This window comes from Neolamprologus multifasciatus, chromosome 5 (genome assembly GCF_963576455.1).
Source record: "Neolamprologus multifasciatus chromosome 5, fNeoMul1.2, whole genome shotgun sequence".
Lineage (NCBI taxonomy): Eukaryota > Metazoa > Chordata > Actinopteri > Cichliformes > Cichlidae > Neolamprologus > Neolamprologus multifasciatus.
Genome location: NC_140443.1, coordinates 17,986,649 through 18,130,827, shown reverse-complemented (window position 1 = coordinate 18,130,827; position 144,179 = coordinate 17,986,649). Strand labels below are relative to the sequence as shown.

The following is a 144,179-nucleotide window of genomic DNA, read 5'->3' as shown; positions in this document are numbered from 1 at the left end:
ATGTCATGCTTGGAGAAAACCCTTCTGAGTTTCTCTGATACACCGGCTACATAGGGGATGACGATGTTGTTGCGTCTGTCCTTCTTATCCTCCCTCGCTGGTGTCTGATCTTCTTTTCTGTGCCTCTTTGCTGACTTTAAGAATGCCCATTTAGGATAGCCGCACGTTTTGAGTGCTTCCTTTACATGTGTGTGTTCCTTCTTTTTCCCTTCAGGCTTAGAGGGAACATGTTCTGCCCGGTGGTGTAGGGTCCTAATTACTCCAAGTTTGTGTTCCAGAGGGTGATGGGAGTCAAACAGGAGGTACTGGTCCGTGTGTGTGGGCTTCCGGTAAACTTCGATGTTGAGGTTGCCATTCTCTTCAATGTGCACAGCGCAGTCCAGGAAAGGCAAACAGTCGTCCTTTGTGTCTTCCCTGGTGAACTTGATGTTTTTATCCACAGCGTTGATGTGCGCAGTGAAGGATTCCACTTCTTGTGTCTTGATTTTGACCCAGGTGTCGTCTACATATCTGTACCAGTGGCTGGGTACTCTTCCTTTGAAAGAGCCAAGAGCCTTCCTTTCCACTTCCTCCATGTAAAGGTTGGCTACAATAGGTGACACGGGGGAGCCCATGGCACAGCCATGTTTTTGTCTGTAATAGCCTTCGTTGTATTTGAAATATGTAGTGGTGAGGCAGAGGTCTAACAGTGTGCAAATCTGATCGGGTGTGAAGTTGGTCCTGTCCTCCAAGGAGTTGTCTTCTTGTAGTCGTTTTCTGACAGTCTCCATTGCCTCCGTGGTGGGTATGCACGTGAAGAGAGAGACTACATCAAAGGACACCATGGTTTCATCTGGATCCAGGGTAAGTTTCTGGACCTTGTCAGTGAAGTCGGTGGAGTTCTTGATGTGGTGTGGGTGTTCCCCACGAGAGGAGCAAGGATGGTAGCAAGGTGTTTTGCAATGTTATAAGTGGCTGAGTTTATGCTACTGACTATGGGTCTGAGTGGGACAGCTTCCTTGTGGATTTTTGGAAGTCCGTAAATGCAGGGTATGGCATCCCCTGGGTAAAGGCGGTGATAAGTAAGGCGGTCAATGATTTTGTCCTTTTCCAAGTCTTGAAGGCAAGCTATAAGGTGCATTTAGCTTGAATGTTATTTTAGTATCAGTTATGGACTCATGACTGACCAGCAGCTCATTTTAAAAAAATCTCTTCAAACTTAAAAAATGGCACTTTTTTAAGTCAAAGGCAGTGTATTATTGACCTCTGTAAAACAGCTCACATAGTCTTTACCATAGACTATATATAAAACTCTATTGTGCACCACTATTACATTGACCCACTGGTAATAGAATTCCCATTGTGATGCCTTAAGCCAAGCTTTTTTCCTCCACTGTGTTTAAATCCAGATATCAGCAGTCAGTCACAAGGGATTGGCAAAAGAGCATAGGACCATAATTTACAAAATAAACTTCTCGTTATATTCAGTGTTATTTGAAACAGTTGATTGAGACCATAAAGTCATTTACATGTACAACTGAAGTCACAGAGCAAAAGAGTCAAGGGCATTTTCCCTTGAATCACATACAGTGATGTGAAAAAGAAAATTTTCACAGGACTATATTTGCAGTCCTGTGAAATCGCTTTGTGAAATATCTTTAGCTGAAATGACTTTATGTAATTGTTTCCATGTGATTTTCATCCACTTTTCTTTAAAATGTTGATTCACTTCATTCAGGTTTGTTGGCATTTGCAGTAAGCAGTGATTTCAGGGTGTAGTGTCACAGGAGGAGATCTCCATCATCTAATCATGCCTTCCCTATTTGAGTTGGACTCTGGAACCTGATGGGAGATCTGTGTGTTGTGCTGAGTGAAAGAAGGCAACTTGAAAGCTGTGCAAGCTAAAGAGTAGAAAAGAATGCAAATAAACATTCACTTACCTTGCAGTACTGTGCACACTGGGTCCTTTGTAACAGTGGTGCTATGTATTATGGCCAAACATCTTTTCTTTGCTGTCATGTGTCCAAAGGATATTGTGTCAGAAACACTGTGTTTTGTTCAGATCGAGGGAAATCCATGCCCGGGAAGATTGTGGCATTGCATTAACACTAGGGATGGGTACCGGTATCCGGTGCCATGATGGCACCGGTTCTGACATAAACGGTAGTAACCAGACCGAAAAGCAGCGCACATTTCGGTGCTTTATTTCGGTGCTTTTTTTCCTGAGCTGTGATACACTTTCTTCTTCCTTACATTTGTATTGGCGGTTGGCAAACAACTGAAAGGTGCATTACCGCCACCAACTGGTATGGAATGATACACTTTAGATTCTAGCCAATCATTTTAAGTTTCCGAGAATAGTAGGCGGGTCCAGGTACGTACGTTCTTTTAGAGCAGAGCTACAGATTAAAAATGTCCAAGGCGAAGCGGTCAAAAGTCTGGCTGTACTTCACAGCAAAAGATGCAAACTCAGCAGTTGCAACAAGTGCTTTAAGCTGATACTGTGATACTGTCAAAGAAGGTAACACCTCAAATCTGATGAAACACCTGGCGACGCATAGTGTTTTTTTTTTAAAGCCGAGAAATGCGCCGTATTTGATAGCTTGCTGCGAGACCTCACACCGAGCACATCTACTGCTTGTGGGTTGCCTGTTATCGGACCCGGAATTAGCAACATCCCCCAAAAACCCGAAGAGGAGAGTCCTGGCCCCTAGCCCTGCCAGTGTAGCAGAAATGATGACGGATGATGATGGCAGCAGCAGCCGTTCTTCTCTGCGTGAGTAGCTTAATGTTGTTCGTGTGTAATTTACGTTGAGTAGGCTAACCACGTTATTACATTAATGCATGTAAGGTGAACAGCAAACACCATCATAGCTACATGCAGCTGTCTTCTTGTTTGATGGCAGATACTCCCTTCACCCTGGCCAAAAAGGCTAAAATGACCAAAGAAAAAGTGGAAAACAGTTAAACATGAGAGGTTTTTGGACAAAGTTTGTGTTTTTTTCCATTGTTTAAGCACTGCTTCCAGCCAAGAATGATACCATATATGCCCCATAGCTGCAGAAAAGGCTAACATTGTTATCTTTTTACAAAAAAACAGCTGAACATGAGAGGTTTTTGGACCACTTTTGTGTTTTCCATTCTTTAAGCACCGGTTTGAGCACCGTTTAAGCACCGGCACCGTTTCAAAAGTACCGGTTTGGCACCGGTATCGGATAAAACCTAAACGATACCCATCCCTAATTAACACGCACCTGAATATTCCTGACAAGCAAACTGCCAAAACCTTTGGTTTTATAGATGCAGTCAACTTGCTGATGATCAATTAATTAAGTGCATTTGATCAGCGGCTTCTGACCAATACTTCGATTCACAGACCAAAAGACAAATATAGACCAACAGTATAGGGCTTCTAGGTGTCATTAGTATTTTTTAAAACCATTAATTGTAGAACTGGACAACTGATGTAACCAACATCAAAGGTGCAGTATCTAAAGATCCCAATATACTGTGTCTGTCAGTGGACTTTTTTTTCTTTTACATGGAGTCAGCTGGAACAGATTCAGCCTCCAATGGACCAGAGCATCCAGAGTAGCCTGACTGGCTCTGACTCATGAAGAAAGGGAGAGTGAGAGACAGAGAAAGAGTGGAGTATGACCTCGAGGCTCCCCTCCATCCACCCACCACCATTCACCCATCCATTCTTAATGGGATACTCTAACCTGGCTGTTTAACACAAATTAACATCAAAGCTCCCTTCAGACGGAAGTCTGGCTTTGGAAGCTTTGGGCTATAATGGCCTGTTTGGAGGGCATTAAATATATACGGTATGTGTATGAGACACAAAATGTCTAATAAATGTTCTGATATGAATTCAGGAATATTTATAGAAATGTATGGTGTTTTTCCGAATAATATGTTGTAATGTCATACAGCAGGACTCATTCATGTTGGTGACCACACAGACAGCCAACACAGTTTTCTCAGAAGAGACCTTGTAACTGGTTAACTATAGTTTTGACTAACATACGCGCTAACTGACAAACCAGGTGACCATATGTCAATTAACAGCTTTTGTCAATGCTGAGATAAATTGGTACTCATTGTTATTTTGCTTGTCATTGCAACAAGTGTCTTTGATCAGTTTGTTCTTGTATGTTTTCAGTCAACACATTCCTGTCATCTCCACCTGAGAATGCAGTGTTGAGGTCATGGTTATTTCACATGCTTAACAACAGATTTTACAAATTTATATAAATATCACTTCACTGGCATCAACCAGCCTGCAACGCTTTCATTTATTAATATCTATTACACAAAACAATTCTAAAGTCTAAAGTTTAATTTTGGGGGGTAAAAACTGCCGTGGCAGCATTACACTGAAGAGCTCCTAAGCAATTGACACCGTTACGTATTACACAACGGGCCCATGCAAGCAATGAAGTAGACAAGTTCCCTTGTTTGTTTATCCATTAATGATAAATATCCATTCACTGAGGGCAAAATTAAATGAAGTGCTGCTCGACATTGAGTTCATTAATCTGTAGCGAGGAACAGTGGGAGAGTGGTTATGGCTTCCTGCTGTTAAGTGATTCTAGTTGGCTGGCATAATGATGTTAGTTTTACATTAACTTGATAATATTCTCTCCCAGAGGTGCTGCAAAATATGCTTCCATCAGGGAAGACTGGGATGAAACTAATTTCTAATGATGTTGTCAGTGTGCTTGATAATAGAATTTTTTCTTTCTACATTTTAGGCATTTGACTTTCTGGATATATATTTTTTTTTAAATTACAAAAACAGACTAAAGGGAAATGGCTAATAAGGACTTCTGCCTCTACTGCTAGCCCATTTGTTAACATTATGAAGCATTGTTTTATGAATTAAAAATACTATATCATTCTTCTTACCATTGTTACTATAAACAGCATACATATCCCATAGCAAAATGACTTAGTAACAGCAGTTGCATCTCTACTGGTTAAAAATAAGAAAAAGTCCTATTTGTTTGTGCTTTTTTTAAGGATGTTTAACATATATGCAAGTTCAAATTCATGAGTAGCTGTACTGCATTGAGCTAAACGACAACATCAGCATGCTGCTAACTTATGCAAGTTAATGTTTTCATGCGGCTGTAGTACCACGTAGACATACAATACTGCAGAAAAAAAGTATTTGCCCTCTTCCTCAGGTCATCAAACAAATTTTAATATTATAAATAAACCACCCAGGCCAACCTGTTGAATCAAGCACTGTCTGGCAGTGGCAAATTTGGTAGGCTAAAGAATCTCAAAAACCAACACATCATACTAATCTAAAGAAACTCCAGAACAGCTGAAAAACAAAGTCACTGACACCTATCTGTCTGAAAAAGGATACAAAGCCATTTCCAAGGCTTTGGCGTTCCAGTCAAACACAGTGAGAGCCATTATCAAACAAATGGAGAAAACTTGGTGGTGAATCTTTCCAGGAGTGGCCAACCTACCAAAATTACTCCAAGAGCACATCAATGACTCATCCAGAAGGCCACAAAAGAACCAAAAATAGCATCTAAAGAACTGCAACTCTCACGTATCCCACTTATGGTCAGAGGTCATGATTCATAATAAGTAAGAGACTGGGCAAAAATAGGATTCATGGGCGAGCTCCAAGGAAAACCACTGTTGACCAAAAAGGCACAGTTTAAAAATTGCATTTTATGTTTAATTGGGTTGTCTTTGTCTAATATTAAAAATTTGTTTGACAATCTGAAAAACTTAGGTTCAACACATATCCAAAACAAATATCCATTACTACACAACATTTACTGATATGTTCATATTGGACTCGCTGAAACAGCACACTGGTTTGCTGTTTGATTCAAACAAGCTGCACTAGTTAGAGTCTGTCAGTCACAATACAAACACTTCACAGCATCCATTCACTTTTGTCAGAATGAGCAATGCTCATGTCATATTCTTCAGTCGTAAGTATCATTCGCTCAGTTCACCATTCACTGAAAACACAATCATGTGCTTTTGAGCACATTCATGCGCAACTCAGCACCACTCTGGTGAATTCAGGGTAGAACAGAAACTATTAATTAATCTGTCACATTCAAAACCAAATCCTTTGTGTTGCTGGAGCCAGCAGGTGACCAAAAACCACACACATACAAATTTCCTGTGCTACTTCACTGCAGTTCCCTTTAACAGGCTTCCCATTTAGCAAGGTTTGTTACTGCCCCAGAGAGTGAGACAGAGGCCCCCCAGTACACTGGCTGAATGGCTTCTCTGGTTCATAGCAGGTTGTTCCTCTCCCTCATACAATTAATGCTTTACTGCCAGGTATGCAGGTCACCAGTGACAGCACTATTATAATGTTATGTGAATTGATGGCTATTATTTATTCTAGGAAAGTGACTTGTATATCTCTGAAGAGCAACCGCATATTTTATGAAGCAAAAAAAAGCAAAGTGAGGGGTTTCTGTAAGACATTATGTATAAAGGCCCATTGAGCTCTGCTTTCAAAAACCTGCATAGACGTAACACTGTCTTTGAAGCCCGATTTAAGAAATAAGTGCTTTAAGTTAAAGTTGTAAAAATATATTTAGCGCCATCTTGTGCCAATACGCAACGTGATATCATCAGGTTGATTGGTTACATTAGTTTATGTTAGCAAACTAATACCCAATGATGTCAACTTCTGTACTGGCACAAAGTGGCACTAAATATGTTTTTAAAACTTTAAGCACTTATTTCTTGAATCCGGCTTCAAAGACACCATTGCATCTATGCCAGTTTTTGAGAGCAGAGCTCAATGGTGTAAATATAACTTTATTTAAACTGTATTATGTATTTATAACTGTATTTAAATATAAATACAGCAGTGGTGCAGAATGAGAAGCCTGAAGGACTAACACCAGGACAATGTCCGTTTTTAGGTCAAATCAGAATCGGAATGCCTTATGGGGGTAAATTGTTTTATTACAGATGCTCAATTTAAATATTAATCTGTAAAAAAGAAAATGTAAACGCTCTCTCTCCCTCTCCCTCTCTCTCTCCCTGCAGGGTGATCTTTATCCTTCAAGCTCGGTCCTCTACCAGAGGCCTGGGAACTTGAGGGTCCTGCATAGTATCTTTGCTGTTCCTAGGACTGCGCTCTTCTGGACAGAGATCTCAGATGTTGTTCCTGGGATCTGCTGGAGCCACTCGCTAAGCTTGGTGGTCATTGCACCAAGTGGTCTGATTACCACTGGGACCATTACTGCTATCACCCTCCACATCTTCTTGAGCTCTTCTCTCAGTCCTTTCTTGGCTTCTCATGTTCCGTTTTCCTTATGTTGTTGTCCACCAACCATGTCTGGTTGGTTAGCCAGCACCAGCTTGTGTATCTGGACCTGAAAGTCCCACAGGATCTTGGCTCAGCCTTCATTGACATCATTCTCAACCACCCTAGGGTGCATGTCCCATTTTGACCTCGGGACTTCCAGGCCATACTCAGCAGATATGTTTCTGTATACTATGCCGGGCACTTGTTTATGGTGTTCCATGTATGCCCTGCCTGCTAGTATCCTACACTCTGCTGGATTGTCTCAGTCTGTGGATTGTCTATGCACAGCCTGCACCTGGGGTCTTGCCTGGTGTGGTAGACCCCAGCCGCTCCTGCCATGATTAGTGCCTCTGTGCTGTCTTTCCATCCAGCTTTGTCCAGCCACTGGTAGGATTTCTAGATTTCAGCCACTTCTTCTACCTGCCGATCGTTCATACCATGGAGAGGCTTTTTCTTCCATGATGGTTCCTTACCTTGCTCCTCTTCTTCATCGGGTTTCTGCTGCCTGAGGTATTCACTAAGCACACGGTCAGTAGTGGCCATCTTCCTGATGTACTCATGGATCTTTATTGCTGAATAGACACCTTATTTTAACGTGTGTGTGTGTGTTAAAATAAGGTGCAATATAAAATTTAATAATCTAAACTTAAATAATAATTTGTACAATATAAACAAGATATTACAATTGAAACTAGTCCAGGTGTCAAATATCTTGAGTCCTATGTTGGGTTAGCTAACCAGTGCATGAAGCTCTTTACAAAAATGTCAGCCTCATGATTAAAGATGAACAAAAGCAGGCACAGTGAACGTAATTCCAGAGGTTTTCAATCATGTGCTATTGAGGCTCAAGAGTCTGCCGGTTTCCGTTCCAGCCAACAGTGAACAGTGCAGCAGCTGATTTCACTGATTACAGTTTCAAACTGAGTCACAGAGCATGTGATTTTTCAGTGTGTACCGTCTTTAGCACTTTTTCATGCACATGAGAAAAGAAATAGAGAAATGGCAAAATATTCAGCTTGTATATCAATGGAACAAGATATGTCAATAGACTCTTTTGTATGTCACTGTCAGCATTTGTCATAATGCCATTCATTTCTTCTGGATGTCTGTGTTGCCATAATTGAACTCGTCTGACACTTCAGACCTGCCTTTCACACCTGTTCTGTTTTCTTACCTGTAGTATCACCGGTTTGCTCACCTGCCTCCACTTCCCCAATCAGACTTAATAGTTATGGTCCCCAATCAGGCTTATTCTCTCAAAATAGTAAAATGAAAAAATAAAAATACTAAAATGATTCAATCTAGCCTTGACTTTATTTACCCTTTTTGATTTGTTTCATGCTATTGGGTTGCTCATTCTGAGCTGTGACAGATTATATGTAGCAGGTTATTAAAAATAATAGTTTTTAGTCAAAGTAGTATAAATGAGCCAATACTTACAACACTGTGCAAACGTAATTACTAGAAAACCTGGCTTCCAAGGAGCCAGATATTTTACTCATTTTTACTGTGGTCTTGAGCAATGGTTCTCTGGGTTTTTTTGGGGGGGGGGGGGGTTTGCACCAACAAGGTGTTTCCCAAACAGCTAATTAGCCAAAAACTTGGCATATCTCAGCATGGTCTCTAGTGTGTCATTGTAAAATTGGAGACTGAACTAGTGGGGTCCCAGAAAGTTCATTCTATTCTTCTGGATGTTGTGTTGCATAAGTTGAGGATAAAAAAAAAAAAGAAGTGGCAGGTCTGAAACTCGCAGAACTCAACATTATTGAAGCAGTGTGGGATCCTCTTGACAGAGAACAGAACAGAAGGCAGCCAACATCCAAAGAAGAGCTTGTGAGAAAAAAATGTCCTTCAAGAAGCCTGGAGAACTATTCCTGAAGACTACTTAAAGAAATGACAAGAAAGCTTGAATAAGACAGTTCAGGCTGTGTTGAAGAATAAAGGTGGTAACACCAAATAATGACTTTCATGCTTGTTTGAATCCTACAAACTCTGTTTTTAACCTATACATTTTTTCACTTTTCTCTTTTGTTTCTTGCAAAATATGAAGAAACAAAAGGTGACTCGAGGCTTTGTACTGTAGCTATCTAACATAAAACACTTTCTTCATTTCATACTTACTGAACCCTCCATCATTTAACAGGCCTGAGTGTTTCCCACTATGTGGGTATAGCAAAACTTATTCAGTAAAAGCTGTGACATTTTCAGTAACTTCAACAACACACAGTCGTAAAGTAGTAACAATAATGAAAAGAAGAGTGGAGTTGTACATCAAAACACTGCAGTTCAATCACTCATTGATAAGGTAAAATTAAAGTTAGGTATTATATATGGTCACTATGCATAAATTAGCTAAATGTTATTAAATGCTATAAACTATAGTCTTAGATGCTTTGTCGAACGACTCATTTCCATTTCCTGTAAATATATAACGCATTATGTTTCGCTTAGAAAGTAAACATAAAAGAAACTTCAAGAATAACCCATGATTTTTACCTCCTCTGCCCTCTGTCAGTCAAGACTCACATGTTTGTTGACCTAAAGCTACAAATACCAACAAATTATTTTGAAAGTATAAAGGTCAAGGCACAATTTTACCCCTATCCTCCCTGACTTACAGGACAGCTGTCACTTCTAGACATGTTTATTTAGAATGAAATCTGCCTGCAGAGAGCATATCATTGGCCTCGCTTTGAAAATAATATAATCCAAACAGTTTCCTTACCGATTGCATCATTTAGGGCAAGTTATGCATGTACGAAATTGGACTGATTCATCACCTGGACATAAAGCCAAAAATTCATCTTGAAGCAAAATTGTTACGTGTGGTCAAAGAGACTGTCCTCCTAAGAAAACAGCGAGCATCAGTGCTTTCAGTCAGCTGTCAAGTAAGGGTTGACTGTGACATTGTCAGCTGCAAAGTCAAGAAGAGAGGATGTTGGGTCAACAGATAGGGTCTGACACCGTACTTCTCTTTACTGAGAACTTAAAGGACATCCCACATAATGATACGTTTGCTCCTACGGTCATTATTTCACAGCTGCTGTTCCAGGAGAAGACTGACAGCCTATCCAGTGATTATTTATGACTGGAATATAATATGATTCAGATGGAGTGATGCTTTTTTACCAAGAGACAGCTGGTTTAAATCATTTTCTTAAGAGGGTAAAGGTTTTATTTAAGATAATTAAGATAATCATATACTGGCTAGAGCAATAGTTAGGTCATATGGGTTAAAGTGGGTAGTAGGGCAGTATGGAGAAATGACTCACTTTGAAATGAGTTGCATAATAATTTCTGGAGTGTGCTGCATTGGATTTTCTTTGTGGGCAGACTGTGGTCAGCTAACTTGTGTTTAGGCTGCTGCTGGTTCTATGTGAATTTAGTCAACAACAATCAGCAATATATGAGTAGTATAATAGCTGAGTCAGCTATCCAGCCACTAAAAGATAGACATCATTGTATATATACTGCCATATGTACCATCATTTAATTCTGTGTCATAATAGGCCACATCCTCTTCCAAACCATTTAACTATAAGGTTTCTGCTCACACATTTTATTACTATCATGACTGTGCATGTCATTCTTCTGACATTTGGAATATTTGCGGCAAAATTGTGAACCATCACCCTCCTCATGTTATGATTAACGTTTGAGCTAAAATATGCTGAGTGCAGACTTGAAAAGCATGACATGGAATAAAAGCAACAAAAGGTAATATGCCGGCTTGTACACATACACGAGAGACACGAGAGGTAAGAAGGAAATGTTTCCTGCCTTTTCCATAGCCTACATAAGGACTCAAAGTGCACAACAAAACACTATAAATCATATTGTCGGACTGTACATCAAGATGAATAACTATTTTAAATTGTTTACTTAAAACAACAAGTGTTACTAAAAAACCCAGTGTTTCTTCCCATTTATTTTGTTGAATCTATTAAAATTTCCAACAATAAAACTGTTTGAAAGGTACAAAATAGTGTTTTTACACCAAGAAGGTGATCCTCAAAGAGGTATTAGCTGAAAATGTGGCATAGCTCACCATGATGTGTCCTTAAAAATGGGATGAAGTGGGGTGCCAGCTATCTTAGTGGGTGAGATGACCATATGCGGTGGCCCGGGTTTGTGGATGACCCACGGACGGCCCTTTAAAGAAAGAGAAGGGGAAGAATTGCATGACATTTTCCTTCTCTCTCATCCCATTTTCCTGTCTATCTTCACTGCTCTACTATTGAATAAAGGCAAAAAACAACAGGATGAAACTGCACAAGTACTGAGCAGATGAAGAAGTGGTAGGCCTAAAAAAACAAAAACATTTCTCTGTACTGGAGGAACAGTATCTGAAAATCATATCTTTAAGGAATAGGGGGGGAATTCAGCAAAGATCTGACACAGGACCTGAGAGATGCATCTGGCCCTTGACTTGAGTCCGTGTGCTATCAGAACTGGCCTCAGTGGAAGGGTGGCTGTCAAGACGCCAAGAGTAACAGGGAGGAAGGCTTGGCGTGTGGCCAAATTACACAAGAACTGGACTTTAAATCTTATGAAGTGATCTAAATCTAAATTTGAGATTTTTTGTTCAAATCATGAACCATATGTACAGAGGAGGTTTGGAGAGTTACAACAGTGAGTGTCTACAGCCATCTGTAAAACATAGTTTGTGACTGCATTTCAATCAGTGTTATTGAGAATTTTAAATAATAAAAGAATTATGAGTGCAGGTATTTGTTCATAAGCATAAGTGTGACAGATACAGAAAGATGACTTTTACGTACACAAATTGTAAGACTAGAGTGGTTAAAAATGTATTCATGTAACTTTTAAAACAACTAAATTCATTTATTTCTGAATAAACTGTGTATGTGTTGGGATGATGAACCGGGAAAATATGAAAATATGTAAAAAGTTTAAAAAAAAAAAATTGCAATGCGGCTAATTTGATGCTGTCATATTCCTAAAGTAAATTAAAATAGAATAGCTGTTTAATCCTTGTGCACACAGTTTGTCTTATTGTTTTAGGTGGTTGTTCACTTTGATTGCAGCAGCTTCATATAACCACGTCAGAACATGTTAAAACTGTCTGTCCTGTGAATTCTTACTCAATTACTCAGATGCAAAGCAAGTTCACAGGGTCATGAGGAAATAAAAAAAATAGAACAGGTATAACAGGACTATTTTCTTTAAATGAAAGCAAAAACAATATAAAAACATTTCTACATATACCAAGGTAATAAAAACAAGCCATTTCTCACTATCTTCTTTATTAGCAAGTCTTTAAGCATCAGTGCCATTTATTCTGATTTTAAATTGCAGCATTTGTCACAGTGCGGTGCCGACACACATTTTCTATTTTATTTTTTTTGCAAAAATCCAGACACAGCAAATCTATTTTCCCCTCCCCCTCCTTTTCAAACACTACTGTAATGAATTGGCATGAATGACAAGAAGGTAGTGTAGTGAAAAGCCTTTTCTTGTCTCCATTAGGCAGGTCTGTGTTTCCACAGAGGCATCAAAGAGAGAGGAGCAGGAGAACGCAGGAGGGACAGGGGGGGAGGCAGGCTGCAAGCCTTCAAAGCCTGCACACAGAGATAAAGACCAGACATATCTGGTGGTGGGTGGTGTGTGTGTGTGTGTGTGTGTGTGTGTGTGTGTGTGTGTGTGTGTGTGTGTGTGTGTGTGTGTGTGTGTGTGTGTGTGTGTGTGTAAGGGATTAGGCTGACTTTGACTGGCTCTGCTCCATTGTGACAGCGGCTTCTACGAAACTGCACACTGCCACATGATGGACATGGCTTGGAATTGCACAGATAATGTCTTCCTTTCTCTCTCCATCACGCTCTTTCTCCCTCTCTCCCTCCCTCTGGCTTGCGCTCCCCCCCCCCCCCCCCCCCTCTTTCCCCTCTCTCAAATACACACACTATACACTGTATAGTGTGCGATGATGTCTTAGCCTCAGGACACTTGAGTTTTGTAAATTTGCGAGCCTGGAAAAACATGCCCTTCTCAAAACTGTGCAATCATATGCATTTGGTGATTTCTATCTGTTTTTGTTTTGTTTTGTGCTCTAGATTTGTAAGTGCTGATGCGATAATAACCAGGGCAGAATGCACGCGAAACATTAGAGAAAATGTCATAAGGTGTATTTTGAACAGCTGAATGTCTTACTGAGTGGAGATGTTTTCACTACATTGCATCTGTACTCTATCTGTGCTGGTGTTGTCCCTACAAGATCATACCACTCGGGCAAAAAGACCATAACCAATTATAAAGCATCAGTATAACTAAAACCTTACCAGGGCAGGTCAAGGACCACTAGAGTGGTAGAGTTTCATATTTTAACAAAAAATGCAAACACTTTTAATTACCTGTTGTGTCCTTTGTACGTATAATATATTGGTTTCCCTCTTAATGCTATTTATGTTTTATGTAAAGCACCTCAAATTACCTTGCTGTTAAAGGCTGCTGGAAAATAAACCTGCCTTGTCATCTAAATTGGGGTAGTCACAGAAAGTAAATAAAAGATAAATATAGCTATCATGTCTAAAAAACCAAAGATAAATCAGGGAACTCTACAGCATGGGCCTATCTTATCGCTATCTTATGAGTATGCATTGTCGCTTGTGATGTCTAGTTTTAAAACAGCTGCTCCCTTGTCACACAAGGTCACCACAGCATATGGCTGTACATGTTTTATTTGGCAGTTTTGTGATGCCCTTCCTGGTGCCACTCCAAAAGGGATTTGTGTCTCCAGCTGGAATCAAACCTTTCACTTGGCAAGCAAATGTGTAAACCACTACACTATGGAGCCACACTTTAGGAAAGCTACAGTAGCAGTGGCCAAAATGCTTAGCTAAAAGATTTGGAAATGGCAGATGTTACACTGATCTTTTACGTACAGTCAGTGTTGGGAAGGTTACTTTTAAAATGTATTCCATTACAGAATACAGAATACATGCCCCAAAATGTATTCTGTAATGTATTCCATTACGTTACTCAATGAGAGTAACGTATTCTGAATACTTTGGATTACTTAATATATTATCATGCTGTTTACAACTACATGAATGTACTATTGCTGTGATTTATTACTGTTACTGAAGGTCCGCGGCCCCGAACAGTAGTAAAGGGACCTCTGGCTAATACGGCGGGTTCTGTGTCGGGCTCGTAGCGGAAAACTAGCTTTACTTTGTTGTCTGGGTCAACTTTGCTAGCGAGAGACAGAGAGAGGCGTTGAAAGGCTGCTCCAACGGAACTTATTGTTTTTGGAGGAAAACACGAACACGGTGCACAGTCGAGTCTTAATAGCTTACTTACAACTGGGCTCGTCAGGCACTCTTCTTGGCTGCAGTGGTTATTATTATATTTACATGCTTCCAGCTCCCGTTTTTGCTCGATGACAGCTCGTACTTTTCCTGTTTCTCCCTCCCTCGCTCACAGACACATAACGTGTATGGCAGTCCATTCTCCCTGCAGCACGGACTACACTGCCTATGATGCTACATTCTTTAGAGCTATACTGGTAGCATTCTGCCTATTAGCTTAGCACAACAACAACAACAAAAAGGGCTCTCTCACCCAGGAAACACGCAGAGAGAGAGCGTCACCCTGTAACCATGGCAACCGTAACGCTGCCACCTGGAACAACAGAACGTAGCTGTCAAACAAATCCCAAACAGTCCTGACCCGCCACAATATGAAACAGGAAAGTCGTGTAATCCATTTATTTCAACAAAGTAACTGTATTCTAAATACCACCTTTTAAACGGTAACTGTAACGGAATACAGTTACTCATATTTTGTATTTTAAATACGTAACGGCGGTACATGTATTCCGTTACTCTCCAACACTGCGTACAGTCTAGGATTATAGTCTATGGTGCAGTAAAATGTGCATAGAGATGAGGTCTCAGCAGATACATGGGTCAAACACTGGGAGACTGCGGTTCGTCTTGTTTGAAACCAAAAGTTAATAAGGCAAGCATGTCTTTTCCCTGACATGACAGCAACTTAACTAAAACTAAAACTAGCAAAATTATTTATGGCAATATCAGGTTGTGCAAAACTATATGCAGAGGAGAGTGAAGGAGCAAGAGGGGACAAAAAAGGGGGCCAGAGAGTGTGAGAAAACACAAAAAAGCAAAAGGAATAATTGTGACCATGTAAAGACATCAATAAGTAAGGAAAAAAGTAAATCCCTTTTGCCTTTTTTTTTTTAGTACAACAGCATTAGGCATTACTCTACATCCTGCTTTAGGACTTTTCTTTTTTTCATTGGTGTAAATGACATAAGCTCATTTCTCTGGTCAGAGTTTTAATATTTGACTAAAACTCCTGCTAAGTCCTGCCATGCCTGACCATCCTAATTAGCTTCATCACTAAATGAAATCAGCAGTGACACACACTGTAATAATTCGGCAGCATATACCATGGAGCTGCAGGGAAGAGCTGCATGGTTGCACAAGTAAAGTATATTTGCCTTTTCCATTTAGTTTCCCCTCATAAATGAGGTGATTTTCCAAACAAAGTAGGTTAAATGTAGCTTCAGGAGATTACCAATGAATGATCGTGTTGTTTGAGTCATGTGTTATGAAGGACAAGCTAAATGCCAACATTTACCATAAGGTAAAACATTTGCTGCTTTAATATAGAATTACAAGACTTGAATTCAACAGATTTTTCCAAATCGCTGTGTCCTTAGTTCAGCTTCTGCTTGTTTAGTGGTGTAAAACTGGTCGTGTATTTGGTGACTAAATATTAAGATTTCATAGTTTTAAAAATTAGTCATTGAAATTACTTTTAATATACTTTCGTGTTGTTTACTTCTTTTTCGGGGGGATAAAGCAAATCTTAAGGTAATTGCAAATTGTCACGTATTATCTTCTAGTGTTTCTAGTGTACTATATGTATTACATATATTACGTACATGTTTACATCTACCAAACTGAGTTCTTGTAGCATTTTGTAGCATGCCACTAAATGCCATGTCATTTAGTTGAGTGTTTAAGATAGGAGTCTTAAATCGATTTGTTGTTGGAGTCGGGCTCAAATGGACATTAGAGGAACCACTTGGAGGTTTCAGTACTCTGTTACTGGCTTCATTTTTAAGCTCCAGAATTGGCCACTTAGCCCTAACTATCTGTTCGTATGTAGTGATAAACTTCACCGTGAATAAAAGGGACGTAAGGATGGTGTAATCATTTTTTATTCTAAATTAAATGTGGTTTTTGTCAGTTCATTGTAGGGACAACAATAAGACAGAAACACTAAGCTTTGCATTTATTACATTTTACATATATTTACTCTAACATAATTCAACACTATGTTTTTGATTTTTCAGTTAAATCATTCAGGCTCCAATTGCTTAGTGTATCTTAGTATGATCATCAAACAAAATATATGTTGCTGACCCCTCTTGTTAAATATGCTTCAGCTGCTAAAGCCTAGATACTGTTAATGCAGTTATGGACATTAGTTGTTGGTGTATGTGTATAAAGCATGACTCTGTGCCCTGATATGTTTGTCATGTATAAGTGTGTTTGATGTGTGAAGGCAGGGCTTTTTTTCTGTGTCCAACGCAGTGCATTATTCTTCATTAGAAACAGATCAGTGACTCTGTCTATTCCAGGACTGCCCCTGGGTTCAAATCAATCCACCACCCGGACACCCACACAGAGACGCTCACTCATGCGCTCTTATACAAATTCACCATGTTTGTCTGAGACCATTAGAAATGAGTCTTGTCCATCAGCCAACATGGCTCCGTTTGTGTTCTGTGTATGAATAAATATATAACGTATTACGGCAAACAAATGCTCTAGTTATTTATCATAGTCTACCCTAATGCTTAACAGAGGAAAGTAAACAGACAACTTTGCCAAAATGGAAATTCCCAGTGCTGCAATGGTAAAAAAATGCAAAAAGTTTTTGTTTTTTTAAATAACTTTTAATTAGGAAGTCCTGTAAGTAATTAAAGTTTGAACGTTATTTAGATTTTTGCTGAAAGGTTTTCAAAGGTGTAACTTTAATATCCTTTCCACATTTCGTCTTTTAATTAGCCTTTGTAGCGAATAACCTCAAAGGCAATTAGCCTCCCTGAAAATATAAAGCACAACGGCAATTGATACACTTTTACAAATATATATTAACTTATCTGTGATTAAAACTCTCACATTTAGAATATCTTAATTAAAAACGTTCTGAAGCTCATGTACCCTAAAGATGTCACATCAGCCACTTCTCATGCAGGCCAGGTTTTCAGAGGTATCACTAGAGGAAATAAATTGAATTTCAGGATGGATTGAATTGCATGATTTGACTTAATATTGCCTACAGCCACACCGCCGGCTATTTGTTGGATGGAATTATCCAGGATGCTAACGTCTCACTTTTTTGTGCTTATTCAGGATGGATAAAGCCTCTGTTTGGCTTTTTTCATTATGTCAAAACTCATTAGTGTTGTGCATAACTTCATATAACAGTGGCTTTAGCTGACTGTTGTAGAAAAATATACGTAAAGTATTATTTAAAATAACTAGTTTCATTTAAAAGGAGCACACAGTGTTACTTTAAACTGGGAACCAAATTTGAAGGGTATTACGTACCAGATTACTTTGACTGGCAGGTGAACAATGGATCCAGTTTACAGTGGCTGTCTGCATTTGCTAAGTCTGCACATGCATTTACAATTCCTTCACACAAAGACAAGAGGTGTATTTGACTTCTGTAGCCTCCACATTGTTGGCAAATTGGCACCACTATAGAGAGAGCGACAGACAAAGAAAGACAGAAACAAGAGAATGTATGGAGAGAACAGATTACATAAGTCCTTCACCTCACATGCCTGACTATGTGACTGCAAAATGCCCAAGAGACTGAGGGATGGAGGAAGGCAGTGAGAGGAGAGGAGGTGGGGGAAGCGGAGTAAATTGGAGAAAATTAAGTGGAAGAGAGGAGGGATTTGAGAGAGAGAGAGGGATGGGGTGATGGCGAGGGAGGATGAGTGAGCCAGAGAGAGGGAAGCTGATGAGAGGTTTATAAAAAGGAAAGTGAAGATGATGTAGAGAGCACATGAAGTATGCTTCTGTCATTCTAGTAAATGCCAGTCGCCTCGCCTCAACAACAGCAAAAAGACTGCCGCTGAAGAGGGCTCTGATATGCAGCCTGACAAAGGCACTTATCAGATGCAGCACAGCTTGAAAAATGCTGACACGCTGACAAAATGTTGAAATCAAGTGAACTGGGAGGCAGATTGATGACCCTATTTAAATTGCCTGGCTGACAAAACATGACAGAAAATGTGTTTTGTAATCTTTTTTTTTTTTCCTAATTGCTGCGGTTACCATGAACATTTTAATTAGAAAAAACTATTTGGATGATGGGATGAAATAGAGTTTGGCATTAAAAAAAAATGTTTTTCTCCTTTTATGTTCTGAAGCGTATTTTTGATCTATGTGTATCAGAAAAACATGTTAAACATGTGGTTAAGTCCAGACATAATAAGTTAACATACAGTAGTTTTCTTTAAAGAGATTAGGTTCATACAGCACTGCAGCTGTTACAAATCCAAATCGCTAAAGCCGTTAAGGATTAAGTGTCTTGCTCAAGGACACTTCAGAAGGACATGTGCTTTTTTTTCTTTCTTTATATATATATATATATATATATATATATATATATATATACACCCACTCTAATGGTGGAATGCAGCTATCTCAGGTACATACAAGCTTAAAACATGTTTATTTGACTTAATTTGCAATCCATGCCACCTTACAGCTGCACAGTACAGTTCAGGGTTAATGCAGTACTTCTGTCTATGTCTTACAACAGAATTCATTTATGAATCATGATAGATCCATGAAAGAATTTTCTCAGGGTCAAATGATGTTTTGTTTTGTATTTTTATTAGTTTATTCCTATTAAAGGTTAAGTGAATCATTTATAATTTAGGACCTGTCCAACAAATCCAATAATTTGAAGATGTACGTTTGGCTTTGGGATCATTTTTGAATACACTGCATACGTCACACCCCCATTAAAATACTGCAAAATTATTTACAACACCATGTGCAGGGTGTAAGTTACAGTCAGGTGGTTCTGTTTTTTGAGAAAGTGCCTTAAATTACAGCGCATTGCATTTACTCAAAGGTAACATTTGCTGCAATATGATAATAGAAAGCTAAAACTCCCTGTCATAAGTAGTCATAAGTTAAGTACATGAATGAAAGCCCATTTTCATTATACAGTATGTGTAATATGGGCTTCATCTTTCTTACAAAGATAACAAATAGCTGTGATGCTGCTAGGCTGCCTTCATGTGAACCCTATGTTTAAGTTTTCAATCAATCCGTCTATTCCAGAAAATGTTGAAATACTGCACAAAAAATAATTTGCAAACAAATTGACAGAAGTGTAGGAATAGTTTCAGTCGGGCTGGAAAGAGGGATTCAAGAGAAGGAACGAAGGAAGAAGAGTGGGGAGTAAATAAAGGTCAACAACAGTTCCTGCATTACACTGTTTCAGTGTAATGATTCATCACTGACATTTCGATCTCTATAAAACTGAACTGAATTTTTTAAAAAACGAAGGAAAAAAAAGCTTCTAAATTCTCTGCTGCTCAGATGCCATTTCGATCTCTACTGTGTTTTTAGGTTCAGTTATTTGTTTACCGTAGAGTGTTGACATTTGCACCTGATGGTTTTGTGTACCTTATGCCAAACAAAGGTTACAAAGTCAACTTGGAGTTGCAAAGTCAACTCTGAGTAGAAGAGAGTACAACTCATGTGTGAGAAGCTGAGATTTACTCATCGGTTGGTTTGTTTACAGTGAGTGACTGAGTGATGCTATCTAACTATTCTGAGATTTACCACATTTACAAAAGCTTTACTAAAGCTTGTATTGATTCCGGCCACTAAAAAGACATTTCTGGGGGTGTTTTTTGTTTTTGTTTTCTTGCACTATGAGCATTTCAGAGCTACAGTGGGGCAAAAAAGTATTTAGTCAGCCACCGATTGTGCAAGTTCCCCCACTTAAAATGATGACAGAGGTCAGTAATTTGCACCAGAGGTACACTTCAACTGTGAGAGACAGAATGTGAAAAACAAATCCATGAATTCACATGGTAGGATTTGTAAAGAATTTATTCGTAAATCAGGGTGGAAAATAAGTATTTGGTCACCTCAAACAAGGAAAATCCCTGGCTCTCACAGACCTGTAACGTCTTCTGTAAGAAGCTTTTCTGTCCCCCACTCGTTACCTGTATGAATGGCACCTGTTTGACCTCATCATCTGTATAAAAGACACCTGTCCACAGCCTCAACCAGTCAGACTCCAAACTCCGCCATGGCCAAGACCAAAGAGCTTTCGAAGGACACCAGGAAAAGAATTGTAGACCTGCACCAGACTGGGAAGAGTGAATCTACAATAGGCAAGCAGCTTGGTGTGAAAAAATCAACTGTGGGAGCAATCATCAGAAAATGGAAGACATACAAGACCACTGATAATCTCCCTCGATCTGGGGCTCCACGCAAGATCTCATCCCGTGGGGTCAAAATGATCATGAGAACGGTGAGCAAAGATCCCAGAACCACACAGGGGGACCTGGTGAATGACCTGCAGAGAGCTGGGACCAAAGTAACAAAGGTCACCATCAGTAACACACTACAACGGCAGGGAATCAAATCCCGCAGTGCCAGACGTGTTCCGCTGCTGAAGCCAGTGCATGTCCAGGCCCGTCTGAAGTTTGCCAGAGAGCACATGGATGATACAGCAGAGGATTGGGAGAATGTCATGTGGTCAGATGAAACCAAAGTAGAACTTTTTGGTATAAACTCAACTCGTCGTGTTTGGAGGAAGAAGAATACTGAGTTGCATCCCAAGAACACCATACCTACTGTGAAGCATGGGGGTGGAAACATCATGCTATGGGGCTGTTTTTCTGCCAAGGGGACAGGACGACTGATCCGTGTTAAGGACAGAATGAATGGGGCCAAGTATCGTGAGATTTTGAGCCAAAACCTCCTTCCATCAGTGAGAACTTTGAAGATGAAACGAGGCTGGGTCTTCCAACATGACAATGATCCAAAACACACCGCCCGGGCAACAAAGGAGTGGCTCCGTAAGAAGCATTTGAAAGTCCTGGAGTGGCCTAGCCAGTCTCCAGACCTCAACTCCATAGAAAATCTGTGGCGGGAGTTGAAAGTCCGTGTTGCTCGGCGACAGCCCCAAAACATCACTGCTCTTGAGAAGATCTGCATGGAGGAATGGGCCAAAATACCAGCTACTGTGTGTGCAAACCTGGTAAAGACCTATAGTAAACGTTTGACCTCTGTTATTGCCAACAAAGGTTATGTTACAAAGTATTGAGTTGTATTTTTGTTATTGACCAAATACTTATTTTCCACCCTGATTTACGAATAAATTCTTTACAAATCCTACCATGTGAATTCATGGATTTTTTTTTTCACATTCTGTCTCTCACAGTTGAAGTGTACCTCTGGTGCAAATTACTGACCTCTGTCATCATTTTAAGTGGGGGAACTTGCACAATCGGTGGCTGACTAAATACTTTTTTGCCCCACTGTATATAATGGATGACATACCCTACATGAGAGTTGCTTCTATTTCAGCAGGTACAGAGCTAACCAGAAGATGTCACTGTTGACCTAAAAAAAAACACAGCATAGTGCTCTTAGACACTTGCAATATTCCTTTTACCTTAAAGAAAATAGCTAAACGTAAAGGGTGTTGATAATCTCAGTATCAGTGATCAGATCCTATCACGGGGACAAAGACCTACATTTAAGGAAATGATTTATAGGACTGTGGCTTTAATAACAAATCTAATGTCTGTGGCCTCTGATTGATTTTCATCAGAACCATCTGGCTTCGTTTTACAAATATTATGACCCCACACAACAATGCACTGTAACTGGCACTGTAATTATGGATCATTATGGGTTGCCATAGTACGGAGTGACGTTAATGAAATTAGCAAGACCTGTGACGTACTCATTATAAGCCACTTGCTGTTGTACAGCAAGTATAGAGTGAAGGTTCAACACCACAGGCCGAAGTGGCTGGACAGTGTGTGTGTGTGTGTGTGTGTGTGTGTTTGAGAGAGAGAGAGAGAGAAAGAGTTTTGTAGAATCACAGTGGTTTAGAAGGGTATATATAAGTGCAGCCTCTACTCATTCATACATACCTATTCACTATGCATGTACTGACACTAGACGCACACACGTACACACACACACAGGAAAGAAATGTAATTGCTCATACACAGCTGTGCACTATAAATAGAACATCTTAATTGATGTACATTCTACATCATTATCTGCATAATTTTAAAAATAATTATATGAAATACTTGTCAGCTCATTGGCCCCATAGCTATCAAAGCACTGTCCTTTATCTATGTTCATTTTTACTTTGTATCCTGAATAGTTTTTTCAGTCTGTAAACAATGGCAGGCTTCCTTTTCCATGAATAAATTCAATCCCTCCGCTTTCTGAACGCAGAGCAGAGTTACTTGACTGTTTATTTGGCATTCATTGAATGATGGTATTTTCCCAAAGGAGTCCAAAAGTTCAATATCTGGAAGTCATAGGGTGGCAGAGACAGCTCTGTCATAACTGTTGCTTCTTTCTTAGCATTTATTTTAGGCTGCCATTACCTTGATGTCTTATCCTCTCCAGAAACCACACACACACACACACACACACACATACACACACACACACACACACACACACACACACACACACACACCTGATGATTTTGTTTACTGCCTACTTCTTTTTCCTCTCACTCTTGTTTTTCACCCTTTCACTCCACTCTCCCACCGTTGCTTCCTTCCTCTCTTTCTTTTTCTCACCTTCTAACCCGACCATGTCGGGTGACAGCAGGGTCACTTTTACTTTCCTGAAAAAATAAATAAATAAAATGACTTTGTTGGTGCATCCAGTGGTGTAAAGAGGCCAGCTTGGAGTTACTTACTAGTTCATTTCTATACATCTGCTGCTTGCACAGGTTAGGTTTCATTCTGTTTTCATTAGACGTAACGTTGGTTTCTATCATACAACAGCTACAAATCCATTTTTACATAACAAATGCAGATGGCTTCATAAACGCACATAACAATGATCCTGAGCCTCTTTTAATGGTTTAAACCTGTATCATCCTGATGGTACAATCACAGCTGCAACTATTGTGTGTGGAAAATGTGTATTTCTCATTAATTTTGACCCCTTCTGAACTTAAGCAGAGTCGTGACAGGGGTTTGCTAGTGTCACCGAAATCCAGACAACAAAAAGGACAAATTGTGTCTCACCCTGACAAGTGAGTGACCCAGCAGTGAGCGAGGATGGAGTGATTGAGACTCGTCACTATGTGCCCACACAGTCCCCAAGGAGAGGTCTGACTGATCAAAAATAAATGTAAACTTCTGCGTACATATAGAACTGATGTAATCTGACTTTTTAAGACTGTCATGGATAAACTACATCAGGGTGACATGTTATTAAGATTAAACAATTAATTCTAATCTCATTTATATGTACTATACACGTCTTATTCACTTAAATTCTATTAATAGTTTTCATCCCTTTGTTTCCTGTTAAAATATTTCGAACTGTCAGGCTTCATTTGTACAGTATTAAGTGAAATGGATGTGTCTCCTGAAGTCTAAATTTAAAATTGAATTAAAATCAAGTCTGACCTCAAATTAATGGTTTAAGACAAAATCATGATGATTTACAGTTGTTCTGACCTTCTTACTACATGGCAAATCTGCTTTGCAAATACTGTGCATGTTTATTGTGCATCTGGGGTTTCAAAAAGGATTGATGTGGGTAAATTATTCTTAAAATGTCCATATTATCCTGGCATGTATAGTTGTTATAGTAATAAACAGCGTGATTACAGGAAACAGATAAATATTTCAAAATGCATTAAATTTCTAAACTAATGATGATCAATGATACACTAAAGTTTTGGAGTCATTAAATGTTTCAATGAGATTTTTTTTACCATTTTGTTTATTAAAGGAAGGACAACTAATTGACCTGAACCTTAGACTCGGTCTGGTAATTAAGGCCCATTTACAACCATCATATTGTTCACAAACTATGACTACTGACGCAAAACTCTCAAGAGAGAAAAATGTATTGACTTTGATATCACTATTTGGTATAGCGCTATGACAACAATTTTTTTATAGATTTATAAACACAGTCAGCGTACAGATCGTGATTTGAACATGAAAAATAGACCACTGCTTCTACAAATGTGCCTAATAGTGAGGTCAGGCAGGAAATATCTATCTGAAAAGGAGAATTATCTACAAGATTGGCTGAAAGAAGCTCATTCTGATGAAATGTCTATAGAATCCATTAAAATGAAATTATTCTCTCAAATGAACCCACTCCAACCTCTAAATGTAGTGTTAAGAAGTCTTCATCCTGTCATATAGGTACTACTTCTCAGAATGGACAACCACCTCAGCTCCTCGTGCTTTTGCTGGGAAGAATCAGAATTTCTTTTATTTCTTGCATTTTAATTGAAATAATCTGGAGCTCTTTGGAGGTGTGATGTACCAAGGGAAATACCAGAATGTTTAAGCTTCACAGTGAGAGCATCTATTGGGTTTGTGATGCTTTTTGGATTTTTACCAGCATGATTTGGATCCACTTGCTGCCTTTGATGAAGGAGGCATCTTTTATGTCAACATCCTGATCAATATAACATGAGAGGGTGATTGAATGGTAGAAAAATGATATGAATCATATGGCCTTCAAAGTCAACAGATCTCAGTCCAATTGAACACATGAGGAGATTTGGACAGATGTTAGATGGCTCTCTCTATCATCGTGATAACCCTTCTGTTAGAGTTCCAGACAGACTCATAGCTGTTCTGTTCAAAACGTAGACATTATCAGGGGCTGGGTCCATGACCCAGTGTTTAGTTTACATTCTTGATCTTCTTATGTTAGATTACAATAATGTTAAGTTCTTGTGTTAGTGTTCAGTTAGGGTTTAGTTGAGTGTTATTCTAGTTTATCCTTGTCCCCGTATTTATGAGTCTTTTCCTGTCTTTTGTCTAGTCTGTTTTGTCCTCTACGTTGAACGTTTAACTTATGCCTGTGCCTTCATCTTCCTTATCTGTTCCCATTTGCCTTTCTTTGTGCTCCATGTCTCCCCAGCCTGTCCCCAGGTATTTCCACTTCCCACATTTCCCTTCTGTGTATTTAAGTCCTCTGTCTCCCTCTCTTCAGTGTCGGGTCATCTGTTTTTCTCCCTCCACGTCACATCAGGTTATCCCATGTCCATGTTTCATTTTCATGCTTTCTCGTCACAGTTTCTCGCATGGACCTGCTCAGATTCAAGTTCATGAGTGTCAGAGTCATTCCTAGTTATTCCCAGTATAGGTTTTAGTTTTAGTTTTCGGCCCTGTTCCCTGTGCCCTGTTTTGTGTTCATGTTTTTTTAGCTTAATAAATGGTTTCCTTTTTTTTAAAGATTCAGTTCCATCTCTCCCTTGTCTGCTTTTGAGTTCATATTGCAAACTCATCTCCCATCCCGGCCGTGATAGACATTAGTAATGTAGACATCAGCAACAGGAACAACCGTCAGGCAACCCAAATAACTTAAGCAGAAATGTTTTATATAGGAACTTGAACTCAAGAAGAACTAGAGCAAAAAAAGGTATTGACAGTACCTGGATGTATCTTCTACTTCCTGATATGAAGCTTTTGGGGGAATTGCGCATTTCTGGAATGGATACTTCCTAAGGACCAGGATCTGAGTCATACCTCAGCGTGAAGAATATATGACTCCACTCTGGTCAGTTAAACAATTTATCCATTAGTCTTGGGTAAAAATCCCACTCTTGCAGTGGTGAGTCATCCATTGCTGTGGGTGGACGTGAGACAGCTGGTGAGTGTATACCAGGTCAGCGGTAGATACAAGCAGCCTACCTATATGTAACTCTTGTCAATCTGGAAAAAAAAAAAGTATATTTGTAAATTAAGAAAAAAATGAAATCTTAAAACAACATAGTCAATACCAGTACTTTTCCTGACCTCTGACTGGGTGGGCAGCCTGTAAGCCCTCTGCTGCTTTCTCCTGCCCTGACAAACACACACCCTCACACCCCTACTTGGCTGTGACTTCTGCCCCGGTTAGCTGGAGAAAAACACTAAACCCCAATCGTAACAACTATGGACCAATAGCCCTCACATTACATGTGATGAAGGTAGACTGAAAAAATTATATACCTATTAAATTAACATAATGTAAATTGACTTTGTACAATAAAATTATGTTTAATCAGCATCAGTTTCCTGTGTTATAATTGCAGAATTTTTATTTTTACATTAACATGACTGTAAAATATTGTTTTTGTGAATTTGATTCATGTCTTTATGGTGATGTCATGTTAATATCAGATGAAATGATTATGCTTATATTTAAACTTTTTATATGAAGTGTATGTACTTACCTTATGTTAAGCTAACCTAATTATTTCATTTTAATAATTATATTATGTATTCTGTTATTATATCTACTAAATCACTGTTTGACATGTTTTCAGAATTTGCTTAAGTATTATTAGAAACTACAGTCTTGTTTAACTAATGCTTCTACGTTACTAAATCTAAACACCTTTTGGGCAATGAACAAAAGGATACTGATCAAGTCAAGTATATGTTTTCTCAGGAGTGCACAGTTGAGTCATTTAATCACAAATCAGCACAGGCCTTAAGCTCAACCGTCAGAATCTGTCATTTGGGACAGCTATGATGTAAAAAAAAGAAAAGAAGAAGAAGTCCAAGCTAATAGAGTTAATAGAAAAAAGTATAGCACTGCTGCTAGTGCTGTGCGATATGACAAAAATCTCATATCCAGATATAAGACATGTATCGTCCTGGCAACGATATAAATCACAAAAATGTAATATTTTCTGTAAATTCTGTGAATCTCGGGCAGCTCGACTTGCATTTAGTTTTTCCAGCTGGGCCTTTACCTGGATTCCAGTGTTTTAACCGATGCATGAAATTATACATTTTTAGACATAAGTTGTAACGGCCACCATTTTCTTTCAAAGTTTGAGTCTAAGGTTTATTTTTTAGCACATGACGGCTCTTTTTTGCTTCTCATCCGTAAACTCTCTGCATACTCTTTCACGTGATTCAGTTTATTTTGAAAAGTCTCAACAGGATCTTGAGCTTTATTGTGAAAGGTTTACCTGGAAAACAAACAAGCGGACAGCGGAGGCACGCGATAGTTTTACCGTCATTGTTGCTAACGACAACATGTAAAAACAGGCACTGGTCCATCCATAGTGTGGTTATATTAAATATAAGAGAAAGAGAGAATTTAAGAGATTAATATAGCCACTACAGTGATTTTTTGCTGTAAACAGTTTATTTTACGACACCACAAAACAAACGATAGCGTAACAGGAAACGATAGATGTTTTTATATTGTCATCTGATATATATCGTTATATGAACAGCCCTAACTGCTGCAAAGTTCCATATGTGAGCACACACTAATAAAAGAACTTCATATGTCAAAAGACAAATAATAACAATTTCTGAATGGTACATAGTTGAGCATGTAGAATGCTTTCTAATATTAAATTCTTAGTCACCAAAATGAAGAAAATGTAATATTCATTCAACTTTCATGTTTTATCCACCAAATATAATGGGTTGTACCACAAAAATATCAGTAGATTGTCATGTACAAATAGAACAACATTCTGGTATTTCTGGATGTTGCTCTAATTATAACTCTGACATATTTTTCATTTTTAAGACCTGGATCACTCCCATTTCAAATAATGTAATTTTCAGAGCATTTTCTGCTCCACTATCTTCAAATTGGCTGATTTGAGATGAAATGAACCAGTCAAAAAAACTGTAATTGCAATTTAAAAAAAAGAAACATATAACGCACAACTTAAATTTTCCAGTCAATATTATGTGTCCCTAAAGTGGATTTATGTAAAAAAATAAAAATAAATTAAAAAATTAAAAAACAGACTGTGAGATAAGGTCCTATGGCAACAGAAAATAAAATCAGTAAAATTCCTAACTGCAACATACTGAAGCAGGTTCCAGCCCAAGCAGCTAGGTGTAGTCACTCAAAGGTATCCTTAAACTCAGGAGAGCACCCACAAGTACAAAGTAAGTGTACAGTAGTCCAAATATCATAGCAGTAGCTACTACAGAACTGTATGACTCTTGGTTGGTCTCTGGTTTGTCACAGGCATTTGTTTTTTGACCACCTTACCATTCTCACTGTGGTCTGCGTAATGGGTCTTTAAAGGTGAAATAAAGTACAGTGTCACAGCTGCGTTTCAAAAGCTTCAGTCCTGCATCAAATCGAAATGGAGGAACATATATATGTTCCTCCATTTCGACATATAAGATGGATTAAAATGTAATTTAGCTGAATGAGCTGAATTTCTCTGTCTATCAGTATCAACACACCCGACTAGAATAATACTGCAAGTGAAGGCAAACAGCAGGAGTTGAAATGGAAGCGATTTTAGAACACTTAGGGGTCAAGTAGGTGCCCCTTTTGTCCTGCACTTCACCCACTCAGGAACAGTGCAGTAGTTTCAAATGGTCCAGCTATAAACAGAAGATAGTGGTAAGGCCATACTGTTTTTGTACATGACTAATACGTTTCTGAGACAAGTCCAGGAGGTCTGTGTAGAGTCAACCTTTGACAGTGGATTTCTTACAACAGTTTTGCAGACACATAATGCACATTTTGATCTGTTTAAAAGATTGAAAAAAAATCGCTTAAAGACTTTTGTATACGCTTCATTTTCACATTTAACTGTATTTCATCTCCATTTACAGATGAGTGGGAGAGAGAAAATAAATGCATCATGGAGCATTTTTGAAAATAACAGATATGGGATATGCGCAGCTAAAATAAATGCAGTTTGAATACTCATCAGCACTAGAGAGCATTTGCAGAGACGCTCAGAGTCAAGGGAAAACTGATTCCTGTATTTCACAGGAGAAATATCAGATACCTGTAAAAATATCAATTATGCATTATGCATTTCACCTCAGAGAGGATCAACATTCAGCACATTTCTTTCTTAACTGTGAAAAAAACAGACATCCAACCTGTTGGTGAAGCATGCAAGAAATAAGGTGGTTTGTTGTTGTTTTTGTATGAGACAGCAAATCCATGTAGCATTTCAGATAATCAATGTACATATGAATTTAAATTAATAACATAAACATGCCTATGCAAGACATTAATTATACAGTAGATACCTTGGAATATATTTATAATTACACAGATTTCTGTCAAAATTATACTTAAATTTCCAGAAATGTTCATGAAACACATAAATTATCCAGTTAAAAGATCTTAAAAATACTCACCAAAGCACAGGACCTGAATCAAAGTAGAAGTCACTCTGCAGAAACAAGATGCATCATCCAGATCAACACCAGGTAGCTATACAGCAACAAAATGAAATGTTACATCTTTGTATGTCCAAAAGCAGAAAGCACAGTCACCAGTCACTTGTTATTGTAATGAACTTATTTTTCTGTTTATTTGTTTTTACTGGTTGATATGTCTCTCTGGATGTAACCTATGAAAGATTTAGAGCCAGTGAGATATGAGCAATTTCCTCTTGTGAGGAATAGCATGTGAGAAAAATAACACACAGCCTCAGGCTCTGTAAAGTGCATGCCAACAGGGACCTGAACAGGTGCAAGATTTTGTATAATGGGTTTCCATATTCTGTGCATGTGGTACAGCATGCTGTTTGCTGTTCCACAAACAAAAGCTGGGTCATCACTACAGTGTTTCTGTAGCTTCAAGCTTATTTCAGGGATTTTGGTATCACTGAAAAAGAGCTACTGTTTTGGGGTTTGTTTGTTTTTTCTTGGCCTAAGACTGCAGAGAAAACACCTTTTGACCCTCTGCTGTTTCTTTACAGTCCAAATCTAGGAGCAGTCATCAGCTGCTTATCTGCTGCAGAGAGCATTCCCTATCTAGATAGCAACAGCTACAGGGTCACCTTCTTTGATTTCTCAAGTGCATTTAATACGATTGAGCCACTGCTGCTGAGAGAGAAACTGCAGGAAATGTCATTATACATGTCCACCATCTCATGGATTACTGACAGACAGTTGGCAGTATGTGAGACTGGGCAGTGCTCTATCTGATTTGGTGATGTGCAGTACAGGAGCTCCACAGGGGGGACTGTCTTGTCTCTGTCCTGTTCACCTTGTACCATGGCCCAATTCTGGGTCATGGCACCTACAAAAATGTTGCAGTGGTTGGACCTGTTATTGATGGGCAAGGAGGGAGAGGACAGAGCACCAGGGTCGAAATATTTTGTAGTAACAGCTAGCCCACATTGCCCCCTGTAACACCAAGTGGATATACGGGACGCCGTATGTTCTGCTGACAATCGGGCTAAATTGCCACAGAATTTCCTAAAGCAAATCAGGTGGAATTGACCACTCCAGACCACTTTGTGGAGTGGTCTGGAGTGGTCTCCTCCTGAATGTAAAAATCATTGAGGTGGAAAGTGACTTTTGAAAGAAGAGGACAGCTGTTTTGTCTGTCCAGGGGCAGGGTGTTGATATGAAGGAGGCTGAACAAGTTGAACTGGAAGACCAACATAGAGGCTGCTGCAGAAAGTGGAAAAAGTAGGATCTACTGCTTATAAAAAAAGCTGAGATCCTTCAGCGTGTGCAGCAAAATGATGATTTTGATCAGTCAGTTGTCGTGTGCAGGGTGCTTTGCTGTGGTCTGATGGGGGAGCAGCATTAGAGCAGCCTGATTAGGAAGACTGGCTCCATGAATCTGGCTTCAAACTTCAAACTGAAGTTGTGGAGAGGATAAATTGTTATTCATCAAAATCCTGACCACCCTCTGCATCATTTACCGGACAGTCAGCAGAAAACCTTCTCTAGCAGGCTGATTCAGCTCCAGTTCCACAAGGACAGATACAGGAAATGTTTCATACCACATCAGCCTCCATTATATGTCTGTCTCGCAGACAGATATCTATCTGCAGGATAATATTATGATTATCGTCATTTTGTGCAGTAGATATTATTTGTCATCATTTCAACTGCTGTAATAAAGATTGACCTAAATATGGTGTAAGTAAAGTATTTCTCCTCGTATTATCTTCTCATCTACTGCACAAAATTAGCTCTGATGACTCAAGTTGCCTACAAGTAGTCTCACTGCTTGTGCAACCCCCACCACACACACGTACTTAATAATACTAATACAATCCACACCAAATCACCAATACAATTTTACAGTTACATTTAAACTTTTAAGTGTCTTCACTGGATCGTCTGACACCCAACCCGAGTTCAAGAGTTCAGGACACCCGCTTTTTCTCACAAATTTCCATTCTTGGCACACAGATCACGCAGTTTCGTCATTTCCTTTTCTGTTTTGTGATTGGAGGAATTTCTGACGTTATCATTGCCTCTTACGGGTGGTCTCTCATCCCTGCTGCTGATCCTTACTGATGTCCCATCATCTTTCCATTATGCTGAATGTTAATCATATGCACAATTGTAGCTTAAATGAGTGTTAGAAATGTAAAGACAAACAGGTGTTTCCGCACTCTGTCTGAAAACCGTAGTGTTTAGCATCCAGTGTCTTTTTAAAATCTCTTATCTCCAGATTTCGTGGTAGAGCTCAATGGAAGTTGCTCACTGCGTCTTGTACAGTGAATCATGCACTGAATCATGCCGCTGCAAATTAAAGTGCGCCAGCTCATCCCGTTCAAGCAACAGGATATTTTTTTATTGCAGGAGTAGGCTCTCCGCTGGAATATTATAGAAACTCCAAAGTTCATCAGAGGGAGAGAGAAAGAGAGCGCTGAGGAGAAAGTGGAGGGAAGGAAGCAGACGTTTTTCTTCGCAATCCCAACCTCTGCCCCTACAATCCTTTTCTAATTTTCACCGGGAATACACACTGGAATACGAGGATTTTCTTCCAGATGCACCTCTACATCAATGGCAAGTATGAAATCGTCTACTTTCTCTCGCACTTAAGCCTAACTTATTTTTTTAAACCGTTTAACTTTTTACTTTTTTTAAGACGACCGAGAAAAGCATTTTGTAGCACGACTATTCTTAGAAACTATACATGTTTGAGGCGGTGCTGTAAACCTAAACGTTTCCTGCTGCGGCTCAACAGGTGGTTCTTTGACGCCGACTAGTATATACGAGAGCCATTTTTCAGTTTAATAGACGTTAGGTCTCACGGTTCATCAGTGTTATTATGAGATTAGACAGATAACCATATTGTGCAATTAGTACCGGATAAATCACCCTTTCCTTTTTTCTGTGACAAGAAGTGCGTTGCTCAAATGCAGAAAACGCGCAACAGGTTTATTTATGCCTTCTGTGAATTTCGTCAGCAATGAAGGTCCTAAATATTTGTGTTGTGGGGGCAGTTGTTGTATAAACAGGGGCTGTATACAGAGAGACGTGATTTGCAGTTATAGATAATGAGTCAGACTCAGGCAGAGATAATAAAAAAAAGCTTGCGAAATCATTCAAGTCACTCGAATGTATTCAATTAAATCACGTAACAAGAAGCTCACAATATGCCAGATAAGCTGTAAATGCAGTTATATGCATGCTCGCTTTTCCCCATTTTTCTGTATAGCTAGCAATTGGCCAGTGCGTTTTCTTGGTAATTTCTGTCTTAAAACTGCTTTTTCTCCTCTTGAGATATTACCCTGTCTGTGTTTGCGCTTGAGGAAATCATGTATAGACATACCCTGAAGGCATAACACTTTAATTAAATCCACTTTATCCACCCAGCATCCACACCAAAGCTCCACAGTTCATTTATTTGGAATCTAGATTTCTATTTTTTCTTGTAATAATTGTTCCAGTGTCGACTCATTTTAATATCAAATCATCAGTATGAGTCAATTTTCAGTGGACAACATCACTAAAACTTTCCAGCCCCCACTACTGTTATTTAACCAATAAGATAAGTAGCCCACTAAAGGTTTTTTTTATGTGTGTCATCTTTGAGACACGTACACAGATAGATTCCAGCACCGAAAGAGGAAGACCACATAGAAAGAGTGAAAGAAGATATAATTAGGGTTGGTGTGACAGAGGAGGGATGTTAAGGATAGGATGTGGTGGAGGCTGATGACCCCTAAAGGACCAGCCGAAAGAAAGAAAAAATTAATATGTAGCTTTTGTTTTGTTTTCCCTGTACAGTACAATTCGATTTAAGTGAAATTACATGATGATATTGCCAAAATCACACAGATTAAATCATGTATTAGCATGGGAGTGCAGGGACCGCTGAAAAAAGCAAAATCTTTTATTTCACACCTTAATCACAGAAAGACAAAGAGAAATGTCACCTGCATCCATAGCAACAGGTTTATTTGTCTACTTTCTTAAAAATCAATATCCCAAACAGTTCAGATAAGTGCTTTTCCAGTACCATATTGATATGCTTTAATAAGTCATGCTGTGCTTTTCACATTCAAACGTAGTATCAAGCGTAGTGTTGAATAGGCTTTTATCAATCCAAAGGTTCCATCATACAGCGCTGGCAGCATATTCACGGCTCCTTTCCGCCTATGACACAGTTTGTCTACTGTGTTGTTGAAGGGATTCGCCGCCCTCCCCTTGCGTAAGTGTGAAAGAAAGCCAGCTGGACAGTGAAAGAGATGGAATAAGGGAGGTTTTAGACTAATAATAATTCAAACCCAAACTGCAAAGGTGGAAAGATTACAGGAAATGTTTATCTGTGTGTTGAAATATTGCATCATGACTGTATCTTCTTCACCTTATCTTTCTTCGGGTGGTTTTCTTAAGCTTTCCTGTGGTTATGTTTCAGTCATCTTCTTTGAATAATGATTTGTGTTTTTATTTTCAAGAGTAAAAGTGTTTAAAAACTCACAGTTAACTTTCAAATGTCTTGTACCTCTCTTCACGACTACACAGACACAGACCGGTTCTTGGAAAGAGGCGTTTATTACTTGGGCTTTCTCTCCTCTTTAGTTACACCGTCGTCAATATGCCGTGAGAACTGGTTATATGAGTGAACAGTGCAAGCACATTAGCAACTTTACAGTACACATATTTAGTTCAAAAGTTAAACATAAACACTTCAAAAAAATGACAAAAACCTTGTTCACCGCTTGTCCTGAAAAGAGGTCTTTAAGTCTTTGTGTTGTTTTGGTTTCAATAAACCTTTAGCTTAGCAGCGCTTCATGAGAGACATCTGCTCACCTGCAGTCCATGAAAAGTCTTGTATACTCTCGCTAAGGTTCTTCTCGTGCAACATTAGCTCTTACACTTTTCAAGTGAAGACATTTTTTAACCCTAAATTATATTCATGAAATTATGTAATCCATTATAAATCAATCATCCACATCATGAACTCTATACAGAACATTGTTTAACAGCATTTACATGTCTAATCTTGCCTACTTTTTGTGTTTTCCAGATGCTGTTACTTGGGGTTTACAACAAAATGGACCGTAGACTGTGGATAAACTGACCAGGGCTAGTGAAGGAATACACATTTTCCAGAGTGAAAATCAGCTTGTCATTATCCATTGAGTGTAAACACACTGATTAAAACCTGCCGTTCCACACATGTCATGGTGTTTAGTTAAACAAGCACTGGATGAAAGCTTTCCAAAATGTGACAGGATCTAGAGGTGTCCATCTCACCTAACATGATGGAATCTAGTCTGTCACCTTCAGCAGACCCTCTACGCCACAATGCCAGCAGCTATGTAAACTTCAGCAACAACAGCTGGAGTGGACTCCGTGATGGTGACTCATTGAGGAACAATCAAACCCTGACCTTCCATGATCGCATCAACAACGCCCTGCTGGGAGTTTTTCTGGGATTTCTTTCCCTTCTCACGATCATAATGAACCTGCTCGTACTGTATGCTGTGAAGAAAGAGAAGAGCCTCCACACTGTAGGGAACCTCTATATTGTTAGCCTCTCTGTGGCGGATCTCATTGTAGGGACCACGGTCATGCCTTTGAACTTGGTATATTTGCTGGAGGATGAATGGAAGCTGGGGCGGGCTGTCTGCCAGTTTTGGCTGATTATGGACTACGTGGCAAGCACAGCCTCAATTTTCAGCTTATTTATCCTCTGTTTGGATCGGTACCGCTCAGTGAGACAGCCGCTTAAGTACCTAAAATATCGAACACGGGGAAAAGCCAGTGTGATGATTTCTGGAGCCTGGCTGCTGTCCATGATGTGGGTTATTCCTATTTTAGGATGGAGGTCTTTCACACACGTGGACCTCAAACCTGAAGAGGAAAATAAGTGTGACACAGATTTTCGTTTTGTCACGTGGTTTAAGGTCATTACCGCAGTCTTCAACTTCTACGTACCCTCTGTTTTGATGTTGTGGTTTTACACATATATCTATTTGGCAGTAAGACAACATCTACGGGACAGAGAGAGAATCATTCATCCAACTGATTCATTTGGAGAAAACGACAATGGACAAAATCTTCAAACCCCTGTGAAAAATGACTCCAAGTCACCTAAGAGGGAAAGTGAGGTTTTAATGAAAGGATCCAAAACAGAAAAACTGCTAGACCAGAATACTCTCGAACAGACAGATCCCCTTGAAGACGCTGATAAAAACAGTAAAACTGCTCTATCAAGAGCGCACAGAAAAATTGGTGTAAAGTGCCAGCAGACGTCATTGCTTGCCATGACAACAAAAGGTCTCAGAAGGGCACGAAAGACTAAAGGTGCTCTTTGTCTCCTGAGGAGAAGCAGCCAGACTGCGAGGTTCCCCAGAGCCAGCCATCGGCACCACAGGACGTGATTTGCTCAGGTGGAAATAATGAGAACAAACTTCAAGCGTCTTTAAACGAATTCCATGTGACAGTGCCAAACCCAGTGAGCGGAGTCTGCGATACCAACAAGGTATCAGACGTGCAGAGATACACATCTGTGCTCAGCAACAACTACGACCCCAGCCAAGCTCTACCTTGGGCCGAGGAAGCAATAGAAGATGCCAAATTAGACGCGGATAATGAAATTACTCTGAGACAGGCGTGGCAAAAGTTCATTGACCAATCACGCCATCGCATCCACAGTCTGAGGATCCACAAAGAGCACAAAGCAGCCAAGCAGCTGGGCTTCATAATTGCCGCTTTCTTATTGTGTTGGATACCATACTTCATAGCTTTCATGGTCATGGCCTTCTGTAGAGAGTGCGTCCACCATGACCTGCACATGTTCACCATATGGCTGGGTTACATCAACTCTACTCTAAACCCTTTTATATACCCGCTCTGCAATGGAAACTTTAAACGGGTCTTTAAAAATATTCTTAACATTCCTTTGTGACTGTAAATGAGCAGAACACAATCGCAGGCGTCTAAATGTTGAGACAACAGCAGAATTAGCAAAAAGAAAAAGTGTCTCATCAAGCATTGACCAAAAAAGTGTGCTATTCCTTTTATGTTCCGCATTTTATTTTTATAAACACCAATTCTTTGGACTCAAGACTCAAGCTGAGGATAATATGTCAGTTTAATGTTATTTATTTTGTTTATGTTACACTAATTATAATAGTAATTATAATAATAATAACAGACTGTCACAGAAGAATTTGAGCTTTGATTTTTGTTATAGCTGGCATCAAGAATTTGAAGGAAAAACTATGTAAAAATTGTATTTTGAAAAAAATGTTTTTAATTGATTTTCTGTGCTAGGAATATACCATATGACACATAATGTGAAATATGATTAATATTGTTTAAAAAAAAGAACAAGGAGAAGATTTTCTTTGAAAATGACAACCACATTGTGAGTCATTCTCCTTATTATTTAAACAGAGTAGGAGACTTTAGATGCATCTTGGTGCTTGGTACTAGTGATCGAGGAAGGGCTGAATTATGATACCGCCTGTCTTTATTTTTTTATGTTTTTTTTAATTAAGAATGGCAACTCTAAACAAGCACATTCAGTCACCTACACTAACTTGAAGAAAACCTCTGATCTTGTTCTACCTGGTCGTGCTTTGTCATCTATTTCCTGCCATTAAGTCTAATAGGTTAATATATTGAATTGAAAGCCTTTATTGTCATTATACATAGTATAACGAAATTGGAAATATATGAGCAAAAACCTGATTATGAAGACAAAACTACTACCAGAACAAACTATTTGTCACAGGGTTCTTTCGAACTGCAGAAAGGTTTTGTTTCTCTCCCTGATGGGAATAAGTTGCTTATCTGTTATAAGGTGTAGCAAGTCGCTACACGTCATTAGCCAAAGAGTGTCGAAAATGATTAAAAAATGCTGCAGCACACTATAAATCTGAGACTTCTTTAATGGATTTGTGTCAGTATTTTGTAACAAACGCATTCAAGTGCATCCAGGCTATACACAGAGCTTCATGGTGCAACTCTTTCTCCCAGTAACTCCGTGTTAGCTATGCTAGCAACTTCCTTGTAAAAAGAAAATAAGGATAAATGGAATTAAGGACATTTCCTTACACTGTTACGTTTTGCACAGTTTCACTTCATATTTTAGGGGGGGCAGGGACAAAGAACTGAATTTCATATTTTAATATGTGAATCATAGTGTCTGAAATAATGTTGTAATGAGCGTGGCAACGTTGTGAGTCACTGTGCAGCCAAATCAAACAAATCAGAGGAGACTGAAATTGAGCTGGAAGAGGTGATGATGGGAAGGCGGATGTGTGTGACTGCACAGAGTACACTTCTCATTAAAAACAAGACAAAAGGGAAGAAAATTTCATTTTATATGCTGTTTCTCTGTTGCTTGAAAAGGTTCTGCAAAGAGCTTCCCCTGAGGTAACTCTTTGTAATGAATATTATGTCCCACTCAATGTTTTGCTGTTTGTGTGTTTTTTTTTTGTTGTTGTTTTTTAAAGTAGTTTGGATACTTTTATGTCAAAGTGAAGTTGCTGCCTATGCGCTTTTAATGCCTGGTGTCTCATGTTGAGGGCAAAGGTTTTGAATAATGCTTATAATGATCACCAGAGTATGATTAAAACCTGTGGGTGTACAGTGTTCTGGTTTATATTCTGTTTTTTGTTATTGGTGTCTTGTAAGCCTATTTAGGCTGGCATATTATTTCATGCATGATACAGTAATGAAATAAAATCTAAGTCAATCTGAAAGAAAAAAAAAGAATTGATGACATTCAATGTCTTGTTTATGATGTACACCTAAAACTAAAAATAAAACTTTCTAATGTGCTAGTCCTTCGAGCCTCACGTCATTAACACTATTAGCTTCAAACTGTTTTTCTAATTTTATTTTGTCATTAGTTTGAGGTGCTGACTTTGGCAAGAACATTTATGTGAAATGCTGAACACATGACCTAATTAACCTGGGACAAAACCCAATGCCCATGCTGCAGCAAGATTCCATCAAATGTACCCATTGGTCACTTTATTAAGTACACCTGTTCAACTACAGCTTTTCAAACCGATGATCTGAATGGGGAAGAAAGGTTATTTAAGTGACCTTCAATGCGGCATGGTTGTTGGTGACAGACAAGCTGAGTGTTTCAGAAACTGTTGATCTGCTGAGAGTTTCCCACACAGCCATCTCTAGGGTTTACAGAGAACGGTTCGAAAAAGAGAAAATATCCAGCAAAAGGCAGTTCTCTGGAAGAAAATGCCAGGTTGTTTTCACAGATCGCGGTGAATAGCCAGACTGCAGCAGTAACTTAGATAATCATTTGTTACAACCAAGGTATGCAGAAAAGCATCTCTGATTGTACAACATGTTGAATCTTGAAGCAGATGGGCTACAGCAGTAAAAGACCACAACAGGCGCCAGTGCTTTCAGCTAAGAACAGGAAACTGAGCTACAGTTCACAAAGGTTCATCTATAATGGACAAGCGGAGACTGGAAAAACACTGGCTACTCTGATGAGTCTCAGTTTCTCCTGCAATGTTGAGATAGTTTACCTAATTTTGCCTAAACAAGATGATAGATAGAGCCATCCTGCCTTGTATGAGTGATTCAACCTGCTGGTGATGTAATGATGAAGGGATATTTTTTTTTGGCACAGTTTAGGTCCTGTAGTACCAAGTGAAGATCATTTAAATGAGCATGAGACATTTTCAACAATATGCCAATGTCCCTCATCCCCTCTCTCTTAATAACCCAGCACGGTCATTATTCATGAGTTTCTATGGCGTGTCTCTCAGGTTACTTGTGCTAAAATAAGAACTGTTTTTCATTTAATCTGTATAAACTGGAATGGACTCCATGGTGCAGATCTGAAAATCTCAATTCAGTTTTACCTTATAGTTTACTGTAATAAACCAGTTTGTGTTGAAGGTCTGAATCAGAAAAACATACACACACTTTCATCAAAAATTGAAACCTGGAGCAGTCTTATCCAAGCAAAAAAAAAAAACTGAACAAAAAAAAATAAATTAAATTATTAATAATAACACATATATCTCACCTTACAATGATTAAACCATGAGCTGTTGAAGGGGGAAATATCAACCTGTAGGAGCAGGAGCAGTTTTATATCAGTCAAGGTTTTTTTTAAAGATTAGTTAAGAGCAACACAACTCGACAGTCTGCATCTGCATGAGCATCATTGTGAGATGTTTCCTTGTTTCATTAAACCAGTTAACACAGCTCACACAATGTCCCTGAACTTACCCCGTTGAAGATTTCCACTGTACACATGTACTCCATCTAACAAACGGAGTACTTTCAAAGCATTTTATGCTTTCGTTGAACCGCTAGTCTCATCTGCTACTTCAAAGTGTTCTTGTGTTTAAATGATAAGGTACAAGGAAACCTTGATCACTTGTACTTTCGTTCCTGTGTTGTCCTTCAGGAAGGATTCAAGAGCTCAGTGGCTTATACATGTGGTAATAGCTGTTCCATGTAGAACAAGCTATTTTAAAAAGGGGGATGCTATTATTACATGCTGTCCTTCACAGTGCAGGGGCTACCACTGGATACTGTGGTTGTCATCCAGGAAAATACAAATACAAAGAGGTGACACTTTGTGGGCTTCATATTATCTTAGAGGGATTTTCTCAGTTTGTTTTAGCCTCCTGGCCAAAACATGACATCTTTTAATTTATATCGTGCGTTTTTGTACAGCAGCACAGTTTTGCTACGGTCCCTAACCCTGTTTCCGTACGGTCCGCCGTTCACATACAGATAATTTCTGGTGAAAACTGAAGTCATAATTGAGCCCAAAAGTAGGAGCAGAAGTAGCTTTACCGGTTTCACCACTATTATGTTGCGTTTGTAATTTCACAAGCTAAAACCGGCGGTACATTCATTACAAACGCTTCAGCCTCTGTAGCAGTCTCCGAAATGAAAAGAAACGGCGCCTACAGGTTTTTGTCTGTTTTCTCCTGCTTTATCGTCTGCGCGTTCTTGTTTATGTTTTGGTTCTTTGTATTTTACTCAATGGTGCTTGCACCATAAAGACAAGAAACCGTAGCAAGTAAGCTAAAGCTTACCCACACTGCACTGCTTTGTTTACAAGACTCGCGATCACATGATCTCCTTCACCAGGAAGTAAGGTTTTATGGTAAGTGCACAAGTCCTGTTACACGTTAACGTATAAACATGTATGTATCTGTCTGAAGCGGACATAAATTGTCTGTGTTGTGATGCAGGGATGTCTTATTTTATGATTTATTTCCATGAGAATTTTCGTCGCGTTAAAAAGCGCTTGAAGTGCTAAAGCTGCTGGGTTTCATTGTGTGGTCTCTGTTGAGCTGACTTTACTTCTCAGCAAGAGAAAACAGTTAAAGACACGAAAAAAAGTAAACGTAGAATTTAATCATTAACATGCCAAGACTGACAGCCATTAAATGCTTAGTGTCGAAGGTTTGGTGCTCATTATTTAACCAGAGTTTAGGCTGTCTTTGCAGCTGAGCTGGTCACAAATATTTTAAAATCCTTTATCCTTTATCTTTTCATGGATTATGCACGTGGATGGGATACAGGAAAAGAAACACGAATCCTCTTTTTTTCTTTTTTAAATGTCCAGTTTATTGTTCATGTAGCTTGCCATCACATATGGGGTTATTTGTGACAGATATACAGTACCACGAGTTAAAGAGAATTTTTATAAGATGGGACTGAGACCATCCACACATCATAGCGTCTTGTATGGTTTGAAGATTGTGGTGCTGACAAAAAGACGGTTGAGCAAAGTGGTTGAGCTGAAAATGTTAAAATCTTGTTGGGATTGACCAAGGTGGACACGGTTAGAAATCAGTGTATCAGAAGTTTAACGGTGTGGAGGTAAAGTTAGAGAGCCAAGGCTGAGATGGTTTGGACCTGCACAATAGTAATAGAGGATGGACAAAGGATGTTGAATATAGAGATGCCAGGGAGGAGGAAAAGACGAAGACCTCAGAGAAGATTCACTGATGAAGTGAACAACTGGGACAACAAATCAGCCCTGGCATATTTGGTCCAGGCGGCTGACTATGATCAATGAATGAATGAATGAATGAATGAATGAATAAATAAATATTTATTCTTTTTTTTAACCACGTTGGTACACTTGTTGTTGGGTTAGGAAGTCTTTGTTGTGCTTTAGTGCAGCATGGCACAGTTAAAAGCTACACTTTAGCTATTAGCAGTGGCTTTTGGTCATTTTACATTTTAGATGGTGGGTTATTTTACTTGAATGTCTCCCTTGATAATCATGTCCTTCCATTTATTTCCTTACCATATTATTTACACCTTCCTCGCTCTCTTGTTGGAACTGCTCTCCCTCCTCCTTCATTTCTCCATGGCTAGTGCTGGAAACAGGAGCAGTACTGTGACTGTGAGAGCTTTATAGTAGTGGTTGCTGGTACTACTGTTGGCAGTGCAGTTGCTAATATGTATATAAACATTTTGCTGCATATATGCCTAGTTTCTTTTTCTTTTTCTCTCTTGGCTTTTCACTGACACCTTTTTTGTGCTTTTGTTAGTCCATCTGTGTCTGTAGGAGAGATGGTTGCATTAAAAGATTATATTGGTCTATCCAGGGTTACTAATAAAAATTGTCCACTGGACTAAAATGGTAAATGGCCTGTATTTGTATAGCGCTTTACTTAGTCCCTAAGGACCCCAAAGTGCTTTACACTACTAGTGTCAGTGTTTGTAGTGCTAGTGAACCATGGCAGGTGGCCTGTATGATTATAGCAACAAAGAAAAAAAAAAATTGACCCACCAGGAAAATGCCTAATATGCATTACCAGTCCAGCCCTAGTAATGAAGGAGGATTTACAAAGGGTTGGTGTGACTGAGTCGAATGCTAGGGACAGGGTGAGAAGGAGGCAGATGATCTGCTGTGGTGACCCCTAAAGGGAGCAGCTGAAAGAAGAAAAAGACAACTGACAATAGTGTGATTTTTTTTTTTTTTCCTTCATTTGCATGTGTGGCAGATACTTTCACATATCAAAAGCACATATAGTTACAACTCTGATATCTTGGGCGATGTACTCATCGAGTAATTTTAAACCTGGCTGAGTAATAAGCTTACTCAAATCAAATTCTTCACTGGGTTGTCAATTAAACATTGGCATTGGAAATTTAGGGCTCAGCAGATAATGAACTGATTATTATGTGATCAGCAGGAGCTCCTGATTGAGGTATCCACTAATCACAGGGCTCTACCAACATGTGAGTGATTTTGGGCAAGACATTGAACCCCAAGTTACTCCTGATGGGCAGGCCAGCTCCTTGCAAGGGAGTTTTCCCATAATTGTTGTGCAAGTGTGAACTGGTAATTGAGGCACTCCAAAGTAATAAAACAGTATACAAGTGCAGCTTTTATTCTGTGCTTTTATTCAGACTGTTTACTTTAACAGTGCGAGAGTTACTTTTACTACTCTTTGTGTATCTAAGTCATAAGTTATTATAGTGCCTGCAAGTGTTTCATAGCCGTCTGCTGTTTTATTTCACAGCTTGTTGAACGTGGCGCCCTGTGAAGTGTAATGGCATCTGACATCAGTGAGGCATCGCCGTCCACTGCAGAACTTAAGCTGCAGTTTGCTCCTTTCAGCAGCGCTCTGGAAGCAGGCTTTTGGCATGAGCTTACTCAGAAGAAACTCAATGACTACAGATTGGATGAGAGTCCCAAATGTATCAAAGGATACTATTACAATGGTGAGTATTCTGATGGCGTGGTTTCAATAAAAGATCAGTTCAATTCGATTGTATTCATATAGCGCTACATTATAACAAGTTGCCTCAAGGCACTTTATATTGTAAGATAAAGACCCTACAATAATAGAAAGAAACCCAGACAATCAAACTGCCCCCTATGATGAAGTACATGGCGCCAGTGGGAAGGAAAAACTCCCTTTTAACAGGAAGAAACCTGCAGCAGGACCAGGCTCAGGGAGGGACAGCTATCTGCCATTACTGGTTGAGGGTGATGGGAGGAAGACAGAATAAGCAACACACTCACTCACTGCCAAATGCAGTTTTCCCACTTGATTGACAGATCTCTATTTTCTATTACCAATGTGGCTGATCGACTTTCATGTCTGATAGGTGATCCTCTTGGTTTGCCTACCCGTCTAACTTTGGAGTACAGCGCATTTGATGTGTAAGTATAAGGTATTATGTTGTGTAAAGAAGCATTATACTTCTGCTAAGTTTTTCTGCTGCCATTGAGTCTTGTGATGCACAGTGTCATTGTAAACAAAGCCAAAATAAAAGCATAGCATAGACTGTTGGGGTCACACTGCAGGGCAGGTGGGAGGACAGTGTGGACCCCTAAATTGATACCATCTACTAAAAATCTTGGACGAGTTTGAATCTCGGTGACCTCCACCTGAAGATTAGAGGTCAAGTTTTCTGAAAATCTTGTGAATGCCATAATGCAAGAAGGAAGTCACCCAGGATGTTTAGACTTATTCCATAGGTGCAGCTACAGTGAGGCAGAGGGGAAGCACTGAAAGCTGCCAGTATTTTTAAATGGGCTCTGAACAGTTACAAAAAGCCTGTGTGTCTAAAGAAAAAAAAAATAATTTCGTGGCCTTCATCCGATTGTGCAGTTGTCACAGAGATATTTTGTGTATGTACTTCTATATAGGGAAAAATTAACTTTTATATAGCCCACTGGTTTCTGGTGGTCAGTATGTTTACACTGTGAACATACAGTTTAATGAAAAATGTGTTGGTTTTTTGCTGTTAGTGATGGTTCAACTCCCGCTCGTTGCTGCCCAGCTTTGGGAATGCTGTACAACACCAACACTCTTGATGCCTTTAAGACTACTGATAAGAAGGCTCTGTTGGAGAAAGAAGCCAAGGAGGTAAGAGACATCCAGTGGCAATTTGTTTTGACATCAAAAACATGTTGAAAGTGGATTATCTATAAAGTAGGCATTAGAATGGTCATATTTCCCAACAGAACATTGCCTGATTAAATTATTGATTATTTTTTTCTTTTGTATTATCTCTCTTTGTTGGGTAGATTTGGGATGCTATACAGTCTGGAGCTGCACTGAAGGACCCGTCCATCCTTTGTAGATTTATTCTCCTTACCTTTGCAGTGCGTAAAAATATGATCATATATGTTTGCTTGTTCTTTTTTGCTTTTGTTTCCACATTTTTACAACTTCATGTAACCAGTTTCCTTTCATGTTTCTCTCTTGTTCTGGTTACTCTTTTTAAACAGGATTTGAAGAAGTACAATTTCTACTACTGGTTCTGCTTTCCTGCTCTCTGTTTCAAAGAGGCGATAACGCTTGTCCGACCGCCCTCCGTCCTAGATCAGGCTTTCTCTGCAAAGCAGGTTGGATTTTTAAAGATCACCATATAATTTTAGATATTACACTTTGACGTTATCCTTAAATGACCTTTTCTGAAAAAGTTAAAACTCTGCAATTACTATTAGCTATTTTATATGATGAATATAAAGTGCTATCAGTGTCTTCCACTGCTTCATCTATATAAACCAAAAGAATTTTACTGAATACTTCGGTTTTCATGCCTTTCAGGTCACTTGGTTGAAAATTGCTGCACTGACTTCAGCACTTGTGATATGTTTGATTTGCTGGATTTTTCTAACTTCTAATTTCTGTCTTAGATTGCAGCCCTGCAGGATGCTTATGATGGCCTGTGCATCAAAACAGGAGCCACTGCAGTTCCTTATTTCCTAATAAAATACACAGATGAGTCAGTTCAGATGGCCGTGCTGGGGGACTGGGAGACATTTTTCAGTGATACTAAGAAGGTTTCAAGAAGATTTTTATATTTATAAAATATAAACTTATATGTTATTATTCTGTGTGTCTGCTACTTTTTTTGCACTTAGATTAATATCATAATAGTATGATTTAAAGTACACCAAAAGTTTCCAAACCTATTTTTGTTCATTCTGTAATAGTTTAAATTGTTTGAAAAGATTCAAACAGACTCGTTTTTTAAATAAGGTTTAAAATTTATTTTGTTGTGGCTTCAAACTGGATTTCTACTGTAGTTTTATTGGCTCATCACATTTTACTAAAGTTGTCTACTGTTACACACTCACATAATAACACATATACGCATTCACACCTTGCTAATGTAAACATACCTTGTTTGTTTTCTCTAGGTTACTGTGGGTATCTATGATCCGTGTACTCTGTCCCAACATCCGGGCTGGCCTCTGAGGAATCTACTGATGCTTGTAGCTAACCAATGGTAAACTCTGTGTGTGTGTGCATGTGTGACTGTGTTTTGAGGAAGTTGTCTCAATGATGTGTGCTGTGGGTCATTAAGTAATTTGGAAAAACCTGCTGAATTTCACTATGAGTTGCACATAAATGAAAGGCTCCTCTTCCTGACTGATTTCCCAACCCTGCTGCAGTGTGAGGAAAGTAAACCTTTGTAATTTAAAAAAATTATCAATTTCAAAAAGAGAAATTTATCAGTTTAAAAATGTTTGCATCAGGAAAAAGCAATTGAAACTCTACTAAAGTTATTCTGCCCCGCTCGGACTGAAAAAGAAATATCAAGCTGCTGCTTCGTCTCAGTGGTGTTGCAAGAGTTTAGTGGGGATGTGATTAATTTGATCAATTACGTGTGCTCCTAGATGGCAGCACTTGCTTACAGAAACATGACTGTTGCTTTTAAGCTAGTCCCATTTGTCTATAAGGATATCAATTTTCCAGATAAACAAGGTTTATTTTTAAGCTCTTGCTAAACTTTAATCTTAAAATGTAAATCAGGTTGTCCAAACAGTTTATATTGATCTAATCTGCCTTGCTTGAAGAGGATGAATAATGATGTCACTGCTTGCTGATTTATTATTTTTTTCCACCTAAAAGATTTTCAAAATTATCTCCAAATTCCATCAGGAAACATTGCCGCTCTTGTTTGAACTACTTTGTGTGGATTTATTGCATTTATGTGAATCATATTTCTTTTTCTCAGTTGTATTTATTTTTTTTTACATTTTATTTATTCATTTATTTTTTTATTTTGGCATGGTGTAGTTGCTTGGTCTGGGTAAAAGACCATAGCTGGTTTGTTAACTCATGCCATACCTATCTGTGACACACAGCAGCTACTGTTTGTTCTAACCATAGGTGGTGTTGTTTTATACACATGAGGTGTCTTTGCAGAATATTGACAGATATTGTTAACTAGATTTGATCTATTAAAGGTGCTGTTATTAAACACTTTTAACGGAATATGTATATTTCTTATTCTTTTTGGTTTGAAAAGCGTTAGCAGGCTCTCTTGGGATATTCCAAAGTTGATGGAGGGTTTCTATTGCAGGATATGTCACGTAAAAGGACTGTATTGTTACATTGTTACAAGGCCACATTAAGAAAATTCTTATTAATCATTTGGTATAAAGTCAAAATATCAAGATCAAATATGAAATTCTATTTCAAGAAAAAACTTGAAATACTCTTTTGAGGAAAAAAAGTTGAAATGTGAAGATTACAGCTGTTATTTTAAGACAAAATGCCATAGCTCCTATACCCTAACGTTTAGATGAGTTAGTGAAACAAATTGATCAACCGTCTTATCATGTCTTGTGATACAAAGGACATCCTCTTTATTGCACGAGGGTGTAAACATCAGTATCATTGCATCTGTCCATTGCTGGCCTTTTCATTTTGTACAAATGCGACCAATTCTTCCAAGTCCGTGTGTTTTGTTTCTCTTGTCTTTCTACAGTTGTGGTGTGATATCACGCTGCTCTACCTGTAACAAATAGTTATTTGAGTTAGTTTTTGCCTTTCTATCAGCTAAAAGCAGTTTGGCCAATCTCCAGTATATCCAGTGAGCCCCTGCTCGCTGGATATTTTCTCTTTTTTGACCATTTTCTGTAAACCCTAGTGATAGTTGTATGGAGAAATCCCAGTCGATCATCAGTTTCTGAAATACTCAGACCAGCCTGTCTGCTACCAACAACTATGCCTTATTTTCCCCGTTTTGATGCTCAGTATAAACTTTACCAAGTCATCTTAACCACGTCTACATAAACGAACTGAGTTTCTGCAATGTGGTTGGCTGATTAAATGTTTGTGTTAAAATGCAGTTGAAGAGGTGTAGCTGATGAAGTGGGCGGTGAGTGTACAAATTTATTCATTTATGAAGGACACGTTTTTTTATGTTTTCGAAAATAGTTATCTGTAAACAACACACTTGGACATCCTCCTACATCAAGGTGCCGTTTATTTTGTGGTTAAATTAGGCTCCTTCATGAGTATATGTCACATATCATCAGGAGTGCATTTTTAAAGCAGGATATTGTGTGTTTTCATCCAATCAACCTCTTTAAGTGTTGTAGGCTGTGATTTCTGCTTGTTTTGAACACCTTGTGCTTATGCTCAGTGTCTCCAAAGCAGGTGGTTGTGCTTTATCATCTTTAAATATTCGATTATGATTTTTATTTGCTTTATACAGAAGTGGTTGATTCAACAATCAGACAATTAAAAAAATAAAATGATTCATATCCCACGGGCAATGATATATTTTAACAAGCTTAAGTAAAAAAAAAAAAGAGAGGAAAAAAGGTTGTTTTGTTTATTTATTTATTTTTTAAATTTTGTATAAATGATGCCGGTGAAAACTGCAAATCATCTGAAAGCTTTTCGGTACTTTTATTTTCAGATGGTAAATAAAGGAGTGCTTTGCAAGCTGAGAAATGAAACTAAATAGTTTTTGAGTAAAAATGTAAATATTCAGATGTAGGAGTAGATATCAAAATGAAATAACATAACCCCATACCTGATAACTTTGAGCAAGAGGAAACAATCCATCTCACACAACTGATCATGTTTTATTATGTTCTGAGACTGTCAGTGAAATTATCTCTGTATGTTTCTAATTGTGGCTTTTATATCAGTTAAGAAGTGTTGCACACTCTTATTTCAGGTATATATTGAGGAGTGTTTTGTCACAGAGCTTAGTTTTCCCTCTTTTTTTCTGGCATTTACATTTTTTTTTTCTTCTATTGTACAAAAAAGGAACTCCCACAGAGGCTTGTTTAGCAATAGTCTTCTGTGATATCAACTCGCCGTCAACAATTAAGAGTTTAGCTTGCATGCTCTGCAGGTTTTATCTTAAACAAACCTCATCAGTCCTGTGCTTGACTACATTTTTTCTCTCTGTTAAACATAAACTGTTGATACTGGCATAGATGGCTGTCCTGTCTTGCCTATTCAGTTCTTTTATCAGAGCTTGATTGTGTAACGTGACTCAGTTTTTCAGGACCATATTAGAGGAAGTGTGTTAGTACGGCTGTATAAGGTGTCAGAGTTTTATTTTGGAGCAACAGGCACGTTAACATGTATTTCACCATGATGGATGTGAGATATCTACATGTAAAATATAAATAAATAAATAAATAAATGAATGAATAAATAAATAAATAAATAAATAAATAAATAAATATACAGTGGGGCAAAAAAGTATTTAGTCAGCCACCGATTGTGCAAGTTCCCCCACTTAAAATGATGACAGAGGTCAGTAATTTGCACCAGAGGTACACTTCAACTGTGAGAGACAGAATGTGAAAAAAAAATCCATGAATTCACATGGTAGGATTTGTAAAGAATTTATTCGTAAATCAGGGTGGAAAATAAGTATTTGGTCAATAACAAAAATACAACTCAATACTTTGTAACATAACCTTTGTTGGCAATAACAGAGGTCAAACGTTTACTATAGGTCTTTACCAGGTTTGCACACACAGTAGCTGGTATTTTGGCCCATTCCTCCATGCAGATCTTCTCAAGAGCAGTGATGTTTTGGGGCTGTCGCCGAGCAACACGGACTTTCAACTCCCGCCACAGATTTTCTATGGGGTTGAGGTCTGGAGACTGGCTAGGCCACTCCAGGACTTTCAAATGCTTCTTACGGAGCCACTCCTTTGTTGCCCGGGCGGTGTGTTTTGGATCATTGTCATGTTGGAAGACCCAGCCTCGTTTCATCTTCAAAGTTCTCACTGATGGAAGGAGGTTTTGGCTCAAAATCTCACGATACTTGGCCCCATTCATTCTGTCCTTAACACGGATCAGTCGTCCTGTCCCCTTGGCAGAAAAACAGCCCCATAGCATGATGTTTCCACCCCATGCTTCACAGTAGGTATGGTGTTCTTGGGATGCAACTCAGTATTCTTCTTCCTCCAAACACGACGAGTTGAGTTTATACCAAAAAGTTCTACTTTGGTTTCATCTGACCACATGACATTCTCCCAATCCTCTGCTGTATCATCCATGTGCTCTCTGGCAAACTTCAGACGGGCCTGGACATGCACTGGCTTCAGCAGCGGAACACGTCTGGCACTGCGGGATTTGATTCCCTGCCGTTGTAGTGTGTTACTGATGGTGACCTTTGTTACTTTGGTCCCAGCTCTCTGCAGGTCATTCACCAGGTCCCCCCGTGTGGTTCTGGGATCTTTGCTCACCGTTCTCATGATCATTTTGACCCCACGGGATGAGATCTTGCGTGGAGCCCCAGATCGAGGGAGATTATCAGTGGTCTTGTATGTCTTCCATTTTCTGATGATTGCTCCCACAGTTGATTTTTTCACACCAAGCTGCTTGCCTATTGTAGATTCACTCTTCCCAGTCTGGTGCAGGTCTACAATTCTTTTCCTGGTGTCCTTCGAAAGCTCTTTGGTCTTGGCAATGGCGGAGTTTGGAGTCTGACTGGTTGAGGCTGTGGACAGGTGTCTTTTATACAGATGATGAGGTCAAACAGGTGCCATTCATACAGGTAACGAGTGGGGGACAGAAAAGCTTCTTACAGAAGACGTTACAGGTCTGTGAGAGCCAGGGATTTTCCTTGTTTGAGGTGACCAAATACTTATTTTCCACCCTGATTTACGAATAAATTCTTTACAAATCCTACCATGTGAATTCATGGATTTTTTTTTCACATTCTGTCTCTCACAGTTGAAGTGTACCTCTGGTGCAAATTACTGACCTCTGTCATCATTTTAAGTGGGGGAACTTGCACAATCGGTGGCTGACTAAATACTTTTTTGCCCCACTGTATATGAATGAATGAATGTGCTATTTTCAACATTTCACGTAGCATCTTCTGTGTGTACGTGTGCACTGCAGGGGGTCTAAGCTGGACACAGTGGAAGTGCTGTGTTTTAGGGACAGAACTCTGCAGGGAAGCCGCTCCATTCAACAGAGCGTCATCTTCCATGTCAAACTACCTGAGCTTCCCAACAACTCTGGTAATCTCTATTTCTTTCTGTGTTTCTCTTTTTATGTATGGGTGCATTTGTGCAGTTTGCATTGTGCTGCTGTGCATCTGTATATCGGTGCATTTGTATTTGTATTCACGTGAATGTGTGCATGCATTCAGATACATACACTTGTGGATATTAATACTAAATTGAACACGCATTCTTAGTTCACTTTCCACCGAGACTCACTGCTTCTTTTTCAGGACACGCTAATCTCACAAAGCGTTTCCATTATTCCTTTATCTGCTGAATAAGGGAAGAAAGTAATTTAAATGGTAATAGCAGGGTGGGAAAGCGGGTAGCTCTTTGATCTGCGAAGGTTTTTGTGGAGTTCAGACAAGGAATCTTTGTTTTCCTCAATCTACCTCTGTGGTTCATCATGTCTTTTAATTAATTTGCTAAGGATATATTCATGCAGCAAAAAATGATTCATCTACTCTGATGATTTAATATTGTTTTGAAAAGGATTAACCAATCAACCTTGGCCCAACTTTACACCGGGTTCAGCTAATCCATCTTCTAAATTCTGAAAATAGAGAGGGAGTAGACTGTATGTTTGTGAATTAACATCCACACATCTCAATTAAATAAAGGTTTTGGTGTATTAGAAGTTTCATTAAAGTTCTTCTAGCCTGAAAGTGTTTCTGTATGTATGTATGTCTGTATGATTTTTGCTTATTTTACATTGCAAGTGTGTTTTTTGTTGTTGGTTTTTTTTTTTGATAGCTTGTCCCAAGAGTGTCGGCTGGGAGAAAAATCCAAAAGGAGCCATGGGACCCAGGATGGTCAACCTCAGTGAATGCATGGACCCCAAACGGTGAAATAAATAATACAAGTATTTGAACTTCAGCAGGTTGTCTCAACCACGTCTACATGCCTAAATGCATTGAGTTGATGTCCAGTGATTGCTGATTAGATATTTGCGATAACAAACAGTTGGTGAAGTGGCTAGTGAGTGTATGTCTTCACTTGTCTTACTTAATTTTTTATAGGCTTGCAGAGTCTTCAGTAGACCTGAACCTGAAACTCATGAGATGGAGGCTGGTTCCTTCCCTGGACTTGGACAAAGTGATCAACACAAAGTGTCTCCTTCTAGGTGCTGGGACACTTGGGTGCAATGTTGCCCGGACACTCATGGTAAGGATAGAAAATCAAATCAGTGGGTAGACAGGGTGATGAAGGTATGCTAGAATTTGGATAAGTGCTCCTTGGAAAGTGTTATGGCTCTTAATTCATTAGGGTCTATGACTTGCTTAACCAGAAACCGTTACAGAAGATTTTTTTAAGCACTGATGTTAGTAAAGATGAGAAATGTTATGTTTTGATGAAGGGTAGTATTTTTTTTTAATGCTATGTTAAGGTGTAGCCGCAAGTCAGGTTACGAAACCCGTATAAAGGTTACTGCAACTTACAGCACAATCCATACAAATACTGCTAATACAACAATAATAAGCAGTAGCCCCGCTGCCATTATCAAGGCAGTTATCCTAAAAAGTGTAGATTTAACATTATTATCATATTACTGTGTGTCTCAGATTACATTTATACAAAAGTGGAAAAAAGGACTATTATTCTTCTAACTAATGTGCTACCATTACTGTTTCCACTGTTAACAGTATATACACACATACATGATGCTTGTTTGTTCAGAGTGTTTTTGGAACCACTGACTTTCACAGGAACATATTTGAAGCCTTTATTTTGTCAAAGGTCCCTTTAACAGAAGCTCATAAGCTTTGCAACAATTGCCAGCTTCACTGTTTCACTGTCACACACCTCAATTTTTTACATGTTTTAAATGTCTTTATTTGATAGTTGAGTAGTTAAGATAGACAGGAAATTGGGGAGAGAGAGGAGAGGAAAGCAGGGGTTGTAGTTGAACCTACGCTACTGCACTCCAACCATGTGGCATGTGTTCACCAGGCATATGGTTTTACAAAGATTAGAAGATGTTCGATGTTAATTATTTTTCATTCTGGGGGTGTAGGCAGCACCTCTCTATAAATAAACCTCCTCTTAAACTGATCAGCTGACACACTTTTGGTGTCTGAACATGATGTGTGCCATAAAGTTTACAGTATACTGTAAATGAGTTATCTTGAATTGCTTTTTCTAACCACTTGAAATTCTGAAACAACTTTAGCGTTTTAATTAATTTGCACTCACAGAACAGAAGCATAGACATGTCACATTATTTGTGATGATATAATCTTGTCCAATTATCAACTGGACAAAATAGATTTTCTTTCATTTTTAAAAATCCTTTCCATCCATATCAGTGACTTAAAAAACTTTTTAAAAAAGGCTTACTCAGCTTTTAATATTTTTTTCAGTGTGAAAATCAACAGCTCTGATCTGTATTTTAGCCTGCAGGTACAATCATCATCCTTGGTGCTTCACCAGTTATTTGATTGTCTTTCAGACTGAGCCTGGTGTAATGTAGAATAGAACTAAAATTATACAGTTGTTTAACCTGCACACTAATGCACCCATTATTTCAGAGTTAGATTGTAATTGCACTAAGTATTCATTTTAAATGCACACAAGGCACACCATCTCCCACTCATTGTCATTGACACTGTTTACAAAGCGCCATTTAGGTCAGTGTTCATGTCAGTAAATGGTTGATTATGGTTTTTCCATTTTTCTCCAGGGATGGGGAGTGCGACACATTACATTTGTAGACAACGCAAAGATCTCATACTCCAATCCAGTGCGGCAGCCGCTTTATGAGTTTGAGGACTGTCTTGGAGGTGGAAAGTCCAAAGCCATGGCAGCTGTTGACCGACTTACCAAAATCTTTCCCGGTGTGGTACGTCGAATAACAATGCTTAACTGTGTAATATGACGTCTGTATTTCTGCTCATATTTTAGAGTTAAAGCATGCCCTGCTTCTTGGAAGCCAATGATTACAGTCTGTCATAATCCCTGTTATTCATTTCTTCAGAAATCCTGTGATTCTGTTCTGCATATTTCAGCGTTATATTGGAATCGCACCAAGCACTCATTTGAAATGCACACAAGGCACAGTGCCTGCTAGTTACTGTCACTGATGATGCTCACAAAGTGCTGCTGAGGCCAGTGTTCATGTGATAAATGGAGGTTTAATTATCTTAAAATAACATTGAAAAAGATGAATTTGTAATCACTGTGCAACTGCACTGAATGCAATTGCCATTTTACTATTTTTAGGTTTTTAATTGTATTCCTGTTTGAGTTCTTGTAACTTAGATGTGAAGTACACAACATGGAGAATAATAAGAGTTGTTTTTTATGCATATTAATGCTGGTGGTTTCAATGCTTTGCAAATTAATGAGTGGGTTCTCTGTGGGTGGGGTTTTTGTTTCCTTTTTTTGGGGGGTGGGGGGGGGGATCTATTTTAGCAAATGAAAAGAAAAAGCAGCCATGGTTTGAAAGGGGCAGCCATTATTAAGCTACTAGAAAGTGCAAATACTGGCTGCATATTTATTACGTGAGTCACATGTGCAGTATGCATTTCAAAATGAGGTGATTCACTTGTCTGTCCTGGAATATTATGCAATGTTGGGATCAGAAGATCATGAAGCTTAAAAAAATGATTGGGCAGTTTTCCCTTTTATATGTTGGTGGCAGATTTAATCATCTCGGTATCTGACAGCTTCATTGACTCAGAGCCCATTTATAATGAATCTGTGTGTTTCTTGTGTGTGTGTGTGTGTGTGTGTGTGTGTGTGTGTGTGTGTGTGTGTGTGTGTGTTTGTTTCCATGACCAATAATACTGTTTTCACATTAGTTATAAACATTTAAGCCAAAAATGATTTCTCCTTCTGAAAACGTGACACTTCAAAGCTGGAGTGAATTGACTGAATCAATAGCAATCTAATGGACAGCAAATACAAAGCTACTGCCAGGAGATTTTGGCATAGCTTTAAAAAAGCATCCAGACAGGTTGCTTTGCACAGATAATAAAATTAGCCTCACAGCACATCTAATGCTCACAAACCAAACACGTTATCTTCACTTTTAAATCTGGAGCGAAGTCCACTTCTGGAGCCTCTAAATCATTTTTAAAGCATTTTAAGAAGACTGACTAAGAAAAGCAGTGTGTAAAATGCTTTCACACCTTCTGCTTCTTGTCAGCTTGTAAGTTTTAACTAAGCTGACCATGTGTAGGAGTCTCAAAACTTGTGTATCCCTAGCGTGCCTGTGCCTTTATCAGTCACATCTCACACAGCGACTCCCTCAGTGTTTAAACGTCTGATGTAATTTACCTTAAACTGTGTAAGATTTAAGCCTCATTGTAAAAGTATTGATTTTTCAGAGCTTGCAATCATCTCTGTAATAACGTGTCGGTGAAACGAGATACACTAGGACGGGAAAATGGTGTCACACACTAAAAGAAATGTGATGTCCTTTAAGTTGAACACACACACACACACATCTGTCATGTCATCAACTTGACATCCAGGTCTCTCGCCACCCTGGCCCACCCTTATTTTCAGTTTCTCTCTGAATGTTCTGGGAATGAAATAGAAAGTGAAAAAACTGACACGTGTAGTCATGACGTGTCGTGACACTTTGTGTTTCTACCATCAAACTAGCTGCATCCACACCTGCTCCTATTTTTAACAGTGTGAGCGTGTGCCTGCTTGGCTTCCCTCCCTGCTTGTTTTTCTGCAAACTGATGGGTGTCAGGTGCAACTGTGAAAGATGGAAAGACAAATATGAAGAGGGTGAGCTGAAAGTGCAGAAGTACTTTAATTGAACTGGGGGAATATGGTTCAAACAAGGTCACAATGTTGAAAATGTCAGGCAGATTTCTTATTTTGTATGTGGGCGAACACCTGACACAAGTCACCTGACATTTCCAGGAGCTTCTTTTTCTCGCTTAAAATTTGTTCTCATCAAAACTCGATCATCAACAGCAGCTTTCTTGGATTGTTTTATTTTTCCAGAAAGTTTTTTTTCTCACACTCAAAAAGATGTATGTCTTTCTTGGCTGTAGGTTAAGGATGTTTATAGAGGAAATTGGAATATGATTACCACCTCTGCAGCTTAGCAACACTTACGTCAGTGAAATATAAATTCAAGACTTGGTTGACAAGCTCCTACACTTACAATGTGAAGAGTGAAGGCAGAAGACCCACTGATTGAGTAAAAGTGGCATTTTTATTTTTTCATGTTCAAATCTCGCACTTCTGCTTTGCCCTTTCTGTCCTTCTATTGACTATGAAATGACTCTTGACATTTCCGTTTGCCTTGTTGTCGAGTATACACTCCCTGGAGATAAACATGGCACGAGAAGTTTGGCAGTGGACAACAAAAGACTGAACATTGCCTTTTTTTAAGGATATTTTGTTGACTTTAAGATGATCTTTTATGTTTTATTTTCATACACTACTGCTGAGTTATACAGGACCATTTTTTTTCTGATCTCCCCGGTCTGTCAGTTAGCAGACAGCAGAGAAATTTGCTTTTCACTCTGACTGAGGAAATCCATATTTTAATGTCTCAGAAGACTTCTGTAACCTGACTTCTTTTTATGTCCAAGGTGCTTTTGGAACGGCACTATTCTTTTATGTCCTTACATATTTTATACTATAGAGATTTTTTATACTATAGAGATTTGAGCCAGATGTACTGGAAAAACAATACCTCCTGAGAGTATTAAAAGTTGGTTGTCCCATAAATAATGTATGCATATGAATCAAATACATTTTAATAATGTCAAAGAGAGCTGATTGTGCAAACAAAAGACTTGTACATATTGTACATATTGTGCTAGTTACCACACATGTCTGCTCAATTTGTAAGCCATTCCTCTATTTCTTTCTATTGCAGAACGCAGAAGGTTACAATATGAGCATCCCCATGCCTGGCCACCCAGTGAATTTCTCTCAGGCCACTCTGTCCCAGGCCCAGAGAGATGTCGAGCAGCTGGAAAAGCTAATTGAAGAGCACGATGTGGTGTTTTTACTAATGGATACAAGAGAGAGCCGCTGGCTGCCTACGGTTATCGCTGCCAGCAAGAGGAAGGTAGGAAGGAACGGTACAATATGTAGAATGAACGGTCACAAAGCAGTGCGGTAGGGTGTGTGTGTGCGGGGGTGGGGTTCGATTATAGCTCCACTTATAGTATTTTACATAAAAACAATGAATGAAATGATGACATGCATTGTGAAAGTGGACACCTGCAACGAAGTGTGCACTCATGATTATTATTAAACTCTGCAGTTTAGTGGAGCTACTTTCAGATCATTATTTGGTTCTGCAAATTCGCCCTGTCACCGCTCTCATGAACCCGCTTAGAGGAGACAGCTGTTTTCAGCAAAAAAGCTCTAAATCAATCCACTGAGCAGCATCGTGTAGCAACTAGACAAACTAGCCTGTGAATAAAAGTCAAACATAAAACACCAAAAAGACCAAAATAGATGTAAATATTTAACCTTTTTACCTAAATGACTAGAAAAGTAATTAGCAAGTTTTTAATAGTTCATTGTTTTATACTGCAGATTAAAAGTGCATGTTATGCTATACCTTTTTAATTATTTTATTCTTTGCTATTAGGGACTTTTTGTAATCTACACAATGAATTGTAACATTATACATAATATTATTACTTTGTCTAGTCTGGACTGGTGCATTGTAGTCTAGTCTCAGATGTACATAAACAGAACAGGCTTTATGAGCTTTGTTGAGAGTATTTTGATAGTGGCACAGGAAATCAATACCATGGATTTAAACAGATCTGTTTGCTCAAAGGTTACTTTGGACCTCAAGCCACAGTGCAGCACTCTGGCAGGAGACATTAATGTCTTTTTAACTTAGTTTTTCTTTTATTTACCTTTAAGCTTGAATCTGAAATTGGGAAGCCCTTTTACTTCTCCTTCAGGAAACTAAGATTGCTTGATAACTCAAGTCCAACTTTTCTCTTTACCATTTTATATTAATTTTATTTTATAATTTGCCATGCAAAATTGGATTTATTGAACATTGTGTCAGGAACTTGTAATGCTTCCAGTGGGAACAGTAATGCAACGCTTATGTTGCTGTGTGCTGTTAAGTGGGCTGTTGATGAGGTTTTTTTCTGATTGCTGGCTCAACTGAGAGGTTATTTGACCATTTGTGTCATGGAGTTATTTGGCCAAGTGCCGCTCCAAAAATGTAGATGCTTTCCGTAGAGGCCAGTAATTTTTTATGTGATTGATTTTTTTTTTTTTTTTTAAATAATCCAATATGATGTTCCCTTATTGTCTGCATAAGAGAAGCCACATTTAACTGGTTGAAAATGTACTCAGTGCAAATGGCAAAAATATCAGTAATCAAGCCAAAGCAATTTTGATTCTTTTTATGATTTTATGACCATGTTTTACCATAATTGTTATTTTCACAGCTAGTGGTGAATGCTGCTCTAGGATTTGACACATTTGTCGTGATGCGCCACGGCCTGAAGAAACCTCCCAACACTCAGAGCGTTTCCACCGAGCCGGACTCCTCCCCTTCCTGCTCCTCTGCCTCCTCGTCATCCTCCACACCGGCCGGTGCTGCGCCCGCTGTCCCGGGATCGTCTCTGTTTTCAAACATCCCAGGGCACAAGCTTGGCTGCTACTTCTGCAATGATGTTGTGGCACCAGGAGATGTAAGGAAACCACACAGATAACAAGTATACACTCAACTAAGTAGCTCACCTAATGCACTCAAAACCAGGTAGACCCTGCTGCAAAGTCAGCTGTGTTGTTTACAGGGTTTAAATTAGTGATGGTTGCATGAGCGAAATCTCTTTTCAGATGTTATTTTCAAGAAAACAAGGTTTTGAGATGGTCCCAAGCAAACAGAAGCTGAAGTGAAAATGATTGCTATAAAAAATTACGGTGAGATATGAACTCGAATCTCCTGAGTGAAAGTCTCACGTGATTCCTGTTTTTATGCTTAACTATTAGGAGCATCACATCAGTGTTGTGTTTAAGGTTGCCTGCACACTTCTTAGTCATCAAAGATCTGTTGGTTTTAAATGCAGCATTTGGTTTAGTTATTGTTTGGTTTTTATATTTTTGAGAAAGATGGTTGTAATTGTTTTTCTGTAAGAGTTACAATATGCAAATCCCCCCCCCCCCCCCCCCCCCAAGAAAGTTGCAGCTTTCTAGCCTCGACACACATTCCCACATCCTGCTTGTGTCTCTGGATGTTCTTTGTTTTGGGGATTTTGGATTTTCTCCTTCTCTTGACCTTTTCGGAGTAATGCACGAAGATTCTTCATAGGCTATTAAAGGCTGTGGCATTTGTCGGAAACTTGCTGCAATGGGCTCTGACTTCTACTGTAAATGCCATATGTGTCGGTCTCTCTGTGAAACATTAAAGTATTACTAAGATTTGAACTTGAGGCAGAGCCTGCTATCAGTATATTCTAAATGTTGATCTAAGGTTGAGTTCAGTGAATGAATAAATATAGAGTTTTGCATATTGTTATAAATGTTTAAGTGAGACAGGCCTGAAGCAAAATGATACAGATTGTCTAAACATATGGGACATATTCAGTGTGAGAATGTACTGCTGCAAAAATAAAACATGACCAGAAAGTAAAAATGAAATACCTTTGACTCTAAAGGGTTACATGTCAGATTTTGTAGCCATTCCCCTGGTAAGCATGTGTGGTCCACAGCGAAATATCCCCAAAATGAATATTTGCAGGTTTGGCACAAACACTAATGATCCGTTCATACATCCATTAGCAATACCCTCTTACCCTTTTACATGTGAGCTGGAGCCTGTTCCAGCTGACACTGGCCAAGAGGTTTGCAGCCACTGACACTAATGGTCCATTTATGAAAATATTATGGCATTACTAACACCCTGCTCAACTGGAAGTATCCGCTAGTCATCAGTGTGTCATAAACAGTTTGTGATCAACAACTTGGCCAGTGCCAATGTATCTCACCTCTCATTTTTCTACTTTTAATGGAGAAAGTCCTCTCAGGTTTACTGGATTGACCTTTGGCTTTCTGGAGTTCCAGGACATGATTCTCTATATTGATCTTCTTACTATTTTTGTTGTGTTTTGTTTTGCTAAAATAGTCAACCCGGGATCGGACTCTGGATCAGCAGTGCACAGTCAGCAGACCAGGCCTTGCCATGATTGCCGGAGCGTTGGCTGTTGAGATGATGGTTTCCATTCTACAGCACAGTGAAGGGTAAGGATGACAAAATGTATGTTTGCTGCTAATAAGAAATTGAAGTTGTATTAAGGGTGTAACTACTGGCCGTTATACTTGTGTAGATTTTGATGCAAATAGTTACTGGGACATCACTCATGGGTTTATTTAGAAGTAGATTACTGTTTTGATTACTGGAGTCAGTGAACATGAGCACGATCAGATTGATGACCAGTAGGTAAAAGCGAGCCATGCCCCAACTGTACAACCTAATTTATGCTTAATAGGACTCTTATTTACCCTTCACTGTTAGAAGTACAGTCATCTTCTCATCGACTGCTAAACAGTCATGTCTCCTTTGCAACATGTGTCCTTCATTATTGTTTAATTTGTTTATGTATATATTTACTTATTTTTGACTGTGGTTATGTGTAATGAACAGTAACTGTAGGCTAAGAAGGAAGTGGAGCCTGATGTCACAGAGTTTCAAATACTCAAATATTTACTGGGAGAGACCAGGGTGGACAGGATAAGGACTGAGTATATTACAGAGAGAGAGCTACAGTTGGATGGTTTGGAGATAAAGTAAGAGAGGCAAGGTTGAGAGTAACATGTGCAGACAGAGAGGGGAGTGGATATACTGGGTAAAAAGATGTTGATGATTGGGCTGCCTGGCAAGAGGAAAAGAAGAAGAGAACACTTATGGTTATAGTGAGAAAGAACATCTAAATGCTTCATTTGACAGAAGAGTTTGAAAAGGTTAGGGTGAGATGGAGCCAGCTAATCTGCTGTGGCAACCGCTGAAGAGAGCAACTGAAAGAAAAAGTGGGCTAGAAAGATGCTAGTCTAACAGTAGCTTTACATTCATTCTTGATTACAGATGTACACAAAATTATTAGCCCCCTCATGACATTTTAAGTTGTTGTCCAAATTTGCCCATGTGCTTTTTTTTATTTAACAGAATCAGGGATCTTCAAGATAGCATTTCTAAACATATTCGTTTTCTTTAGAAATCATAAAATACTTTTTGTTTTCACACAATAACATAATTGTTTTAACAAAAACATACCAGGCTCAGTATTGTTACCCCCCTGAAAAACGACCCTTTTGTAGAGCAATAGCACAAATCAGTCCTGTGCAATGATGTCCTTTAACTTTGCAAAGCTTGACGGATGTAAAATCGAGTTAAAACTAAAGGATATTTTCCCATTATTCACTTGAGAAGGCTTCAGGACAGAAACAAAAGAAAATCAGTTTAGATCATCGTTGATGCTCTCAAAGCAGGACATGGATATACAAAGTTATCACAAGGTTTATAATTGTCGAAAGCTGGAATGGGAAGTATCATCAAGAATTTCAAAGAGAGCGACACAGTACAGAGCAAGCCTGGCAAAGGTAGGAAGCGAAGGAGTTCACTCATTCATAGAAGAAGATCACTAAAACCCTGCACAGAAATGCACTGCAAGGCTGTAGACTGAGGAAAAACTCAATTTCTGCGTGGACACACCTTCAAGCCAGACTCAAGTACACTTAACACAACCTGAAGATTGTGCATCATTTAATCACATAAAGCTAGACAACTAGAAACTGAAAACCAGAGCTATTTGGCTACAGAGACACTGCTTATGTTTGGAGAAAGAAGGAGAGGTGTAAGAACATCAACCCACAGTGAAACTTGGTGGTGGGAGTATTATGTTTTGAGGATCCTTGAGTGTGACTGGAACTGGGAATCTCGTCAAGAAGAAAAACGATTTTAAAAGAAAACCTCAAGCAGTGAGCGTCAGAACTGGATAGCTGTCTTCTAATAAGACAACAACCATACATCCCATCTGGTGAAGAACAATGTCAATGGTACTGACTGGCCTGCACAAAGCCCTGACTTGGATTCCCCTGAAAATCTGTGGATTGACTCAAGACTGACAGACAGGTAGATAGGCATATAGATACATAGACACTTTATTGATCCCACACGGGAAATTATTGTGTTATGGCAGCAGGAAAGAATGAAAAGAATAAAAATGGTACAGTCTACAATAACTAAACAACATAGTTATAGTAAAAGTGACGTGGGCACATAGGCACTTATCCGTTTTTTTTAAGGAAGAGTAAGAACATTAATACACTAATGTTAATAATACATTAATAAAGAAGATATAACACAGGTAATATCTATAATGCAATTTTCCTCAGAGGTGTGGAGTTGAGCAGGTGAGATGGGATGTCCATGATGGAGAGCATGTTTGTTCAGTGACCTTCTGTCCCTCATTGACTCAGAGACCTACAAGTTTTGGCCAATGATGCTTCTGGCCTTGTGAATCAGTTGGCATCTCTGGCACTGACAATGACCCCCAGGAGGGAACAGCAAAATAAATAGGGGAATTGCCACAAACTGGTAGAACTCCAAATCTTGCCGAACATGTTAAAGTATCTGGACTTCATCAGAAAGAGGAGTCTGCTCGTCACCTTCTACTACGCAGCAACACTTTTGATCTTCCAGTTTAGTCTGTTCTATTCAGGCGGACTTAGATGTATCCGTAGCTGCCCATGTTGTTAATGGGCCGTGTCACAGATTTTCTTTCCTCTGAAGGTCAACCACCATCTCTTTGTCTTGACCTTCAGAAGCAGGTTATTTCTGCCAGACCACTCCACAAAGCTTCTCACCAGCTCCCTACAAGAAACAACTGTAGGCTGTTGTCCAGCAAAAACAACATATAACTCATTATTAGCATTGGTGGGGAGGGGTAGTTTTTGTAAAATAATTTTGTATTTGTGTGCAAAGTAAATGCCAGCATCCAAAATAAAACTAGTATGTTTGTAAAAACTGTGTTAAAAATCCTTTGCTGTAATCTGTATGTCTGTTTAAAGATAAACGAGCTGCTTTTTTTTTTTTAAGCTCAGCAGGACATGGCTATGGCTATGTAACAAACTGTTAGCTGGGGGATCTTAGACCACTTTGATTGAGCCTATCCCAGCAGCCATAGGGTAAGAGGCAAGGTACAGCCAGTCTAAAAACTAATGGAAAAACAGAAACTCTTAACTCTCACATCCACACTGGGAGCAATCTAGCATCGCCATTTAACATAACATGAGAGAACATACCAACTCCATAGAAAAGCGTTAGCCAACCAAGAAGTTTGAACCCAGGACCTTCTTGCTGTGAGGCATCAGCGCTAATGCGCTGCACTGTCAAAGCCCCAAACCTGCATTTACTTGCTTTCATCTATAAGGGTAACTACACTTACACTTTCTGGTAAAACACTGTCACCTGGTGGTGAAATTTTTAGTTAAATTGTACAAATTCTGATTACACTTAGATACATTTTACACTTGAAAAAATTATATGTGTTAGAAGGTAAAAAAACAGTGTGAATACTGAGCTATGCATCAAGGTTTGACTGCTTTTAAAGCCATTAGATCGATATTTTAACACGAGTCACTTTTGGAGCAGCCTCACGTAGTCTTTAGACGATCTGCAGTTTTTAGCTAAATGTCAAACTGGCTTTATTTTTTGACACTGAAGGTTGACCCTTGCCGTGACATTTTAGACCTGTACGCAACGTTCATCTTTTATGTATTAAAATGTATGGTCTAGCCATACATTTCATAGGTTGAAGTGTTGGGCAAAGTGTTATTTTGTTTATTATAAGGAACCCCATTAGCTTCCACAACAGTGGTTGCTAGTCTTCCTGGGGCCCAAACCATCAAATACCACCAAATAAAATGTACACAATGAGTTGGATGCAAAATGTCCAATAATTTGTGCTCTTACATCCACAATAGGTTTTACAATTCTGAAAATGTAAACATGTAAATATTAAAATTATTAAAAAACAAAACAAAAAAACCCCACTCAAACAAAATACACAATTTCCATTACAAGTAACATTACCCTCTTACAATTTTTACAAATAAATTAAAAACTGCTTAGATAGGCTTTTAGGTGATTTTTAAAATTATGAATAGAAGCCAATTCTCTAATTGCATAAGGCAACTTATTCCACTGAAAAGATGCTCTAAATATAACAGAGTTTTTCAAAAAGTTACTTTTAACTCGAGGAGTTACTAAATTGTGGTTAGTTGAGAATCGTGTAGCATGATTATGTATTTCATCTGGATACTGCAACTGAGCATAAAAAAAGTGTGGTGTGTTTACCAGCATGGCTTTCTTTAAAAATACAAGTAAGCCATAGTATAATTTAGCTTGTACAGAAAGCCAAGAAAGTTTATCGTGCATTTTATCAATACTTGTATAATGTGAACACCTTAACACTAATCTGGCCGCCCTATTTTGGACTAACTGAAGTCTGTTCAGATCTGTCTTATTAGCTGCTGACCAAATGATTGAGCAGTACTCTAGATGAGATAATACTAGTGCATTAATGACATCTTTCATAATTGAAGAAGTAATATAAAAAGAGCATTTCCTAGCTATAGCTATGCCCTGTCCCATTTTCTTAATAACAGAGTTGATGTGCTGAGACCATGAAAGGTGGTGGTTTATGGTAACACCAAGTAATTTAATCTGGGTGACCTGTTCTAATACCGATCCAGCTATGGAAAGATTTAGTTGTGGGCTGCTGACTAAGCGTACTCTACTTCCTATTAACATGGATTTGGAATTAGACACGTTTAAAATCATGTTGTTTTTACTTATCCAGTCAAACACGTTCAGCAAATCTAGTTGTAATACGCTGGTCAATTCAGAGTAGCTGCTGGCTGAATAAAACATGGTGGAATCATCAGCATACATTACAAGATGAGATTTATCCAGGACGTACGGCAAATCATTTGTAAAGACTGAATAGTGTGAGAGGTTGAACAGCAGGTATATCTGGTCTCTTACGGTGTCAGTGGATATTCCCCGATGAACACTTGAGTTTATTCTCAGCACAGTCTGCTTGACTCTTGTGTCACACCTCTGGTTTTTGTGTTTCTGGTATACAATATATGCTTCTCAGCATGGTGCTAGAAAAAAAAATCATACTCCGAATCATAGTAGAAAAAAAGTTTTTATGTCATACTGCCCTCTTCTTTTACACACACAGTCCACATTCCAATCTGGGTTTAATAAAACATCCTTGCAAACACTAGAGGGCTAGCACTCTCCTCCCTTAGTGAACGGCCCTGATTACCAGTATCTGTCTGAAGTACTCTCATCAGTACTTCACTCCAGGCTTAAAGCTAAGGGAGATGTTACCTTTTTGATGGAGCAGCACAGCAGCTGAGGTCTCACTGCGCTGCAGGTAGCATTGGTAATTTGGTTGTAGCACAGACCTGACCCCCCCGCCGAGCTTTTTCTCATTTTCATGCTTCAAAAGCTCTAACACCGAGGTTCAATCAGCCCTTAAGTTCTCTTTGCAGTCTGTGCTCTTCGAATGTGTATTTTTTTCTTAACGCCAATGGGGATGTGTCCATGCCTATTAAGTGTGTAGTCATGTGCACGGGTGTGTCTTTGTGAAAATGGAATTGTGTGTGCCCTTTTTGGTGAAAATCCTACTAAAGTGGCTGCTTGCTGGGCCTGATAAGACGGCCATTTTCTCTCAGAATGTTTTTGAGATGTTATAAGCTGTTACAAAGCCGTTCTTTCGGTCCTGGATAAAAAGCTTAGAAAGTAAAGGAGACTGAATTTCCATGTGCTTTTTCCAGAACTTCTGTGTTTATGTAGCTCCTTGCTTTACACCAAGATCTCTCTGTGTCTTGCTTCAGCTACTCTCTGTGTCCTTGTTTTTATCTTAGTAGCTGTGTTTGTGCCTTTCTGTATAACCCCAATTCTTCCAGCTCTTTATCCCAAAAAAGCCCCTTACACCAGCTCTCATTTGAAATCTTACTCCATAGCAACCACTGGCTTTAGAAAATTGGCACTTCAGGATTAATGTTGCTGCAGTTTGACAGAGATTTCTGACTTTGCAAAACCACTGTCAGCTCAGCGCGAGATGTGATATTTCACTTATTGTTATCCACACAGAGTAGAACCTTTTAACCCGAATTTAAATTAACTGGGGAGCAGGAGCTCTCAGATCACATGAAAAATGTAAAACCTTTTAATATTGAAGGAAGTAGGATCTATTAGTTCTCAGTATAGAAAACCAAAATCAGTGTTTCTTAGCAGCACATTTAGATTTGCTGTGTATTATAAAAAATCATCAGAATGCAGTGTATTATAATTTTCTGTGGAAGGCTGTTTAAGCAGGTTTGCTGGTTTTAATTCCTCATCTTATTTATTTATTTATTCTTTTATTACTTATTTCTTAAAAACTTCCAAAATTGCACAAGCGTGTGTGTAGGTATATAAACTTCTGTCCCTTTTCTTCTCCTTCAGAGGCTATGCAGTGGCCAGCAGCAGCGATGACAGAATGAATGAACCTCCCACCTCGCTCGGTCTCGTGCCACATCAGGTAAGACATAGATGCACTCATATAAAAATCTGAAATTAATAACATGCAAAATGTTGCTAAAAATCCAAAGTATGCATGCACAAGTTAAAAAATAATAATAAAAAGAATTGCATAACAGACAGTAAACTGCAATTGCTGAAGTTGAATTCAGGGTCAGCATATTTACAGGCTATTAAAGTTTTCCAGACACCTACATACAAAGCTCTCAGTGACTCAGGGGAACAAGTGGCAGATCCTGAAGGCGGAGGCTGAAGTATTGCTTTAACATTCTGAAAAAGCTGCATTTCACTGAGAGTCCAGTTTGGGACTGCGAAGAGAACAACGGTAACCAAGTGCAGAAGAGAGATAATTGCAAAGGACTATCTCAGCATTCACCCCATGAAGGAATGATTATGTTTTGATTCAGCAAGTGAAAAGGGGCACAGTTTGCTGTGTTGTTATGCATACTCTGTGAAAAGAAGGACAAGCTGAAATGATGGAAATGTTGCGTAATTCAGCAGCCCCGCTGTTATAGTATTTCACTAAGTGCCCTGCACACAACCTTTCCTTAAAATCTTGGCAAGTCAGTTCTATGGCTGCTATTAGTGGTGATTTTTTTTTTTCTCCAGGTTTTAATATTCTGCTGGGTTTTTGTCCACATCAGTACAAACATACATATGTAGAGGCAACATTCTTACATCTGATGTTTTTTATTCTGTAACAATACACAAAGGTTTCCCGTTTTGGTGACTTTAATAGTCATTAAATATGTTCAAACTGAAAGATCAAACATGACTCAAGGTTCCTAATGAGGAGACTTCATCATGCCTGGAAACCATCATAATTAAGAGATCTTAGTCTTTCCGAGCGCCAGAAGCCCATTTTCTGGGACAGGAAGAGATTTTCTGATATGCAAACTTTAGCTGCAGATTTGCACGTCTTTGTGCTTTATGAATTAGTGCCTTTCAGTCCTTTTGTAGAAATGAGTCAAGAGTAATGTGCTACGGATCGTCATAACAGGCAGTAACTAGACTTGAATTTGGTGCTGCCAAATAGAACAAAATTAATTATTTTTCATAGCTCAAGAAACACGGCACTTGAGGTCAGGCAAGGCTCAGCTGGAAGCTGTGGCAAAGTCATAGCTCATAGTGATAATCAATGAGCTGGTTGCAGCAGCTATTATGGAGAAGAAAGGAAAAAGAAAGGGTCCGTGTGCTTATCTCAATAGTGCACCTTTGTGTAGCTATTTTCCTTTGGTTTGTCATTAGTAAAACTCACTTTGCAAGTTTTTTTGTGTGGGTTTTTTTTGTTTAATGGTTTTTGGATTGTGTTGAGCGTGATTGGACTAATGACCTAATGACACATTCAAATTGGATTTTGTTTACTAATATATTCATTTTTTTCATGTAATAGGAAAGTGTAAATATTTTTATTGATTTTGCAAATTACCTAGGACAAACTGTGCTCCTGGCTAAATGGTGGTTTTTCATCTCCTCTATTTACGTATCACCATCAATATTCATCATCATGAAAACTGCCTTTTGCTTGACACATCTGCTGGCAGCCAAACAACCCATAAAAAATTGGCATTCAAATGTGGTATTTTATGTGTGTGCTCATGTACAGAGAGAAGGTGCAAAAATGATTGGAGTGAAAAATGCAAAATAAATAATATGCTTGAGACGCACACATTTATGTATAAATGACTGAGGTGCTCAGTCTCCCGGCACTCTGTGCCTGTACAGCACTCTGCAGTTTGTTTGGGGTTTTTTTTGTGGTGCCACAGTGACAGCTTCTGGTGATTTGCAAAAATTGCACACTTGTATCTCCATTGTAACTGAAGTGCAGCTATACCATTGCCTTCCCCTCGTTTTCACCCGCACTGTCAATTTTGTGCCCTTGAATAGAGCTGTGTTTGAGAGATGTTCTCAACATGTTTTTGATACTTCTGTGTGTTAAGCCCAAGCTAAATCAAATAATCAACATTAAGGGTTACTATAAGTAACAACTACTACAATAGCACTTTACTCTGATATATGTAGAATTAAACTGGATTTAGCTATATTGTCCAGTTTCACAAACTCTTAAATTTACTTCAAAGGGCATGCAAGACCTTTTATCTTCTGTCCCTCAATTAAAGTCCCCAAAAAACAAGAATATAAGGGGTGGACAGCCGGGCCTAAGGTAGAAAATAATCCAAAATAGCAAAATTGCAACGTAGATAATGGATAAAATGATCAAATTAAGCATGGCCTTAATGTGGGAGGAATGTTGAGCAACTTGAACTGGGATCCAAAGCGGCACATATATTATCATCCCTTCAAGTTAAAAGCACTGATTGTCAGTGGAAATGATGCACCTTGATTGCTTTGATGTAACTCAAAAGCAGCAGCAGGATGCTTTAATACTCCATGAAGTAATTAGTGGTCTTACAGTCTTGAATGACATGTCTGACGAGCCGTGCTTAAACAGCAGTTAATCTTCATGTGTTATCCAAACGTGTGTTGAACTGTGCCTGACGTCGACTGAGCACATTACTTGACACACATATGTGGTCAGTTTATGCTCTCTACAGAAAGCTATAGAGTCTGTTCACGACTGCCTCACTCGCCCACGCTCATCCACTGGTCTGACTCACTGCCCCCCCCCCCCCCTCCCCCCACAGTTTACCTTACTCTCTGGACATGGTGCGTCACCTGTCACTGCAGGTTAACACACAGCGTAAGAAATGAATTTGGTGCACATAAGGACGAACACTGATGCTCTTGATCTTCAAACACCAAAAGCCTTGAATTTCCACCTTTTCTCCGTCACTGGGCATCAGCAGTAATTGGCCACAAATGTTTGATATACTCGTCAGTCTCACCACCAGATAATTATAGCCAGGAAATTGTTACATGCTCCTCATGTTTTGTGCGTCATCAAAAAAACAGAAAACAAAAAAAAATCCATTATTGGCTGAAGCTTTTATTACAAAACAGGAAGCTGGGGGTGGATGAGGAAGGTGATTACAAGAATGTGATGTGATAAGTGATACTGCAACATGCATGTATATGATTAATTAAGAGTGAAGGCATTTAGCACTTAAATATGATGAAATGAACCAAATTGAAACATGCCTTTATAACACCAGAGGGCGCTCTCTGCTTTCAGTTTAAACAGCATACAGAAATTGCTGGCAAATTTTCATTACATATTCTTGTTTTGCATTTTCATGTTTGTCAGTGGAAGCATTACTTTCTGCTTTCAAGGAATAAAAACATCACCTTTGCCATTTCCTAGCAAGTCTCCTGGTGAACACACCAGCTTCCAAAAGCTGCTTGTTTTTCTTGTTGTTTATCTTTTGTTAATGTCAGCTTGTCCCCTCTGTTGTCAAACCTTGATCACATAATTAGAATGTCTGCTTTTCTGAATATTTTCTTAAGGGTCTTATTCTCCTCCACAGATTCGAGGCTTTCTTTCAAGGTTCGATAATGTCCTGCCTGCCAGCCTGGCCTTTGACAAATGCACTGCCTGCTCCCCCATTGTAAGTGGCACCAAATGTATCTGAATAGTTCTAATTATGTGTTTCTGAATCCAGTTTTGCAGCAAGACTGTGTTTTAATGTTGAACTGCACTTTGCCAGAAAAAAGTAGATACAATGTAGATGTGCCTTGATGCATCCCTCAATCATCCAGGTAAGGAAATCCCAAAAAATGGATTCTGTTCTGAGACTAGCACCACTAAATGAACAATGGGCTGTGAGGTCTATATATATCCCCTGCTTAAAGTATCGAAGTATCAGATTAGATTCTGTTACTATGTGACAACATTGTTTCCAAACACAAATTGCAGCCTTAACAGAAAGAGGGGGATTCCCATCTCTCCTATTTCCACATTGTGGAGTCAGTGTTGAAATGCAGTTCCTTGAGGAATACTGAATCCACACAGAGAGAGACACAGAAAAGCTGGTAAAAGCATATGGTAACAATCAGGCAGCAGTTGTTCATTGATGTCAGTAACTGTCGTTGAGTGCAATTAGCTCCCACTGCTGCTCTCTCTTTTTTTGTCTGTGTGTATGTGTGTGCATGTGCATAGATGGGTTGTTGAAGGGTTCATATATCCTAACTAAGGCCAAGTGGGGTAAGAGAAATTGCCCTTTGTGTTTTGTTTTGTTTTTTCTCCTAATAGGTTGATATCCAACTGGCCAGTGTGGCTAAGTGTGTAGCAAAGTAACTCATTGTTTTTACACTGGTGTAAGACTGGGAACCAGGGGAGTCGCGATAGAAAAGTACAAATTAAAGAAGGAGAAAGTTTTTTGTCATTTCGTGGCTTTTGTTTGTTTGTTTGTTTGGTGTTTTTTTGTTTGTTTTTTTTAAATGGGAAGAATATCGAGGGTTTATAAGCAGAGGAAGTAGAGCGTTAAAAGCAAGGGTGTTGTGATGAGTGGAGGGCTGGTTCAGTCTTTCATTCTTCCCTGATCTCAATGCACTCTTTGTGTCTATAAAGAGGTCATAAAGCCCCAGATCTATCACTTTCATGTGAAGACGGGGAGAGAAACCAAGAGGCAGCAGGGGGAGGGAGTTGGCTAGCTTGTGCACTAAAAGTTTTTTTTCCACCTACGCTCTGACAAAAAAAAAAGGAAAAAAAGTCTGCAGTTCCAGCCCATCTTAAGGTGTCATGTTTCTGCCTGTGTGACTGATGAGATTATTCGGTCTGCACAGAAGTTTCATATGGTTTGACAGGGATTGGGTAAAGCCTGTGTAGTTGGGAACAATGAACAACATGGGTTTGGAAAGACGATCCTTTGCTGAGGCAGGGATAAAGGTTATGTAGTGAAGCTGGTGAATATGTTTAATCCCACTCACACATCTTTTCCATCTGTTTTGCATTCGCTTATCATCCTTTCAGTCTCTTCTTTTATTCTTTTTTCAGTCTACTCCTGTTTTACATCTCCTTCTTTCCTCTTGTACATCTTACCTTCTCTGCCTTACTTCTCTTCCTCCCCCACATCTCTCCTCCCTTTGTGTGTTTCTCTTGTCCATCTATTGGTGTATTAAATAGTGTGTGGATGTGTGGGTTTTTGTGTGTGAGAGAGAGAGACAGCGAGTGCAGGTCTTTCTGTGTGTATTTCTGCCGCAGTCAGCTGTGTGCTGCCAGGTCACTATGGAAACAAAACAATTCAGCCCCTGTCTGGGCTGGAGCAGTTCCTGTAGAGTTGGGGCTTTTCGCTCTGTGTGTGTGTGTGTGTGTGTGTGTGTGTGTGTGTGTGTGTATTTCCTAACTCTCTGGGGCTACAAGCCAATAAAACTATACGCCAAAGAGTAAATCACAGCTGACGTGGCTTTGTCTAAAACTGTGCCAGATACCTCTTACTACAGCTACTTGTACACACCACCAAATATGCTTCCACTATTAGTAGCAAACATATACTTTTTCTGTTTGGGTTGTAAAGTTCTGACGACATTTGTAACTGGTCACTAACATAACTCACAGTGTTCCTCTGTGAAGGTGGTCTCTCTTTTAAACTTGTACTTGCTTGTGTTGTTTTATATTCAGAGTAAATCGTCCTTAAACCACAGATTGTAAAGATGAAAAGCAAAGAATATAAGGAGTGGACAGCCAGAGAGTGTCTGCAGGTATTTTTTGTGCTATGTCGGGGTGAATTTCCATTTCATTGCTTTTGCTGATGTGTGATATTAAGTTTTTAAAGCACCAACCAAAGAAATTAATAGAAAATAATCAGATATAAAACATAGGATGCAATCATAAGTTACCACAAGTGCACCCTGGGGAAAAAACAAAAAATACTCCTTTAGATTGCCTGATCTCCTCTTCAAGGTAGTCTCCTTAGACGGAGCTGCACAGCTGCCAGAAGGGCTTCTATTTTGGGAACGCTCAGTGGAAATCTTGTTTAAACCGCTCGCACTCGTGTGTCTGCATTTTGCATGGAAGTAGTCCAAAATAGTAACCCTTCAACTTGAACTTCATAATGGGTAGGAGGATGAAGATGCAGGGCATCACTTCTGGCGAGTAGGTAAGATGGTAAGAAGGATGATTATGCTGATGTGTCCAGGAAAAAAACTCAAAACACTTCTAGCTACACATTCTTTGCTAGCTGTACCTTCTCTGAAATGTCCTTTTTCACCAATACTACACCCACAAACCTATAATAATGAGTCAGTATGGAGTTTTTAAAGCATGTGTCTGCATAGGCGTGATGGCCGTTCTTGTTAACAGAGGAAGTGAGTCAGCAGGAACTGTTTACTCACAGTATTCAGAATATATTAGGTGTCACATTATGGAATCACAAAGTCCTGGTAAATTATGTGCTTAAGTTAAAAATGAAACCAGCTTAAACCACCATTAAAGCAGCTGTACTTTAAAAAGCATCCGGTCCCTCATATTCTTCAGTGTTTACAAGCAAATTTGAGTCCTTGGTTGTAAAGGAGTCCTCTGTGTCACCAAGACCACTGTGGCATGAATAAGGCACGGCGGGTCCAGGGATCAGTGTTTTTAGACATTTTATTTCCGACACCTCACACCACACACACCTCACACACCTGAGTCCCCGTGTTTTTAACGTGGCGGGCGTGATTGCGGATGCCGTGCAGGTGCGTCCGCCCTCCCTGCACGCCACCGCAGACCACGCCCACCACAACCACCCACTGTTTGATATCTTTAGAAACTGCTAGAGGCACACGTGTAGTGTGTGATGCTTCCAGTTAATGCCTTCTGTATGGATCCAGCTTCAAAAAGGAGGCCTGCCAACTGTCAATAAAGCTCGGAGGTGCATTTATGTGGCCCCGAGTGGAAGGAAGCTTTGCTACAAGTGCACGTGTGAATCCATATGTCAGCGTTTATGTCTATATATGCAGCAACCCATCTCATCCAGATGTTTGTTTGTTGGTGAATTTGTAGTTTTGCTTAATTGATGCTATCTAGCAGCAGCACATGATCACTATTAAAGCCATCAACACCGTGAAACACTTCAAAATTTTCTCTCTTTTTTTTTTTTGGAGTCTTTTCATTTCTTTGTTTGTCCAATTATAGTATTTACAACAATGTAATTACATTTTTATGGGAAATGCTCTAAACGCAGAGAGCCTTTGTGGACATGTTTTTCCAAAAGGTGTGTGTTTGATGTCCTTAGCACTGTGTTTGTGCAGTGACTTTATTAACTTTATCACAAGATCGTCATGGTCATTAGGTTGCCTCCTGTGTCATGAAAAGCTACATTTCAACAAAGTGGGTTATGGCCGTTGGCGTCTCACATAACACACCCCATGGATCGAAGTGGAGAGTCAAAGAAATAAAAGAGAAAGAAGGAAAGAAAAGAGAGGTTGAAAAGATGAATGAGGGGACACATCAGTGTGTATTGTGTGCGGTGTGTCTGGCTCCAAGACTAGACGCCAGTCTGCGAACTCACACACACAGACAGTGATGCACACATTGTGTTGCTGTCTGAAGCAGAGGTAACTCTACACCTGCAGGGGAGGGTCTGTAGGCATCTATGAAAGGCTTTGCTAAGACTAGCAGGGTAGTCCAGAGGGCAGAGGATCTGTGGATGTGTGGTTTTTGGAAAGAAGGTGTGGGTATTTGAAGTCTGTACTGTAGGGGATTAAGGTAAACACCGCAGAGTGATTGTAGAGGTGCCGAATTGTGGTGTTATAGAAGTTAAGCCTGAGGGCCAGAGTTTTAAAAGTCCCTTTTTTAAAAAAAAGTGTTTCTTCCGTGCAAAAATTATGATCTGCTTTTATGTAATAATGTTTTTGCGGATACATTTTCTCATGTTGTGATTCTTTAGCATGGCTTATTTGTCCAGTGCAAGGCACATCTAATAAGGATACCAAAAGCGTAATGTGTGGGGAAGGAAAACATTTCATAACCGCCTTTGGCAAGATGTAACATATTACTAAAAAACACAGTAAAGGTCAAACAGTGCATTTAGGTTGTAGAACCTTTTTTTTCACCTGTGTAAGTCTGACCTTTGCTGTTTTAACTCTTGCACCTGAGCAAACTAAAAGAGGGCTTTGTCTGTTTAGCCAGCACACACGGCGACATCTACATTTTCAGAAAGAGAAGATTTAGAGATTTTATCTTGTAAGTGTTTAAGTCATTTTGTATTTTTCCCAGTTACTTAGCCAGTTCACGATCAGTTTATGCTGATCAGCTGTTTCTGTATACTTTCAGTGAAAGCAGAAGTGTAGTATCATAGCACACATAATTCTCCGCATGTAAACTGAACCCAAACAATGGTGTAATAACCCAGAGTTCCATTTTGGATTAAATAACCTTTAACTGTTGTTATGTTTTCTTTTGTTTTTTAATCTAGGTCTTAGACCACTATGAGAGGGAAGGTTTCAGCTTCCTGTCCAAGGTTTTTAATTCTTCCCATTCATTCCTGGAGGACCTGACGGGGCTGACTCTGCTGCACCAAGAGACACAGGCTGCAGAGGTAGATTGCGTCCACACATACACCCACCCACACAAATAGGTGGAGACATGATCACAAAATGTGCTAAGTGTGGCAAACCTGGTCCTTGAGCCATAATGACAAGAAACTGATGTTTGTATAGCTGGAATGAGAGCTGTTTGTGTATTCTTTGAAAGTAGTTAAGCACACTTGTCACCAATTTTGTGTTTTGTTTTTGTTTGTTTGTTCTGTTTGTCTTTTTAAAATAATGTTAGCCACCACTGTCAGGTGAAGTGTCCAGTTATAGAAGTATGTTGGGGTCTGGTTTGAAAGTGGGAGTAAAGAGCTCTGCGTGGTAGTGCATTAATAGTGAGTAAGTGCTGCAAAGAGCTATGATGATGCAGGTTGTAGCCTCAAAAATATATGGTGTTTTTTGATGTTTGCACTCTGGTTTGTACTTCACCTTAGCCCATGCTGCAGAAATTTATTATTATTATTTTTTTATAAAACTGTCTCAGCAATGACGTTAAAACGAGTGATGAAAAGCTTTGTACTGCAGTCATTATCAGTCCTCTCCTCCGTGCTTCTTAAAACTTCTTTGATTTTATTGAAATTTGCTGTAGCAGTTCCCTTTCCTATCCATGTGCACAGACCACAGACTGTTAGTTAGCTCCAGGACCACATGCAAGCAAAAATCTGTTGATTGGTTGATTTTCAGTCATTCTTTTCTCTGCATAACTGGAAAGTTACAAAACAGACATGATTGCAGGATCATAAATCTATTATTTTTGGGGGATTTTTTGCTACCACTGCTGCTCACCAACAGGAGGTTGTTAGTGGAAAGTTGTACACAGCACTGAAAAGGCTAAAATGGCATGACGTTTTTACATCTTTACCTCAGACTGATAGTTAAACCATGTGGTCCAGTTTTGTTTTGTTTTTTCTGAGTGAAATATTTTACCCATCTCTTTTATCTGTGCTGACCTCCCTACACCAACAAAAGTGATTAATGTGTTTTTAAAAAAGTTAAGGAGATTGATAAATGAGCTTCTCTGTAAATGCAGAGTCACAAAAAATCAGTCCACCAGTTAGAAATATCCCCCTGTTTTTCTCATTTCATTATGCTGGATCAGTGTCGCTGCTCCACATTAATTTTAAAAGACAGAAGTCTGGGCATGAACTTGTTTGCCTGCCCGTACACGTCCAGACACATCTGTGTTATAAGCGTCTTTTATATGTGGAGATTCAACATGAAAACAACACTGAGACAAATTCAGTTTAATGTTAATGTCATAATAATAAGATTAACTTAATATGGAAAATAACCTAAAAATGGGCGGACTTTCACTTGTCAATTCCTTACATCACCATTAGCACAACCCTAGCCCAAAATATACTAAATGGTCAGATTGTTGGATTAGATTGTTGCAATGGTGTTGGACATTAATAGTAAAGAGGCCATTCATTAAATCAGCCGCTAGCCTTCACCTGTGGAAACTAGTTACTGCTGGACTGAGGTAACAGCATTAATTAGATTTGTGAAGATGTTTCAGCTCCCATTGAAGAGACTTCTTTAGTTTTAAAAACAAACTGGTGGGGTCTCAGGTACTTAACCCTTAATGGGGGTTGTCCCCTTGAATGTATTCCTGAGGCTCATTGACTTTGGGTCATGTGATGACTGACATGAGCCATGGGGTGAAAGAAGTCATGGGTCATTACCATCACTGGTGGTTAAAGGTGAAACCCCTGTGAGATCTTGCCTCAACCTATCATGTGACTTACTGAGGTCACCAGAGACGAGGTGCGAGTGGGGTTGCCTGGGAAGAGAAATCAAGACTGCACTGGAAGTAGCTGACAGCTCATGTTGTAAGCCATCACTTTTCTTCAGTGACGGTTACTCACAGTGGACAAAGATGGCCTCCTTTACTCCTCTCTTAAACCATCTGTAGTTTGTCCTTTAGGTGCACACGTACAGCTAAGTCTGTTGTTGAGGTGGTTCTTATATGTTGTACTGTGCATTTGTGAAAAAAATTGGACCAGGTCTAAGGGGACAGCTACAACTTGGGGTCAAATACCTGTGACTCTTTATCGTTGGCTTTTAGAACTAAAGAAGCCTCTTGGATGAGAGGTTAAACGTCTTCACAAACTTAAAGAAGTCCAGTTGGCTCTTTTTTTCAGGCTCTCTAGACTGTAGCTGAAATGGTTTGGGCAGCTCGTTTCATATTGGCTTCATGGCTGACCAAACAGATTTCTGAGCTTCTTGCTTTGCCTTCTCCAACCATGACTGAAACCTAAACAGTGGGGCAGAGATTAATGGCTACATAGCTCTTAGATTGGTCCTGGAAGTTTTACAACCCTGGGAAATTCGTACCAATATGTTTTTTCACACAGTTTCAGAAGGGTTTTATCCTCTTGTGGAAATTTTAATTTCATCATTGGGATTTCTCTAAAAGCAAACCAAACAGGACCTAAATCATTAAGCAAAGATGCCGTTTTAATCCCCGAAGCAGAGATATTTTCGTCCCATAACCTTCCTCTAATTATTGTGTTGCCATAGAAGCACACAGTCAATGTGACGGAACAACGAGTGGCATAACAGTTCCAGCAAACACCCAGAATACTTTGTGGTGGATATGGGTGGTTTCTTCAAGACTTTCCCCCTCTGACATGAGACAGAGGGAATCGAGGGAAAGACAGAAAACGAGTGCGTGTGGGTGGTGGGGGTTGGGATTGGTCCTGTTGAACTGTGGGAAAATCCCATGTACTTTCTCCCTAATAACACATCGATGAGGAGGAGGGGGTGAAAGAAAAGCATGAGAGCCAGATTCAAATGCTGAGAAACATAAGAGATAAGAGACAGTGGAGATCGTAGAAAAGACAAGGATGAAGAAAGAATGGACGTCAAAAGAGGACTGGAGATGAAAAGAAAAAAATTTAAGGTGAAATGAGAGAAGCAACAAGTGAAGAAGAAAATGCCTTCCTCCTCTTTTCTCTCTCTCCCCAACTTCTACCCTCTTTCTCACCTCTTCTTCTATCAGTCTCCACCTCATCCCTATCATTTCTCTCCATCTCTTGCATTTGTTCCCACCCCCTTCTGTCCACCCCCTCTCCCCGATGAAGCGTGTTGAAGAGTCTGGCATCGGGCCCTTTCTCTTCAATCAGAACACGGAGAGATTGTTTTGATTGCTCAGCCCACTAGCGCCAGAAGTCTTTGCGTCTGTTTCCTGTACACAGATTACTTTTTCTGAAAATTACTGCGCTTTAAAGGACGTCCCTTAAAGCTTTTCTTTTTTTTTTTCTGTCATTTCCAGGAAAGACAGTAGTGTTTTTTTTCTTGACTTTGAAAGCATATTATTACTTATTTCATGCGGGAACCCACTAGAAACAGGCTTGTGGATCATTTTGGGGCTCGACCCCATATTTTGAGAAGTTCTGGTTTGAAATAATGATGATTCTCACTGCAGAATTAGGGGGTTTAAAGGGTTCTTATGTGATTCTTTTTAATGTATACATATTGGAATTGGGTACAGTTATGAGTCCTCATGGGGAGATTATCACTTTCAGTGACTTTTCAGTGACTCACTGCTTTTAAAAGGTTTCCCTGAATTGTAAAGAATAGCTATTTTCATGACTAACTATCTCATCTGGTGTGGGTTTTTTTTTTTTTAGAAACTGTTGACAGATTTTACAAGTATGACTTTTAAACTGCAGGGTCTGATGAGAAATACAATATATTACTGGTCATATATGAAAAAACATAGTATTACAATGAAACAAAATGAGTAGAGCTGTTATTTCTAAGTTATACTTTTCAATGTTCTCGCCTTTCCCTAAAGCATGACACTGAATTCATTACAGCCGTTCAGTGTGTGTAACCATTCTAAACTATAATCTACGTCACTAGATATCACTACTATGTACTTAAGGCCTATTTTGGGTGAGTTTGTAACCTGAGAACTACTTTTTATGCGGTCACTGCAGGGTTTTGTGGGAGTTCAAGTTCGGTAAAAGTTTAGACTGCCTGAAAGCTGTGCCTGTGCGTGTATGTGTGTGTGGTGTTAACGTGCACAAGTCACTTTGAATGGCTTCTCTGTGAGATCAGCCCTGCTGAGATTTCAGCCTGTGATGGGACCATGGCAGAGTGGAAAATGTACTATAAATCTGGCAAATCAGTTACTTATATTTGAAACATTTGTATGCAGCATGCCTCTTAAGGCCGTTCATGTTCGTGGCTAGGAAAATGAAACTTGACCTGATTTTAATATTTAAGCTGATCTGTATTTGTGCTATACTCCTTTGTTTTTTACTCTGCAGATTGCCATGGTTAGTTTTCCTTGTGTTGTGCAACTGTTACCTTCACTGTCACTCCCGTGTGTATGAGTTATTTTCATATGGTCTAATTGAGTCATACAGCAACATTTTGGCTCATTTTCTGAGATAGACTCTCCAGCAATCACACCACCTTTATGCTGTCATGTGTTTCAGGCCTCTTTTATCCCTCTTGGTCCCTATTTATCTCATAACCACATGAATGATTATGTTTAAGTTAAGAATGAGTGTGGGCCACTATCTCTATTTTTACTATTTATAGCATTGTAGAAGCAAAAGAGATGAGGGAAAAATGTTACACAGCCAGGAAAAGACCATGGCAACCATTCAGACAAGCCTTGGCTATAAAATCATTGTACTTCCTCCAAGGCCGTAAAACTGCCTCATGCCTTAACTGATACACATTTTCTCCTAACTTTAGATGAGTATTTGTAGTTGAACGTTATCGTTGCCAACAAAAATACCCATTTACCACAAGATTTTAACTGTTTCCAGCGTGTGATTTATCCAAACCAGATCAAATGAGACTGAATCGGGTCACGTGTTCAACCTGTGTCACCATGTTGGTTCAAAAGTTGAATGGGATGCATTACCTGAACTGAATCAGGCTCCGATTTCAATTCACAATAATTTTGTCATTTAAACATGTTTAACCGGAACATTGCTTTGAGTTTTGGCTGCCCTTTCCTTCCTCACTGTAGCCTCATTGTTGAGGGCAGGGTCAGACAACTTAACACACACAAACACTCAGAGAAGCTGACAGGAAATGAGTGTCTGTACAGGATGCTCTACCTTTCCTACGATGCCCACTGATTGTCTTTGCCTTGGAAGGATGAGTCACTGCGCTCATTCATACAGCCACTTACAGGGATCAAGGACAAAATAGGTTAATTTTATGACTTTAATGTTAATAGAAACGCTATACCATTATAAGTCATAATAACAAGCTGGCTTTGCTTTTTTACTCATTTGCAGCTCTAATGCGTCAGGTTAGTAATGTGATTGAAGGAGATTTTGTAAAGGAAGTGATGCATTACACTCGTATACAGTCATCTGACTTTATCAAGGTTAGATATTATTTTGTGGCTGTGCAGTTTCCTTATATTAACATCAAGGAAGCACGTGGTCATTGATATTCAGTTGTGTATGTTGTATGTCCCTGTCATCATTGTCAGTAAACATGGGAACGAGCATGTTTCCCGTATGTGTTAATCTGTCAGCCTGTAAATGGCTCAAACAGAGGATGTGTTACCCTTTTAGCACAAAGGGTCTTTCTGCAGAATCCATGCTCCACTCCCTTCCACCTACTACAACTGGCACTGGCAGCAAGTCACGAGTTAGACACGTCTGTGCTGAACTTGAAGAAGAATGTGTCACTTGTCACACTCTTTTCTGTTTTGATTCTTTGGGACGTAGTCTCATGTTGAATACCGCGACAGCTGCTTGATTTTTAACAAAGGGGCCTTTAGAACATGCTTAGTACAAGAATCTCATATCACACTAGTAACACTTGATGTGATTTGCTCCACAAGGATTTGAGTGAAAAACTAGGCAACATTTAATATGGGTTTGGTTATGTGAACACACTCTAGAGGGTGTAACCTGTGTTTGTGTAACATCATCATCTTATTGTTGCATTTTGAAATGAAATCATTGTGAAATTACTTCAATCCCTTTTTAATAATATAGGACCATCTTGTATTCCTCCTTTGGGTACAGGGGCCCCTGATTTGGGAGGCATTTGTTTTTAAGTTGATACTCCAAATATCCAAGGTTACATATCGTGAGTCAGTGTCTTGCTCAAGATCGGTTTGTGAGGCACACTTTGGATAATTGCTCTGACAGTTGCTATCTAAATTATTTCGGTTTTGCTGCGTGACCTAAGATTGAACCGTACCTGTCGTCTAAGTAAAGAAATGATCCGAGTCTTGCTGAAAATTCTTTTGGTCTAATTTTAGTACACAGAAGCTGTGTTCGATAAGATGTAGGTACCTGGATCTGTCCAGTGTGCCTGTGGCTTTTTGATAGCAATCTCAGTGCCATCAGATGCCAGTAATCATCACCCTGAGTCATACTCATCCCCTTAAGGAGGAGATGTTACCCAACCACCCACACACATCCATCCATGCTCTGCTCTGCGCTTATCCACGTAAAACAGTGCGCTGACGATAAAGTTGATTTAGTTATGTTGGCCCGTCACCCAGCAGCTTGGAAAGCATACAAGTGCGGATACGCGCACACACACTCAGAGTAACACAAATTATCCAGTCACATGCTTTTTTTCTTCTTGCGCTCTCTCTCTCTTTGTCCCCACATAAACAGACTCTCCCGGTGGAGACACACACACACACACACATGCACACACACACACACTTACTCTATGAGCGTCAGAGGGCCCCATGTATGTCAGAGCTTTATCCAAACACAGCTACAGTTGCTACATGCTGCAATTATTACCAGATGGACTCAGGGAAAACATATTAAGTCTGCTTTTTCATTATTGCACTGCACACCCTCCTGTGAGACGGAGAGTTCAAGTGGAAAAAAAAAAATGAGGGAGAATGAGAGAGACATTTTAAAAAAAGTATAAATTGTCTTTAAATTGACTGCAATCTACCGTCCCTGAGTAGTTGCTTATTTTCATTTCGATTTACCATTAAGTTCCTTTGAAACAAATAAAAATCACCTATGTTTTTTAACTCTTGATATCTAAGTACAATCCTTTTGTTTTTTAACTTGATGAAATCCATGAAACTCCATTCAGTAAGACTTGGAAAGTATGGAAATTGTGTGTTAACAAGCTGCTGCTGTTCATAAACACCATCTTCCTATCCAGTTGTTAAGTGATGATGTATGAACCCTGCTTCCGGGTCCAAACTACTGTGTTTTCACTAAGGCTGTTGTTTTTTTTAACACTATCTATTTTCTATTTAATTTTCTATTTAATCTGAACAAGTTCCTTAATAAAAATTTTTAAAAAAGTCAATGAACACTGTCTGCGTTTCTCAGTTTTTATTACCACTATTCATCGGCAGCACGTTTTAAAGCACCATTTTTCAAAAACCTTACAGTGTAACTACAGCCCATCCCATGCAGCAGTATATTAATGACTAACCTCGTATTGTTGATGAATGATCTCAGTTGTGCTTCTGACTGAAGTTTGGTCCGTTTACAGCAACCTGCCATGCGATTGCTAACTTTTATTGAGTGGAAACGTTACTGTGCTAATGTGTTTATATAGCTAGCCACCATGTAGCACATCAGTACATACCAGCTAGCCAAACTTCAGTAACCCCACAAACAATGCAATGTTCCGTTTTCTGTCTTCATTTATGTCAGAAGTGATAGCAGAACTGTACGTTTTAATTTTTCAGAAATCCCTCAGTTGGAACATGCTATATTATGTTTAGATGGAAATTAGCAAGCTGACTCCCTGCTAACTTCTAACTCTGTTAAACTTTAACATCCAGGCATCCATGGAAAAAAGGATTTATTAACTACATTGTTACACCTGGTAAAGCAGCCAGACTTATCATTTTATTAAAGATGAAAAAATTCCAGTTTTTAACTCAGTGATTCCGCAGTGTTTGTTTGACTTGAAGCGGAGTTTGGACCCGGAAACAGCTAATGACATCCGACTGAAAAACTTAATTTTTCCTGTTTCCCTAGTCACACACACGCAGAAGAAACGTTTACCGTCCAACCTTTAAAAATGAAACATCACTAAACACATTCCCACAATCACCCTTAGGTCTTCTTACTTTGGGTTTAGTCAAAGTCAAAGAGCAGTCAGTGGTCCCCAGGCAAAAACTAGTGTCTAGGGGTAGAAGACTATTTCTCATTTGATTAGCAAGCGGTTGCTGGCTGTCACTATGTGACATCGGTTGCAAAGAAGGTTCTGGACCAAAAACCTCTCCCACGGTCACCTGTGATTTGCCTGAACGATGCTGATTTGTGTGTAAACACTTGCCAACTAATCACTGAGCAGCAGTGAAACTGGAAATGGAAAATATTCAACTTCTAGCTAAGAGTTTGTCCCTTACCAACCAGTGTGTTTCAAAATTCCCTTGCAACCTGTGTCACTGGCATTACTCACTGGTCTCTGGATCTGTGGCTGGGGCTTCAGCAATCGATTGGGACCGAAGCAAGCACTTCCTGACCTTTTGAGTAATACACATTTTGTCCTAGTTACTGGTGGTTGCTAGGAGGTCACCGTCAAGTCTTTAGGCCTGTGTGACTGGGCCCTTATTGAGTTTAGCAGCAAAAGCCAAGTATTAGAGTGCTCTCTTGCGTTTCTATCCAACTGACTTTACTCTTGTTTAAACTTTAGATTTCGATTATACCCTTCTTCTTCACCTTGCTTTTTATTGATTTTTCTTTTCTTTTCTTTTTTTTGGCCATGCAGTCTTTATTTATTTTACTTATTCCAACATCTGCCATTATAAGCTAATTCAGGAAAACTACCAGGAATATAAAATGTTCCTTTTGTTTTGGCTGCACGATTGAAACTTCATTTTCCCGGTAGTTTTCATGCCCAGTGGCAGACAGAAGTGCATGGTGAAAGCGACACTTTTTCATGAAACCAGTCTGGATACAACTACATTATGCAACCAACTCTTATTTTATAATCAGTTGAAACAAAAAAGCGTCCCTGATGCATGTTTTAATATCATCTATTACTAGCATAAAACATCACCATTTGAATTATGTATAATATCTCCCCCTTGATCTCAGCCCAACATCTTCTTTCGAGTAAAAACATGTCAAACCACAAAAGAAGTTAAAATATCACCTATTAAGATGCAGAGAGATGAAGCATTTTATATTTAATTCAGTAGAACATTAACTGGCTGCTTTCATGCAGCAGTTTCCAGGAAAGGAGAGGAAAGATAGCAGTTGTGGTTGAAACACAGAAGAAGTACTCAGAAAGTTATTTGATACCATGTTCCATAATTTGTTTACAGTTTGAAAGTCAGGAAGAGATTCTTCACAGATCTTATAAAAAGAAATTTCAGTTTAAACATGAGGAAATATGTCATCATTCTAAATTTATTACTGGAAACTTTAGTCTTCATTTCTTTCTTGTTATAATTTGATAGCTTCTAAGTTCACTCTGCCTAAAATACTTTCAAGCTTATTGTTACAGATCATTTGAATTAATTGATCTGAAGTTTACTCCTTGAATAATCTCAATTGGTTAATTCCAGAAAACCTTTAAGGAAAATTTACAAAAATATTGCTACATTATAGACTTTTTGTGTGATTTTGTATTTCTGTGTGTTAATGTAAAAAGTAAAGCGTGCATACCATCATGTGGCACATGCATATTTATGTCCCATACATATGCCAGCTATTCCTGCTTGACATCTTCTGCACTGCTAATTATAAAAGTGTCCTCTTCTTTCTCTGATGCATGCCAGCAGGGAGAGACAGGTCACATCTTCTATCCTTCCTTTCTTTACATAGTTTCTCACACATGCAGAAACTTTGTTCCTATACATAGTCTAAATCATCCCAGTCCTTTACAGGCTAAATTCAGAAGCTTTGTGTCATCGGTGGCTTGACTTTTAACCTCCCTTGCTAATCCTACATATGCAAACCTTAACATATAAGTGGGGTGAGTAATTCTTTTGTGTTTGTTTTTATAACTAACTAAATTGGCTCTTGGTTGTCTGACGCTGGCAGTGAGTGCTGGCAACCACAAAAGGGAAAATAGTGTAGTGCAAACAAGTGAAGTTTGACAAATATGGATAACAACGTGATTCAACCACAGCCTGCTTTACTCAATAGAGTTACCGGATTGAATAATACTTGTTCTGTGCCAGGGCAGGTCATTCAGGACTTGGGTCAGGTGTGGCAGCTACAGTAGGCCATCAGTCATTTAACTGCCCCTGTCCCACCTTTCTGATCCTCTAGCTGAGGTAACATGACACTTAGAACTAGCAGAGCTGCTCAGTGTTTCCATCATTACAAGGTGCCATGTTCAGCAAAATATAAATACCCAGGAAAAATGCAGTTCACATTAGAAGAAAGAAGAAATATCCAGTCAGTGATCCATTTGCCTTATTAGTACATGCTCATATTGCAATATTGTTTATTGCCTGTTCTTGTTTGGCCGTGAAATTAAAACAATATGAGGTGCTGTAAGTGTATAAATGCAAACAATGGTCTCTTTTAGCCCATTGCAAGGTGATTGCTAGGCAACATGATAACATTGTCATCTATCACGTATAATTCAGCTTTTGTGGTTATAATGAACATGTTATTGTCATAAAATTAAAACAATAGGATCTTTTCATAAGGTGTTGTAGGTACATAGAGGCAAAAAATGCTGTTCAGCCTAGCCTGTTGCTAGGTGGTTGCCAAGCAATTTATTGGCATTGTAATGGTTGCTCAAATCCTCATCATGTAGGAGGAGTTGGCAGACAAAGAGACAAACACAGAGATTTTGTTTTATAAGTGGAAGAAAAGACTGGTCAATTTTAATAGATTACCTGAGTTATTGTTGATTTCGCACTATGTAGGTTTATTATTGTTGTTACTGATATTAGCATTTTTACGAGCTTTTTCACTCAATGTGGAGATAAAGATGAAGAGGTGAGAAGAACAGCAGGTGATGTGTTGTAAAGCTTCTTGGCACGGAAATAAGTCCACTTTACTCCCTTGGTGGGCTGTATTAATACCCTTATGCACAGGATTGGAGCCAGCAAAGGGATGTACTGTAGGATGGGGGTGGAGAAGAAGCATGGCACCCAGAACAGCTGTCCTGTGTCTTGAGCCCAAAGAAGCTCATACAGAATTACTAATCATCAATCACAGGGAGGTATTTTCATAAGTCATAAATAGGATCCATAAAGCCAGATTTTCCTTCACTACATGGGAAAACTTACAGAGGCCCTGTTCCTATACATGGCTTCTCCTCTCTGGCGCCAGTCAGTCCAAAGTGATGTCTTCTTCGAGCCAGGAAGCGAGCGACAGACAGATGGACAGATGACTGGGTGGCAGCAGACAGAGTAGTAGTCTAGTCGTCCCTGTTTAGCTCCTACTCTCCTTCCTGTTCGGTAGCTTAACAACTATTTCTGTATCTGTGTCAGCTTTGCACTTTTGGAGTGGACTGTCACTTGTGCAAGCAACCCAACACCACTTGCTTATACGTGGATCGGTTTGCTACACAGCTAAACTATTCAATGTCATTTTTGTTTTAACATGGACATTATGTTATTGGAGATTAACATTTTATTATCCGATTTCTAGTATTATTTAGTCCCAATACAAATGACTAATTTGCTAGTACTCTAAAAACTCTTGAATGATTTATTGATATGACAACACCTATATTATGTTTTTGTCATGGTGTCAAAACCCACCGTCACTGGTTTTTGTCTTTTTTGTATACCTTTTTTTTTTGTTAAACTACGGAGAAAACGCTAAGTAATGCACAATTTTTGAAAAGCAAAAAGATACACATTTTATTGTTACTCCCCAACTAGTCACAGCAGATGGCTGCTCCCTGAGCCTGGTTCTGCCAGAGGTTTCTTCCTATTAAAAGGGGGTTCTTCCTTCCCACTGTCACCAGGTTCTTGCTCATAGGATGTCGTCTGATCATTGGGGCTTTCTCTCTGCAATTGAAGGTTTTTTACCTTACAATATAAAATACGTTGAGACAACAACTGTTGTTGTGATTTGGCGCTATCAAATTAAATTAAAGTGAATCAAGTTGGCGAGCTATGTAACATTTAGAAAAATAGATGTTCTGCCATCTATTAATGGATGATGAGGTAGTGTTGTTTTAGGTATAAGTGTGTAATGGAGTCCTGGAAGCCCAGTTTGATAAATGCATCATTTTGAATATAAAACCGTTTATATTACCATCTGTCCATTTTCTGCTACTTAACCAATTCAGGTCATGAGGGACGGAAGGCAGGGTATGCTGTGGACAGGTTACTAAGTGTCTAATATAAAGTCCCATGAAGAATGCCTTCATCTTTGCTGGATGAAGTCTGGTTATAGCAAAAATTGAAAAAGTTCCAACTTTTATGTTATGTTTTGTTTATTTTTTCCCCTCACTGTTCAAACTAGAGACTGTGGCACTACAGTTGCAGTGATATAAGTAAGGGGTCTGCTCTTTTTCATGCATTGTTACTGAAACTGCCTTAAGGTAAAAAAAAACAAAACAAAACAATGATATTATATTTAAAGACATAACAAGATATTACACTTTTCATTTGAAGGTTGGATTAAAAACAATAAAAACTGGTTTTAGACAACATCACTACATATTGGGTCCAATCTCATCTTTCAGGGTGATTAATTAAATTCAAATACTTTGTTTTGTTCCTGACTAAGGACAAAAGGTTTGGAGATACCAGCGCTGAATTTAATGGATGTTTACCTTTCCAGTGAAGGTCAAATGTGTCATCTGTATCCAACTAAATGCAGCTCAGCTGGAACCAAAGGAAGTGAATGTTATCAGAATGTAAGCACACATTGTGCCCAGTACATATTCTATTGTTATGCTGAAACCTGGCATACACAGATGTATTAGCATGTGACAAAATCACCATTCAGGAGTGTTTCTAACATCAAACCCCCTAAGAGTTGTATTTTCTGTTACGCACAACTACTACAACATACAGAAATTTCTTTGAAAAAAAAAATGTCAAGAATAATTAAACGATCAGTTTTACATTTACATGAACACAGATAGCTGCTGTGTGTACATATAACCTGGAGCAAAGTGTTTTCCATGGATTCTGTCAGTTCAGGGCTTTTTGTCCTCATTTTCTGGTTTTGGCAAACACAGTAAAAATCTCCAGCTGCATCAAAGACAGAGATAAGAGTCTGTGTGTGCGTGTGTGTGTGCATGTGTGTGTGTGTGTGTGTGTGTGTGTGTGTAAGAGAGAGAGAGAGGATCTTGTAGCCTGATTCTGGCCTGCCTTGCTGGTCACAGGTAATCTGCCCAGGAGCTCCGGTTTGAAAAGGAATTGCACACACGCACACATTGGACATCTGGCCACAGTGCCGGTTCTTATCTTTTCTCCCGATGCTGTCCTGTCGAGCACATGGAGAGCAGTGATAAAATCGAGCCCGGGGTTCTGATAATTACACATACATACACACACGCGCGCGGGTGCAAGCACGATAAGTACTGCATGATTTGCATACAGTATGTATCTGTACATATAGTATATTTGTGTTTGTCTGCTTTCTGTGAGTGTGAGACTACGACTAACGCTCACAGATAGACTTTGGCTAATGTTTGACTGACTTTGTTTCTTTTCTTCATATGTGAAGTTTTAAGTTGTTGGCAGTGACTTATTCGCAAAGTGCAAAGCCTTGTAATGAAAGACTGACTGTCTGCTGTGCTTAGCATCAGATCAAAAGATTGCTTCAACTGTGGTTACTTTGTCTTCTTTTCTTCTATTAAATGCGTTTGTGTATGTGTGTGTGTCTGTATTTGCATGCAGGGATTGCTGCTCTACAGTAGAACGACTGGTTTGAATAGTATTTGCTCTCAATTTGACAATTTGCAGATTTTAAAACAGAGAAAAAAAGAGTTCTCGTTTCATAATTTACATTCTGTTGAGGGTTTTTGTTAGGCAGAAGTGCGCGAGAGGATCTGTGAATGTGCGCGCACGCTTACCCAAGCCCGTGTGTGTATTAGTGCACGTGCCCATGGGGCCCTGCTAGTGTTTGATTGCTGCTCTGACCACAAGCTTTGACTCATAGTTCTAATTAAACGTAGGGCAGGTCTGAACTGGCAGGGCACAAATACACGTACACACACCGCCTCTGAAGTTGATCTGTTATTGCCATTTGGTTAGTTGCACCCTCAAAAATGGTTCATTACACTGGGAGCACACACACATGCTAATGCCTCGCCAAAGGCGATTGCAGCTGATCTAAACCGAGGCTTCAAACTTTTAAAGGTTTTCATTGTAGCTGTGGCACACAAATAATAGTTGTCACTCTCATAACAGCTGTAACTGAACAGCAAAAACCAGTTTTTAAAAATCATACGTAATCTGTAAAAGGACTTTTTTCAAGCGTACTATTATATATTTTACTATGTAGCTGAATTTGATAATTTTTAACCCTTTTTTTTTTAACCCTGATAGGACTCTAAAATGTGTTGATAACCTCTGCTGTACAGGAAATGTGTCACTGGGAAATGGTCAACAGGGAACGGGGAAAAACGTAGGGAAGTGGAAGATGGAGAACGATAGCCAGTGGCTGACAGTCAGAGAAAGGACAGAAAAGTAGAGTAAGGCAGATGGAGCAAGAGACTTTTAAAGGAAAGAGGATATCTCAGTTGTCGAACTAAATGTTGTTTTCAAAAACGGTTTCGATCTAGGGAAACATTTCAGAGAAAGGTAGAAAGTCAATGCCCCTGGAAAAAGAAGACATTTGGGAAATTTAAGCCCCTAAATATTTAAGAAAAAAGTTAAGAACATGGAAGAACAGTCCTCCTGCAAAGAAGGGCAAATAGTCTGTTGGTGTCTCAGGAGAAACAACAGAACCCAGCTGTTGCTCTGCAGGCCACCACACCCAGCGGAGAGAGGCTCCATTTGTTGTTGTTGCTGGCCTTCACGACGCTGACAGAAAAAGTGGGAAAAGGGGGTGGTGGAGGTGGCGGCAGCAGACTCCGGCTGACTTAAAGTAAAGAAAAGAGAGAGTGAAAAGTAGCAAAGGAAATGAAAAGAGGATGCTGCATCGCTTCTGGTTTGTCAGTTCTCCGTGAAAGGGTTTGGTCCAAAGTTTGTTATCTGGGTCGAGTATTGAGAATGCCACTGCTTTGTTTGATTACCCCAAGACTCGGGAGATTATGAAAACACAGCCAAGGGGACGTGACCTCAGCTGGGACCTGAACATTAACGCCGTTCCCACGAGAGCTCCTCTAAGCCATCTCTTTTCCCTTTTTTAACTTGCGTCAGACGACTTTCACTCCCATCCATGTTATCCTTCACTTTCCGCCTGACGTTTATTTTCTTCAACCTCCTCTCGAGCTTCATCCGTGTTGTCCTGTTGTTCCCATTTTTCCTTGTGTCACTTATTTTCCCTCTGTCTCCAAATGTAATTGCTACACTTTTAACGACTGGGCTGCTTTTTGTAGCTATTGTAAAACACACTGCTGTCATTTAATAAAATTATGACCTGGGTTTAACCCTTTTTCCCCCCCAGCCTTTTCAGCCACATTTCCCCTCAGCTACTGGTGAGCCATACAAGTAGCATTCCTTTATCGATTGAATTAAATGCCTAATAAATATAAGATAATTGGGTATCGGTTAACATTTTTGTCAAGTTCAGAAGGAAATGAACCCCATAAAGTTGCCTAAGCTACAGAGGAGTCACCAAATTTGGATCCACGCTGGATGTGGGGGAAGCTTTGTGAGGGAAAAGTGCCTCAAACATCGACACTTGAGCCTTTCAGGTCTGACAACTAGAGACTATAAATAAGTAAGATTGCTGGGCTTTGAATTGGGAAGAAGCATACGTGGAATAAAAAAAGCATTGGATTTCATAATGAGTCCAACAGTGTTACTGAAGTGCAGTGGCAGGTTGATTGAGTTCTGTTACATTTCTATTGGTATGAAGCTACAAATTGATGCCTGCGAGGGTCACTGCATCAATGTAAGATGATGAAAGTTGAGCTGGCTTCCTGTAGCACTGCAGTGATGTCTGTGGTTGCTGGAGTCACATCACTGCTATTCAGTGAGGTGTCCTATAGCGTCATACCCAGTACTATTTCTAGTAAGTACCTCAGTAAACCACGACAGCAGAACGACAGAGACAAAAGCATAGACTGCATATAAAAGATGGAACTGGTAACCATGACATAAACCAGTGGTTTGTGAAATCGTACGTTGAAAACCTCAAGTGAGGCATTTTGGCTCCTGCGAACTTGGTGTTATGAAACCGGACATGACAAACACATGGATCTGAGGGAGAAACTGAGATACACTGCACAGTTTTAGAATAGAGTGATAGGCCCACACTAAAGAATATCCGGTTTTATCCTTTGTTTTTAACTCTGACGGGGACCATAATTTACAAAATGAGCATCTTGTTACACTCAAAAAGACATGAAACTGGGAATTGAGAACATAAACTCATCAGTAAAGTGTTTACTGAGGCTACAGATCAAGGAAGCAAAATGATCTTTATTTTTGGAGTGAGAGAAGTCTCACTCTGCTGGAAAGAATAGATTTGCTTTACTTTTTCATATCCTAAGGCTGTCATTTCATATACAGATTATCCTCGCATCATTTATATTTTTAGTGATGAGTGTTTATTTTTTTGTAGAAAAAACAAACACTCTTAAAAAATGTCATTATTTAGTAAAACGTTATTGCCTTTTAGTGTCAAAGAGAGGGTGTGTGGGTCTTTTTCTTTTTCTTTGAACGTAATCTGCACATAGGATATGTGTCACCGATAGGGCAGGTTAAGTTAGTAGGTTCCCCTCCTTTTCCTGTCTCCACCCATCCCCTTTTCCTTTTCCTGTCTCAAGTCCCAGTGAACAGATTGTGTACCCATGCACACCCAATTACACGCCATGTTCACCGAGCTCCCCCACGAGAGCTGCAGCCCTGGAACAAAGAGGACATCAGAAAGAACACAGGGGATTGCTGGAGGAAATGGAAGCACACATAGTGATCATTTCAAAACGAGGGGGTTGGGACTACCTACATTTCGGTCCAGCTGTACTGTAGTACACAAACCCTTCAGATGTGGAATGTCTTTAGTTTTTGTTAACTTAAGGAATACAGTGCGGTGCCATGTGGCTGCAGAATTACATAGTTATTAAGGCCCTGAGGTTTTTCCTCAGGTTACAGTGTTTTCTGGGTGGGAAGAGGACTATAAAGTGCACGTTAGAACATACTTCTTTGGTGTTTTTATAGCAGAGAAAATAGACACAAATGCTCCTTGTGTGAACCAATCACATAATAGTAAAAATCTGTACAGAAGTGAAGTCTGCTCCCATTTATGCAAGTTCCCAGAATTTCAGTATTGGTACACGGAATTAAATTTGCTGTAATTATAGTGTTTTTGTGTGACCCAATATGACTGTCAAGAGTTTTAAAAATCTGTGGAAATAGCTGCTAGTTGTGAGATGTTTACACTCAGTATATTTAAACAGTCTTGTGGTCTGTTTCTTGTTTAGCCAAACCAAATCTACATCCTGGTTTGACACATGTACTGCTTTGAATCTGTATCTCTTAGTCCCGACATCTTATATCCACCGAGGCATCTGGAACTACTTTATCAAATGAGTGTTTTTACTTCCAAGCAATACCAGTGACAGTTCTATTATTGTGTCAGCGCACACTACATGCTGCCTCCATCCATTTTTTAAAATCTCATTAGCAGTCTAAGCAGAGAATCCCAGACCACCTTCTACTGCATCCCCAAGCCAGGCTAGAAACATAATCTCTCCAGCGTGTCTTGAGTCTGCCCCGGGGTCACTTCCTGGTTGGACGTGCCCAAAGCACCTCACCTAGGAAGCATCCTAGCCAGATGCTCAAACCACATCAATTGGCTCCTTTTGATGTGGAGGAGCAGCAGCTTTACCGTGAGCTCCTGCCAAATACATGATTTCCACACCCTGTTTCAGAGGCTGAACCCTTAAAACCTTTGGAGGAAGCTAATTTCCATTATTTGTCTCGGCTATCTTATGCCTTTAGTTGCTACCTAAAGTTTGTGGCCATAGCTGAAGGTAGAAACAAAGATTAACCAGTAAATGGACAGATATGTTCTGCTATTATTCCATTTCTTTCTAAACTTTTTATTTCCTGCATTTGTCTTGACATTTTCACCCTACTTTAAACTGTCTCTCAACCAGTAAAACCCCCAGACTGCAAAATTGACTTGCAGAATTGACAGACTGCCCACATGGTGAAGAAATACCACAGAGGAATTCAGGAATGTTGTTGGGAATACACTAACAGTTGGTGTTGCATAGTACCCTATGATGTCATTTTCTTGCCTGAAAATGGGAACGCACATGCACTTATGTTTTGCCTGTGTATTTGTGTGTGTGTGTGTGTGTGTGTGTGTGTGTGTGTGTGTGTGAGAGAGACTGTTTCAAGTGTGTTACGAAAGAGGAGACTCAGTCAAAAAGACACTTTTAATTGTAACTGACCTTTTTACTGGAATATGACGCATTAAGTTTACAAACCCAGATTTATTTCAAGCAATGTTTTCCTAGAAATTGCGCATGAGTCATAATGTATCACAAATAGCAGCAACTGAATAATTACTCGCTGCCAACAGACTTGTTGCCAACTTATTCTGCAACACACAAATACTCCGTTGATCCCTTTGTTTTCTATCATCCAGTCTTTCAGTTCTTAATCTGGGAATTTTAAAAAAATCATTTAACGTTCAAAGATGTTTTATTCCATAGTAGATGCATATCATGTAGCATGATGCTTCATTTGGATCACTTATGATCACTAAGTGATTGCTTAGTGATCGTTTATGTATCAGGAGTATTGGAGCAGCTGAGAGGCAACACGCTGTGCCAAAATTGGTCCACCCCAAGGATTGGGTCCCCTGGCACAAGCGGAGTAGTAAAGTGTACGCTGTTAAGTGCCGTGAGGATTGCCATGATTTGGTTGGTGGTTGCTGATCAGTGGTTATGACAGTATGCATATTAACAGTCAAGAAACTGACCTCACAGTCTATTGTTTGTCAGTGGTGCTAGTTTCAGTCATTATGCAAATGAACTGTTTATAAGGTTGGGGAAACCTGGAGTCCGCTGAGACTGAAGAAGCCACTTAGATGAGTGACGAAATGTTTCTCCCACTGAAAACGCTCCGTCCTACGGTTTCTTTACCTGGATTTTTGAGCATGCATCAAGATATATGATGTAGCCTCTCTACTTTTAAGATTAGGCTAAAAACTTTCCTTTTAGATAAAGCTTATATTATTTACACTCACCTCTTTTCACACTTTTCATGTATTTATTAAGAGTTATTATTAATCTCCATCTCTCTTCCACAGTGTGTCTTTTGTCCTGTCTCCCTCTGTCCTCACCCCCAGCCAGTCAGCAAATAGCTGCTCCTCCCTGAGGGACTCTGTATTAAAGACTCTGTATTACTTTGCTAACAGAAGTCCATGTGTTTTCCTGTTTTTTGTGGTCATTTGATGCATAAAAATCGATTTTCTGCTTGAGTTAATTAAAAACCATTAAAAAAAACAGCGGTTAAAAAAAAAAATCATTTTCAGTCCTGGTGATTTTCCTTTGGGGGAAGGCCAAAACCTCTTTGGGAGGTGCCATTATGTACCTTATGCAGATTGGTAGCGGTCAGGAGACTGTAAACAGTTTATGATGGATTTCGAGGTCTGATTTTGATCATTGTCCTTTTTGCAGAACCCAGAATCTTTTCACTTTCACTTTTTTCCTGAGTTTGCTGGAATTTTTTTCTTTTTTCTTTCTTTCTTTTTTTCTTTTTTCTTTTTTTTTGCATGTAGCACTTGAAATCTTTGGTGACTATGACAAAAAAAGAGCCAAGTTTACCTTCATATGTCTGTGGTGGGGAAATCTGGGACTCCCCACCATTTGACCTTAGAACTGAAGAAGCTTCTCGGATGAGAGGTGAAAAGTCTTCAAGCAACTTAAAGAAGTCCAGACGCTTTTCTTTGCAAGCTCCTTTAAATACTTTTATTAACTATCCAAGATCACCTACACGAACCAAACATTTTCTTCCAACTGGATATCCCTCGTCTTCTTCCTCAACCATCAGCGCACAGTCAGTGTTGTATCCAGCAGCCATAAACCACATCAGTCTGTGTGGTCCTCTAATTACATATCAGATGGAGCCAGTCTCCATGATGAAAGCTCGACTTTGCACTTTGTGCTTTGGTGTCAGTCCTAATATGTAAAACAGATGTGTGTTTAATAGCAAAGCCCATCAGTGGTTGTGTAGCACTAGCTAGTTGAATGACTTGAGAGGCTGGATTCCCACTGGGGCCACCCGCACTTAGGAACTATTCCTGTAAGTTGGCTCAGTATTTTGAATCGACTCTCCTAAGGAGCAGCAACCCTTGTCAGTGAAATGACAGTGATCTGAAAAGTTTCTCCCTGATAAACTGTGATTTCAGGCAGTAAACACTGTAGCTCGGGCACTAGTTTTTGAGATAAACGTTGCCCTTCATGCTGAGGCTTGTGCTCCATTTGCGGAGTAGCAGCAACAATCAGCAGCAGCAGAGAGTTGGCTGTGATTCTACCAGCCTCAGCTTCCAGCTAAAGCCTTCACTATCTGATCAGATCCCGGCCTTTTCTCAACAACTAGCCTGGATTATAGTTGTCATATCAGCCGGAGCCCAACTGATTACAAACACATTCGCACAATGATTACATGCAGCTTACTGTTGGATGTTATGAAACATCCTGCAATCCTTTTGTTTTCAAACCTGCGGTGGCTCAAGGTCTTGAAGCGATAAGGCGGCTTCAAAGGTAAAGATGTTTCATCGATTGTGTGGTTGCCAATTCCTTTTAAGGTGTGTGTGTGAAGTAGAGGTCAAAGAGCCAAGACAAATATAATTAAAGCTAGAGCTGCAAGCAGTCATTAGTTTTAATGTTGATATTTTTCGGATTAATGTAGTCCTTCAAATTAAAAAAGAAAAAAAGAAAAATTGAATCCTGCTTCTTGCTTTCTTACATCTGTTAGATGAGTCAAGTTTTACCTTCTCACGCAGCTTTTTATGGTGATAAAAGTTGAACATGCACCAAGTCTAGCAAGACATAAAAATAGGCTGGTGGCTGCCCCTCCCTGAGCCTGGTTCTGCTCGAAGTTTCTTCCTATTAAAAGGTAGTTTTTCTGTCCCACTTTCACGAAGTGCTCGATCAAAGGAGGTCCTTTGATTGTCGGGGTTTTCTCTGTACTGTTGTAGGGTCTTTACTAAGGATGGGATTTAATAAGAATAGAGCGATTCTGATTCCATTATCATTGTCACGTATCGATTTGATTCCTTATCGATTCTCCTATTGATTCTCATTGGGTTCCATATGGCACACTGGGTATTTTCTCTTCTTAGACGATTCTCTGTAAACTCAAGAGATGGTCACATGAGAAAATCCCACTAGATCAGCCATTTCTGAAATACTCAGACAACCTTGCCATGTTCAAAGTCACTCAAATCACCTTTCTTCCCCCATTTTTAAGCTCAGTTTGAAATTTGGCAGGTCTCCTTGATCACATCTGAATGCCTAAATGCATTGAGTTGCTGCCGGGTGATTGGCTGAGTAGATATTTGTGTTAACAAGCAGTTGAACAGGTGTGATTGTACATGTGAATGATGCAAGAAGGAGTTTGAGTTTCAATAAGTTTCCTAATTGGCCAGAGCTGAGAAGTGATTTATTTCGATCTTGGCTTTACAGAAATCTGCTTATGTGTTGCAGCAACAGAGGTGGCTTCCAATGGTTGAGAAACATCCCAAGTATTCAGCTGAGCTCGAAAGAGTGTAGTAAAGTTGTAGGCTTCAGTTTGCTGGAGCTATTCGTGTTACATAAGGTTCACTCCCACACACACACACACACACACACACACACACACACACACACACACACACACACACACACACACAAAATCTCCCTCACTCTTCTACCTCTACCCCCCTTTCCATTTTGCGGGAAAGATTTCACACAGGCCCACATACTCGCCATCAGTGTGGCATGGCAGCCATCCAGAGAGGGGCTCCAGTGTCACTCCCTTTCAAAGAGCTCTTTGCTTGCTGTCCTTTTGATGGCTGCTACCCAGCAGCAGTGGAGCAGAAATGCAGAAAATCCAGCTTTCATAAAAATTTGTCCTTGATTTTCCACACTTAGTTTATGAAGGGGGGAAAAAGCTTTGTGAAAACTTAGCATTGCTCTGGTGCTACACACTTGTCTTTTTTTAAAGACCATATATACAGTAGTGGCAGAGCTGCTGTGGAACAGGTTGGACAGCTTTTTCTGCTGGCACACATGATTTTTAGCCACAGGAGCACCTGCGGTCCTTACTGTGTGTAGCACTACCTACACTACTCCCTGTCAAAGCAGGTATGTCAGGAAAAGCATCACTGAAATATTCTTGTTTAAATAGAGTCAGATGAGGAGGAAAGAAAAATAATGGAGGAATCTGGCTCAAAGAGATAGTATAGCATCGCCAAAACAGAACTCAGTGGCCCATATTTATAACTGCTCATGATTTAAATGTGAACTTTCTCCTTCAGGTATCAATAAATTCTTTATTAAAGTAAAGCTAGTGTCCTCTGGCAGTTAAGGCGTTTAAAATGGGGGGATTTACATACAAGTAAATCTAACTACAGTTATTAATCTTTCCGTCTGTAGTAAGGTGAAAAATACAGGACTAACCCTGGGCTGCTAATAGCTGGAGACAAGCTGTGCTAAGCCTGGCTTAACTTGTAGGGAGGAGAGGGAAAACTGTTTCTTTGCAAAGTGTGAAAACACTTTTAGACCTGGTCTTTGGTTGGTGACGCTCTCGTGATTTGATCAGTCTGCTCTGTTCTGATTCTGTCTATCAGGATTTGATGTCCCTCTCGGGGAGGGGTGGAGGGGGTTACTTGAACATGCGGTTCAGACTTCTCCTGAAAGTTACTCAAAATACTGTTGCAGTGACTTTTAGAAAAAGTGACCCCCGAGTGCTGATTCAGACATGAAGCTGCCGCTTTTAGCCGTGTCAAAATCTCCGAAATGGTGATGTTGCCAGGTTTGGTACCAAACAGAGACATGCTGTTGCACAAGCTGATTGCACAAAGGCTACTAGGTGGAAGGCTAAACCGTTGGTGGTCAAGCAATAGTTAGAGCAGAAAACATCAGCTACAACACACAAGCTGCATGTTTTTGCGTCTCTGTTTGACACACATTAAACACAGTTTTAAAGCGGAGCCTTTTTTCCCCAAGAGCCAGTCTGTTTCTCCAGTTGCAGATGCTAAGCTATGTGTGTTTACAGTGGAGGAGCACAGTACTGTTGGACTTGGCACCACACAAAAAACAACAATAATAGTGCATTTCCTTAAATGTTAACTATTCCAACAACCATAATTTAAACAGGAATGCAAGAAAATATATTTCATTGCATTCACGCAGTAATAAACCTGCTGATGTTCACACCAGGATGATGTTGTCTTGGATGCAACTCCAACACCTTTGTTAAGCTACAAGGCATCAGTAATGATTTATTTGTTTGCATCCATTTCTGTGAGAGATGTTTCCCTCGGTGGATCATCTGGACATTTGTCAGAATCTAAAATAGGTCAGTCTCTGTTTTAATGAGGCCAGTGTGCAGGAGGGCTATGCTTGCAGTAAATTGGTGTATGACATTGATTGTTTCACATAAACCAGCCAAATCTAAATGTATAGTGTAAGTAGCTAAGTTGTTATGTATACTATTGATGACATTACACTGTTGGTGTAGTAATTGCTGTTAATTTTTATTCATGTAAATTTGACCATTAATTTAAACATAGTTGATCATGCAACAGCGAAAATAAAATAAAAGCATAAAATGAAACAATAAAAAACATATTTATTGAATTTATATATGATAAAAAAATAATATTAATAATAACCATCCATCCATCCATCCATTCGCTTCTGCTTATCCTTTTCAGGGTCGCGGGGGGCAATGGAGCCTATCCCAGCTGTCATAGGGCGAGAGGCGGGGTACACCCTGGACAGGTCGCCAGTCTGTCGCAGGGCTAACACATAGGGACAGACAACCATTTGCACTCACATTCATTCGCACATTCACACCTAGTGACAATTTGGATTATCCAATTAACCTATAATAATAACCAACCAAATAAAAAAAAAAAATTGTTGCAATTTCATTGCAACTGCGCTTGGAAGACCTTGTTCTAAATGACCTTCATAGAGTTCAAGGCGATAATCAAAGAGACTCGGCTTCACTTAAAAACCATGTGAACGTGTTGGATTTCTGCTTCTTCCCTGAATTTCACGTTTCAGCGCTGAAAGCCGCGAAGCAGTGCTTTCAGAGGACGCTGTGTGTATTTGTCAGAATTGCGTGTATTTGTGGTTGTGTGTGTAACATTCCAGAAAGTGTCAGAGGTATGCGAATTACGTCTGACAGAGGAAGAATGTGAAGACTTCTGCTACCATGTGAAGGCCGCTGTTGTTTACCGGCAGACTCATGCAGAAGAAGTTGCTCAGCTGTGTGTGTGTGTGTGTGTGTGTGTGTGTGTCTGTCTTTTATTGCGTCACTTCCGGAAAATGTGGGAGTTGCATCACATTTCTGACATAATTGTGTTTCGTGTAAGTTGCACTATAATTTTGGGGTATGTAATTCCTGGTACTCCATTTATCTGAGTCAGAAATATTTTAAACAGATTATTGGGGAAATCTGCTTAGTGTACATAAAAAAGCAGGACTGTTGTGGAGGGCCACGTCAACGTCTTAGAAAGAGATCAAATTGATATCACGCAGAATCGAATTTAGCTTAGCTTGGGAAAATTAATTGTCCCTCCTGTGTTAATGTCTTGCTGAATGAATGCGTTCATAGACATAAGTAGGCTACTCACTGTTGTCAGGTACACAGATGACTGAAGTGATGAGAAGCATAAACATTCACATTGTTGGCAATTTTTCCAGCTTTTCTTAGTTTTAAATTCCTCATATTTGTTTTGGACCATAGCTTGTTGTTCTTGTGAGAAACTCTAAATGTGTCCATGATTACGATTGGTCAACAATCAGTGGTGGTTGTGCAGCTTTGCAATATGGTCAAATGGCAATGCACGCTAGCAAGTGCACTTCAGCAAGAGACATTTTAAAATATCTTTGCTCAGCTCATTTGTAGATACAAGAACCTGAATAGTAAGCAAAGTTTTTAAGCTTTTAAATGTTTGAAGTTGCATCATTGATCAGTGTCTTCTAAGAGCTCCTCTACCTGTCCCTACAGGAATCCCTTTAAACACTTACTGTTCTGGAAACACAAACATAACTGATGTGTTCATTTTGTCTCTTTTTGCCTTTGCTGATTTTTTCTTTTCCTGTTTTTTGTCTCTTTCTCATCAGATTTGGGACATGAGCGACGATGAGAGCATCTGAAAAACTGGCGGAGCAAGCCCTCAGAAGGACTAAACACATCCATCCATACTTTCTTTTTTCTAAAATAAATCCTGTATTTACAAAGACCAAGTTGTTTACGTAATCAGCACCAAGCACATGAGCAAATAAATAAATAAATGCTTTAAAAAGGCTGTTAAAAAGCTTTAAAATTCCTAATAGTCCTCATTTGGATTCAAGATGGCCCAGATCTTCAGAGCTGGGAAGTAATCTAATAATAAGCAATTAAGAAAAAGGCAACAAGACAATAACTGAAAGCCTGAACAAGTTTTGATTTTTTTTTTTTTTTTTTGCTTTTGATATGTAAAACTGTTGAACTTACTAAAGAATGTACCTGTTCCTGTCACCTGCTGTTGTCTAAACACACTTTAAGTCCCTGAACAAAAACACAACAAAACCTGCAAAAAATATTGGAACTAAAGAGTCTAAAAACACCAAGAAACCTCTCTGAAGTGCCACAGTTTCAATCCCCTCCCAAGGTCTCTGCATCAACACATTTAATGATTTTACTGGAGAGATCTTTGGCAAGGCAGTTACGACATCTGTTCACTCATTCAGTTTGAGAAAGAGCTTCGGATAAGTTTTGAAAATAAAATACAGTTCTGCAGATTCATCCATTTTTGGGGCCTTTTGATTAGAGGCTGTGACACGTACAGTAGAAGTGATGCTTAAACCAGCTTTGTTGCTATGAAGCTTTCACTCAGAGAGGACTTGCATACAGATGTTACTGTGATATAATTAGAACTGTGGAAACTGTTGCTCTTGGTTTGTTGGTGTTGATGCATGTACATGTTTGTGTAACTATGTTTTTTTGTGTTTATTTCTTCCTCTGCATTGGAAGTCTCATCTGCAGTGATGTATTCAGTGTATTCACATGTACATTTTAACAAATGCTTGGATATTTATGAGAGCTATTGAGACTGACTCGAGTTTCAATCATGAGAAAGGATCTCGTTTGTTTTCTGATTAATCTCGGAGATGTTTTTCTCTTCTGCATTAAAAAAACTGGAATAAAATCCATTATTTCTCTATTAACATCTGTGAGGTTTATGTCGCTATGCAACAATGCCCTTTTTACTTTAGCTCAGCCTTTCCAAAAAGCTGTTTGCCGCTTTTCGAGCAACTCTCGTAACCATTTCACAAGCACAAACACACCAAACAATTACAAGACAAAAAGCCACACAGTCAGACTGTGGTTTAAAAGCACTTTATTGTTCATCAAGGCTACTTTAACGTACAAAAAAGGTGGCCTGCCAAAACCTTTTAAGTAGGAGACACAGAGCCACAAATCTTGATAGAAATTTTATTACAGTTCAGAGTATTACTACCATTAAGTACATGCTACTTCCACTTCAAAAAAGACCTGGAAAATGTGGTGCAGTCCGAGTAAAGACCGACTCCTCTTTGATTTATTTGCTCGATTTTCATGTTAACTTGATTAAGAATGCAAAACGACTTCAACAGATGGGAACTGTGGTGACATATTTAGAAGTGACATCCCCAGAACTCATTTGCTTCTTAGATCATCTATGCCTCGCTGACTGGCACCAAAGCAGATGATCCGCAGCACAAATGTACAGTTTCATCAGTTCCAACAGCAAATTCAACAAATGCTGACTGATAGTTTTACTTCACTCATTTCCCATCCATAGATGAAAAAAGTCATGAAAAAAAATGCTATTGCTTACGTGCTGTTTGAAATTGTACCTGCCTGCTAGCCCGTGACTAATGGGGACTTGCTATTACTTGCTTATATTTTTTTAAATGAACTCTTTTGGAAATGGCAAGCAAGACAGAATGGGCTAGAGGCAAAATCTTCCAACAACACAAAACATGCAAATTGCTCAAAAGGCCCGCAAAACAAACTTTGTTTTGGCTTACTGGTAAGTCTTGTTCAAATGTCTCTGAAGTCACATGATCGAACACCATGGGGACCAATGGAAGTAGCGATTGTCACCGACACACCTGTGGCTTACTGTGGTTTCACACGTTTTCTGTGCTCCTGCACTTGAACCTTTACTCTAACAAGACAAACTCTATAAACAAAAAAGATCAACTTTTTCACAAAAAAAAAAGAAAATGCAATGATTACAATATAAGGACAGGGAAAAAACAATTAAATAGCTACATATCATTAACAAATTCATTGTTCCTCAAAAAATACCTACGATTTTTTTTCTCTGTACATTCGTTACGCACAGCGTAATGATGGTCTTATAGTTTACCTATTATAAAAAAGTATTTTTTTATTAAGTGATTTTCCTACAGTGCGTAGGGAGTGTGTGCCAAAGCATAAAGAGAGCCTACCTACAGGGTGGTAGTGAAATGATAATGAGAAAGAATAACAGAAAAACAAAATCCTCTGGACACCGAGCCCATTTCCCTCGTGTTCCGATGTTACTGACTGCATACAGGCTGACTGAATCTGAGAGGTGGGGGGAGAGGCAACGCTGAGTGGCAGGTGAACATGTCCTGGCTCACAGGTCGCGCTTACAAAAGCTCAGCTTCTGAAAGCTCAGCCTCCCGCCCCAACACTCTGCCTGCGAAAAACCACCAACCCAATCCACTCGAAACTGGTCACAGAAAGCACAAGTACATGACAGAACTCCAGTTAAATGTGAATCTCGGGTAACATTGTAGAACTTCCATCATCTAGTTCTAGGTTCTGATAGCTGAGACTGGAATGTGTAGACGCTCTAGAACACGGTACAGAACTCTAATGTACGTACTTGCCATTCTTGACACAAATTACACAAAGCCAACGAATCAAAACCTCACCACCTATCTGCCTTAGCTCAGAGACTTTAAGTCAATCTGTAATTTTAATGCAGGGTGAGTAATGTTTTCACTGACTGCTAGTAAGACCCCAAGTTCTCTAAATCAGACCACTAAATGTCCTCAAAAATTAAAATTCAGTTGTTCCTTTATTCTCTTTATCTTTTATTCTTCACTATGACCAATTTATTTCTTAAAAAAGGCAAATGGGGCACCTTTTAATTCGGGCAAAGACACAAGAGATGTTTTTGGGAGGGGATGGGGACAAGTAGCCCTCACAACTTATTAGCTCCGCCTGTTGATATAAAGATAGCGAATGCATTGAGGCCTGTACAAAGTTGCCTACAGCAGGAATGTATGCCACCTTGGCGCAGGTTGCTTTGCAGAGTAAAATTCATTTCCTTAGACTGCAGCACTCTAGTTTAAGTTCAGAAAAGAAAGAGAGAAATAAGTATTTATATATATATTTATAAAAAAGGTCTAGAAACCAAGTTGGAACACAAAAAGTCAGCTGATGGAGGTTGAGCGAGGTGAAACGTCACACCATAAATTCAGATAACTAATTATCAGCCAAGTGTTTTGTTCTCTAGCGTCTCTCTGCTAGGTCTGCCAATGCTATTTCCGTAATGTCGTCTTTTTAGTGCCGTAACTTTAAGACACTTTTATGCGTCAACAAGATGTTTGAGAGCCATCGTGAACCAACTCTTCTTGTAAGCAAACCCTGCTTCCCAAAAGCATCCAATGCCTGCGAAGGTGACTTTAAGATGGCAGCTGAACAGGCTAGATGCTCAGATGCTTTTGGAGAAAACAAGACCCCGCTGACTTTTTGCTGTTTGTGTGGTGTCTCAGCTCAGTCAAGCTGACGTTTGTAGCATCCTGTACCACTGATGGATCAACATCTTAAGAAAACCTTAATGAGCTTTGGATCCCAAACCCAACTAAACCCCAAGACGATCGTCACTCTGCTGCGGGGGTGAGCTGATCGCCTGCTGGGTTGAGATGATTTTAGGAAACGTAGCTCTCATCATTAAACAGAGCCTGTCCGGAGGCTGACCCACTATAGATGTTTGTTACCATACTGCTAGTAATGGAAAACAACAAAACAAAAAAATACAAAATTGTAATAATAACAATAACAATATGGAGTACAACTGACCCAGCAGTGAGTGTATAGTGTCTATGTCTGTTACTGACAACGAAAGAAGTAACAACTAACGTCTGAATGAAAAGGCTAATAAAAGTTATGTTTGAAATGCTAAAAACACTAATAGATACCAGCTATTAAAAAACAAACAAAAAAACAAAACAACATGCATTAATTTACCCTTAAAACCTTGTAGAAATCTACCAAACCACAGTGTGTAGGAGAGGGAGGGAAGGACAGCAGGGTGTATGCCAAATATAATTACTACACCCACGATCAAAGAGACCAAAACCCGCCCCCCCCAAAAAACAACAAAAACAAAGGTGTGTTTGAAGAGATCTGAAAAATCTTCTCCCCCCCGGTCGAGAAACCAGACTTTTTTTCTTTCAACCACAAAGTGACATGCAGCGTCATCTATCCCCTCATCACTGTCAGCAATTAAGCCCGTGAAACACATCAAAGCACGTCGTTCGGCAAAGCCCAGCCTTCAACACACTCGGTCAGTGTTTTCAACCCTAATCTCCTCTCATTACGGTTGTGATGGCCACAAACATCACAGGAGCTGACGGTTTTTTCATTTTTAACCTGACTGTGCTCTTAAACTGAAAGCCAACAGTTTTTATTGTTCGATACAAATCAGCGCTGCTTAAATAAGAATCTGGATGTGCGTAGAGCCGATAGCAGAGGACTGGGCAGCATGACATGTTAAAATATAATAATAAAAAACCAAGGTGTCTTTTGCTTTTTAGGTATCTGTATAAACCACATACAAACATTCATATTTACACATTTTATGGCCACATTAGACCAAATCTGCAAGCTGCAATTCTAGTGTTTAATTCAACCTACTTATAACCTTGTTCTCACAATATGATGTAGCGGTTTGGTGACTAATGGTGGATGGTACATTTTTAAGTCCCTCCAATAACTTCTCTCTTTATTTATATTAATACTTGCAGCTCTCAATATAACCACTCTTTAGTGAAGTGCTGGTGGCTGTTTGAATCACGCAGTATCTGAAGTTTTTCACCTATGTGTGTGTTTTCAGCTAACAGCTTCACTATTGAAGTTTCAGTGATGGCGCACGGACAAACGCTAGTCAAAAGCTTGCTGTGAGTCATGCGTCTACTGCCCAACGCCATAATGGCGTGTTTACATTTTCCTAAATGCTTTCAATAAATAATGGATAATGACCTTGTTCACGCTTTTCTACCAGCGCTGGGGTGGAAATATGCACGGGTAGATTTCAGAGAGGAGTTCATGGGATGCAAAAATGGCTGTTCCAACAAAAGTTGGAATAATATGCCATCGTATCAAAGTCAGCCTCATCCGTCCCAGTGTGTTCAGTGCCAGATCGCAAAATGACATGCCACCCTTTACTCTCTACGGCAGTAGTGCAAATCAGACCGAGTCGATCACTAAAGTATACACATACAGTAACAAAACCACGAGAACACGTACACAGAAGAGAGGGAGGAAAAGTGAGGGGGGGGGGGGGGGAGAGGGGGAAGGCAGGTGAGAGGATGAAAGAAGATAAAAACAGAGGGAGGTGATTGCAAGATGGCTTTTTGTTGTTTTGTTTCCGAGGTGGGCATGGATAAACATCAGCGTCTGAGGTTTCTTTGGTAGAACAGTCAGGTGGTTTATGTTCATTTTCTCCAAAGTGTTTCTCGCTCATCTTTCCTTTGAAACGTCGGGCATCGCATAACGCAGAAGCAAGTACACAAAACTACCGTTAAAGAAAAATAACAACAAAGAAGAAAAGAAAAAAAATTAATAATTAAAACATCTCCTTTTCCGTTCTCTCCATATTTACATATAACTACAGACACTTGCTCAGCTCCAAGCTTGACATGCAGGATGATGTATGACTGGAAGGAGCAAGCTCATGCTCCACCTAAGCTCCAGGCTAAACCCTCATCACTCATTACTGATTGTCTGGCATTAGCATACCAGAGGACAGATGGGAAAAATGACTGTGTTGTTATTGCTCGATTGATCCTCTATGAGTGCACAGTGAGAGAGCGGGCTTGAGGGTTTTAGATATTTTTAGCAGACCAGCAGACAAGCATTCCCTCTGGGATGCTGGTGACAGACCAAAGTGATGGGGGCATGGATGTTAGAGCCAGGATAAGGATTGGGAAAACTGGGGTCTATCCACCCCCTTCATGAGACGACAGAAGGGGAGTGGTTGTGATTGACCATGCGACTGTCAGGGGAGGAGTTTGGGCTGCTGCCAGATGACGAGGGACTCCCTTTGTTTTTGATCTGCAGCCAGGTTTCGCCGAGCGCCTTGGCAAAGTGGTCATCCACCGAGCCCGTGATGGACACCGAGTTGGTGGCGGTGGGCTCGGGCTCCTTGTAGTTTTTCCCAAGGCTGCGACGGAAATGTTCCTCAATCACAGGGTCACACACTGTGTTGGCTTATGCAAGAAGAAGAGAAAAAAAGGGTTACAATTTTAGTTAAAAAAAAACAACAACAACAAAAAACCTAAAGTACAAAGAAATGGTCAGCAGGCAATTTGTTTTAATGTGCATGCGAGTTTACTTTTTTATTGCAGGTTTTCTTTTTAAATCAACATTTTAAACTTCACTGTTAACCTCAATGAGATCATAGAGCTTTCACTGGGATCATAAAAACCCACAGAAAACATGAAGGAAAAAGAAAAGAAATGTTTTATTGGCCAAGGTCTCGAGTGACTCTGTGGGTACAGAGATAACAGATAAGATTGTAATTAAGTATGTTTAAACGCTGTCATAACAACGGTTTCGCTATAAAAACAGAAGAACCCTAGCATTACTAGCATTACTACAATACATTTACATCTGAACGTGGAGAGTATGAGCTTTCTCTCTGGGTTGCTCATTGCTGTTGCAAATACATTTGCAAACGTGTACTCACTGTTGCTTCTCCTGTAGTTATTGGTGAAGTTGGAGCAGCCGTTGTGGGAGACTGTACAGTGAGACAGGTTGCAGTTGCGGTTGTTTGCTGGGGCGCATGTGATCACTGAGGGACGATTCTGAAACACAAAGAGTCTGTGTTAAATGTCGAATTCAGTCTTATGATTGCCAATCAGCAATTTGCTAAAGCGTGTTAAAAGAAGCAGAGTAAATACAAAATGAACAGAACAGCAACTTTTCAGAAAAGATGGAGAAAATGAAAAGACGTTTTAAGTTTGAGGGAGCAGGAATGATCCAGTGACCACCAGGATTTTAAAACATGGTTTGCAAACAAGCCAAATAGGAAATGTGTACTTTCCACCAACCAAGGAGGCAGGTTAATGAAAGCATATTAGTCACATCATGTGGGGGACCTACCAGAGTTGAGGTTTCACTCGACAATTTAAGAAAAATGTGGTGTGCATTAGAGCCAAAGACAGGACGGGTATGTTACCTGCTGGCGTTCCACAGTGCTGACTGTGTGCAGCACTGTAGCCATAGCTGCTGTGTTGCTGCGTGCTGACTCCACCATGCTGTTTTTGGTAAGTGCCAGTGGCTGGTCCATGGTAGCTAAGCTGGCCAGGTGGAGGTGATGGGGGTGGCTGTACATGTGGTTGCTCGGCACTCCCAGAGCACCCGGCACCACCACACGTTCGATGGGGCTCCTGCTGCGTTCCTTGGAGCCAGGAGAGCTGCGATAATCTCCATTAGGTTTCCTGAGGAACAGCCAAGTAGCCAAAAAACAAATGCACGTTATTCATCCTGCACACTGGATAGTGTTATTTAATTCATGTGTATTCTGAGTCTGCTAGCACTAAATTGACTCTGAAGCCAGTATCATAATTAAAATGATAAGAGAAGACATTTGGAGCTTAAACGTAACGATCCAAGGTTATCAAAAACACAATATTTGGTGATTGGGATGAGATGAAAAATAAACATGATGTGCAAAGAGTGTTGACAAACGATGTAAGGAATGGGCAAAGAAAAAAAAAAAAAGCCAAGAAGTAAAGAGACCGTAAGATCACAAGGAGTTCAGCTAAGACAGGGAGAATGTGACGTGGGAAAAAAATAAAGATTATAAAAGGACAATTGTAAATGGTGCTCTGTGTCAGCAGGAACGGCAAAAGCTATTAATACTGGTCTAACAAATACACACTCTCATGGACACACAGCCTTAGCTCTCAGATTGCTGATGGGGTTTGATAAGACCATATGGTGCCAACACAGGCTCACACACTGTCCTCAGATGGAGGAAGGAACACTCTCCTAACTTTATCCAACATGGATAGACTCCAAACTTATCTCGACACAGGAGGGACAAATGGGCACAAAGTTCAAAGCTCTTGAGAGGTTTCCCCAGCAAAGCAAATCAACTTCATCTCTTCGGCAAGCTGCACTTACTGCAGTCATAATTTTAAAAAAAGAAAAGAAAACTACTAACGGAGCATAGATGCAGGCTGATGTCACTCAACATTCAATTAAATTCACTAAACGTCCTTTGTTTGAGTTTTATTCCCTGTCCACACTTACAACAATGGAGTGATTAATGGAGGTAAAAGGAGGTTAGCCATGCACCTTCCTTATGAAAGGGAATTATTTAGCAGCACTGTTATCACCAAGCAGTGAGCTAATATTTTAATCACTCCAAAACAGATAAGGATAAGGGATTAAAGTAACAACAGTTTAACAAAACAGGCTTTCTTCCAGCTCTGACGATAATGACTGTGATATGTCTGATATGTAGACAAGTGTCTGCGACTAAAGACCATTGAGTTGTAGTTTAACAAGTTAGTAATTGTTTTGGTCCCTGCATCAGATTTGCTCTGTGTTTTTTGATTGTTTGTGTGTGTGGGTGTGTGTCCGTGTGTGCGGTTCACTCCCCTCTTACAAACTGAGGCCCAGCTACAGGGAGCAAGATTTACTGTACTCGCCCCTGTCTCTCCTTTTCTCCCCAACTCCATAATACATTCACAAATAGAGACATCAACTTGCTCATTCCTACACAGAGTACGCTACACATAGACCATGCAAATTCGCAAGAAATAATACTGAACTCAAGCGAACATCGATTATTATATAGAACTTCCTCATTCTCCACCGAATACTATGCAGGGGCATTTCCTAACCCGCACAAGTTAAAAGGCTTCAGGAGCCCTTTAAGTTGCAAAACAAGCTCAAGAAAGCAGTTGTAGATCCATGTGACTAAGCAACCTGACTGTTGGGTCAAGCATCTGGAGTCCATGGCACAGTCCTCCACAAATAAACAATCTACACAGAATACATAAAGGGGGAGAGGAAGAGCCGAGGAGAGGTGGGGAAGGGTGAGTTGCATGTGAATGGTCGGGACCTCGATTTTAAGAAAGAGTGAGGTCAGTAGTTTCCTTCGTTTGTGCCGAGAGCTTACATTCGCGGAGACCCGCTCTCTTTTTTTTCCTCCCCTTTTTCTCACAATCAGCAGCAAACTTCCTGAGGGTTAAAGAAGGAAAGGACTTGGCAGCGCTTGCATAAACCCTGGCCGACAGCTCAACAACAAGCTTCTTTTGTTCTTTTCACAGTGGCATCAATTCTCCGTTTCATCTTCATTTTTTTAAAACAGTACAAAGAAAAACATACATTCTGGAGCTGATCCCTTTAAAATCAGGTCATAATTAAAACTAAAGCCTATTCAATTGAATAAATTGTTTGAATTATTACTACATGAAACATCAACTTTTAATCAGACAATATAAAGAAAGGTCCCACTGCATAATTTCTCTATTATTTTCAAATATAAACAATCTCTTGATTAGCTAAGAGGCAAGCAGATAACAAAGCTCTCTCATCCCTTCCCAGCAGCTGGGTCTTGAGTTGGGTTGTGGAAGTTGTTCCAAACTTTAATCACTGCCAAAGAGCAGGCATGCCCACATCCTCATTCAAGAGGGCCCATTGCAGGAGCCAGTGAATGGGATCAACAAATCTGACCAATGAATGGAATAGCTGTCGAATCCACCGCCGCCCCCGCCTTCCCCTCGCCTGATTGCCCACCAAACCCTGGACCACATTTCATGCCAGAGATCAGACTTTCAAAACCCACCCTGTGCCTTTGTCTCTCTTACTCACCTCTTAATTATCATTAAGGTCACAGCTGGGGAAGGAGGGAGAGGACGGACAGGGTAGATGGCAAGGGCTACACATGAAACATGGCCACTGAGTGGTAAAAAGGGCTAGAGCTAAAGAGAGCAGGCTGCCAGGACAAGAGGAATAGATGGGAGCTAAAAGTGGGAGAGAGAGAGAGAGAGAGGGGGGGGGGGGCAGCCTTTGATTACTAAATAACACAGAGACTTGGCCCCTACAGTGGGCACTGGGAGACAAACAGCATTTTAAAAAAAAGAAGGGGGTGAGGTTGGAAACAGAGAGTAAAGGAAGCCCAAATCCAATAACGTATAAATAAACATGAAGGAAAGCAGTTTACAAACAACAAGTGAGCTCTTACCACCAGCAGTGTGATGACAGGATTCCTCTTAATTGGCAGAAAATGTTTGCTAAAGTGACGTTTCCTAGATAAACTGGACAAACTACAAAAACCAAACTAAAGCTTTTTAAACGTAGAGCTCAGTCAGAATATGTGAGAATATTCAGTCATATCTTTTTCTAACGTCTCTGATCCCTTTTTTTCCAGTTGATTCACTTTGTAAATAGGAATGATGTAAAGGACATCAAAATGATCTGTTTGAGAAATGAAATACAGAGAAAATATCTATCTGACTGTATTTTACTGCAGGCTGGGTTATATGCAGCCTGGTATTAGTGGCAGTCACTGTGGTGGGCACCTACTGAAAGATCCCTTAATTTAAAACCCAGAGAGTCCAACCCTCAATACATAAATGATATATTCATATATCTTTAACAATGTTACACTACTCAGATCTATCATTAAGCATAGCCTTTTAAGTAACCACTCACATGACATCCGGCCCTCAAGTCAACCTCAAGTTAAAGATCATACTGCGATCATGTGTTTGAATGATCTGGGAGGTGGGGGGGACAAGTAATTAGTTCATGCTGGCTAGAAAAGCAAGTTTGTTTGAGCTAACATGCCCTAATAGCCACAACAGTAAACTACATAAAACAAATAGAAACATATGAACCAAGAACTTTATAAATATGGGTTCTTTTTCAAAGTATGCCAGGGTTAATCCTGTATGAGACTGCCAGTTTGGTGAATTTGCTATATTTGACTATGAGGCAGCGAGACAGAAGCTATAAAAGCTCGAGGCTTTTTCTCACAATTGTGTTCCAAGGTCTTTAGAGAAAACCTCCCTACAAATCTTTGGTTGGGCAGAGGTTCATATCCAACTCTTTAATAAATGCGTTTTTAAAAAAAAAGCAAGACGAGAGAGGGGGGGAGAGATACACACAGGAAACATCTGGGAAGAATCAGGGTGTAGAGGGAAGACAACAAAAAGAAAAAAAAGAAGTGGAAGAGGATGAAGGCCTAACCACAGGTTATAACCAGAACCAAGCTCTACAAGTTCTACACAAAACCACAAAAAAGAGATATACATACACATACACACTCACAGACTGTGAGCCACAGAGCTTATTCAGACTATGTATATATAGTATACAAACATCTCAACACCGTTTACTCTGCTGTTTGAAGTCTTTAGTAGCTGGTGTGAGCGGAAGTTAGCAAAAATATCTGCATCCTTTAGGATCAAAGCCCAGAGGAAAAGCCCTTTAATCAAATATCTGTTGAAACAAATGATATATAACACTTCAATTCTAAACCAAAGACTAGCTTGTTCACTGCTCTCTACACGCTGGTGCTGGAGCCTTCAGATTGTCAATCATGCAGAAATACTGATAGAAACAGCACATTTTTGACAGTTAACTGACTGCAGAGACAGAGAACTGAAGAAAATCCTTTGTTATCAAAGCTGGGACAGATCGGATATGGGAACAACCACAACAAGAAGGCAAAGAAAACAACATGTGAACACACACAGACACATAGACACACACAGCTAAAAACAAAAACCCACATCTCCCCTCCTTTCCTCACATGCTCGCTACATAAATAGTTTCATGTAAAACAAGAGGGTAACAATGACTTCACCAGCCACACACACACACACACACACACACACACACACACACACACACACACACACACACACACACACAGCCTCTTTCCACTCTTATTTTCTCCCCATATAGCCTCTAGAGAAACTTCCATGAGAACAACTTACTGATGAAGTTCCCAGTAGAAAGCAGCTGTGGTTTCTGTAAGCTACAGTATTCTGTGCAGCAATGTGATTTACTTGGATTTTGCATTTAGTGCCTATAGATACAGCAGTACATTTTGAGTAAACTGTAATACTGTATACTGTTTCAGCATAATGTAGCATGAATGCAACTGCAGATCTTCAGGCTTTCATTTCAGATTTTCATCGGTGGTTAAAATTCTGCAGAGTGAAGAGAAATGGAAATTCAGAACTATTATCAAGTGCATGAAAAGCAAATATCTGTTCCAACCAGTGACTAACCAGACATAGTTTGCATTAGTCAAGGTCCTCATGTTTTATTGGCGCATTCACAGAACCAACAGATTTTCATGGTATTTCAAAAAAACAACTAAAAGCAAACTAGTACCTAATGAGTCTAATGTATTTTGACTGCTGAAAATAAACTTTCCTGTAGTTAAATTCGCCAAACTACAGTCAATGCAAAAACTATGTCAGTGGCTTTTAGTCTCAAGGAGCAATGAAACTGTTGAGGACTCTCATACTGGCGAGTCTACAACTACAGAGTGGCAGGCAGGCACACAGGCAGGAGCAAGCTTCCAGCCCGCAGGCTCCAGTGGACAGGATAAGGCTTCTTTGTTCAAGACTCCTCCTACTACTCAGAGAAAATGAAAAAGTAGCCCCTGTTGCCTGACCTCACCCCACACAGAAACACACACACAAGCACTCAGATGATCACAGGTAGGAGAGCACGCATGCATGTGTAAACAACACACAGACAACGGCACATGTGCATGCCTGCACAAATCGATGGATACATGTAGACTAGGGCGACATATAAGCACTGGCAGTTATTTCTATTAAGACTTCAATATTCAGGATTTTGAATGCCAAAAACCCTTCTGTGTTGCAAGAGTCTGTTTTCATTGGGACTTACAGCAACAACAAAAAAAGGAAGATATTATTAAAACAATAAGCCTGCTGAAAAAAACATACTTACGGCCACATTCTTAAACACACAGGCAGCCGACAAAAGCAAAATGCATTCACTTATCATGCATGTTCATAAAAAACAAACATAAAAGCTTCAGCTGGTTCGGAGAGTTTACTTTTTCTCACCACTGCCTGTGCACCTCCCCTTAACTTTAGCTCGTAGTGATTGGCCAACAGAGGAAACTTGAGCGTCCCCCCTTCATAGCCCCGCCCTAATCGGAGGTGTCAGGTGTCTGTGTGTGTTGAGGCTCACAGAAAATATGACTGAACTTAAAGACAAAAGAAAGCCAAATACACGGAGCTCGACAAGTCAGCACAGAGGAAAGCTGCAATACGAGCAAAAAGAGAGAAAAACCCACACTTTTCAGAAAAAAGAAGAAAGAACACAAAAGCTTCTGCATGGGCAGGGACACTCAACAGTGAGCTGAGCAATCAGTGCACACACACAAAAACAGAGAAAGCAGACAGACAGAAGCAGCCAGAAAGATAGAGAAGACGTGGGAACTGCTTCTGTGTGTGGTTTGGGTGGAGTTTCATTTTTCTATTGAAAAAAAATCATTAAGGGCAAAAAAGAAAGTGCTGTATGAATGTGAAGGTGAATTGGTGAATAAGGGATTCAGTGTAAAAGTACTTTACTTATTAAGAGTAGAAAAAGCACTGTATTACAGTATCAATCTCCTTACATGGGACAGCTGAAAGGAAAACAGAATGTATGTTATAAATCTGGCTGCCCTATGTCGTTTTTCATGTGGGGAGGGTGTTTAAGGAGCATTTCTAGCTCAATTTTCTCTGTAGCAACATCCCATCATTTTCCACTTCACTCCAAGTTCTTTGGAAAGGGAGGGGAGCTACACCTAGGAGGAAAGTGTTTCTGGCTGATGCTGGATACAAGTTTCAACAAGTCGCACAGCAGTTACCAGGGGAAGAATGCCCTCAGAGAAACCTCAAATTAGATGACTAAAAAAAGACACATTTGGGATGACCCGAGGGGAACTTGGTTTCCAGGATAAAAAAAATATATCTTTGTGAACTAGAAAGGCCCTGGATCCATCTTCAAGCTGCAGCAAGTCAAGTAGCAATTGACTTTTGGTAGGTAGAGATTAACCTGCAGCAGCAGGAGTCAAATGACTTCAAGGTCATAATTAAAATGGAGATTAAATACGGAGATTATGGCTTGTGCCTTGGAAATAATCATGGTAAAACGAGCAGTCTGAAAAGCCCTAAACATCACAGACATTTGCATCAGTTTTATTTTTACAGAACCTTATTCTAGTCAAACAACATGGTTGCACGTAGGAGTTGTGGCGAGGATCTGTGACACCAACTGAAAGCTGATATAACAATAAGTTCTACTGTGCTTCACAACACAGACTTACGAAACTTGTGATACACAAGTAGGAGCACTTGCGTATCGATGCATGCAAAAGTTAACCACACAGTGCATACATAATGTCCCACGTGGAGTGAAAAACAACAGAGACAACAGAATAATACCACAAGTAGTGGTTGGATTTACTGCAGACTATAACCCTAATGCCCACACAACTGCCACAGAATAACAGGAAAAATGATGATTCTGCACAAATGTCAAATCTCACAAGCTAATCCTTTGTTATGTGTCACAAGATTAAAGAACAAAGACCCTTACCCACGGCCTCAGTAGAACAGCTTAATTCAAAAGTCAGATGCAACCTAGTCTAACCCTGCCAATGTCACACAGGCAAATGGATATATGCAACTTAAGCAGTTACTGTTGTTTTGTTTATGCTTCACAAGTCAAATAATAAATACATAAAAATAATCATGACAATAAAACGACATTATCTGTATGCTGCTATAGGTTCTGCAAACAATTATTGCTTCACAAATATCAGTAAATACACAAACTAGTGTGTATTTTTTTCCATTTACCTGCACTGTGGAGTGTTGGAAAACAGTGGCAGTAATTTGAGATACTTCTGCAGAAAGTTTTTTGAGATTTTAACTTGTTTAACTCGATTTTAACTATTTGGCCAGAGTTGCTCGATTATATCATAACTATTTAATGTAATCCTAAAATCAACATTATTTACTCACTGACTTTTCAGACATACAAACTCATTTGTTGAAGGTTATATTTGCTCTTCCTTGTTGGACTCCCTGAAGCAAAGTGTTTCCAAACAGCTGAACTGGTTTTACCTCTCTTGTTGCCCTAGGGCTCTTTTCTTCATCTTGGCTCGAGGTGAATTAAACCTGCCACAGCATGGCGAGAAATGACTTTGAGCTTTTTAGGGAGGGGTAAAAGGGCCACAGTTGTAAAGGAAAGCGATGCTCTGGAGTCATAACAAAAGAAAAAGCAAGTGCATCAGAGCGAAGCTAAACGTGGCACAAATTTTTTATTTTTCTGGTAACTTGTATTCACAACTACCGGGTGCTAAAACTAACTGATGATGAAAATCAGATGGTGGGCAACCATAGAATCTATCTACACTTGAACATTTTGTAGGGTTGCCTTTAAATTCTGTTGGTTTCCAAGTCATCTATTCTCAGACGCTTGTGGGATATTCCTGTTTGGGCCAGTGGCACCATGTACTACATGTAAGTGTGTGACTATATAAGTTTAGCTATATAATAACAATGCTTGTAACCATTCTCTCTTCTTCCAGTTTCCAATATATCCAGCCATTCATCTACTGCATCCCATTGTGCCAGTTGAAAACTTCAAGAAGGACAAAAACAAACCACATATTACTTGTACTGTATTTTTGCATGAGGTAGAAGTGGGCTTGAATATCTCACTCTTTGGATATTTCCTAATTTTGTAGAATAATAATTAAGTTTTCTGCTGTTAAATTTAAATTCATATGAGAAGCAAAAATATAATTTTGCTGCCCCTCTTCCTTTTCTCAAACTGATCATTTTATATACAAGTACAGCCAATAGTCATAGTACAGCCCTTGTCTAGTCATTTGGCAGACAGCGCTGTGGTTATAAAAATATGTTCAACTTCTGCTCAGCTCCCCACCCCCAACCCCTACCCCCAGCATCTGGACATACTGACATACTGCACGCAAAAGTGTACAGCTCTACCCAGCACCCCTTGACTCCATCTGCAATAAATAGCAATGGCTGGAGTCCTATAACTGACTCAGTCATGTCTGACTCTGACTCGACTGCCCCTGGCCCCAGCAGTCCTTCACCACCACCAACCAGGACTCTGGAATCTCTGGTATTGGGAATGCGGGAACGACGTGAGTAATCGTTCTGTTGTGCAGTCCCTGTTTCCAAGCTTCCAGAGATCTGCAGCTATAAGGAGTTTGTAACACTGTTGAGCGAGCTAAACCTGGCATAGCACCCTGGAGTCCAAACTAGGACTTCTAAGATAGCGCCACTGTGCACCGTTTCACACATGGATGGCAGAAACACGTGCATTGACAGGAAAAACTGACTTCTTTTAAAGGCCCAAGGCACCAAGGGTTCTAAATATGCACTCTGGACATGTATGAAAAACAGTTCAGTGTACATGGCCATTCACTGGCTACAGTGTTTGTTTGTATTTGAAAGAGACAGATGGACAGGAAAGAGAAATGTGCACTGATAGCAAACTACAAGTTCATTTTCATTTCCAGATACTCATAAAAAAGTGAGCATCTGGAAATTATAACTCCAGATGTTTATAAAGCTTTTTATTAGAATGTGTGTGTTGTTCAGTTGCATGTGTATATGTACTCACAGCTGCGCGGCAAACAGTCGACTCATCTTTGCCACATGCTCATTTTCATCCATGTCGCTGTCCCCCTGATCACCACTCAGCTTCCTCTTAGTGGGGCTGATGGGAGGAGGACCCGTCCTGTGGCTGGAGGAGGAAGATGAGGAGGACGATGATGAAGACGAGGAGGAAGACGACAGGGACAGGAGTCTGGGGTCTCCTCTCAAAGCTGCCTCACCTGAGGAGGAAAAACATCGAGGGAGGAAAAAAAGACAAGACAGAGGGTTATTAGTGCTGCTGACACCGTGTTCCAAAACATGATCATTTAGAAGTCTGAATGAGTTTGAGATTGCTCCACTGCTACACAAACTCTGAAAGAAGAAAACATCAGGTGAAACGCAATACAGCATTAGGAGAATGTGTCTTAGAACGTTTGCAAAACACCTGCTGGCTGCACTTTTGTCATTTTCAAAAATGAGACTAGAGTGACAGTTATGCAGTTGTTGTCACCTCACGTGGTTAGCTTTACTAAGATTACTGTAAAATGAATGTCAATTATAGTAATTAGCCTAAATTATAGCATTTAAAAGCAGAAGGTGACTGCTGTATTGCCACTTTAAAACAAGGTGTCTACCGCATGACAACGTTACAGGCTGTGTTTGGGGTTTTGTTGACTTATACAGTTTGCTGAGAGAGGCACAAACCTCTGGCATAAAAGAAGGAGTATCTGGTGAGGAATGTTTTGAAAGAAATAGTTGCGGATGGATTCTGCATATGTTTGTGTGTGGGGGGGAACTATTTCTCCCTCTGCAGCCTTATCCCTCGTACAGAAGGCCTACAGAGTTGTCAGTGAGTGGGAGTTTAGAGCAAGAGAATCAGGAAAACTACCACTGGCTCTGTCTCAGCATGGGGACTTTCCACTGCTTCTGCCTCATGTATCTGTCTGACTTTACCCAAACAACACTGAAAGGCCTACACTAAAACTCCTAGTCCAACTCACATAAAAACAAATTAGTTACAAACACTTGCTAACTCTTAGTTCATACTTCATTTCAAATTATTTTGTATAACAAACCAATCAGTATTGGTTAGATTTTGGAGAAATATTCATCCTGCATTTATAGAACCAAAAGAAAAACCCAAAACACACACACACACACACACATTAGTACTAAGTAGCAGGACATTAGACATTAAACTGAATCCTTATAAATATTTATTTTTCTTTTCTTCAGATGAATAAGATCATAAAATCTGGTTGAAAGCCATTTTAAACTAAAACTGAGTCATTCAGAATGCGGCAGCAAAAACAGCCTAAAGACTATGAAAAGACTTTGTTCCTCCACTATTCCTCCATGTATGTTAAGCTTCATGGCCTATGAAACACAGCTGCAGCTCCTCCCCTCACCCTCTCTCTCTGGCATGTTCCTTCTCGTGCTACTGTGTACCATGGTAACAAGGGTGACATCATCTTTTTTGGCAGGGAGAGGGATGGCAATAAAGGAAGAGAGACTGACACCACACTGTCCAATCAGCATCCAGGACTCGCTTATCACCGAGTGAAGTGCTCAACAAAAGAGTGAATCTGCGAGTGGTACCCCTGCAAACGAGTAAGACATTCGACCATATGAGGTCAAACACTGTTGACCTGCGCGACAATACAACTGCTATTGCACACTAATATATACTAGGTTGTCATTCAAGTGTAACCATCTGACACGACTGCAGCCTTTGAGAATTTTATTGAGTTATAGAAGATGATTTCACAGCCTAATGCAGTTTCAATACTACTAATACTACTACTAATTTTGCATTAGTCATCCGTGTTTTTTTAAACTAGGGATATACAACAAACTGGAAACTGGTTGCATAGTTTTCCTTCTGAAACTAACCTGTACTGGTGATAATTTGATTCTCAAATCAAAAGATAAAAAGAAACAACAAGAGCAGAAGTACTTACACATTAAGTTTTTATATATTTTTACACACAAGAAATCTATCTACATATAGGAAGTGATTATATATAGTACATTAGTTTAAATATTTGTTCACTAAATACATTTCATTTACATTAAACCAGCAGACAATTAGTGGGAATAGAGCCGTAACCCAGAAGCCAAACTCCACTCTGTCTTTTCCCCTCTCTGCTCTCTGAGTTCATTAGGTCCACATGATCAAAGCCTATTTCTCCTGATAGAACTTCAAACAGCTTGGATCAGGATGAGATTGGATTACAAACTGAGGCGAGCTTCCCTCTCCATCGCTCTCATTTCCGTCTCTCTCCCCCTTCCTCGCTCTGTCCCTCCCCCCTATCTGATACCTAAAAAAAGATGGTTCCTAGCATGTCTTCTCTCTTCAAAACAGCTATGTAGTTATTTTTGGCTGAATTTCATAGTAAATTGAACTTGGCCCTCTGGCTGCCTTTATTATCCGAGTCCATGGAGGTTTTACACTTTAAATACTAAAAGGGAAATACAAAAAAAGCTCTTCCACAAAAGTCCTGGACTGTACGAGACTGACCTGAACTTTTAAACCCGATGTTAGATTTGTTTGACCTCTGATATGAAAATGGAGGCACACAGACAGACAAAGAGAGAGAGAAGAGAGGGGAAAAAACACAGTGCAAGTAGGTGGTTTAGCATAATCAGGTGTCGCATGTCACATTGATGACCCATTGGAATAAATCCCTACAGGGCTCACGTTAAAAAAAAGATTCAATGTCCTATTTGGCAACATGGTTTTAATTCTTAGCTAAACTACTGAGCATCAGAAATGCTGATTGCTTCAAGGTCAGCTATGATGTGTTAGGCAGATTTTAGACAACTATATCAATATAAAGACTGCTGCTTATTAAAACTCTAAATTCTATTCTCCATATTTTTGTTAAAATAAAGAGATGAGATGATGTTTTGTGCTGTGCTTCAGTGGTCAAGACTCTAAGTTGCAAGTAACAGCAATACAAAACTAGTTATCTCTAGTTCATCAGATTAACTAACTTAGAGAAACAACCTGGACCTAGTAACCCTCTTATTGGCTTTTTAACCCACCAAAGTTGTAACTGCCTTCACAGTAAATGGTGGTTAATGTTAACTCTACAACATAATTCCTTCACTTTGCCTGTGTTGCTTCACCATGGCATCACTTCTTTGCTGCCTGCTGTGTACGTTAGACAAAAATGATGTTGTATGATGTCAATCATGAATTAATTTTTTTGTTGGTAAAAATAATTGCTTTGGCTTAACTTTGTTTTTAATTCATAGATCTGCCACCAACTGCATTTTACAGTTTACAAAAATCCATATTTTGCTCTAAATCCAAATGAGCCATTTGAACCACTGAGCCCTGAAATCTCTTTACAATTAGTTAGGTGACAGCCCCAGGAAGCTGCCAAAGCTGTGACCACTGCTTGTCGAAGGACTACTCATAAACATTTAAGGAACTGTTTAAAACTCATATCAACTGAGCTTCAAGTTTCTGAAAACTAAAGGGGTGTGAAGTAGGAACATCATAGAAAGTCGATGACATTCAGCAACTTCAAGCAACGATGCAATGGGTCTCAAGTAAATGTTTTGTCAACTTTAAGGCAACTGATTGAAGCAACTAGCAATTAGAGTGAATGGTATTGCTGATTGGCAAAGGGGGCAAATATATTAACAAGTTATCCAGGCAACACTAGCCTAGAATGTCCACAAGCAACCAACCACAGGCAGCAAAGCGACAGCCAATGAGCAAGTTTCTGTGAGGATGCCCCTTTATGGTGATAGATCAAGTTTTGTTTTGTTTTTTTGGCAAGTCCTATCCCCACTTCAGCCAGTATGTCACATGTATGTATTTAGTATGTATTTAGTTTGAACATGCAGCACATCGAACATGGCTGGAGAGCATAGAAGGAAAGTGTTGAACAATGTCAGTCGCAATCAATACGTTGTTTAACCAATCTAATTCCAATGCTGTGGGCCCACTGTCAATCAGCTCTGCAATCACAGATAAATCATTACTGTTTTTTCCTGTATATGCTCTTATGGCTTCTTTTATAAACAAACATAAAGCAGAAAGATATCTGAGGACGTTTAGAAATGACATCACTCTGTAGTTTTTGTCAATATAGCAGCCCCAAAACTACAGTATTGGTGGGCTTCAGATTTGACTGACTACTATATGGAATTTGTTATGAAGCACACAGTTGCATACAATTTATGACATGGCATAAACTTCCAAATTTCACATGTTCATCTGTCCAACCAGGAGTGAACACACATTTTTCTTTAACTCACAACTGAGATGAATTAAGTCATAAAGGCAGAAAGGAAGACGATTAATGTCACTGTAGGTTCACGTCACCGTCATAGCACATTAACCACCCCTGGTGAATGAACTTGAGGTCAGAATCTGTTTTTCCATGAGCCAAGTCAAGACCCTGAATGATGTCAACTTTTTTCTAATTCCCTACAGCTGATTTGATTTGTTTGTGCGAGAATTCACTAAACTTTGTCACTTACACAGTCTGTAAAAAGAATATATCTACCTGAACAACAAACAAAATGTTCAACCTGAGATTACCTAGAAAGTCACACTAGTGCAGACTTTCCAAGCTGTTCATCCATTATTACTTTTTTTTAACAGCTATTCAGTTGCATTATAGGCAGGGTATTCAAATGTCCCATCTGCATTAAATGTTGTTAAATGTCAGTGATAATAAAGGAGCAGTAATAGCTTCACAACAGGACAGTATACAAGTAGGAGCATGATTGTTGGGAAATGATGGTGTAGTTTGGCTCATGCATATAGTAACAAGTCACAACACCCACAATATCACAAAGCACTTCTATCCCTTTCTTGGCTCAACAAGTTTGAACATGAGGGGCTTTCCTTTTCCCCTCTTCACTGATAACCTTGTCCTTTTAGCTTTGTTTTCTTATCATGAAGCTCAGATTTTAGCTCAGTCAGCTAAAAGCCATACACTCTCTCTCTCTGTCACACACACACACAAACACAAAGAAAACCAAACTGATTGTCTTACTAGTGCAGAGATATGCTTCCAGACACAAATTTTATCCAAACTAGTAGATATATAAGCACAAAAATACCACTACAAAGATGTTATTTCCATCTTGACTTATGTCATTTTATTTAGAGTTAGATGACAGCTGTGAAGAGTGAAGCTTCGTGGTGACACAAATGCTCATATTCTGACTAGCAAAAATCCCGGGCCAGTGGCAGGCTTATCTAATACACCTGCGCTGTGCAGAAATGCCACCAACATTTCTCAATAATGGCATGTGAGCTCAAGCTTCTGAGAACAGTTTGAAGAGTCATGTGCCTAAATGCAAGCAACAGCCAAACAGGAATTACAGCAACCCAAGGCTTTTTTTTTTCTTTCCCCAGAAGCATTAGAAGCAGATAAAAACACAACAGAAGCCTTAATCACATGCCAAACCACAATAAATATATATATTTTTTTCTTCTGCTGCTGGTAGCATAGGTTCACCAACAAACAAAACAGAAACTAACATCTGTTTTAATCCTATGCCATTGTGCAAATGTGCAAAATGGGTGTCAGTCACAGCATATTTAAAAGGAGCTCCATTACAAGTTAATTATATGTTAAATGATGAGGCAAGCTGAAGGCACAATAGCAGGGGAAAGAAGCAACGTGACTAAAAACAGGAGAAGAAAAGCCTGCCAACCAGTTTATTAAGAAAATGCATTGTCTTTGTGTTGCTGCTGCTTTTGTAATAGTAAAAAATAAGATAAGGACTAATTATCAGTCACCACGTTATCTACCAGTCTCAAAGATTTACTTTCTATCTATAAAACATATTACTTTATGTTCATGTCATAAACTGAACATTTTGACCTGACTTCAGCTTGACAGTTGAGGACCTGCTGGTGAAATTAAACAAGGACATGCTTTTTTCACTCTTGGATTAGACCCTAGTTGCTGCAGTAGAGGCCAGCGACAGGGCAGAGGGAAAACTTGGACATAGCCCCCGGACAGACAGGGTAATCTTACAAAGCCTGACAGGAGACGAGAGCCTTTTCAAAGTCAGGCAGTTTGCAGAGATTTGGAATCTTCTACTCTCTGATTTCATGACAAAGACATAATATTGAATGAAAATTTACCTTAATGCCACGAAATGACTTGCAGCCCACAGAAAGAAATCTCTGCACTTGTAAAATTAAACAAAGATTACCAGCTGCAGCTTACAGCCTGCTGTAGGGGGTCAACCCCACAAAACAAGATGTGAAAATCTTGGACACATCCGTTCATCTGAATGCAAACGGCATGAATAATAGGACACCATCAGAGAGACTCACTAGTAATACTGTGAGTCAGTCTTATGAGAGACCATTAAATGAACACACGACTTACAGACAATTAATTCAGCCTTTTCTTTCTAGATTTTTATTTAATAATAAAAACAATGATATGACAAGTGAATAAACGCACTTCCAGCCATTCAGAAAAGGACAAAATAGAAAGAGCGCTTACACCAACTTTACGTAAAATGCGTTACAATCGGGTTAAAAACAAATGCTGAAAAACACTACTCAGGTCTGTATTCATAAATCGTATACAAGCTAAATCAATGCTCATGTGTACAGAGTGGCACGTTTTATCTACCGTGCTTGCGGGAAGAAACGACTAACTAGCGAAGCAGCGTGAACTGAGGAGAAAACTTCGACCAGCTACGTCGTTAACGTTAGCTCGCAGCGTAACGCCACTCCGAAGTTTAAAAACAGCCGTACGCCCACAAACAGCCCAAACCCGCTAGTTTACCTTCGTAGCAGAGAATGCCAATGTTGTTGTTCATCTTGTCCAGGTACTGGTAGTTCAACAGGTCCATTTTCATTAGTAGCATTTATCGGGCTTTAATTAAAAACAAAGGGAGAAAAAGAAGACCAGCTTGTTTTCCCCCTTCTCCTCTGAAGCGACGGTAAAAAAGCTAAAGGCCCAGCCTCCAACTTTACTTCTGTGGAAACTCAACAAAATTTAACCCGTGTGGAAAGTGATCTCAGTAAGTTTACTTTTTGAAATACGTGTAAGTATGCAGCGGTGACAAAGCGCAAAGAAATAAAATAATACAAAAATAAGAGTAGCGTCAGTTCTCCTCACAGCCAGCTGTAAGTCGACTGCACTGACACGCAGGCTATGCTTGGTATGACTCCTATGCTTCACCAGCGGTTTCCACTGTTGCTGAGAGGGATGCACTGGGCATGCTCGCTAAATCCGTGGAGCGCCTCAAATATCAGGGATATTTTACGCACAAGATCAGCCTCTCCAAACACATCCAGAGAGAAAGCGAGCGACGGGAGGGAGAGAGAGAGAAACACACACACACACACACAGATACCAAAGAACTGCAGCAATCCCTAAAGTCTTTAGGAAATAAATACGACAGTTAGTAAATATTTTAAGTCCAAGTGCTGTAGTTTGTTGTTTGCTTGTTTTGTTTGGGGTTTTTTTGCAAAAGGGTTTTAAATATGCAGACGTGCAATCCAGGCACACTCCATCTAGGAATACAGATTAAAGTTGCCATAAAATAATTTTAGGTCGATATAGCCTTATCTGAGGGAGAGTGCCTTACTATGATGACGGCGCTTTATTGTAAACGTTTCTATGTGTTGTAATAGTACAGGGAGACCTGCGAGATGTCAGGAAATTAGGAGAAAAAAACTTGAATAAAAGGGTAAATAAAAAAGAAACTGTGCTTCAGTTTTTGGAGATGCTGTTCATAAAGCGTTTTTGGTTACAGCCAAGATACTTTCCTACCAAAATATTGTTTATTTTTTTTATTCATCTGTCAACAACATACTTTATAGCACAGAATATATTGTTTTTCATTCAGGAGAGGCCATGAGGATAAAGAGCAGGGATATGCACTTTCTAAATTGTCTGTCGGCGTTTATTTGGACAAAAACACAAGCAAACTTTAGTGTGTTGATTTAAAAAAAAAAAAAAAAAAAAGGTTTAAAAGGGTCTGGTGGGCCTCTAACATCCTGAGTGGTCCTCTTCTGCCCCCTAGTGTTTGACGTTTGACATGGGCTAATTCCAATTTTTATAGATAGATAGATAGATAGATAGATAGATAGATAGATAGATAGATAGATAGATAGATAGATAGATAGATAGATAGATAGATAGATAGATAGACTGCACTGATCAGGCAAGGGGGAATGAATAGAGTACATAGACTCATGAAGCTCAAAACACTGCATAGCTTGTTGAGAAGAGAAAAGAACAATTTCCTCAGGGCATATGACAACACACCTCACTAGGTGTGGCTGAGCTTTAGCTTTAGAGTTTTTCATGTGACAAATACATGCAGAATACCTGTGGATATTCACTTTTACACTCAAAATAAAATATTTATATTGGAAAGACAGCAAGAAGAAAGAAAATAAGCAAAAGAGTGAAAGATTCCAAATTAAAGGGAGGAAAAACTTATTTAGCCAATGTGACCATATATTAGTGTTGCACGTTTGTTTTTGTTTCTGGTCTTGGTAACCTTACGTAACAACATACAAACAGGCCAAATAAGAACAAGGAAGGGTAATGGAAAAGAGCACAGTGGATTTGTTTTGTGCTGGTGTGGATTTAACTTTACATGCTAAGTCTACATTTCTCACAAAGCACTTAATCTCTCTATCTCTACCTCCATCTCTGTCATTTAAAAAAAGACCCCCCAAAATCTAAAACTGCTCAAACTAATGTAAAAGGAAAAAAAACTTTCCCTCCTGTCTCGCAGAAATATACAAATGTACATATGCAGCAAACGCAGTACGCATCCATGTAAACACACACCCACTTCATCCTGCTTCACAAACACATTGGTCTATACGCCTTCTCCTTTCTTTGTTGTGCAGACACAGACACACAAAAGCCTTTCCTCTCCTTCCTCCTGGCCTCCTCCTCCTCCAGTGGTGACTCAGAACTGAGGAAAACGGTTCGTGTCTATTCGGACGGCCATTGTTTGCAGTTTCAGGTTGATTTCAGGCTAACTCCTTTCAGTGCTTCAGATTATTCTCTGGGCTCTGGTGTCCTATTATTCATGCCGTTCTCTATTTTGTGAAGCTTAAGTCTGTTTAGTGCCACAACTTTTCAGGCTACACCGAGCTGTTGTAACAGAAGAGATAAGGAGAGACAGGTGCTATCCATCTGTGTACAGAAACTCTCAGATTTAACAGATTGGTGCCCTCTTATGGCCAACAGAGACTTCCATTGACCAACAAATAATAAATATCAATCAACATTTACAGATGTGTGTATTTGACTAGATAAGTCCAAACCATGCTGGTGGTCTTTCATGATTATACATACCATATTTAATGAGACGTACAACTAAATACCAACATGTTAAACTCATAATGGCATTGGAGGAAATTCCTGGGAATCCCCACAGTTAATAGACCTTGAGACAACATCTATTACATGGCAACTACTACATGAGAAATTGTCATAGTAATCTATTAAAAATGGTTACTGAATTTAGAAAACAGCCTCCTTTCATGTCCAATAAGGGTTAGCTGGTGGAATGTGTGCAATATTAGAAATAGTGCAAAACAATAATTGAGTGAAAATTTCAATTTGAAGCAAACTGTGAAGATAAGTGTGAAAATGAGCATCAATATTTGTCATATTTAAGGAAACTTTCTTATTTTCACTCTGACAAAACCATGATAATGAAGAACAGAAGCTTACTGGTGAGCCACAGCTTAGCCCCACATCCCTGTACACCAGAAAGTTACAAGGGTTTGATGTCAAGTTTTTTCCTTCTGAACACAGGTTTATAGTCCCAAAGTGAAAGAAGTAAAAGAGAGTTAAATTGTAACATCGTGGACCTCAGTTATAAAAACGGAACCCTGACTTTTTTTTTAACATAATAATGGACAAAGGATGATTCCAACTTTTGAGACTATGTTATACTATTTATAATTACTCTTGTAAAAAATACTGAAAGCCATCAAATAAAAGAAAACTGTAATTTTTACATTTTGCATTCCAATAAAATACAATTAACAACGTCAGCAATATCATCAACAACAGCATTTGGGGCATGTTTGTTTTTCCTGAGTGTAATGCGGTCTGATTGCAGCTAAAATAAAATGCATGAGTATTCCTGTGGTGGCTACATTTACTTTAACGTGCATACCAATCATGCAGTTATCACAAATGCATTACACAGAGTTTGCTTACAAAGAAAAACACATTCTCCAACACAACATTCCTTGTTCTGGCCTGGCAGGCTGTAAGATGAATAAGTATAATAAGCAGATTAATGGTTACACAACAAGCTGGTGAAAATCCACCTCTTTCTTCCGCAGTGGCAAGTTATTATACACAAGTTAGCCTAAGGAGGAAATAAACCTTTTCTCCTCACTGTTTCCATAGCCTGCTTTCTTTTGCGCAACTCATATGTGCCAGCTCTAGGAAACACAGTGTGGCCCATCAGCTACTGATTATTTATCTTTACCTCTGCCTACTACAGACCATAGACTACATTTACAATAACACCTGTCCTATTTAGACTAGATCCATTAGTATTAGTAAGCCAAACTTTTCCAGCTTTCCTGCCATCACCCCCCCCCCCCCCCTTGCTTCCTCTGTACCCATTCATTAATGTAATCTGCCATGACGAGGTGCTATCAGACCTAGTTTTTTGATCTCCTCTAATGTTTACGTGTCTCTGATCAGGTCTGGGCTTCTCCAGAGAGTGGGTGTGTCAGGAATAGCAACGCTGCACAGGCAAGGTGGTAATTCATGTTAATGCTTCATCAACACACTCTCATGTTGCGACACAAACACTGACAGAACATAAAAGATGACGCTGATTTTAAAGACTATAACAAAGGCTCTCTTGATTTGCTCATGCTTCCTATTTCTTCTCCATATTCTGAATCCTCTTCACGCCTTATTGAAAAGTGAGAAAAGAATAGAGGTTTATCACTTTCTTTGTTTACACAAAATAACATTTGTGTAAACAGAATCTCATTAAGGTGTGGAGCAAGAACAACTGTCACAGTGGCAGTGGCCAAAGGTCAAACCCTTGATGACTTTACAGCGTCTCTGAAATATCCCCAAACCATTACTGGCTTTGTTTACACGGTGACATAATGCATCAAAGATGTTTTTCCTTCCTGAAATGTGTCGTCTGAGCCTCTTGTATGAGGCTGGTTACTGAACAATCTCTTTTCCACATACCTCAAAGTTGTAAAAGGTTTGATCGCAGCTGTAATGTCTGCAAACGGCTGATGTTCTTATATTTTACATCATGACACAACACAGATTTTAACCAACTCCACGTCACTATGAATTAATCCAAAAGCTTTATTTTAAACATTTCAATCTCCCCGCTTCTTTACACATGGTTTCTGTGAACACACACTCCAACAGGAGGAAATATCAGGTTGCTGCACTGAAACAATGACAACAACAGGTGACTGTGTGGAAGCGAAGCCGTTCAGTCATTTCCCGCCTTTGTCTGGCGTGGGGTGATAAGCTGAAGCCTTTTGTTTATTATTAAGCACGGCCTTGTTTAATATTAAACACAAGCTTGCTTTTGGTGGGACTGTTTAACCATTACATCACTGGAGTTTGTGTTTTTGTTATTTTGGGGGTTTTTTTTAGCCTGTCATCACATAAGAGACACCGACCTCGAACTCGATTAAAACCTACATACTAACTCTGTAATACAATACTACTGACATCATAGATACAACAAACTTCATAGAGATCATAGAGACAAGAGGTAAATGATGGTGATCACCATTATGTATAATATGCCCTACTTTTTGCATTATATCCAATTACTAAACCTTAACGGCAAAAATACCTTCAGTTGTATAATTCAGGATGTATTATTTTAGGACATTTAGCAAACTTCTATCATGTTACAAAGGTTTAAATATATGTAGAGGAAAGTATTGCAATAAATACATTATTAGATACAAATATTTTTGGAATCTGGGCCACGTGGACACTGACATCTCTGAATAAGAGTCAGTACACCATTAAGGTTGAAGATTCAAGCTTGAGCTACTTAAGGTTCATTTAAGGAACAAAGACCATTTCATGGTGGTGCTGCCTAATGGCAACCAGATTGCTTTGTTCACATTTAAGTGCTTGCCTTTGAGTATCTATCAGATCTGTTAAAACTTTGTGTCCCATATGCCTCGCTTAGGTCATGAGAAATTTCGAGTAGTTCCAGTTCCCAGATTTGCTCTAAAAGCAGACTTTTTTAGTTTCAGCTCTGAAACTCTGGACAGTTTCACCTTTCAGATCAGGTCATCTTCCTACAGTCCTCAACTAGGGCTGTCACGATTAGTCGACTAGTCACGATTACGTCGACTATCAAAATCGTCGACGACTAATTTAATAATCGACGTGTCGTTTGAAGCTTTGTAAGATCCCAAAAGACGCAGGAATAAGTAGTAGGATTTAAGAGTGTAATAACGGACTGAAACAGAAGATGGCAGCACTGCATGTACAAGGATGCCAGCTGCCGTTAAACGCCGAAGAAGAAGAAACTGTGTCCCAGAATTCATAGCGCGGCCCTGCTCAGTTTCCAACAATGGCGGCAGCTAGTTAGTTTTAATATTACTCTTATTATTCTTTCTGGGTCACAAAATAAACGTTTAACATATTTTCAGACGAGAATGTAACTGTGTAAACCTCAAATATCTGCTCAGTTTATCAAAACATCACATATTTTCAAAAGCGCTCCGACGTTTTCGGAGACGTCTTTTACCCACTAGCTCGATAGCTAGCCGGGAGCAAGGCTCACTAGAGCCCGTGAGAACACCGGACTCCCTGCAAATCGTTTTCAAACCCACCGCCGTCTTTCGCTACTCAGGTTAAACATATATACTGTAAGTCACTTAGATAATTTTAAAATGTTATTGTTTGGCTTTTTTTTTTTATAGTTTTTACACAGATGAATAAACGTCAAGCAGACAACTAATTATCAGAAGTGTGAGATGCTCTTGAATATACTCCGGTGTCCTGTTATATTTTAGATAGCAAGGAGTTTATTAAACTTCACCGAAACAATCTGCAAACTTCATTAAAATTTAATAAACTATCATCTTGTCTTTATTTTTAGTTAGCACATACCTTAAACACTTAAAGCTGTAAGCTAATGATAGTTATATAAGAGCAGATGCTGCTGGTGCAATAAGCTGTATGTTTTACGTTCAATGGATGCATGATCTGATTAGTCGACTAATCGCAAAAATAATCGGTGACTAGTCGACTATCAAAATAATCGTTTGTGGCAGCCCTATCCTCAACTCACCTCTACCTGTTAGCTGGGTTAGGTCTCATTCATAGCGGTGTATTGTCAAATTGCTTTAATTCTGTCTGGTTTCCATTTCTTTTTCTAAATTATTTTACTGCGGTTTATAAGTTTCCCTTAATTTTATCTTAATATTGTTACAAATGCGTGTTTTGCAGTACTTGAGTCAGTGTAACTATTATCAACAATGATGGTGGTTTCTTAGTAGTGTTATATGATCTTTAAAATCAACATAAGCCTGCTATGTCCTGTGCAAAGTGTTCTCTCACAGCTGAGACATCCTAGTCATCTGTCACCTTCTCTTCAGTATAGTCCATCTGTCCTGTTTGGCTTTTTGCAGTTTGAGCAGGCTTCCTCACTCTTCTTCTCTCCACGTGATCTCTGGCTCATCTTTAGAGTTTTTGTCTGTCAGTGCGAAAGTTGATTTGAACATCTTCTATCTGCCTGATCTTTTTTCTCCCTCTGTCTCTAAGTGCTCTCGTCTACTCCTCCCCCTGCAGCGTGCCTGCCAATATTTGTTTACGACATAAAGAAAACCGTCTTGACAGAAACTGGCTGGCACTGGCTACACTGGCTTCAGGCAATGCGAGGCTGGATACTAATATTATGCAACTGTCAGAAACACATCTCCAATCTTATGTACAGCAAGTTGAGATTCAAATCTCTCAAAAAAATGCTGATAACCACCAAAAAAAGAGAGAAAAATTTCCAAATATGGCATCCAACTTTGACACAGAAAAGTTGAGGGTGGTCAGTGTCTCTTTTGTTGCTAATTAAAGAATGGTTAAGCACTTCAAATATATCACACCAAACAGATTCTATTTCTAGTAATGGAAAAGGATAACTCCGCCCATCAGCCATTCGAACCTATGACAACATTCTTGCCATGCTAACAATTAGCGTGTAGCAAACCGACCCCGGGGGAATGTCTGTGCCACTGCCACTCATTTTCTCAGTCTTTGTTTTGTATCCTGCTTTGCTATGCTGGATGCAGTGGCAATTAACACAATATATTAGTTGATATTCTTAGAGTAACCCCGAAAATCCCATTTGAAAGTTAAAATGTACAGAAAATATAGAAATCTAACCTAGACAATGATTCATCTAGGTGAACACAAAAGAATGCAATAAATAAATAAATGCAATGCATTCTTTAAAACTGCTGCCTTGCATAAGATGTGTGCGCATTTCTTTTTGTATGCTTGGACAGGTCAAATGAACTGCCTTTGTAACAAAAAAAAAGAAAGAAAAGTAACAATGACTCATCAAAATGCTTTTCCTGCACTAGAAAAGTCAACCTTTTTTTGTGAAAGGCAATGCAATCCTATTTTATTTAATTCTCCGTAGCTATAGCGAGCGCTATCAAAAAGAGAGGAATGTCAAATATGTGTGGTCAGCACAGCTCTGAGAGAAGGTTCCCTCACTGAGACACAGAGCTGCTATAAGACCAGCAAGTGTGACATTTACTGAAAGCAAATCTAGGACATGGTTTCTTTTACATTTTAAATGTCAATGTTAGGACCCAAATTCAACCACCGCCTCTTGTCAGCTGAGTTCTCTGAACGTGACTTGACTATTTGACTATTTCACTCATTAAAGAAAACTTTCATGTAAAGAAAGAAGAGAGGAGCATTACATGAAACCTGGTGGATACCCAAAAGTAAGGAGTGTGGTGGATGATCCGCGTGTTTCTGCAGTTACTTAACTTTCTAATCATTTAAATTAATCAATAAAGATGATAATTCTTTGTACTATTTTCTCAATACATATTTCATACTTGATGCTGCTGATGTCGTAAAATATTATTGTGCAAAAAGCCTGATTTCCATGCCTAAAGGAGTCTGCTGTGAAAATACCACATTGCAGTGTAATGTCATATCAAATTTGAGAGACAAGTACGTGCTTATGTGTAATATCTGTATAGAAACTATAAAACAAGCAATTGGTCAACGTAAGAAACTCAAATGACATTTTTAACACACATATACAAAACAGATTGTTTTGTATATGTGTGCTACAGGGAAAACTGTGTGTAACAGGAAAAAAAAGGCTTGGAACCATGATCTTGTGACACTTGACTTTTGACCCTGCAACAATGGCAGCCTGTAGAACTTGTCGCTTTAATAGCCGTCTGCTGAACCGGCGGTGATGCAATACCTGAGTAAGTGTGCATTGGTCAACCCCTATGTAAATACAACTGTCAAAGGAAGTGTAGAGGCAAAGAAAGATGAAGTCATCTTTCATTTACTGCTCGTTATGCTGCATTGGGGAAAATCAGCCATGGCAGTATTCTGTACACAGGAACAGGAGGGGAACAAACCCTAAGGGTCATCCAAATTGTACGAATGTATGATTCTGAGGAAGGTCAATCATCAAAGAACTCCAGGGCACTCTCTGGCACTCTTTCTGTCTGTTGTTTTTTTTTTAAATACAGATGTATGTAAAGTCCCTTTGTTTTCTATAAAGATCATAAGATAAAATATGTTTTTTCTCCCCTTGCTATACTGTAAAGATAGTAGAACCAGTATCAAAACACAGTACACTGACTTTGGGCTCAAAACCTAGAGAATCCAATAAGAGCAACCACTGCAATCATTGCTCAGGTGTATTATAGACTAAGAGACTAAGATTTCACACTCAAAAGGAGTTTAATATTAACTATTTTATTGGGCTATAGTGGTGCTAGTGCAAAGTTTTTTACACTGGTAGTGCAAAAAGACGTTTGCAGGATGTATTAGCAGAACACATATGCCATATCCACAGATTAATTATCTCATGGCTAGACATGGACTTCCGTAATAGTAATCACCTACATCCACATTGAGCATATTCCTTCATCCTGCAACATGCCACTTGGGAATTTTTGCTAGCTGGTTATGTTTTGGTGTTTGTTTTACTATTTACTTTCGTTACTTCAGCTAATTATTTACTAGCATACTACATGGTCTATGTTTATGTGTCAGGTTGGGTCTTAGACTCCACCTCTCTGGGAACATCTCAGGCCACCCTGAGTGTGAGGGCCTGTCTCCCCCCACCACACTGATGCCAGTCCCTGATGCCCTAACCCGTCAGTGCATTGGTGGTTCTCAGTGTCCAGAGCTGGGCGCTGGAGTGTGTACTGGCTCACTCCCAGGGGCTGCTTGGTGGGGCCCTCAGATCTCGGCTCTCTGGGCCCAAGGGCTTGGTCCGCTCTGGCATAGCAGGCTGCCGGCAGAGCCTGCGGGCATGTCACTGCAGCCCCCTGTGGCTTTTGCGCCATTACTGCTGGGTAACCCCCCTCGTCTGGGGCTCTCCTCAGCTCTTCTCTAGGAGAGTGGTGCAGCTGCCCCTCCGGTGGTCCTCCTTGGGCTCTTGTGCTCTGGGGAGCCTCTAGATGTCTGGGGCCTGGATCTCCTCCATGCCTGCTTCATATCCTGGGGGGCAGGGTTATGGCTCCCCACACCTACTATTAGATGGTTACATGGAAAAAACTTTGAATACAAGTGTGCTCACGCACACAGGTGTGCACAGACACACACTATCTTCCTCGGCTGCTGCCTCTTAGCATATCATGCGTTGTCAGTCTTGTCTGCAGCTCAGTAACATTCAATATTTATTATTGAATGTTACTTAGACTTATCTTGGTTGTTGCTGTGGTTTCCTTGGTGTGTTGTTCTCTTTTGCTTGTTTTCTTTTTTTTTCCAGCAGGTGATCCATCGGATATTCAGTGTCTTTTCTCTCTGTCCCTCTCCCCCTCTGTTTTTCTTTTCCTCTTCTTTTCTTTAACTTCTCTTGTCCCCCAAATAAATAATTAAATAAATAAATAAATAAATAAAAAGGATCAGTCAAGTGGACCAGCCTGGCAAAGCCGTAATGATTCACTTGGGAAAATAAAGTCTGTTGGGCATTTTTATTGGCCTTCAGACAATAATCCTAATTGCTGCAGGCAAAATAAATAAATAAATAAAATAAAATAATAATTAAGTTAGACAGTGAATATGGACTTAACATGGAGAGCTACATATCCTGTGTCTGAGAAGTAGTAGTAATATTACTACTGGAGCAGTAACATTCATAATGCCTAAGAGTCCATTATTACTTTATGCCTTGTTTTTATTGGCCATCAGAATCAAATAATGCTTCCCTCTTTGCTTTTATCATAGTATAACAGGCTTATAGTAACAGTTAACTCTATCAAACTGGAGGATGATAAAAAAATAATCCCAGTGCAATTCCAGTCACTCTTTATCATTTGACTCATCCTACCCAGGAACAGCCAAACACACTGCAAAGCCTTTGGTCCAGTAATATTTTACATACCATAAATGTCTTTTGTTATGGTAAAAAGAAGACCATAACAAACAGATGTGAAAGAACTATGGAAAAAGTATACCAATAAATTATGAGATAAAATGGGATGAGAGAAACTTTTACATCACTTTGCCTTAAATCCCCGTGGTCATTACAGCTCTGAAAAGACCCTTCTGATAATTTTTCTACTGCAGACTCTTTGAACTATAGAACAACTGATAGGGGCGATAACCCAGACAGGCCTAACAATTCTTGTAATACGTAGTCTGTAAAATAAGGAAACATAAGAGATACCGGCTACAGGACTGATAGTAAAGCTGACCAATAAAACTGAACTAGACACAATACAGGACACATATAAAAGGTATTATGAAAAATAACTGCACTGTCTGCCATTATGTTCCACATTGTCTTCCATTGTTTTGCTTGTGGCTGATTCTTGCTGGTAGCTTTTACTGTATATTTAACCACTGTCTAAAAAAACAAGACAGAGTTTGTCAGTGAAAAACATGGACTGAATCTATATGTATGTATTATAATAGAGATGTGCCATGGGGCTATTAATGGTCATAGGTCCAGCTGCTATATATAATGTATCGTCGTCTAAAGTTATGGATAGATTAAAAAAAAAAAGAGTGTGCAAAGTGTCAACACTTAGCATTTTTACAGAGGCCAGAAGTTCCTTCATTTCTTTTGAGTATTAATGTCTGTTTAAAAATTATAATTTTATTCTACAAGTAGAGGGCAGTTAGCTTAGCTTCGCGGGCAGGCTTTGTTTAAAAGTTAATAAAATGTCACCTTCTGCCTTAAAGTTAAATACTTTTGTTCAGTTTGATGACAAGTTTCACCTTTATATGAGGTACATGAGGCTATTTCAAGAGCACTGACTTGCTGGATTTCTCTATTCTGTGTGAGTTTGCCAAACAATCAGAAACTCAGAAAGGTATCAGTTAAACAAATGTCTATTTTGCATGTATGCAGTCCTTTTGTGAATCATGCAAAATCTTATTATTGCTGCCAATGTTGAATCAAAGACCCACTTGTTTTTCTTGTGAGCCACTGGGTTACCCATACATACAAGATCGTGTTTATCAAGATCTAAGCCATTTACCTCAAAATGCCCCACCAAGCCTGATGCACTACACAGAAGGAGCTGTGCTACTCATTATCTACATTTCATGTTCACTTAAAACCTGTGTCATGTTACATGGGCTGAACTGAAGAAAAGTCAGAAACCAAAACAGGTTTGAGGGCAAACCAACTCTTTCCTAAGGAAGCCCTAAACAAAACCAAACCCATCCCACCCACGGGCATGAATTCTCAATCAAATTACCTCCCACGTAGAATCCCTCCGGATGGGTTTAGACAAAGAGCAGTGATGCAAGGTCTCCGATTTCCCTTTCAGTGTTGATCCAAGTACATACAAATCATCATCGACATGCTACGACTAGTCCGGACAATACATTTGCTCGAAGAACTTCTACACCACCCTTTAAGAGTTTAGAAAAGTGCCAGCTCAGATTAACCAAACTTGCCTCTACCGTTGCGGTACACCTCAACCTCAGCTGTGTGACTAAACTGAGGAGGTTTACTGTTGTTTGCAAGCACAGTGTCAAAGCCAGTTTCATGAAATCCATTTGATGAACATTTAATGAGCTTAAGAACTGAAATAAAAACAACAAAATATAAATTTAGCCTTCGGGTGTTGTTAATCCCCTCATTCTCCTTTTATAAATCTGCTCTGGATTTTTTTTAATGGTATATTATCTTTATATTTAAATAAGACTAATAATTACCGAATACCACTGTTCCTACATTAGCATTTCTAGCTAATGCTAACACCAGCTAACACCAATTCACTTACCTGCTAACAATGATAATGCTACTTTGCTAGTATTTATAAGAAAATGTTTGCAGAGTTCACTGTCCCAAATGAAAATGTGAGTATGCTAACATTTGTTTAATGTTTATTACAACAACGTATGCACAGAACTTGGGGAAAAAAGCATTTTCTTATAATGCTTCTTATACTTGGAACAAATTACAACAGGATCTGAATCTGTGCAGCTTAACTGGACTGAAGGGTTTTAAACAGATTCTGAGGATGATGGAGAAAGCATTATGGGATGGCTGTTCCTGCTCTTAATGTTTTATTGCTACAGTCTTTTATTTTATTTTTACTTGTAATTTTCCAGTTATTATTATCCAGAATTGTAATAACTATATACTATGTTTAAACAAGTTGTAGTTTTTTATGGATATTTAAAACAGGACGATCTTGAAAATGAGAGCTCATGTCACAGTGAGATTATTGTGAACAATTTATTTAAGTTTTGCTAATAAGCACTAAATGCAAAGTGATGAAGTGACTTTCTTTCTGTATACAAATTGGAAAATAAAATAAAAACTGGCAGAACCAGAAAACACAATGTTTGTCAATCCGTCTGTCTCTCCATCCATCCAATTTTTCTTACTGTTATATGAGAAAGCAACTACTGTATGCCACTCATCACAATCAGTCAGAATTTAGTATAAGTGAGGAAGACAGTTGAAATAGTTGGAAAAAGAATGAAAAAGAATGAGTGCTTCAACAAACCATGGAAACTATAACAATAAAGGGTGTATTCTGAAAGTGTGTGTGTGTGTGTGTGTGTGCGTGCGTGTGTGTAGGTTTATTTTATAAACAAACAAGTAGGATTTGAGTGCACCATACGAGACCACAACCACCTTCTCTTGGCACCAACTCCTCCTTTGTTGTGGTTCCTTTCAAAAACAAAAGGTCCGTATTCCATCTTTTCAATAGAGCCCTAAATAGCTGGCTCTCTTTGAAATGACTGGCTTCAGTCTGACGTCCACGATCCAACACGCAATCTGGGCCTGCTCACTGAGAGCGCTCACCGAATTTATGAAACATATTATATAACTTATTATTCAGGAAATGTGCATGCATATTTTATAAGACGCAGAAAACGCGAAGCTACAAACAAAAATAATTCATCTGTCCTTGAAGCTGGGCTTGCAATGCATTCTAGACTGATTTTCAAATACAGGTCTGCTTCCAGGAAGGGTGGAGCACACCGTGAGATCTTCCAAGTAGACACCAAAATTGCTATGGAGGGTGATGACAAGTATTAAGCATTTACCCACATTCACCATTAAATACAAGGCACAGTTTACTTCACTGTTTTTTTAGTATGTGTGTAATTACCATATATTTGGCTTCAGGAGCATAAAACCTGTCATTAGTGTTGCATGCAGACAGTTTGTCCTCAAACCGGAAGGTGGCTCCCTGACAAAGACCGGTACTGCTGAAGAGTGTGTGTACTGTAGGCATGTATATGCAAGCATTGTGCTGTTTCATATTTGGAGTAGGTTGAAGTATATTTATATACATTTATATAATTTTTTTAGCAGGCTTTTTCCCTATAGTGGTTAAAGTTGTAGTTTCTCATCAAAGTTTTTTCAGATGCGGATGAATTGCTTAGAGAAACATACAAAAAATATTGTGCAAAGAGCCACTTGCAAACAGCATGCAAACATCACCTTATAGATGAAGTAAGTGAAAGTGAAAGAGAAAGTGAACTGCAAAATTGATCCAGGTATCTTACAGGATGTCAAGGTGGCTGTGCAGCTGGAGCTCAGCAGAAGTTCTAAGCACCAAGCCAGAGACATCAATCCTGCAGAGATGCAATGCATCTCTCACCTTGAGAGAGCCTTCAATGCTTAGCACAAATGATACGGTAGAACTAAACCAGTTCCGTGAGAAACCCAGAAGTCTGACTTTCAGGTCTGACTAGCAGCTAACAGCAACATTTAAATGTTTATTTGGTTTTGTTTAATGATATTATTGTAATCAGGAAACTTGTTGTGTTGCATTAGTTTAAGAGCACTGTCTTTGACTCAGATCACATTCTACGAAAAAACAGTTTTTCTTTTAACTGTACTCATAAACCTGCAAGGCGACATACAAACGTAGATCCAAGGCTATGATATTTCTATACTTTTCTAACTGTCGGCAGATTCTTGTGAACAAAGCCGTTACTGCTATCAGCCCATCACAAGTACAAAAAAAGGAAAACAAAATGTTTGAATTGCATAAATGACAAAAACTTCCTGGTCTGAAAAGTGAAACTAATACAGAAGTGCCTTTGTATATCAGAGTCAAAAAGGAAGATAAAGAAAGGAATGCTTTACAGTGTGACTGACAGGTAATAAGCATATGAGAGAAGCACATCAAGTCTTCACAAAACTAAGCAACATCACGGTGACTGCATCACCTCTTCTATACAATCTATGGGTTCTCCTTGAAGAGTTGCCTCATGTTGTTAGAACTAATGGAAGTAGAGTTTCTTTTTAAGCTTGTATAAGCTTTCATATTCAATTAGCCTTAATATTTGGGCCTGAGCCAGCAATTCTATTTCTAAACATTACTGCAGTAATGTCAATGCATTATTCATGTTCAGTAATTTTATGTCCTTCAAGACAGCATTTCTATAGTTCCCTGAAATATTTCAAACAGTGATGGCTTATCTGCAGGGGTAGGGGTATGGTTGGAACAGCTGATCTGATCCAAAGCACTGGCCTAAGTGAGCCCCACTCATTCGACGTGAATTAAATCAGTTGTTGAAAAGGCAGGCCTGAGCCTCTCCCTGATCTGTGACAAGGCTCTGGTGTCAAGTGCTGCGCGGTCTCTGCAAAGGCTCGTCATAAATGCAAATGAGCCCACAGAGGTTGTTGACTTAACTACCTGTTGGCCTGGTTGTTCAACTAACTTGAAGCTAGTTTTGTCTGACTCGCTCGTTAGCTGACTAGTGTAGCAGTTAGCTCAGCTGGCTCTCCGATTCAAGCGGTTTTCTCCGCACTATTGTGGAAACAGGTTGTGTGCATTGTCTTTGGACAAAGAGGCCATACACAGCTGACAACAAAAAGTGGCATCAGCGCAGGAGAAAAAAACAAAAACACTGCAGGGGAGCGAGGGAGCAGAGGAGGAGGGGTGGGGAGATCCCAAGGCCTTTTACTGAGAAGTACAAGGAAGCAGATATTCCACTTAATTTGAGTCAGAACATTACGGGAACACGCTGGTGACACAGCAGTTCTGATTATCTTACTTGCTTATATGTGCGTCAACTTAATCAGCTCTAAAATGGGGATCTTCAAATAACCTTCTAGCAGGTTTTATCAAAGTGAAATAGACACAACAGGAAGACTGAATCTCTGTAAAATAATGATACTAAGAAAAACTTGTCTCAGTGGAATTCACCGCATGTCTTGTTTCTTTTAAGAATTCAAATCCTGGTATTTATGGAAATAAATCCCACAAAATTCACAAAGTCAGAGCTTCTAGATTTTTCTCTCAACAAAAGTACAAACATTTCCAATGCCACTCTACCAAAGACCAATTATTAAAAGTCAAATAAACAAACATACTGTGTTTCTGTGCAAAATATCAAAAATAACAAACTGAGCTGCCTCCTCTAAACAGTGCATGTCAATTATCAGTGGTATCCACTGAATGTTAAGTGTCCTTGTAGTTTTTGCTCAGCTCTGGAGCCTGCTGGCTGCAGGGAGGCCTGCTGAGAAGGACCGGCCATTTCTCGTTAATCTCGGAAGGAATTTTTTTCTGCACTGCCAGAAGCACTCAGACATGATTAGGGAAAGAGAAAGGAAACGACAGAAGAGGCCGGAACAAAAAAAGTAAGAGAAATTAAGACAGCGATGAAGTGAATGACTGGAGAAGAAGATGGACAGAAATCAATGAGAGAGACACAGACACAGAGTCAACAGCAGGAAAGACAAAACCCCACCCTGATTTCAGTAAAAGCAGGTTAACAGCGAGCTGCTGGTTAAAAAGAAGTAGTGATGACAGTTGAAGGCCGTTGGTCTAATTTGCCTGCAAATCAGAAAGCACAATTGTACAACACAAAGACACCTATTGTCTTATGAAAGAAAACCTGGCCCGGGGGTTTAGACTGTAAATAAAGTTGCACTTCATCTATATGTAGCACAACTGTAATGATACAAATCATTTGCCTGCACCTTTCAACGGTACAACAGTCAATAGAGAGGGAGAGGAAGCAAAAAAGCGGCATGCATCTGAACTCGATTTCTGCAGGCTCATAAATACAAGCAGAAATGGAAGCTTGATAAAACTTACTCTCTTCCTCATTCGCGTGAACAAACGATGCTGCTCTCGACAGAACATCCAGTGGCGTCTCCATGCTTGGATGCCTGCAGGGCAGAGAGGAGGGCAAAGTGTCAAAACTCTTTAGGGATCATTATTTGTCAGTTTAAGCAAACAAAAAAAGGAGTTAATATTTAATTTCCTTAAAAGCTCCAAAACTGTTTCAAAGTCTCATGGTGCACAAAACTAAAAATAAGAAATCTGACTGCTTTAACTGATGCAGAATATAAATATAAAAGATTCGCTCTCATTTTTTCCTAATTATATTACAAAATGTTGCTTCTCTACTCATCACTAAGGTGATTGTGCTTAGTGTTCCTTTAGCACAATCACCTGTCTAAGACTTTGCCTTTATACTAGAATAGTCTCACCTGATTTAGGTATAAATATAAAATATAATAACAAAGACATTGTAGTCAAACATTGCAAGCCAGTGTTTAATAGTTGCGTGCTTTCAGCACTTGCTAATGAAACAAACCAGCCTTTACTCAAAACAGAAATAAAAATGCAAATTTCTTACCATTGCTGTCAAATATATACTGTCGTCAATATTAATATGTTTATTTTTTTTATTTATTATTTATAGGTGAGGTAGGTGTGTTGAGAATCTTAGCCGCACACACTGGACCTTTCCCTTTTGCAATAAATGATATATTCCCAGTGAGCGTGCTTAGACTACGAGTGTCTTTGGTGCATGAATGCTGAGGGTCTACCAAGTGCACATGTGCAACTCCTCAAAGATAACCATAACCCTGAAGTGAAAGGTTTACAAACTCTCTTAAAAGGCTACTTTAAATGCAATTTGGAGCAAAGTAAAGCGTGCAATTAATCATGTGATTAACATTAAACAAATCAAACACTCTTTAAATGCCTAAAATGTCTTTGTTTAGTTGATGTCTATTTCGTGGTTATAAGTGGACTGTGTTTTTAACTTTACAAGCTTTTATTTTGTTGATACTTCTATCGTTTATGTCATTAGACTGTGAAAATTATATCAACATATGGGTGTCAAATATATGACTCATGGGCCAGAACATGCTGCCAAAGGGTTCAGTTTGGCAAACTGGATTGATTTAGAAAAATATATATATAATAACAATAAAATTAGCTGCAAAATAATTACATTTTTTGGGAAAACACACTGCTTTTCCTGGTGTGGGGATGGCAGCATTGCTATACAGCAGAGAAAATGTATGGAAAGACTTCCAGAGCTCCAAGAATTCTTTAAATTATTAAATACTAATCTGTTTTTCTGGGTTTTTAAGCTCCATGACACTCTATATGTGAAGGTTCACTCTAAATTGTGATCCACATGTAATTACTAAATGTAATGACTATTATCAAAAACATTATGATACAATGGATTTACTGGTCCAACTCGCATGAGATCAAACCGGACTGTATGTGGCCCATGAACTTAAATCGGCCTTGTAATACCAGATCATAATCATTAAAAAAGCCAGGTGCTTTCACTGAAATTCAAAATTATATGAATGTTGTTTCTTTGTACTGATCAGACTTGAGATCACATGTGTGACTGGTCCTTAAGAGAGTCTTTGTTGCGATCCAGCTGATTGTCAATAAGCCTTTCACTTTTGGGCCAAGTTTGGGATTAAGAGTTTGCTGCACTGACAGCAAACCCTTAATCCAGATGGATTGTGAAAGTACCTTCAAACACTTGTGTGGTCTGCTAGCCTCAGTCATCAACATGAAGAAAGCATGGCCTACAATATATATCATTTTTTGCTATCGTGTCCAGTAGTCGTTCTATAAAATAATTATGTTACTGTCATTTATCATCAGCAGTAGTATGTATAAACCAGCCATCTGTCATTCCTGATGTAATTACACTTCATTATTACCACTTAGAGCTTTTTTATTCACTTTAGAGTTTTCATATTCTTATTCAGACACAGAGTTTTGTTTTCTTAGGATTAATTTTTTATTTCTCTCCTACAGTGTTGACTAGCTGAGCTATGAAAGGTATCTGTGGATTAAAAAAAATGCTCCAGCGCATTTCTCTTCCCTCTTTCTCCATTCCTAGGATACCTTGTTACTCAAGGAAAACAGAGTATCAAGCATTGTTACTACTGAAAAGTAGCCCGTACTACGACTTCAAATCAAACCGCAAACGCAGCAGGGTTACGCGGGGATACCTTGTTACTACACGGTGGTGAGCGTAAAGGAAACTCGACAAGCATTTGATGGGACAGGTCTGCGCTGAAAAAGAAAAAGAAAAGCCGAATATAATGGTAGCAAGTGCGTCCACTTTTATTCCCACCGGTGAGAGTATTTATATCGGTCTGACTCAGTGCTTCCTTAACAGCGGTCCCTTAAGATGAACCCTATCCAGGAAGGATTAGAGCAAAAGGATCTGCACTGAACTCTGCCTGGCACTGGAGAGGAAATGCATAGCCTCTTGATATTGATAAGCTTTCACTCATTTCCTCCACACTCACTGCAAACAAGTGAAATCTCTAAAGGAAAAGCGTGTGGCCGAAAGCATTATAAAGTTTGGGAACCCGCCAGCACTGCTTCATATCGTGAATGAAATGTGTAAGAAGGCTTCGGATAATATTTCAGCCCTATTTTTAACCGCTCCAATACACAGGCTTCATTTACAAGCTTAATATTACAGGGAAAAAAGGGTCCAATATTTGTCCTTCGCAGCTTAGATAAACACTGCACTCTCACACTACTGGGGGGAAAAACAAAAACGAAACAATGTCAGTGACACACAACTTCATGTTTGGCAGCACATACCTCCTTCAAGCGCCACTTTGGTATCTTCCAGAATGATAGCGTCCACACAAAAATTAACCGAAATAAAACATATGGTCCCAAAGAGAGTGCCAGAAAAATAAAAAAAACTGAAGCCGCGACTGAGCGGTCCCGTACGAGGCCAGACAATAGTAGCAGAGCTGTCGGGACAAACTTGCTTGTAAACGAAGAGGAGGAGGAGGAGGCAGGGAAGGGAGGGAGAGAGTAGGAATGCCTGGAATGATGGAATTCAGTTCCTAGCAGGTGGTGAAAGTGAAGCGCGCTGATTGGCGAAGGACGGGAGCAGTGATATCAGCATATATTATGATAATGACGCATTGCATCACATCCTCTGGAGGTTTGTAGCCCCTGCTGTCACTGCGTGTAGCATTATTAAGTCTTACTCTGAGACTCGGAGATTTTGAAACGGTAGGTGACTCAAGGGCACGTTTACACCCGCGCACAGTGCGAGTGTTAACCAGTGAGAATGGGGTGTGGCAAGTATTTAGACGTACTGACATGAGACGGGATATTTTAACTGTCAAAACT

The 144,179-nt window shown here is 39.4% G+C and overlaps 3 protein-coding genes and 1 long non-coding RNA gene across 5 annotated transcripts; 3 read left to right on the top strand and 1 right to left on the bottom strand.

Moving 5' to 3' along the window:
• Positions 1-31,393: 31,393 nt before the first annotated feature.
• Positions 31,394-39,527, top strand: hrh1 (histamine receptor H1). Its single transcript, XM_085160676.1, is given in 3 exon segments — positions 31,394-32,330; positions 34,801-36,077; positions 36,080-39,527. Coding segments are annotated over 2 exon segments (1,650 nt in total). The 5' UTR covers positions 31,394-32,330; positions 34,801-35,035; the 3' UTR covers positions 36,688-39,527.
• A 763-nt stretch (positions 39,528-40,290) lies between these two features.
• atg7 (ATG7 autophagy related 7 homolog (S. cerevisiae)) lies at positions 40,291-101,371 on the top strand. Its single transcript, XM_085160675.1, has 19 exons — positions 40,291-40,893; positions 43,274-43,475; positions 43,866-43,920; positions 44,512-44,629; positions 44,791-44,868; positions 44,995-45,111; positions 45,406-45,552; positions 45,913-46,001; positions 50,888-51,009; positions 51,748-51,838; positions 52,014-52,158; positions 53,675-53,833; positions 56,843-57,037; positions 58,395-58,640; positions 60,074-60,189; positions 66,470-66,545; positions 69,970-70,050; positions 74,839-74,961; positions 100,286-101,371. Exons 2-19 carry the CDS (start codon positions 43,304-43,306, stop codon positions 100,316-100,318), a joined length of 2,163 nt encoding a protein of 720 aa, XP_085016801.1. The 5' UTR covers positions 40,291-40,893; positions 43,274-43,303; the 3' UTR covers positions 100,319-101,371.
• LOC146518386 (uncharacterized) lies at positions 74,968-96,821 on the top strand. The gene is made up of 2 exons (XR_014874237.1): positions 74,968-80,273; positions 80,316-96,821. It is a non-coding gene; the product is annotated as an uncharacterized LOC146518386 (long non-coding RNA).
• Positions 101,372-104,686: 3,315 nt separating the features above from the next.
• Positions 104,687-143,847, bottom strand: vgll4b (vestigial-like family member 4b). Of its 2 annotated transcripts, XM_085160679.1 has the most exons (6): positions 143,634-143,847; positions 140,844-140,917; positions 117,129-117,342; positions 107,650-107,911; positions 107,158-107,275; positions 104,687-106,678 (listed from the first exon to the last, which is right to left on the bottom strand). In XM_085160679.1, exons 2-6 carry the CDS (start codon positions 140,905-140,907, stop codon positions 106,422-106,424), a joined length of 915 nt encoding a protein of 304 aa, XP_085016805.1. In that variant the 5' UTR covers positions 140,908-140,917; positions 143,634-143,847; the 3' UTR covers positions 104,687-106,421. The 2 variants fall into 2 exon arrangements, with proteins under 2 accessions (XP_085016805.1, XP_085016804.1); XM_085160678.1 differs by lacking the exons at positions 140,844-140,917; positions 143,634-143,847 and adding an exon at positions 123,886-125,176.
• Positions 143,848-144,179: the final 332 nt, after the last annotated feature.

What these genes read in the sequence shown, in the direction of transcription:
- atg7 (XM_085160675.1), top strand. Translation starts at nt 43,304, where the DNA reads ATGGCATCTGACATCAGTGAGGCATCGCCGTCCACTGCAGAACTTAAG. An exon ending in CAAAGGATACTATTACAATG is followed by an intron (nt 43,476 to 43,865) that starts GTGAGTATTCTG and finishes CATGTCTGATAG; the next exon opens with GTGATCCTCTTGGTTTGCCT. An exon ending in TCGGTCTCGTGCCACATCAG is followed by an intron (nt 66,546 to 69,969) that starts GTAAGACATAGA and finishes TCTCCTCCACAG; the next exon opens with ATTCGAGGCTTTCTTTCAAG.
- vgll4b (XM_085160678.1), bottom strand. Translation starts at nt 123,967, where the DNA reads ATGCTACTAATGAAAATGGACCTGTTGAACTACCAGTACCTGGACAAG. An exon ending in TGGCATTCTCTGCTACGAAG is followed by an intron (nt 117,343 to 123,885) that starts GTAAACTAGCGG and finishes TTTCCTCCTCAG; the next exon opens with GTGAGGCAGCTTTGAGAGGA. An exon ending in GCACTGTGGAACGCCAGCAG is followed by an intron (nt 107,276 to 107,649) that starts GTAACATACCCG and finishes TTTGTGTTTCAG; the next exon opens with AATCGTCCCTCAGTGATCAC.